Here is a 143,854-nt window from a genome sequence, read left to right as displayed (position 1 = left end):
CCCACCCAGACCAGATGAGCACGTGCATCTGGGACGAGGCCATGTGAGGAGGAGTGAGATTACTGAGTCTGTGGGGACTTCTTGAACGATTTCCCTACATGAGAGAGAGGGATACCAAGGGCAAGGGGGCTTGGTCTTAGGGGTCTCCAGCTTGGAGGCTATGGGAACCCCTCTCCTTTCTTAGGCTTGATAAAGCAGCTGTGGGCGGGGTGTCCTAGCACCACGAGTAGGACAGATCCCTACTCTGCCTCCTCATTTGTGCTGCTTGACCTTGAGTAGCTTCTTTACTCCTCCTTGCCTCGGTTTCTCCATCTGGAAAATGAGGTTGCTGTGGGGATGACGCACGAAGGTACCTGAGGGGGTGGATACACATGCCAGGTCTTCAGTAAATGGTAGTTGAAGCTGGTGAGGTCCTTAAACCTTTCAGGGCAAGAAATAAATGACCCACTCCTGCAGCTATCGCCCCCAGTTGTCGTGGGTCTTTGCCGGGCACAGGACTTCAGCGTGACAGAGACTCCCCCCTGCCTCCCTGCCCAGCTGGGCGGTCTGGCTGGTGGTTTCGGTTGGCGCCCCGCAGTTTGCTGAGCCTGGCAGTTTTGACAAGCAGCCCTGGGAAGGCAGAGGCCCCACGTGGAAGGCGCCTAATTAATCATCACAGTCATGGTTCCAGCGGCAGCAGCCCCGCCACGCTGGGCGTATGTGTCGTCCTGCAGCCACTCACTGCCCTAGTGCCCAGCAAGCCCGTGCACACTCACCCTACAACCCGCACCCCAGGCTGCCCGGCTGGTAAAACCAGACCTGGAAAGAGACAACCTTCCAGAATTCCTCTGACTTCCAGAGATGCAGATGCGGGCCACCCCCATGTGCCCCTCCCTTCTGCTTTCCTCCTGCTGCCCTGTGTTTCTGAGCTCTTCCCTGCTGAGAACCCAAATGCAAGCTGGAATCTCACAGACATGGCAGCGAGGCCTGAGGAAGAGCCCGGATCCGGAGCCAGGAGACCACAGCTGCAGGGTCCGTGCAGCCCTCTCTCTGTGCCCCCGGTAAGCCTCTTCATGCTTCTAAGCCTCAGTTTCCTTGTCTGTGAAATAGGAGAAAACCCATCCTGACTAGCACATAGGACTGAAGAGGATTGCTCAGGAGGTGTGAGTGGCTTTAGGCACTGTATCAAACATTGAATGCCTGGACGTTTCACTGCACTTCATGGGATGCCCCTCCCTGTGCGATGGATAGTGACGAGGTGCCATCTGGCTCCTCCCTGTGGACTTTTCTGAGCAGTACATTACCCCGGCAGTGCCCACATGATCTGGGAGGATGAGTCTGAGTCTGGGGTAGGGGTTCCTGTGGATGCTGCGATGGCGGCCTGGGAGGCAGGGCTGCCTATTTCCGTCGTGGAAACCCAATCTGTCTAAGCAGCATGTGAGGGGGGACAGGATGCTCCCAGCCTCAGAGCAGTTTCCATGATTCACAGAGTCTGACCCCCACCATCACTCCCACAATCTGACCTGAGCCCTTCAGACAGAGCCCCTTTTGAGGACTGAGAGAAGATCCACACGCACCCGGAGACCCTGCGCTAGCCATGGGCCCTTCCAGTCTGGTTGGGGGGACGTGGCCCAGCCTCTGACCCTCCCAGTCCAGGTGGAAAGGCTTCAGGCGCAGGAGACTCTCACATCAGTTCAGTGAAAAAGCACCTAGAGACACTTGCCAGGGGGTTGAGAGCAAAGGGCCCTTTAGAGGTGGAGCAACTGCTGGGGGGAGGGAATCGGGAAGGGCTTTGCCCTCACCCCATGGGCCCCTCTGGAGCGAACGCGCTCCCACACCCAATTCCTGAGCCTTGGGTGTAAGCAGAGGCATGCTGTCTGGATTGGAGTAGATTGGGAGCAAGGGGCACCTGACCCCCTGTGCAGTCAGCAAAAGACACTCCCTCCCTCTCTAACTCAGTTTATCTCTTTGGGGCGCTTCTTTCCCCCCTAATGGTCTTTCCAAACTCTCTGGGTCTCAGCTCTTTCTTTTGAGGAATGGAGCGGGAGTCTTTGGTTTCCTTTTGTCCTGAGAGCAGAAAGCTTGAAGGTAAAATGATGGTCAATATAATAAGACCTCTTTCAAGCCAAGGTCCCAGGAGACGGAATCAATCCATCCTTTGAACAGGATCGCTACCGTTCATACAGCCTTTACCATCTGCCAGGCTCAGACCTAATGGCTTTTCGTATATTTACTCATATCAATCCTATGAGGTAGGTACTGTGAATATCCCCATTTTACAGACGGGGAAATTGAGGCCCAGAAAGTTGAGACTTGCCCAAAGTCCCGCAATTAATAAGTAGTAGCTGGCATTCAAACCCAGATAGCCTGACTCCAGAATCTGGGCTCTTAGTCCCCAGCTGTTCCATCTCTCGCAGTCCTGGCTGTGTTCTAGCAGGGCCGCTGCTGTGTCCATCTCCCACACTGGACTCTGAGCCCATGAGGCAGGAGCCTGGCTTATTCCTCTTTGTCCCCTCAAGCTCCAGACATACTTGCTGGCACATACCAGATGCCTAGGGACTATTTGTTACATAAATAAATGAATGAATGAATGAATGGGAGGCATGGTGACAGACACCACTGAAAAGGTATTTGGAATCGAGGTCAAGGGGGATCTCGGATGCCTGGCAGTGAGAAGAGAGCAGAGGTCTCAAGCAAGAAAGGCCCTGTAGGGGGTGTCTTCATTCTGTTAGCACCGGGTTTGGACACATGCTCAATGGAGCCAGGAGACATCAGCAGCGTTAACCTGGGATCCGGCTACATTTTTGTGTCTTTAGAGCCTCTCCCACCCACTCCCCCACCACCACTGCGCGATGGTGGGAAGGTACATCCCAGCAATGTCTTCAGGGCCAAGCGAGGCTCAGTGCGCCACCCAGCCCCCGCCACATCCCCTACCATCAGCAGCGAGTGTTCTGAGACCCATTCTAATTTGTACTGTTATTATGATCACTAGTATTATTACTAATCCCCGAACTGTATTTTTCCCTGGGAGGAAAAGTCGCTTCACATGCTGAGGCTGGAACACTAAGTGTTCTGGAAGGAATTGGAAATAATCATGAGAACAAGCAGGGGGTAGTGTCTGCAGCTCAGCGTAGGTGGGGGAGGATGAGACCTCTATCCCCTTAGAAATCTTCCTTTTCACGGAGTCCTGGGCTGGTGTGAGGCTTCCAGAAGGGGACGTCTTCAGCCTGGGGAAGCAGTGGGGGAGGCGGATGGGGAGGGTGGAGGTGGGAGGAGGTGGGCCCTCCACTCAGCCACTTCTCTGCAGTTGTAGGAGAGAGGGGATAAATATCCAAGTTGGTGTGTGGCGGCGGGGAGATGGGCGGACCTGCAGTGTAAGAAATAATGAGTTAAAAAAGAATCATTCAGTGAGTAAAGAGAAATATCAGAAATCAAATTGCAGGGAAGATTTCAAGTAATCATAAAGGGTTTTTCAAATATATTCACTGCTGAGAGCTACAGATGTCAGGAGAGAAAATTGGTTCACTTACCAATAATAAGTTGCAGAGGCCGGGGGAGCAGGATGCAGACATGGAAGTTGCTTAACCAGGCTTCCCCACCTCCTTGTCTCCCGGGATGTTGCAGGTGGGGGAGGAATGGCTTGTCCATTCACTGAGAAGAGGGAGAGTGGGTGTGGCTGTACCCCGGGGAAGTGGGCAGACAGCCACAGCAGGCTGAGCGGGAGGGGCAGCTTGGAGGGGAGAGAGGACACTGTGGCCCCAGCAGCCCTGCCCCAGTGTGACTTCCTCTCCCCTCCCTGAGCCATGCACAGGTTACATGAGGTGAGGACAGATGCGGTGCTCGGCACTGAGTAGGAAGCTTGTTAATATTGTCCCCGAGAATTTATTGATGGTTCATGATGAGCAGAGCACCCTGCCAGGTGTGTGACAGACTGGAGACTCTCAGACACGTGGTACCTTCCCTGGGCTTACAGACTAGTTAGGGGGACAAAAGCAACATCTGAGGGAAAAGGAGAAAGATCTTCAGCAGCACGCTGGAAGATATGGCTAATCGTGATGGGAGATGAGGGTACTCAGTGACCATCAGGGCAGTCCCATCAAGGGACATCTTCAGGGGCGCTCCAAGAGTGGCCCCGTCCACCTGCATTCTGCTGCAATGCTGCCTCCTCCTTGGGGAGACCTCCCGGTACAGCAGGATGTAGTAACAGTCCCACAGACTCCGTCCCCACCTGCCAGGAGAAAGTTCAGGGCGATTCTGTCATGGAGAACAAGCCTGGGCAGTGAGTTGAAGCTGACTTTAATGTCTGTGAGTGCGGAGGTGATGTTATTGGTCATTTTCACTAATGTCAGGGACCGATTTCATCCCACCTTATCTAGTGCGATTCTCACACCAGTTTCCTGAGCCCCAGTTCCCACAGGGTGATGTGAGGAGGACCGGATGACACCTGTACACATGGTGGGTTGTGTTACAGGAGAGGAACCTGTGCTCGGGGAACCCGTGTCTTTTATAATGGACAGTCAGCTTGCCTGGCCTTTGTTCCAGAAGAGGTGATAGTTTTCTTACACTGGATAGTAAGTATGTCTCCCTCTGCTGCAGCAGGAAGCACTATCTCTAGCTCCCAAGGCTGTTTGCTATGCAAACATCCATGAAAGGATAATCCAGAACAAGAAGCAGTCCGTTTCTCATTTGCAAGATGTGCAGAAATGCAAGACCCATGGATGCCTCTCTCCTGACATTAATGAACTATGTAATGCACTTATTTCTTACGCTGACTGCTATGTTTGTCTTTTCCTGCTAGAATGGATGTTCCATGTGGGCCGGGATCGTTGTCACTTATGTTCACTGATGTATCAACAATAACTAGAACAGTGCCTGGCACACAATAGATGCTCAAAGAGTGTTTGTCGAATGAATAAATAATTGCATGAGGAAGGAAAAGGTCCCTGCTTGGCGTCTCCCATCCAGGAAATTTCCTTGCCAAATTGCCAGTGTTCTGTGGGGAGAAGGATCTGGGTTATGAAAAAGTAACCTCTTTCTGTGGGCCTTAAATTGGCACAGGTCACACGTGTCCCCTATGTGTTCCCCACGTGCTTCTGTTGCTGGGAACTACTGGTGCCTGTGAGACAGGGAAGGTGCTCAGGGAAGAGCCAGCTGGGTTTGACTTTATTCCTGCAGCTGGCGATGTCGGTACATCACCAGGCCCCAGGCATCTCTCCTGGGCCTCCCCTCCTTGCCCTGCCTTTCTCAGGCTGGTAATTAAAAGTATCAAAGCAAAGTAGGGCTGTCTCATTACATGTCCTGTTTATGTGACTCTAATGTGCTTAGAGATGATTTGAAGGGCTTGGAAATCAGCAGTGGAGCTTCCTCCGCATCCAGCCTGGAGCTGGCAGCCCTGAGATAAGGGTATCAAGACCGGGCTGTGAATTAGTTCTAAAGTAAACCAATAACGCATTAATGTGGGCGAGGAATTAAAAATAATAGAGAGGCTGCACATTTCTCTGATTAATTAGCCGTTCTAGTTAATTTCGCTGCTTGTAGAGACAAATCATGGGTTCTCATCGTGGAGCGATTTCCAATTGGTCAGTGTGGTGCTCGACTGGGGTGCCATGCCTGAGTCCGCCCTGGCCCAGCAGGGCCTGCGAGCAGCAGGACTCCAGCCGAGGAGGCTACTGCGGCCACTTGGGAACTTGTCTTTACTTCCAGGCTCTCTGCTCAACCCAGGAGGGCTCCACAGAATGGAGGGAAGAGGTGGACAGGGAGCAGCAGGCCCAGAATCCTAAGGACAGGAGCCTGGGAGGGGAAGGGGAGCTTTTGTCACTATGCCATCCAACGGGGGCTTATGGCACAGGCCCTGAACTCCTGCTGTTTCATTCATTCTTTCATTCATTCAACAAGTAGTTATTCAGCCTCCCCCACATACCAGGCTCTTCACTAGCTACAGAGATGCTGAAATGGAAGAATGACAACTTAGGACCTCTGTGAGGAACCATTGTCAGCCTAGGGCTGGAATAGAGCAGTCTTCCTGGCAGGGGCCCTCTGTCCCTGTCACAGGTATTTCGGAGATTAGGGTCCAGAAGAGGGAGGAGGTGGGTGATCACCCAGTTACCACACATGCAGGTTTCTGTCCACGTGATCCCACCACTGCCTGGGTTTGGGCACATGTCTTGACATGAGTACAGCCATGTTTGGCCGCTCCATTGACCTACAGCCACCAGCACAAACAGAAATACCAAGCTGCTTTCTGTGTGGTGGGAACTGGCCCTTCCCCCACAGAGAGAGTTGCAAGTTGTAACATTTCAAGGCTCTTGGAGCGTCGTAGCATGGGATGGACTGGCCATCTGTGCCAGGCTGGGACGATAACCAAAGAGAACAATGCACGTACACAACTACTGGGCTGGGACGTTAGCCAGGGGGCTCAGTGCACGTACGCCACTGATAACCATTTTGTGCATGGAAACACTAAATGCTTGCTCTGCAAACTCTGTAATTGCTTACTCTGAAAATTATTGATGGTATAAAAACTGCTGGAAACTGAGACCTGGTGAGAGTTCCACCTGTGGAAGGGACACCTTGCCCAGGACGTGTGATCCTTGCCCAGCCGCGTCGATTGACAGGGCTCTCCCGGCAGTGGGGCGGGCGTGGATGTTAACGAAAGCATAATTCTCATGCTAATCAGCTGGTGCAGATTCGTGCAACGCACAACCCAGGCTTAGCACAATGGGTCCACGAAAAGAGTGGACACTTGGGAGAACAAGCTTCATACAGATATTCCTGCTGTGTTTGCTATGCTGTGCTGCACCTCCATGTCTGCTGCAGACCTACACACCAACTAATGTCTCCGTAGGACAACCTTTGACCCTGCACTGTTAGACCAACTGCTCTACACCAGTGGGACCTATAACCTGGACTATGAATGGCCGAGAAATTTGGTCTCAGAAACATCAAACAACTTCTCAATATAAGATAATTTCTCTATTACCCTGCCTTCTGCTACCCTCTGTAATGGGGGCTGATCTGGACTTCTACCAGCTAGTTTGTTAGGCCTAAGTCTTACCTTATCTAATGTTATCTTTGATGCTGTACATGATTTGCAAGATCAAGTTAATAACATTTCATATTCTAAGGGGTTATTTGATTGGTTACCTTGGGGTTTGGGTCCTTTATTGTGAGATAGTTTTATAATTATTGTAGTCATTGGATTTTGAATTCTTGGATGTGCCTTATGTACTTGTGTACGAAGTTCATTGTCTGTGCGTATGGTGTCTTATGGTTAATGGAGACGGCCACGGCCGAATATGTCTTGACATGAGTACAGCCATGTTTGGCCGCTCCATTGACCTACAGCCACCAGCACAAACAGAAATACCAAGCTGCTTTCTGTGTGGTGGGAACTGGCCCTTCCCCCACAGAAAGAGTTGCAAGTTGTAACATTTCAAGGCTCTTGGAGCGTCGTAGCACGGGATGGACTGGCCATCTGTGCCGGGCTGGGACGATAACCAAAGAGAACAATGCACGTACACAACTACTGGGCTGGGACGTTAGCCAGGGGGCTCAGTGCACGTACGCCACTGATAACCATTTTGTGCATGGAAACACTAAATGCTTGCTCTGCAAACTCTGTAATTGCTTACTCTGAAAATTATTGATGGTATAAAAACTGCTGGAAACTGAGACCTGGTGAGAGTTCCACCTGTGGAGGGGACGCCTTGCCCAGGACGAGTGATCCCTGCCCAGCCGCGTCGATTGACAGGGCTCTCCCGGTAGTGGGGCGTGGATGTTGTGAGTAACTGATTTGATGTGAAGTAATTGATTTGATATGAAGTAATTGATTTGATGTGTTCTCTTTTCGGTCAACCTGGTGTTTCTCTTTCTGGTTGATTTGTGTCATTTCTCTTCAGCCGATGTGGGTGTTTTCCCTTTCCAGTCGGGCTGATGTTTTTTCCCTCTTAATATTTGACCTATTTGATCTGTTTGCAGACTGTCGCCTTTACTATCCTCTATATAATAAAATATACCTTCAGTCCATTTGTTTGGAGTGGAAAGTGTCTTTTATGTCTCCGATCGAATCCCCGAACCTCTCATAACAGCACAGCGGGGTTTGTTGTTGTTGTTGTTGTTTGTTTGTTTCTTTTGTTTTAAGAGAACAAAAAACTCTGTCTCTTTGTGGCAAAAACTTTCGGAGACTCAGGAGCTTGGCACACCGGGCCGGGGCTCAGGACACCAGACTCTTGGTCTGCTTGGTCACAGACCTACTGGTGGCCCAGGACAAGCCCCTGCCCCCGTCCCAGACAGCCGTTGTCCTCCTTGCTTTGCCTCTAGATACAGTTCCTTCCCTGAGAAAGCTCTCGCCCCAGGGCTGTGCCAAGGAGTGAGACTCAGACTGTCCCGGAAGGTGTGTGAGGGGCCCAGGCTCCTCGTGGCTCATATGGAGAAGGCAAGGCAAGGTGGGTTCCCAGGGAACTGAGGAGATGACCATGGGGACATCTGCCCCGGGGACTCCAACTCAGAACCAGCAGTGGCCAGGCGGGAGTGTGGAATGAAGTGGGCTCAGGGGAGATTGTGTTGAACAGACGGACCCGTGCCCCAGCTGAAAGGGCGGCAGTTCTTCAGCCTCTTCCAATTTTACCAGGCTGAACTACAGGCCCAGGGGTGTCAGATCTTCCATCTTTTCAGAAGAAGCCATAATTAAAATTTTTATGTGAAAAAAAACTCTTGGTTTTAAAATGCTGAACTTGAATTTAAAATATTAAATGTTACTGTGTAGGCAAACAAAATATGCCTGGGGATCAGATTCAGTCCATGGATGTCTCAATCAGGATTAGCATTAGCCTGTAGTAACAGAAAACAAACAAACGAAATAGCATTTGCTTAAATAAGATAGATGTTTATTTCTCTCTCACTTCTAAGAAATCTAGAAGTTGTCAATCCTAGACTGCTAAAGTGTGACATGGTATCCATCCTGTTCCCCCAGCATTCATGGCCTCCATTCCCAACATTACCTCATGGTCCAGGATGGCTGCTGGAGCCCCATCCATTATGTCTACATTCCAGCCATCAGGGAGAAGGAAAGGCAGAGAAGAGCATGCTCCCTTCCTTTTAATGATATTTTCCAAGAGTTGAACACTTTATTTCTTTTCACATCCCATTGGCCAAAATTTGGTCATATAGTCTACATCTAGTTGCAATGAAGGCTGGGAAAGGTTGTGTATATTCTAAACTTAGGATAACCATGTGCACAATTAAAAAGTAGAGGTACTAATAGAATGGGACGAGGAGACAATGGATTTTAAGTGACAGCTAGCAGTCTTGGCCCCAGTTTGCCTGCAGTTTGAGACTTGGTTGACCTAGCCTGCTCTTGGAGGTGGGGATAGAGAGCAGGGCCTGGGATCTGAGCACAGGAAGACTGCCCAGTGAAAGGGAGGCTGCTTGGGAGAAGGGTCTGCTCTCAGGTGGGGGAGTTGGGTAGGGCAGGCTCTGCTGAGTGATTTGGCTTCCCTGGAAGTGAGGCTCAAGAGACCCTGTGGGGTTATTTATTCCTTGACATCTTGCAGGAGCAGGAGTTCTCCTTTCCCCACAAGCATCTCTCAGTCACCGACAGTCAATATGTAGGCTATGCCATAAGCACCCTCAGCCACACATTTTTAGGGCTGGGATGATGCCTCAATTCAGTCCCTCCACCAGCTTGTGGCTGCAGAGAAAGATGGGGTGCCACTGACTTGTTCCCACCATGGAACAGGATGGGTGAAGGTCCTTCAACTGAAGTGAGAGTGATTCAGATAAGAAACCAGGATTCTTAACTGAGTATGGAGAGATGGAGACGCAGCCACTAGAGAAAGGGTGCCATTTCCTTTCTTGTGTTGATGAGGCTCTGAGAGCAACCTGTCTGGAATGAGATCTCACGTGTATCCAGCAACATGCATTGTGTACCAGCTGTGTGCTGGTTACCAGGCTCAGCACGGGAGTGGGGGGATACCAAGAGGAATGAGACATGGAGCATGTCCTCAGGGGTCTCACCAACACAACTGGAACCTGGGATGGAAGCACATGCCCCTCAAAGCTGCCCTTGCTGGGTATCAGTTGTCACCAAAAAGAGTCTTCATCATTGCTTACATCATCATCACCACCATCATCCTCACCATTACCACCATCATCATCACCATCACCGCCATCATCCTCACCATCACCACCATCATCACCATGACCACTATCACCAACAGAAACATCATCATCACCATCACTACCATCATCATCACCATCACCATCACCACCATCATCATCACCATCACCATCACCACCATCATCATCACCATCACCATCACCATCATCATCACCATCGCTACCATTACCACCACAATCATCATCACCACCACCACCATCAACATCATCACCATCATCATCACCATTGCCACCATCATCATCACCATCACTACCATCATCACCATCACCACCATCACCATCATCATGACCATCACCACGATCATCACCACCACTGTGGAAACTGACCATCATTACTGCTAAAGCCACTCTTTACATCATGAGCACTGTTGTCATTATTACCATCAAAAATTGCACACATACTTTTGAAAGGGGTTAAACAGAGAGAGTGACCCAGCTTCTATCTATGGGATGGATTGTCATCTAATATAATCACACAATCATTATATTATAAAATGTAACATTTGTGGAGCATTTGCCACATGCCAGGAACCATTCTAACCATTTCACTTACATTAGCTCTTTCAATCTTTGAGCAACCCATGATGTAGGTGCTGTTATTATACCCATTTTACAGATGAGGAAACTGACCTCACAAGAGAAGAAGACACAGAGAGAACAGCATGGGAATGAATGAGTACAGGGAAAATACAGAATTACATACTGAGACCATGTCCAGGCCTCTGGTGAGTGCACTAGTCTGTTTTATGGTGGAGCAGGTGGGAGGTAAATGAGGGGAGTCCCCTTCCACCCAGAACAGGCCAAGGGAGCCGATGACACATCTCAATTAACTGGTCCAGAATGACGTGGGAAGCTTGGCTGTTCTGACCATGCTCAGGGCCCAGACTCTGCTCAGAGAATCTAAGAGCAGCCTCTCCTCTATGAGGAGGGATCCAGGTCTCCAGGTGCCCCAGCCCAACATTCCCCTCAATCCCTACAGAGGAGGAGCTGGCCCTTAGTCTGGGTCTTAGTGGATACAGAGGAGCACCTGATACTTCTAGCTGTCAGCCCCAACTGAAGCCAGATGACAGCCCACATCCACTGCCGGACGTGTGCGTGAGAAGCCTTTGAGATGACACATCTGACTCGCTCACGGCAGACAGACCTGGGTGAGAACCATCCGGCTGAGCCCAGTTAGCCCCCAGATTCAGGAGAAAAGTAAATGACTTGTTTCAAGCCACTGTTTCAGGGTGGCATGTAGGCAGCCACAGACAACTGGAATGGTGTTAAATGCCACAACTTTATACCCAATGCACACACTCGCAGGGGTCCCTGACTGACACCTGGTGTCTTGACGGTGCTGTGGGAGAGGATGGAGCAGCATGGAGAAGGCTGGAGCATGAACCTGGGGAGGGAATCCAAGGAGAACCACACAGGAGCTCACTTTGGCTGACAATCCGCAGGCGTGGTACCAGGTGTTCTACACTATTCTCACAACTGTGCTCTAAGATAAATGTCACCCCATTTTACAGGTGAGAAAACTGAGGCTTGGACATAGGCTTTGGTGTCTTGTCCACGATGGCAGAGCCGAGCAGCGCAGGAGCTGGACGGTGCATAGTCTGCCTGTGCCCTCTCCCTACACCTCACCTTTCCTCCACCCCGGGGATGCTTCCCTCTCTCTCACAGCCAATCAATAAACGAGTAATTACCGCGGGCCCCCAAGGTGCTTATGAACACTGTGGTGCCTGGAAGTACTTCTGGATGCCTTGTATCCGTCTCCACTGCTGAAATTTCCTCACTTTGTTGGAGACCAGGGATGCCAGCTCATTTTCCTTCCTGTACTAAATCTCCAGAGACCTAGGAATTCTTGCTGAGCTCTGTGCTGCTCCCTGTTTGCTCCAGCTCCCCATTGCCTCAACTCCTCTGATAAAGAACAGGCCCTCCTCTGGCCTCCCCTTGGCTGGGCTGGGGTCTGTCCCTCCTGGACCCACTGATCTAGAGCATGAATGCTTCAACAGGGGCAATATTGCCCCCACGGGGGCACAGATTGATCCTTTGGGGGAGGGGGGAATCATCTCAGCTATCACAGCAGTGGGTGGCCCCACAGATACAGAGTAAATCTGTGGTATTATTACCGTGTATCTGTGGATTTGCCCCAGGGCAATAATGAGGAAAAAGTTTGCAAAATACTGATCTAGATCCCACACCCCACAAGGTGTGGAGGCCTTTGTTGGGTAAGGGTGGCAGGGGCTTGTGGGTAAGGGTCCTATGGCTCCAATTCCCTGGTCCTGCGATGGTATCTGGGGAGGGACAGGGTGACCACACAGATGCTGGCTCAGAGGCAGGGGCTCAAGAGTTTCCTTTTCCAGGACTCGGCCCCCAGCACTTGCTTCTCGTGCCAGGGCGCACGAAAGAGTGTTTTCTTTGGAAAATCAATGAGGATCAATTATTTATTCTGCTGGAAATAAATAGATCTGGTCACCAAGGTCAGAGATTAACCGAAGCTCTGGGCTGCAGCTCGGAGTTTGGACGTCTGTGTTTTAGACTCTTCCCCTCTCGCACATCTCCACCCCACGTCCAGCACCGCAGCCAGCGCGGGTCAGGAGGGGACAGGTCCTCCTAGACCAGAGAGATGCCACCGCCTCAACTCCAGTCCGCGTCTTTCGTCCCAACAGGCAGAGATGCAGCAGGGCGCCTCTCCCGGTCTCTGCGTGCGGGTTTAGCGTTGGTATGTAGGGCCGACTATGTGCTGTGAGCCAGCCTACCGTGTGGTGTGTGTGCGTTGCTGAGTCAGTGTATGGGATGTGTGCCATGTCTGATTGCACACACGTGTCTCTGTGTGCATTTCCTCACGTGTGTCGTGTGGCTGTGTGTGTCTATCTGTGTGAGCCCCTTCTCTGGGCTGTCACACCCGCCTGGCACTGGTGAAACCCCAAGCAGGGCCATTTGCCTGCCGGGCACCGGCTGCCCTATTACCTTAGGAGAGAGGGTTGGTTTTCATGGGAGCAAATTAACTTGTTTTTAAAGGTGTTTAAAACACCTCAACTCTTTTAGTTCCTCTAAACATTTAGGGCCATGAGAAGCACAGGGCCTGGGGGCCTCGAGATGGCTACTCTGAGGGTTCCCAGCTTGCCTCCCAGCACGAGGGGGATGGAGATGGGGATGGTGGTGGACATAGGGGCAGATATGAATTGAGGGTGATGTAACAATAAACCTGGGCAGATAAGATGGAAGGGGATACATGGGACCAGGGAGAGAGACTGAGGGTGGAGAGGAGGGCAAGGGTAGGGCTGGAACCCCAGCTCTGCCACTGAGCCATCAGGGCAAGTCGCATGGGTCCTAAGTGGGTGAGCCGTATCTCTGTTATAGGCTGCCTGGAAGGGTACAGGAGCAGACACACACCAAGCGCTCAGGACAGTGGCTGGCCCATGGAGGCCCTCGGGGAGACGGTGCTGGAGACATAAGTGGATGAGCTCTTAATCTCAAAAGCAGGCTCTGCCTTGGTGCTGAGACCCAGTGCCGCCCTTCTCGAGCCCCAGGCATGAGAGGTGCCCTGACCCATTCCTGTGCTGAGGCCCCACTGGGGCAATGCGCCTGGCACCCCAGCCCCACCATGGCAGCCGCAATCCAAGCACAGCTGGCCATATGAGGTGTTTTGCATGCGTTACACTTGAAGTCCTCACAACAGTTCCAGGAGGTGTCTCTCTGCGCCCTGCTTTCCTCCTCTGTAAAACAGGTCAAGCTAGGGAACCTGCTTATGTGATGTGTGAACAGCTTTTAGGACATCACCTGGCCCGTAGTAGGCACTAAATCAATGTCACCTATTATTATCATTCCCATTTTACAGATGGCAAAATCGAGGCATGCAGAGAGCAAGCAGGGGTGGTAGGTGGCAGTCCTAGGATTTGACCCCAGACCTCTGGCTCCAGACCATGCTTTCTTCCTCCCGCCAGCTCCTGCCCTCCTCTGACAGGAATCAGCCCAGAGGCCAGAATCCTACTTCTTTGCTCCTGCCGATGGGCTGAGACTTACCCCTGCAAGGCTGGCAGTCAGACCTGATACTGACTGTCCACTGGCCAGCTCACTTAGATTCCTGAGTCAACTGTGTACCCTGGACCCCCAGATGGTTCCCATCCTGCCTATCAACCTCGTCCCTCCTGAAGGAATCCTGCCATATTCCTATCATGGGGACATAAAGCCAGACCAGCTGAGAACATTACTTCTTCTTAGGTTCTGCTCAAAGCTGCTGTAGCCTGGGAAGGCAAGGGTGACAACCTAGGGTCAATGGCAACAAATTCCAGGCATCTGAGAGCCCCTCCCATTAGGCAGTGGTTACACAGGACTTGACTGCTATGTATCATTTGTCAGCGTGGGCTTTTCCCGTCCTGTCTGTGTAATGGTTTAATTCCTTTTAGCTTCCATTTGTTAATTCTTTGGCTCCAATTGTCCTGGTTCTTCGAACTTGCTGAGAAGCAATTTTGCTCTTGTGGGGAAGATGACCAAATGCCTTCCTCTGAGTTATCTTTTGGCTTTGTCCTGTTGTTTAATTACCCAGAATCATCTTCTTAGATCCTTTCCCAGAACTGCCAACGGCACGCACCCTTTGTTTTATGTTTCAGACCTTTTGCCTTTTCTTCACGATTTGATGGTCTGCTGTTCTATTCACACTGAGGGGCTGGGGGTGCAGGCCATGTCTCTGCTCCCAGCCACAGTGTCCCAGCTCTCGTGCCCTCCCTGTGCACACCTGTGCACGGCACACAGACATGGGCGCATGTGCACATCCACCCACCGTGTCTATTTGGCCAGTCTCTGCTGTAGGTGCTGGGATGAATTGGTCAAAAAGACAGACAAGGACACTGCTCCCGTGGATATCATACACACACACACACACACACACACACACACGCACACATGGGTGTGCACACATAATCATGCACACCTTTACATGCACACACACAACCACACATACTCATACAGCCACTTATACACACACACTAGCTGTCTCTGTCCACCTTTTCCTGGGAATAAAGCTTCTGGATACCTTATCCACCCTCTGACCTTGTTAGTGTGGATGCCACCACCCCTGGGCAAAGTGTCCCCTGCCAGGCAGATGTTGGAAGTTTTCAACTAGTGGGTCTCTGTGGCACCACTCACGTGCTCCACTCCCCCCTAACCTTGCAGAAGTGACTGGGGGCATAGTCCACCCACCACTCCCCTCCTAGGTGTGCATCTGGGCTTTCTCTCACATGTGCACAGGAGATGTGAGCTCAGATGCTTGTCTCAGCTTTGTTTGCAACAGTAGCAACTGGAGAAAACCAAAATGTCCATGCATGTGGCAGAGAAAATGATTGAATCAGAGCTGCTCAGGGCAGCATGGATGACCTCGAACACGTAATGTCTTATAAAGAAAAGCAAGTTGTTGAAGGATGCGATTACTAAATCATTAGCATAAAGATGAAAAACATACCAGCCGATCCTATATACTATTTATGGATACATGTATCATGGTGAGAAGCCACAGCCCCAAACAGAAATGAGCATGACAAACTCCAGATTCCAGAGTGTGGTGGCCTGGGCACAGGGCAGGGATCAGGACTGGGCAGGGATTATAAGGGCTTCTATTGAAACTATAAATATTTAATTTCATAAACTGGTTGGTGAGTACATGATGTTCATTGTATTATTAGTTATATGTCTTATGTCTAAAATATATATATATATATTTTTGGTGAGGAAGATTGGCCCTGAGCTAACGTCTGTTGCCAATCTTCCTCTCTTTTTGCTTGAGGAAGATTGTCACTAAGCTAACATCTGTGCCCATCTTCCTCATTTTGTATGTGGGATGCTGCCACAGCATGGCTGACGAGTGGTGTGTAGGTCCGTGCCCAGGATCTGAAGCAGAGCATGTGAACTTAACCACTACGCCACGGGGCTGGCCCCTAAAATATTTTATTTTAAAAGATATAATATCAAAAGAGAACCTAAGATGTGTGTTTATACAGAATTCCACTTGGGTCAGAGTTAAAATCATTTTGGAGCTTTTATTTTTTTATTTGATTTGTCTTCAAGTTGCAGGTAAGATTTTTTCAAATAAGAAGCTTCTATTTAGAGAAAATGACTGGAGTTTCTTGGGAGAGATGGTGGTGATTGTCTGCGAGGCGGCTGGATCTTTCATTGCCCTCCCGTTTGCTCTTTGGTTGGCTTTATGTAGCTAACCGGGGCTGACAGCTACAGCAGCCCGTGTTTTCCTGCCCTGTTGAAGTGTGCAGGATGCGTGACGCACGGGGAGGAGTGATGTGGGAGGAAGCATTCCCTGTGGTGTCTCAGCTGGTAAGGAAGGTGGGGTCGATCCTCTTCAAAACTGAACGCATAAAGTTTTTCCTTGTCTGAGAGCCTTGCTCCATCAGGTAGAGTGCAAAGCCAGCAAGCTGACCCGTGCCCCAACTGCCACCACTATTCGAAGCCCCCCCTTTCCTATGCCCCTCCCCCGTCAAAGCTCACCAGTTCAGTGGCCCACTCCACCAGTGTCCTGCTCTCTACCAGGTAACCTGCTGAACGATCCCAGCTCAGGAGCCTTGTGATGACATCTTCTGAAAGACCCGCTGCAGTCTTAGAGGAAGTGTAGCAGCCAGACACGTGGGCATCACCTCTCCTCCTCCGCCAGGGTGACCCAGAGGTTGAGGATTATATTTACCTCACCAGCTGGCTGTGCCCAGGCAGGTTAGGCATGAGCAGAGGGTGGTGGGGAGAGACACATTGAAAGGGGCCCCGGTCAGGACGGAATCCACTCTGCTCTTCCCGGTCGGTTGTTCATCAGCACATCTCGAACCACAGCCAACAGCAGCCATCTATCTTCGGCGGCTGCTCACATTCGCGTTATCAGTGAGAATCAAATCTGGCAAAATGGTAGGAAAAGTGCTTGCACGGGGCTTTTTAGCAAAACTCAATTAAAGTAGGGAATTGAACTTGAAAATGAGCCACTTTGCTTACTCCTCAACTCAGAACATTCCCTCCCTTCCCACACACGCTGGGTGCTTGCATAGGCTGGACCCAGTAGTCAGTGAGAGAAGCCCTGGCATCTCCACTATGTCCCACACACTCCTGTGATGGAGGGGCCTTGAGCGCCATCTTCCAAATGGGGACACCGAGGCACATACTGGTTAAGCACATTTCTTAAGGTGGCACAGCTGGTCAACGGCAGAGCTAAAATAAAAACCCTCATATTTCTGGCTCCCAAACACGACCTGTTTTACTCTGCTGCTTTGAGGAAGTCCCACCCTGATCCTCCAGGATCGCACCCCGTGGAAAGCTGAGCTTCCCCCTGCCGATCCCAGCAAGGCAGCTGCAGACTTACTCCACTCCACAGTCTGCCCCTGAAAAGCATGGGTGGTTCCCCCCATGGCGAGTGCCACCCAGAGCCACTAGTGCTCAGCCTGGACATCTCCCCAGTGGATACAGCCACCCCCTCCCTCGAAGCTGCCCCAGCAGCTGCCTTCCCCCTGGGAATGTGCGGAGTCCTGATGGATGGAGATCACCTGATCGGAAGCCTGAAGGGTGCCAGAGCACTCGTGGCCGCTGAGATTTCCCCAAGCCCTCTTCTGAGCGCCTTTCCTTCTCACAACAAATCTAGGCGATATCACTGTCCTCATTCCACTGTTGAGTATGTTGAAGCTCAGAGAGGTGAATGAAGTGTCCAGTGTCCGGGATCACACAGCTAATGTGGATCAGGGATTCAAAACCCATATCTGTCAGTCTTGGACCTCTGAACAGCACTGTCACTCTGCTCCTATTGTCAGGATTTTGGAGGCTGCTGCTGCCCAGGAGTTGGCTCATATTCTATGCAACTTCTCGAATCCTTTCCAAAGTGGCCTCCCAGGGGTAAAGTTCTCTACCTTCCACATATACCAGCACCTCCCAGAGCCCCACAGTGGTTTCTTAAAGTCCCATCTTGTTATCTCCACTTGGAACTAAACAAAAGAAAGCATCAACCTGGCTATGGGGAGTTTTCTATAGGACATTATTAGAATTTGGTCTCCCTGGAAAAAGCCTTCTGATCATTTTTAGAGTTAGATAGTGAAAACCCTTTGATTTGAAATGTGCAGTGAGTCAGAGTTCATTGTGTTGGTCATTGAGACCTGGCCTGAGGAACACTTCCGTTGCTCAAGTACTCCCAAGGTGGCCTTTCCGAGCGTGGGGCTGTGGTGGCTTAAGTGCTGACTGGATTCCCTGCCTTTCTGGGTCTTAGGAGGAAATAAGGCAGTGAGAATTGTTTGGGGGAAATCTCTTAGGCAGCAAGTAATCAAATATCTGATGGAAGTCGTTTCCGTTGTCGCAGTTTATTCAGGTCGCATCACCAGAGGTCCACAGGAGGTAATTCCAGGTTTGGGGCAGGCTTTTCCTGTCTGTCCACTCAGCCAGGTGACCATGCTGTCCCTTAACGTTGCAAGATGGCTGCCCAGCTCCCAAGGGGCTGCGGGGGAGAGGGAGGGACATTCCCCTTGGGGAGGGAACTATTTCCCGGTGCCCCACCCACCGTCAGCTTCCTCATCATCTCATTGGCCAGAGCAGGTTACAGGCCCGGTCCTAGACCAATCACTGCGGATGGGAGTGGGATTGTCACCATCGAATTAGACCAGAAAGGTTTTGTCCCCTGGGGCTTGGCACAGTCTATCCGAAATAGGCGTTCTGTTAGAGGGAGAAGAGGCAACAGCCACAAGCAGCAGGGTGTCCCTCAAGAAGTCAACATCCGCTGCTGAAGAAGCCGGCAAAGAGCTGGTCTTGAAATGACAGAGGGAGCTGGGGGCAGAGCTGGGGACAGGGGTTGGGGGTGAAGAGGGTCTGGTCACAGCAGGGTCTGATGTCCTTGATGCATTATAGCCACCCTGTGTAGATGGTGCTCTGAGGTCCAACCCTACTCCTGCATCTCCCCAAGTTGGGAGAGGTGGGGACCCTTGCAGAGAAGCCAGACTCCAGGGGAGGTATGTCGCCTTGGTGGTATGCTGTAGTGTTTAAGAGCATGGGCTGGGGAGCCATGTAGACTGGGTTTGCATGGGCTGTGTCATCCTGGGCAGGTTACTCCACTTCTCTGTGCCTCAGTTTCCTCATCTGGATACGGGGACAATAGCATCTATCTCTTGCAGACCCAGGAGGACAGCACCTTGGTTTGGAATTGCTGCTCCTCATTGCAGAGCCCGTGGTCATTGGTGTCACTGTTTGCAGAACACCTTGTAAACAGTTTTCCCAGAGTAAGTCACCTCTTCTCAGAATGCTCCAAGACAAGTTCACACAACCCTCCCCTTGTGTGCAGCCTTCCTGGATTGCTTCCCGAGGTGGACCTGATACCTCCCTGACGATCTAGACGTGGCTCCCTTCAGCTCTCTTCCCTTTCTTCCTCATCTCTTAGTGCTGCCCCCTCACTTGCTGATCCCTGAGAGAAGGTCACGTTTGCACAATCATTTACAGTTTTAGTAAATGTGTCCATGTACGTTATTATGTTGAATCCCCACAACAACTTTGCGAGGTGGGAACAAGTTCACACAAGAAACCAAAGCCTGAAGAAATTAAGTACCTGACTCAAGGTCTGGACTTGGAATCAGGTGGAAATCAAATTCAAGTCCTCCAAGTCCAGCAATAGCTATAAAAATAATGTCACACTTATGTACTATTCATTATATGCCAGGCACTGTTCTATTATCTCATTAAATCCTCACAGCAAACCTAGGAGGTAGCTTGCTATCATTAGACCCATTTTACAGTTCAGGCAACTGAGGCACAGAGAGGTTAAGTAGGCTTCCCAGGGTTGCACAGCTTGTTGGTTCCGGAGCCAGGATTCAAGCCCAGGTCAACACTCCAAGGCTGGTGTTCCCACTGTTCTGAGTCATGGGGGACTCACGCTTCTCTATTACCAACCCCTTCATCCCTAATGCAGGAAAGAAGGTGCCCCTCCCCCAGGCTGCTGTTGTTAGTTATTCATGGGTCAGCTCACATTCCAGACCTCTCAGGGCCTATCTCTCTCTCTCGACCCCTAGTCCACTCCCATTCCAATCTTGGATGCATTCAATGATGTATTCTCCTACAAAAGACACTGCAGGAATACAATCAATCCGACCCAGATGTCAATATGCCATCCCACTGAGAAACCCATTCCTGAAGTCCCAGCCTTGCCCTATCTCAGACTGGGGGCCTCAGAAGGCCGCCATTATCCTTGTCAGAAATGCTTAGGAATTCCCCATCACCTTTGGCTTGGCCCTGGAGGAGCTCCAGAGCCCTACTCTTGACCTCAGCCAGAGGAGCCTCCAGAGAGCTTCAGTCCCATCCCAGTGGCTTGATCAGTGGTCTCTGCTTACCCAGACCTGGGAGTGGGCCATGTTGAGCCAGGCGCAGTCTGCCTGGCAGAGCAGGGAGACCCCCTGCCCCTCCACCTGGGGGATGAGGGGGTGGCAAAGACACTGAAGAGGGTCTGGTCACGGCGGGGTCTGATATCTTTGACATGTTATTGCCACTCAGTTCAGATCATGCTCCAAGGCCCAACCCTACTTCTGAGTCTCCCCAAGATAGGAGAGGTGTGGACCCTTGCAGAGAAGCTCCAGGGAGGGGAGGCGGTGGCGAGAGCAGCTAACACCTCCCTGTCTTTGCCCAGACCTGCGGCAGTCACCCCTCCCAGAGAGCACACAGCTCCCGAGATGTACACAGCACGGAAATCCGAGCCAGCCTCCGCTCTTCAAGGTCAGCCTGACAGGTGAGCTGAGCCTGGGAGGATGAAGGGTCTCTCCCAGCACCTCCATCCCCTCCAGCTTCTCCCTGAGCAGCCTGGTTTTGGCCAGCACCTTCCCTCGTTGGCCTTCCAGCTTGTTGAGAAGAATGAGCTGCTTGAAGGACTCTTTACAACTCCATAAATAGTCACGATGTTGAGCACACAAGACGGGAGTCGCACCCTCCGAGTGGGAGGAGGGGGCTGGGCACTGGCTGGGGTTCTCATCACAGGGCCCATTGTCCTGGCACCCTTTCCTCCAAGGAGCTGCTTTTAGCTCGGCCTTGGTGGTATCAGCATCCTCTCCCACCCCTGGGGGATGTTTTTCCTGGAGGGGCGGAAGCAGGCAAACCACAGAGCCGGTGCTGCCCAATGAGAGCCAGAGGTCCAGGCAGGCGGGCTAGCAGGTGCTTTAGAGAGCTTTTCTGCAGACGCAGAGATGGATGCCCAGGAATCGATCCCTTCTGAAGACAAATCACGGCGAGATGTACAAAGAAAACCCCTTTGGTCTGAACAGGCAGATAATGTTCCTGACAGGGCCTCGGCTCCATGTCAATTTGTTGTGATTGGTGGGAGAGAGAGAGGGAGGGGGAGAGAGAGAGATACAGAGAGAGGTGAACAGGGACAGAGAATCAGAGATGCAGAGATGTATGCAAATAGAGAGACAGGGAGACAGTGATACTGAGACAGAGAGAGAGGGAGGAAAATGAACAGAGAGAAAATGGAGCAGCCACGAGGAGATTTAGAACGGAGCGCAGAGATGTTTTCTTCCTTCTGTTTTGGTGAGGGCGTTGGAGGCAGGGAGACTCTCGAAAATTAACCAGACATTCAGGTCATGTTAGGCTTTTGTTCATTGCTAAAAATTAATCAAAACAAGTGTTTGATCATCTCTCAATGATCAGTGAATTGCTCCCACATGTAGCTGCTCCATGGATCCACGGAGTCTCCCTTCTATTACCGCGGTGTGTGTGTGTGTGTGTGTCAGAGAGAGATTCGTGTTGCATTCGATGGCCAGCCAGATTAAGTTTGGATTTATCTTTTCCTTTAGAATTATCAATGCTTGCCTATATCCGTTCAGGTAATTAAGAGGTAACCATGGGGGAATTCAGAGCATGCTCTGCGTATCCTTGATGTGCCACAAGATCAGGCTTTTTCTAATTATACTCCTAGAGGCAGAGAATCTCAGAACTTGGTTCATCAGAGTTGGGCAGAAACTCTAGATGTCCCCCGGCTCAGCCCCTTCCATGCATAGATGGAAGCCAGAGGCACGGAGGGCCCCAGGGGCCTATCAAGGGCACACGTGTAGATGCAGCACTCCCCCAGCTGCTTCTGCCTCTACCTGCCAAGGGAACAGATGGAAGCGCCCGTGTCCCCAGGGGCAGAGGGTCCCCATGGCCACGCTTTTGCCAATTCAGAATCCTCTTCTCTGATTCTGCCTCTCACTGACCAGTGTTAGGGCTTTTTATCCCTAGTCTAGACCAGACTTTGCAGGGATGTCTGGGGAGTGGACCCCAGAGGTAGAAGAAGAAAAGCATCCATCTTGAATGTTTATATAAACTTACTCCTCCTTGGTGCTTCTGGAAATGCACCATCAGACACAGGAACAGGGTGGGACATACACAATGAGGCCAGCTTGTGAGGCGGGTCCTCCGGAGACCCAGGAAGGTAGAGCAACCATTTCTAAACTCATTCCAGGATGCAAATGGCCCCTAGAGCAGCGGTTCTCAACTGGGGGCAATTTTGGTAAGGTTTGGAGACATTTTTGGTTGTCACACTGGGAGGTGCTACTGGCATCTAGTGGGAAGGGATAAGTGACAATGCTAAACATCCTATGATTCAGGATCAGCCCCCACAACAAAGAATCATCCTACCCCAAAATGTCTACAGTGCTGAAGTTAAGAAACACTGCCCTAGAGAGAGTACCCATCTTGTTCACCTTCCATCTCTGCAACTCACACTCATGTGTGGAAATCCTCACTGTTTTGCCTGTGTAGATAGTCTTGCTCCCACTGGGTCAGAGAGGGTGGAATCACTGGGGGTGGGGTGGGAGAGTTCTGGATGAGCTGGGTCCTGCAGCCGACCACGGAGGCGGATCCTCTAGTATCCCCTCCCTCCCTCTCTGCTCATCTGACAGGGTGACCTTTCCGAAGAGAGGAGACTCATTTTTCAAGGGCCCCCCAGGAGCTGACTTGCCTGCTGGAACCTCACACCAGTTCTCCAAGGTCATTTGTAGGAGACATGTTCACTAAGTTGGGCGGATCTCACTGAGAACTTTCCCTTTCTACCTGATCTGAGGAAGGAGGAGACGGAGGACAATCTGGACCTCTTTCCTTTCCATCCTTACCTTTCACAGTCTTACCCTCTTCCTTCTCCCTTATCCGTTTTCTTTTCTAACTCCTGCTCTAGGTCCATGCCAAGCATCCTCTGATTTTCTTGATGTCTCTCTCCTGCCCACAGCTGAATATGGTACAGAACAAAGCAGAACGTCTCATCCATTCTTCTTGGAACATAGACTCCTCATAGACAGTTACCTCCAGCCTCACTCCCTACACTTTGGTGTATTGTGTCAAGGTGTTGAGATCTGGCTGAAATCAGCTAATGGCCCCCGGTCCCCAGAGCATCCCCACCCCCCAGAGCATAGCCCCAGGGCGGCCTCACGGTGCTGACCGTGCCCCTGACCACTCCACCTCTTGAAAAAGAAATGGACTTACGAAGCTGCTTAAGGGCTCTGCTGGAACAGAGGCTATAAACATGAAATATGTGGATCAATGTTTATACTATTTGCTGGCATGTGTGACTCAGGCAGCAAGAGCACGAATATTTGTCTCATGGAGTGGCAAGGGGCTGGCTAGAGGGGAACATTTTTCCTCCATCTTTGTGAATTACAAAGCCCTCTTCCCCCAAAGGTGAGCTTGGGGAGAGGAGCTGGAGAACTGGGATTCACACATCTGTAGACACAGACACTCATTCTTGCTCCTTTTTTATTCTGGGCTAGTCAGGGTTATATGATTCCAGAAAGGTAGCATGAGGAAGTAGGAAAAGCAAGAGGAGGGAAGTGGGGAGGGGCACTTCCCAGGAGTCTTTCCATACAATCCAGCTAATGATGAGGATCTTCCAAGCCAGTAGTGGACATTCAGGTGAGAATATTCGGGAACAGGAACAGAAGAAACCTCCTGTCTTCCCTTCCCCTCTCTTCCACTCCTCCTCCCCCCTCCTTGTGAGGTACGGCAGCCTTCCCCCTCACCTGTCTTCTGCCAACTTTCATGTTTGGAACCTCGGTTGTGTGTGTCTAAAAGCAAAAGTCCCCTGGAAGATGATAGGCTTTTTCCTAAGACATGCCTGTGTGTGCAAACCTCACCATTTCCAAAACGGCTTTGAGGGGGATAACGAAATTAAGTTAAATCCAGCACAATGTAGGTAAATTATAACATGTAAATGCCATAGCTTACAAAGTGTCTTCATGTTCAATCACCAAAATACCCTGTGAGGTATCCTTGTTAGCCCTGAATTGCAAATGAGGAAAGTGAGGCTCAGATAAAATAAGCCACTTGCCTGAAGGTCCACCACTGGTGAGTGGCAGAGGTGGGCCTGAACGCCACTTCTGACTGCAAAGCAGAAGCTCTTTCTGCTACACAGAGTTGGTTAAGAGCAAGGAACTAGGTGTATCCAAGTATCTAGGACTAGAGAGCTACATGAGTGAGGCGGGAATACCTCACACAGAGGGAGGGGTTCTGAGAGTCCAGGCCAAGGGCTAGAGAAGAGGGGCGGGGAGCAGGATGGTGTAAGAGGGTGGAGGGGCAGGGGTGGGGTGGGAAGATGGGCATGAGGAGTGCAGGGGCTTCAGGGGCAGAGGTGTGCAGACACAAGGGGCTGCAGGGCAAGACCACAGTGGAGGGACGAGTGGGCGGAGAGATGCCTTCGTCTTCTCCCTCCGGGGGTCGGGGGTCTCTCTCCCCTGTCCCTGCCTCCATTTCCTGGCATTCGTCCCTCCCAGAGCTGGTCCTATACACACACCTTAGGAGGCTTTCTGGGGAACTGGGAAGCTCGTAAGAAGCATGAACACACCTGGTCAAAGGCTCTGGCCCCAGAGTCCACTCTTCTCCTGTCACTTTCTTCTGCTCCTCTGCTGCTCTGGACCTCCAGCCACACTGTGGTGTGACCACAGGGGACCTCATCTGCAAGGACCACAGGTTATCTGGGTCATCTGGTCAACCCTCAGCACACAGTAGAGGAAACAGACCCAGAGAAGGGATGAGGCTTGCCTGAGGACACACGCTGGCTAAGAGTTTGGGCAGGCGGCATACTGGTCTCCTGACCTGGGCCAGACTCTTCCTGCAACTGCAAATGCAGGGGCTGGGAGGGCACTGACACACCAAGGCACAGCCTGCAGGGCCGTGGTCTGCAATGCTGCCTGCCTCTTCCAGAGTCCGTCCCAGCCTCTGTCTCCAGGGGCTCCCTTCCTCCCTGGTTTACTGTTTAGTGTCTTGAAAGCACACCTCAGTTCAGTGCTTTTGCTGCAGTAAATATCTAATTGTTTCCAACTCTATTACTTGCCTGACGAAATAGTGCCTTGAAATGGTGCTTATTTACCTTTCTGCTGAGAGAGAAGGTCTCAGAAGAGGCCTGCGAACGCCTGTCACATCTTAAGTGCTGTTGACTGTCTGTGGTTCAGAGAAGAGAGGTGGCCCCCAGACAAGCACCCAGGACTGAGACTGTGGGGCTGTTGGTTCTTTGATTAACCCTGTTCAGCCAGCCTCTCCCTTCAGAAAAGCTGCTGCGGTTGTGTGTGTGTGTGTGTGTGTGTGTGTGTGTGAGAAACAGAGAGAGAGGAGCTTAAAAACTTACAGATTGAAGCGCATCTCTGAGTATTAATATAAAAATATATATGTCACAAGCCACCTTGCCGGTGGATATGTATGTTCACATACATACATATGTTCAGGCATGAAAGTGGGTCCATGTGTTTAATTTTCACGACCAGCTAATAGTCTCAAAAATGGTCCCCACAAAGGAGACCACAGGGGGAAGGCAGCAGTCATAACAGTCACATCGACTTCACTGTTTACAAATTGCTCTCATATTATTGTCTCTGTTGATCCTCACAGCCTAGATGTTTTCATGCCCATTTTGCGGATGAGTCTACTGGGGCCCGGAGAGCTCCAAGCATGGACTGCTTGGTCCCAGCTCCCAGCTATGGGAGAGTCCCCCTCCTCTCCCTGGGTGAACCAGGGTGTCACTTGATCAGCAGTTCTGAAACATTTAGGTCACAGGACCCCTTTAAATATTATTGAGGACTCCAAAGAGCTTCTATTCAGGTGAGTTACATCTATTTTTATTTACTGAGAAATTTTAAAAATATTTACTATTTTAAAAATCACAATGACAAACCCATTACAAATTAACATAGATAATATTTTTATGAAAAATAACTATTTTACAAAATAAATTTGTAAGAAGAGTGGCTTTCTTTTACATTTTTGGAAATCTCTGTGATGTCTGCCTTATTTGAAGACAGCTGGCTTCTCATATCTGTTTCTGCATTCAATCTGTTGTAACGTCACATGTTATGCAGCCTCTGAAAAACACCACTGCACATGAGAATAAGAGTAAAAAAGGCAAATAACATCTTAGTATTATTATAAAAATAATGTTGACCCCATGGTTCCCCAGAGGTCCCAGAACATGCTTTGACAACCCCCACATGAGATGACCACTAAGCTCCCTCCCTACCCAGGCAGGCTATGATTCTCTACATTTTCGTGAACGTATCTGAAAAATTAAGATTGACTAAGACAACAGTGACCAGTTACTGCCTCAGATTTCTCTCTAGGGACACATGCTCACGGACCTAATATTAGTAAACTAAGGTTTGGCTAATTCTAAGCTGAGCCCTCAATAGTTTCCAGCTTCTTCAAACGCATCCACCATTGGCCTTAGACTGAGAGGTTGTTGATTGATTGATATCATACGTTATGTCATTGAGGATGTGCTTCAATGTAAGAAACAGAAAACCAAGCTCAAAAAGATTCACCATAAGTGAGTTTATTATCTCACATAACAAGAAGTCTCAAGGTTGAGAAGTTGCAGAGCTGGTTGTTTCAGAGACTCAACAATAATCATCAACGACCCAGGTTCTTTCCATCTTTTTTTCTCTGTGGGTTGATTATATCAGCCTAGTCTCTCATGTTCACGAGATGGCTGCAGCAGTTCCCACCATCACGTACAGATGCAACAATATCATTATCGGAAAAACCATTGTTTCCTTCAGGTCTCTTTGTATTAGTGGGAAACATTTCCCCCAGCCAACTATCCTTCAAATGTTATTGGCCAAAATGGGGTCACAAGCTGTATTAGTTTCCTAGGGCTGCTGTAAAACAAACTGGGTGGTTTAGAAATTTACTGCCTCACAGTTCTGGAGGCTAGAAGTCCAAAATCAAGGTTTCAGCAGAGCCACACTCCTTCCGAAACCTGTAGGGGAAGGATCCTCCCTTGTTCTTCCAGCTTCTCGTAGCCCCAGCCCTTCCTTGGCTTGTGGCAGCATCACTGCAGTCTCCACATGGCGTCCTTCCTATGTCTTCACGTTGTCTTCCCTCTGTGCGCCCTACGTCTGTGTCCAAATTGTCCCCTCTGTATAAGGACACTCATCACGTTGGACTAGGGCCCACTCTAATGACCTCAGCTTAACTTGGTCATCTGCAGAGACCCTATTTCCAGAGAAGGTCATATTCACAGATACTGGGGGTTAGGACTTCAACATATTTTTGGGGGACACAATTCAACCCATACCACCTGCCTTTTCTTAATCACTGGCAAGGGGAATGAAGTCATTGCAGTGGCTTCCAGTGGTCCTCAACCAAGAGGTAACGGCTTCGCTGGAGAGCCTTGGGACATGTGCTGAAGAGTTTTTAGAAGTGCTAACATCTGGGCCCCTGAGCACACAGTCCCCGGGGGGCAGAAATGCTACACGTTCTGTAAGGCGAATGCCAACAGTGCCCCATTGAGAAACCCTGGGACTAATCAAGGGCATGGGACACCTGTGCTGTACACATGGGCTCTGGGTGGAGGGTAAACATGGGACCAAACCAGAGCTGTGCGAGAGACACGAAGAGGGAACAGATTCGGGAAGGCCATTAACAACGCCTGTGACTGTTGCACTGACTTCTCTGTCTGTCATTCCAAGGGCCGCTGACCCAGAGCCAGCGCATCTGGTGAAGCAAGTTATCTTCCTCTCTGGGGGATGAGTGAGGGGGATGGGAGAGGGGGAGCGGCAGGAGTGAGTATCTTATTTGTTTGAAATCCTGTTCTCCCCTCCCCACCACACCCACACCCGCCCTGCACCCTCAGTTTTAGTAACAGAGCTGATTTTGTGGGAAAAAAGTAGGAAATAAAAAAATCACACATAGCTTCAAAACCCTGCCACAATTACTTTCTTATTTTATTTTTCTGATGTTTTGCTATGTGTGTTTTGTTTACCAAATCAGGATCCTGTGTGTATTCAAAACTAGGCATACTACTTTCCGAGAGCAATGCCTCTTATTCCAATTATAAAGTTGGAGGGATGCAGAAAAATATAAATAAAAATTAGCCAGATCTAATTCCCCAATAACAACCGCTGTTATCACTCTGTTAATTCTGTCTAGTTTTATTTTCCTCCCGAAGCATACATATACAGATTTTTTTAACCTTGGTTAACCAGTAACATTTACAAGTTCTACAAAAAGACAATATAAAGAGTGGCTTGGCGGCATATAAGATCTGCCACTAGACTTTCTCAATTTAAAAAGTGTAACGATTGAGAACATTAGTGCTCGGGTTGCTAGAAGCACCGGGGCCTCTTCAGCCAGCCACAGTGGACTGGATGAAAACATGGCGGTCTCCTTTGCATCCTATGACCCGGTGGGTTGTGGGGAAGGCCCCAGGCCCAGGTGGAATCAGATGGTTCCTTCTCCAGGGTCTGCTCTGACTCTTGGTATAGGCCCTTCCAATCCCCTCCTGTGAGGCCTCCAGGACAGAGGGGACGGATCCGGGAGGGTCCTCAACAATGTCTGCACAGAGCCCACTCTCATCCCTGTCTCCTTGAGGCTCCCACCTGGCTTAGCCCTAGTAGGCAGTAGACCACCCCCCGCCCCCCAACCCATGGTGGGTGAGTAACTGACCTGGGAGGGTCCTTCCTGCACTAGAGCATTTCCTCCTCCATAGAATGGGGAGGGCAGACTGCCGCTTTCCTTTCTCTGCAGCCTCATCAACCTAGCGCTCCTCCTCTCTGCCCCCAACTGCAGACAGGCAGAGTGGCCCTCAGCACCACCCCTGCTGATGGCCTGGCTCCGGCTTCTGCTCTGAAGCCCCCGACCAGGCTTTAGGGCCTCCAGATGGGCTGTGGGACTTCAGTGTATCTAACCGCCCACGGTCCCATCCCTCAGGGAGAGAGGCAGTGCTTAGCCCCAAGGAGGACACCTGGGGCCCTGGGGCCCCTGGATCACATCATGGAAACAAGCCCCAACTTTGTTGCACCCACTGGACATTGCCTTCCTTGTCTTCCAACCTCCTCCCACCACCCTGTACCTCTTGTTGTCCATGCTCCCTCCATGCCACCGTGCTCGCTCCTGCTCCCTCTGTCTCTCCGCAGACCTCCGCTCACCCTCCATGCCCGGCTCCCGCCTCGCCCACCTCAGCCTGCACCCGCTTCCTTCCCGTGTGAAGGGAAAGGTTAAGTGGAGACACACTCGCCCTGTCTGTTGCAATAGAGACGTGGCAACTTTCTCCTCTAATCAATCTGTCAGGCATGATTAGGCTGCCGCGAGACTCAGGCCGCCCACAGCGCAGCCAGGCCAACAGGCTGACAGCTCCCAGCACTGCTGGGACAGGTGCACGCACACACACACACACACACAGACACTCAAACACATATGTGTGCACATACATGCACTCGCACACATGCACATGTGTGCACATAGGCACTCATGTACACACGTGCACACACATGCACGCACACAAACATTCACGCACGCGCAATCTGAGGATCTGGGTCTGGGGCCTTGCTTTGTGACTGGGGCAACCTATTTAAACAGAGAAGCCCATCACTTGGGTGACAACCTGCCCTCCAATCATTTCTTCACTTATTCCACAAGCAAGCGCAGAGTGGCTCCTACATGACAGATGCTGTTCCAGGAGCTGGGACGTGCCTGGCCTCAGGGAGCCTGCAGGTTAGCAGGGAACATAGTCACCCATGGGCAAACTTCCTAAACAAGGGCAGGTTGTAGCTGACTGCCTGGAAGAAGGAAAAGGGAGAACACAGGGGAGGGGCAGGCAGAGGGGCGGGCAGGTGGCAGGAGGGACTCTAGATCTTCTTGCTGTGGGAGCTGCTCATCACTGGGAGCAGACGGCCTGGGGTCAAGCCACCTCTGCCATGATAGCCATGTGACCTTGGGCTAGTCAGTTGATTTCTCTGTTCCTCAGTTTCCTCATCTGTACAGTGGGGTTATAACACTAGTGGCTCCTCATAAGGTGGTTGTGACCGGAACCGGGTTATGTATGTGAACCTCCAGAACAGGCCCTGGTGTAGGGTGAGGTGTAGGGTTTCCCACCTGGACTGATCCGATTAAGGAATTGTCCACACCAGGTGGTGGCCAGGTGGAGGGCTCAGGAAAAGCATAACGTGGCACAGACGAAGAGAATAGGGCCCTGACTGGGGGACACAGAGAAGCAGGGCAAAGAGGAGATCCGGCAGGTCGGCCCCTGCAACGCGGAGGGCCTGCAGCCAAAAACATGTCTTACCCACTTCTGATTTGGGCCAGGCCAGGCCTCCAGGCAGAACTGAACTTCATCCTCCAGGAATATATCCTGTACTGAAAGCTTTACGAAAACATTATGCGAAACAGCACAGATTGGCCCACATAGCTTCTTGTGGAGGTCTGGAAACTCTGAGGTCCTGGGCACATTTTGCTTAGCCTCTGCCCCGAAGTTCCCTCCTCTCTCCTCCTTCCGGCCCCCACTACTCTTCCTTCTCCCCCAGCCCTCCCCCCAGCACAGAGATCCCTAAATGTGGCAGAACCACTGCCAGTAGACTCTGTGTGGACACCTATAAATAAGTCAAGTGGAAAGTTACACAAACAGAATTAGGACATCCTCAGTTAACACCTGGGCTCTCTGCTCCCTGTCAGCCCAGGTCAGGATCCCAACCTCCCCACTCCCCAGTTCCCAGAGCTGCTCGAGGTCCCTGGATCTGAAATGCGAATCCTCAACCAAGGGTTTCTGCTGCAGCTGCACATGCTCAGGACCACTGTTGGGACTGGTGGGAAGGGGAGACACAGCCCTGCCCTGAGGGAACCCCAGTCTGAGGGGAGACACAGCCCTGCCCTCAGGAAGCCCCAGTCTGAGGGGGAGACACAGCCCTGCCCTCAGGAGCCCCAGTCTGAGGGGAGACACAGCCCTGCCCTCAGGAAGCCCCAGTCTGAGGGGAGACACAGCCCTGCCCTCAGGAGCCCCAGTCTGAGGGGGATATTTTAAACAAGTAAACAAATAAACAAACACAAGACTAGGGCATTGGAGAAGAGAATGAGGATTCCTGGATGAGAAGAACTTTCCAGGCTGTGATCTCCAAAGTTGCTTCTGGAATGGGAAGAGGCAGGAACAGAGACCTCAGCCCCCTTGATGGAATCCTGATCATCAGGGCTGAGAGCAGCTGCCCAGAACTCAGCACCTCCTTCATCCTTGCTGTTCGCACTGAGCTTTGTTCTCTCCAAGGTCTTTTCATGCCCTTTTACGTCATTGGAGCTTTACACCCCTCGCTTTACAATAGCGTGACAATCCTTATGAGGAGGGCAGCAGGGGATATTATCCTCATCGTGAAAGGAGAGGAAACTGAGTCTCTAGGGGTAACACAGCTTCCCTGATATCCTGGGCTGCTTGGTCCAGAGCTGGGCCTGGGGATCCTGGATTTTGGCCAAAGGTCTTCCCTTATGCCAGTTTGCCCTCCAGTGCCTCTGTTTCCTCCTTTTCGAAGTGGACATAATTGCCATACCTACTTGTAGAGGCCCTGTAAGAATTGAATGCACAGTGAAAGCCAAGCAATTGAAAAGGGCCCTGGCACATTGTAGGCTCTCAATGTACTACCACTACCATTACTACCTATTATGATGTTTATTCGGGACTCCCTCCAAAGCAGACCCTGAGACTTGGATGAAAGTAGTTTATTTGGGAGGGGAGCCCAGGAATCACCAGCAGGGGTGTAAGGAAATGGGGTAGAGGGAGCCACTATTGGGTATGCTAATGAGCAGCTACCACGGGAGAAGTGGGTTTCCATCCCATTGGGGACTTCTTGGCCACTGTGTAGAACCCCCCTCACGGTTGTCCCACCTGAGAACAGGGAACCCAGGACATCTACCCTCTAGCTCCCATGCATCACTCACCACCACTGGGCCCATTAACTCCCTGGCAGTTGGGGCACAGCCCTGTGCCAGGGCCTGGAGAAAGCCCACAGCCCTGTGCCCAGGCCTGGAGAAAGCCCACAGCCCTTTGGGCATGAGCTAGAACAGTGGGTGGGGAGAGCTCTGTATCTGCAACACACACTCCCGGCCCCTTAGGGAAATGTGACTCATTTTGTTGGATCCTACTGTACTCTGGACAGAATCCTGTAAAAACTCTGGCTGAAGCTCTCAAAGGCAGGGACTCTGTCTGTTCTGGCCAGTGCCTAGCACATTGCTCTGCACACAGTAGGTGCTCAAGAAACATCTTTTGGACTAGGAAGGCCCCTGTAACCACATCTCATGGCAGATCTTTACTTCACATCTGTGCCTCTCAACACACACACACGCCTCTAGGGCAGGCCTGGGACTGCGCAGCCCCTGTCCCTAGCGCAGTGTCTGGCACATGGCAAGCACTTGAGATGCATGTGTTGATTGAATGCAGGAGATTTCTGGAATCTCGGGCTTAATAGAGCCCCATGTTGGGTGATGAACAAAAACCAGAAGCCAGACGCCTCCATGCGCACAGAGGCTGGAGCCGGGGCTGGGTGAGTAGTGGAGAGCCATCCCAAGAAAGCTGACAGATCAAGATTACAAGTGTCAGATGCACCTGGAGAAAAGGCAGAGGTAATGTCTCATTGCCTCACCAAACTGGCTGGCCTGTGGGATTACCCAAGGAGCCGGCCCCTCGCTTGAGAGCTGCTATGGAACCCATGTTATACAAAGCAAAGATGAAAAGGAATTTTAACAAAAGGAAGGCCTGCAGAGGAGGCTTCGCAAGTGACAAATGAGGAGGCCCCACCAGGGATCATGCAGCCTTGGCAGGATAAGGAGTCTGCAAACACTGGACACAGCAGAGGGACTGCAGCCACAGGAAGGGGGATGGGAGCTGTAGGGCAGAGGGGCTTCTGTGGGCTCCTTCAGTCTAGTGAGTGATTGAAGAGGGGAAGAGGATGAAAGGAGGGGAAGGGTGGCACCACAGGAGCAAGGAAGCCATCTTGGATTTCTTTTCTGGAGTTCTATTTCCTCCAGACTAGGCCAACGTAACAATAGTGACTGAGTCCCAACAGGATATGATTTTAAAGCTGCATCCGTCAGTCATTGCCACAATAAAGCTGTGTAAGAAATCACCCTCAAATTCCATTGCCTTAGACAACATTCATTTATTTTCACATTTTTTTTTTTGCTTCTCAAATTCTTTCACACTCCTCCCAGCAAAATGTATGGTCTATGTTCTCTCCCCTTGAATCTGAGCTGAGCTCAGTGACTAGACTGTAACCAATTCTGAAACGGTCTATCTCTAGATGTTTGTTATGCAAATAATAAATATTGTTTTAATTTTAGATATTCTGTTACTGATAACTGAAAGCACTCTAAAGGATGCAAAGGTGGTTCAAGTCACTTCCAACACCAGGAAGAGATTTTTAGCCAGGGGGTCCCTGCCCTGGGGTCCAGAGACGTGCCTCCATGGGCCAAGCTGTGGATACAGTAGAAATACTTCTTCTCTGTTACTACCAGTCAGTCCTTAAGTAGCTTTCCCCCATTCCATCTCCATCTCCAACCAATCAGAATGATCTCATATCCTCTCTCATACCTTGGCTTCCATGTCTATCCCTACCATTAGGACCTGTATTTCCACCAGAGTCCCCTTTCCCAAATCCAGCAGGATTGTCCAATTCAGAGGTTCAGGTGGGGTTATGGTTCTGCCCTCCATCCCTCAGGGAACCAACCAGCCAGTTGGCCCTGCTGTTCTGATCCCCCTCCACAGGGGGGCTTAGAGTCATAAGCCTCAGCTCTTAAAGTAAGAATCCTCCATCTCAGCCAGATGAATTTACATGCAAAATACACTGGGATTTGGAGAGTTACTCGTCTAGTGTCTCTGCTGGAACAGGCGTCTGGAGCAAGAGGCAGGAGAAGTGAAAAGCTCTGGACCATTGGGCACTGCAGGGGATGCAGCCAGGGCATACTCAGTGCTGGAGAAGAGGTGAGCAAAACAAGTGTCATCTGTGTATCTGTGGCATTAAGGGATCTTCTGTCCTTCTCTCTGTAGTTCTATGTTGCTCTATGTAGGCATAGAATGCTATCTCTCTCTCTCTGCTTCTAGGTGCCTGTCTTACTCTGTCTTTACCTCTTACTCAGAATGTGTGTATCTATCTGTCTGTCTTCCCGTCTTTTTCTCAGTCTTTGTCACTGTGTGTCGCTGTCTCTGTACCTTGTCCCTCTTAGTCTCTTTTTCTCTCGCACACATCGAATGCTCAGCAAATATGAGGCAAATATTTGCTGACTTTCTGGGAGTACAAGTTTATCTCTACCAGGTCTTCAGAACGTCCTCCTTCAGTTTTTAAACTCTTAAACCTTTTAGGTCCAGGGTGATAAACCACTGCAATTGGTGTTTGAAGGCAGATGAAATTTTCTCCTCACAGCTGAGAAGTATTTTTGCTCCACTGGCTGTGGCAAAACGCAGACCCCCTTGTCTTTCGGAGTAACGCTTTTTCATTTGTGGCAGAAGCTGAAATTGTGCAATCTCATTTTCCTCAACTTCAACAAACTGGATAAATTTGCTTGTGGGCTGCATGAGGACTTTTGGAAAACTGTGCATTGCATGGTCACTGAAAGGAATGACCCCATCTCCATTCCTCTGGCCCTTCCCAGTCTGGGGCCAGCCTCGGGCCACTGCCCACACTTCCTGGGAGAAGGCAGATGAAGAAGAAGCTCACCCTTCATATGTCTGCCTCATCGCCTGATTGCCAGCCATTCCCCACATGCATTTGCCGCCACTTCCCCATCTGGGAGCCAAGCTGTCATATCCTTAAACATTCAGATGACTAATATTGGAACGGAATTCTCAGTGAACTCAGAGGGGGCAGGAGACTTTTGGGCTTGGCCCCCTTCCCCACTCCCTGCTAGGGGGATGACATTTTCTCAAGGCAGAGTAGCTTGCAACATCTGCATCCTGGCTTTCGTCAGCTCCATTTCTGCTTGCTGAATTGAGCTAGAAATATTCCAGTTAAACCTGTGGGGTTCCTGGCTCTGTATCTGGGTACAGTTCCTGACCCCTGGATGTGGGTAGGGAAGTGAGGAATGCATGCTTCCCCCTGGCTGGCACAGCAAATCCAGAATCGAAGGTCTTTGGGACTCAGCTTGGGGTGCTAAGGAGTTAGGAACATCCAAGGCTGAGAAAGACCCCTGGACAAAGGAGAAAGCTGGCAACTCCCCTCACACTTTCCTTTCCTCACCCTGTTTCTCATGTAGGAGGATTGGAAAAGGAATAGTGGGGAAGTTGGGCTTATAAAATCCATGGAAGCTCTGTTCTCTTAGTTGAGCTTAAGCAGAGGCAGTGTTTGACCTCCAAGTAGCACAGAGTCCTCCAGGGGTCAGGAGATCTACTCTGGTTCCATCAGCCAAAATGGTTCTGTCTTGATATTCGTTACTCCTGGACACGAGGTGGGGGCAAGGGACACGGCCAAAGGAGGTGGGTCTTCGTAGCCATAACAGGTTCTCAGAGGTCCATAATGGCATCTCCTGAATGTCAGAGCCAGGAGGAACATGGGCTCTTTCATTCAACTCTTTCATGTTACCCTGGGGAAACTGAGGCCTGAAGAAAAAAAACAAAAACAGATCCAGGGGCCAGCCCCATGGCACAGTGGTTAAGTTCAGCATGCTTCACTTTGGGGGCCTGGGTTCATGGGTTCAGATCCTGGGTGTGGACCTATACCACTCATAGCCATGCTGTGGCAGCAACCCACATACAAAATAAAGGAAGATCGGCATAGATATTAGCTCAGGGCTAATCTTCCCCAAGCAAAAAAAGAGGAGGATTGGCATATATGTTGCCTCAGGGCGAATCTTCCTCAAGCAAAAAAAGAGGAAGATTGGCAACAGATGTTAGCTCAGGGCAAATCTTATGCAGGAACAACAACAACAAAAAAAACAGATCCAGAAAGACTAAGTAATTTCCACAAGTAAGTTTGTGGGAGAGCCAGTCTTCCATGCTTGCTGCCTCTGACTCCAAACCCCACTCTTTAAATCCAGGATTCTCAGCCCTGGCTGCACGTTAGAACTCAACAATACCAATGCCAGGGCTGAAGTCCAGACTAACGGAATCAGAATCTCTGAAGATGGAGTCTGGGTATCGGTATTATTAAAAACAAGTTGATTTATTGAAATGTAATATTCTTCTAGACAAGTGTGCACATCCTAACTTAATGAATGTTCATAAACTGAATATACTTATGTAACTTGCACTCAAATCAAGAAACAGAGCATTGCCAGCCCCCCAGAATCCCCTCATGCCCCTCCTGGTCACTCCTTGAAATCAACCAATATCTGGACTTCTGACATCCTGGATTAGTTTTACCTGTTTGTGAACTTCATACAAATGGAATAAAAATGCATGTACTTTCTGTGTGTCTGGCTTCATTTATGAATATTCTGTCTATGAGAACCATCCATATTGCTGCTTGCAATTGTCTTGTTCATTCCCATTGTGCTCTGGAATCTCGTTGCATGAATATGCTGCCCTTTATTTATCAGTTCTCTGATTGGTGAGCATACGAATTGTTTCTGGTTTGGCTTACTATGAAGAATGCTGCTATGAACGTTCTTGTACCTGTTTTTGATACATATGCGCATGCGTTTCTGTGGGTGCACACCCAGGAAAGCGCTGGGGCAGGGGGTGTGTGTATATTCGGTTTAGAGACTGCCAGGTAGTTTTCTGGTGTGATTGTGCGATTTTCCCTCCCACCAGCAGTGTAGGAGAGTTCTGGTTGCTCCACACCCCAGCCAGGACTTGGTAATGTCCATCCTTTTCACTTTGGGGTGCACAGTGGACTCACATTGTGCTTGATTCTTCACTTCCCTGATGGCTAGTGAAGCTGAGCACATGGGCATCTTTATTGGCCACTTAGGGAGCCTCTTTTGCAAAGTGCTTGGTAAGTTTTTCTCCAGGCATCCATATTTTTTAAAGCTCCCTGGGTGATGCTAGCACATAACCAGGGTTGAGAACTTCTGTGGCTTAGCCATTATGGTAGGAAGCCTTGGGCTTAAGGAGACACAGTTGGCGAAGCCAGGGTGCAGTGTGTGTGTTTTGTGTGTAGGTGCAGCAAGGGCACCTACAGGAGGCATAACCCTGGAGTCCAGGGTGACCCTGGGGAACAGCTGAACTGGATCCTTCTCAAAGGCACACTTGTCAAGAGATGGTAAAAAACTCCCACCCAGGAGAGAAGAAAGCACCACATCACAGCCACAGGAAGATGCTGCAACAGTGGCCAGAGCAGCAGGTGGACGGAGCCCCGCAGAGCTGACCCCATGGCTGCCTGCTGTGCCCGACGGCTCCCTCTCATTTAACACCCTCTGAATTAAAGGGCTCACTGCGGGCCTGGCCCCGTCGGAGCTGTCTTTATTAGGAACAAAATAAGGGAATGTCACCGAGCCACATAAACCAGAAAAAGTGACATCAGATATCGACTGTAAGAGAGGGGGATTAATGATGGTTTGTTGACAGGAAGGCAGGAGCCGGCCCCAGCCACCCCTCTAGAGGGGACCTGGAAGCAAACATTTCATTTTGACGGCTGCCAGCACAGCCCAGATAATCAGATTTCTCTGGGAGAATGAGGCAGAGGCATCAATAAAAAGGGGTAGATTTATCCTCCTGGTCTCCTGAGCTTAGGGTGGGCTGGGCTGGTCCTCCAATCACAGCAAGACCCAGACATTGTCACTGTCACCTTCACCGTCCCCAGCGCCCCCTTGTGTTATTCAGCACAGTGGGTAGAATTGCACCTCCCCAGATCCCTGGCCTCCTTGGCTCACCGGGGGACTTGAGGGCCCCACCCAAGGCGGCAGCTTCTCAAGGCCATCTGTCCATGCCCTGGGCATCCTGAGGTCCCCCACACTAAGACGCACTTGAGCCTGATTATCCTGTGTGCTATGACCACCACAGTCCACTGAGTGAGCACCCATCAAGGGACAACTCCAGTAGTTGCTGGTTCAGAGCTGAATCCCAGGACCCAGTGTTGGAGGCACCTAAGGGTCTCTGGACACAGACTTCTCTCCCTGGACTTCCTGAACAACCTGTATTTTCTCCCTAGTTTCACTCTGCAGCCAACCTGCAGAAAAACTGAAGATTTCTTTAATTTGACCATTTTAAAAGCAGTTGTTGTACCTGGTTTTCTAGCCAGAAATGTTATGGCTCATCTGTCCTTCCCTTTCACTTTATATTATCATCATCATCATCATCATCATCATCATCATCATCATCATCATCCCATTTATTGAGAACTTACTATGTGACCGGCACTGTCCTAAATGTGCTTTACATTTGAGCTTATTTTATTCTCACAACAATCCCAGGAAACAGGTGTTCTCTCCACTGCCCTTATGCAGGTAAGAAAAATCAAGAGATTACGAAATTTGTCTAGTGTCACACAGCCACACGATATGTTTTATTTATTGTAAAGAAATAAAGACTCAGAAAAGTAGAATAGTATTATCATCATAGTTGATTGATTGCACATGTTGTGTCAGAGGCTTTACACATTTTGTTCTTGAGTCTTATAAAACCACTTCAGTGTGGTGTATTCGTTTGCTAGGGCTGCCGCAACAAAGTACCAGAAACCGGGCGGCTTAAACTACAAAAACGTATTGTCTCACGGTTCTGGAGGCTGGAGGTCCGAAATCAGGTTGTTGGCAGAGGCATGCTCCCTCTGAAGGTGCTAGAGAAGGATCTGGTCTAGGCCTCTCTCCTACTCTCCTAGCTTTTGGTAGTTCCTTAGCTGGTGGCAGCAAAACCATAGTCCTCACACGTGTATAGCTCTATGTATAGCTTTCTGTGTCAAATGTCCCCTTGTTATAAGGACTCCAGTCCTATTGGATTAGGCCCCACCCTAATGACCTCATCTGAACTTGATTACACCACCAAAGACCTTATTTCTAAATAAAGTCACATTCACGGGCACTGGGGGTTAGGTCTCAACGTCTTTCTGGGGCACCTAATTCAACCATAACAGGTGGGCAGTCCCCTCTTTTACCAATGAGGAAAGCGAGACTGAGAATGTGGCGACTTGGCCCAGGCAGCAGAGCTAGTCGGTGCCGGCGCCTGGACTCAAGCCCAAGGCTGCACGTGGGACTCGCCTGGGGAGCTTTCAAACATACTGCGCCTGCTCCACCTGAAGAGCTGTGTTGGTCCCCAGGTGAGTCCATGTGTGGGGGAGGTTGAGGGCCTCAGGTCCGAGCCCGGGCAGTCTACTGCACCAGTCTTGCCTGTGTCCTGCGTTGGAGAGGGTCAGAGCTGACCAGACTGCACCTGCTGGCTCCACCATTGGTGCCCTCCTCCGGACTCCCTGCTGTGCACAATGCTTCCATTAGCCAGCTCCTTCCGGACATCTTGAGCTCATTTCTACCACCCTTAATAGCCCCTTGCTTTCCAGGTGGGTGATCGGCTCTGTGGTTTAAACAGAAGCTCTGGACTTTTTCTGCTCTGCTGGGGGCTGCTGAAGATCTCTTCTTTACTCATCTCAGCGATCTCTTAAGACTTATCTGGATGCCAGCACGGAAGCACAGTATTCAGTGTAGAAAGACAGTCGTGTTAGTAGAGACGCACAGAAGGCAGCATCACCCCAGTCAGGCGATGTCCGTGGTTGGCTGTATGGAGGGCTCTGTCACACAGGAATGCAGGGGTTGTTCCCCGTCCTGAGGACCATCAGCGAGGAGTTAGTGAGTTTGGGGCCTGGCCCAAATCACAGTACAAATTAGAGCTGTAAAGAACTCTACTGTGCAGAGCCCTCCAACAGCCGGCCCTTCGTGCGGAAGATCTGTAAGGGCAAGTCCTACTCTTCAGGTTACGCTTTAGAGATGCCATGCTCCTTATTCCCGTCATAGGTTGTACTTGTGAAGTCAGGACAAGACCTGGGATTCCTTCTGCGGTGCTGTTTCTAGTCATCCTTTATGCAAAACACCAGGTTGAAAAAAATGTATGTACATGTATATAATGTATATACATGTGCCACCTTGTTCCGTAAGAGAATCTGGAAGGCCTTACAAAAACACATAGAGCACGAGAGGGTAAAATAAATTAGGAACCATGGATCAAGGGAAAATGGGGTGAAGGAGGCAAAACCAGGGAGGACGTTTGAGGCTGAAAGGTGCCCTCTCAGGCCTGGCTTCCCAGGAGGCGGAGACTGAGAAGATCATTAGCATCAAGAAGTTTATTAAGGGTGCTCTTAGGGTCTACACTTGTGGAAGGAAGGAGAAGTAGCAGGACTGGGCAGAAGGTGAAGCTGGGCCGTGACTCAGTCTCTATAACGTGCTCTGGAAATGGAATTGGGGCAAGAAAGCCAGGCCACTCCACCCCCATGGATCCGCCCTTGGATGGGGGTAGCCGGGGAAAGGGATGTGACCTTGGGCAAGGCAGCTCTCTTCAGCCAAGGGCGGGGTTGCCAGATCAAGCAAATAAATATACAAGATGCCCAGCTAAGTCGAATTTCAGATTACCAACGAATTCTTTTTTAGTATAAGTATGTCCTAAATATTGCATGGGACATACTTATACTAAAAAGAGGATTTGTTGTTTATCTGAAATTCCAGTTTAACAGAGTCTCCTGCATTTTACCTGGCAGCCTTAGCCAAGGGCAAGACCAGGAGAAGATTCATTTGTGAGCTGCCACAGGCAGCCCTGAGCAGCTGGGGGGATGGGGGCCTGGGCCCTGGAGGAGGGGTCTGCTCAGCGCAGCACAGCATCTACTACAGGTACTATGCTTTTGCAATGATGGAGTCCAAGGTCAAGTCTCAATTTCCTGGCAGCCAAAGGACAATAAATTTTTAACTTTAACAGTGGCCTAAGATTTTTTAAATCTCAGGAGATTTTGCTTAGGAGAAATGCAGATTGTTTGGGTCATGAAACTTGAAGAAATTTCTCCTTGTGCTTTCTCGTAGTGGGCATAGGGTGATGTAGTGGGCAGTTATTTTTATTCCAAGGGGAGGTGATATGGTTAATGTTACATCTTGTGAAGGACAAAGTTTATTCATTCGTGCATTCGTTCAGCATGCATTTATTAAGTTCCTGCTGAGAACCAAGCATGGAACTAGATGCCAGGTGTTTGGTGGTGAACAAGGCATTATTGCTCCTGGACTCACAGGGGTGACAGTTGACCCAGCTGGGATCTAAAGCCTCAATCAGGATGGCAAATAGGTTTCAAGTGAAACACCAATCCATTGGCAGAGGTTGTCTGGACCTCTGGATTGGGAAGGCTTCAGTATTGGTGAGAATTCTGCTTAAACTGCTGTAACAAAGTGACCCCAAAATGCAGGGGCCTAAATAAGATTGAAGTGTATTTTATTCTTACTTAAAAATCTTACAGTAGGTCATCTTGCACAGGTGGGACTGCCTTGTGTCCCTTTCCCCTGAGGTTGCCAAGGACTCAAACTTCTTCTATTCTGATGTTCCAAGATGGTGGCTCACCAATACCTTATCTGCATCCCAGCTGGTGGAGGGGCAGGGGAGAGCATGCCCCTTGTAAGGCCATAACAAGAAAGTCACACATGTCACTTTTCTTCACCTTTCATAGGGCAGACCTTAGTTACACGGCCACACCTTCCTGCAAAAGAGGTTGGAAAGTGATGTAAGTCATTGTCTGAGTGGCCACGCATCCAGCAAAACTGTGGGAGATCCACTTTAATAATGGATTACTAAAAGAAGGAGAAGAGAATGGCTATGGAGGGCCACCAGCAGTCTCACCCACAGATTCTGAGAGGAATGAAGGGCGGTGACTACTTAGTGATGTCTGTCATGGGAATGGGACATGGAAATGAACGTGGCACCTGTAACCCACAGGGCTGAGACTGTCCGGCCTCAGATTCCTAACAAATCTTCTGACATTCTACCAAGGTATTTCCTAAGGCAGGAAGATAAGATATGGTCACTTATAAAGCCTAGCAAGGTCAGACTCTGATGACCGGGGTGAGGGAGCAGGGACTGGGAAGAGTGTGCTTCCTTTCTTGGATCTCTGTCCGTCCATTCATTAAGTTCATCCCGGCTGATCATCAGACCCCAGGGAGAGGCTGGCGTAGGGGACAGGGGCCACACGAGAGAAGGGTAACTGGTATTTTTAAGCTTTACGTATACTTATTGCCTTACATATTTTTACATACCTATTTAATGCTCACAGCAACTCAAATTTTTGTTTTTGTTTTCACTTTCCTGTCTAGGCAAGAAAACCAGAAGCAAAAATTAAAGTCAAGATGTGGACAATATCAACCACCTTAACCTAATTGATATTTGTGGAATACAGCACCCCACAGCTGTAGGATACACAGTCTTTTCAAGTGCTCTTGGTGTGTCCTACCAGATAGTCCACGTGCTGGGCCACGAAACAAGTCTCAATCAATTGAAAAGGATGGCAAATATATAGAATATGCTTTCTGACCACTATAAACCAAATTAGAAATCAATGGCAATAAAATATCCATAAAACTATAAATATTTGGCAATTAGACATTTTTTCTAGAGAGCCATAAATTAGAGAAGAAATCATAAGAGGAATTTGAAAATACTTCTAAATGAATAATAATGAAACATACACACATCCAACTCTGTGGGAGATAGCTAAAGCTGTGCTTAGAGGAGAATTTATAACGTTAAATGTTTATATTAGAAAAGAAGGAATGCCTAAAATCAATTATTTAAGGTTCCACCTTAAGAAGTTAAAAAACAAAGAGCAAAGCAAACTCAGAGTAAATAGAAGGAAGGAAAGAATAAAGATAAGTACAGAAATCAATGAAGTTGAAAACAGACAAAGAATAGAGAAAATCACCCATCAAAAGCTACAACAAAAACTCTAGTTAGATCCATTAAAACAAAAAAGAGAAAAGTCACAAATTACTAACATCAGGAATGAAGAGAGGACATCGCTATAGATCTGAAGGACACTAAAAAGATAATAAGGAAATATGAATAACTTTATTCCAATAAACTTGACAACTTAGGTTAAATGGAAAAATTCCTTGAAAGAATCAAATTACCACAACTGATTCAAGAAGAAACAGAAAAGTATTGATAGTGCTATATCTATTGAGGAAATTGAATTCATAATTAAAACATTTCCACATAGAAAACTCCAGGCTAAAGTGGTTTCACTGGTGAATTCTATCAAATATTTAAGAATGAAATAATACAAATTCTACTCAAATTCTGCAATGGACTGAATTGTGTCCTCCCCAAATTCATATGCTGAAGCCCTGAGCCCCCCATATGATGGTATTTGGAGATGGCTCCTTTGGGAGATAATTAGGTTTAGATGAGGTCGTGAGGGTGAGGCCATCATGACGGGATTAGCGTCCTTACAAGAAGAGACACCAGAAAGCTTGCTCTCTCTCTCTGCCATGTGAGGACACAGGGGGAAGGCAGCCATCTGCAAGCCAGGAAGAGAGCTCTCATCAGAACCTGACCCTGCTGACACCTTGATCTTAGACTTCCAGGCTGCAGAAGAGTGAGGAATCAATTTCTGTTATTTGAGCTACCCAGTCTAATGTCTTTTGTTATGGCAGCCTGAGCTGACTAATACAAACTCTCCATAAAATAAAGGAGGTGAAAAAACTTTCTAACTTATTTCATGAGGTCAGCGTTACCCTAATACCAAAACCAGGCAAAGGCAGTATAAGAAAATAGAAGCCATAGACCAACCTCATGAACATAGATTCCTTATCATAAGAAAGAGCAAAATTCCTTAACAAGATATGAGCAAACTGAGTACAGCAATGCGTACGTATTTATGCGACATCAGGACTAAGTAAGGTTTGTTCCAGTAATGCCAGATTGGTTTAACATTCAGGAATCAATCAATGTAATTCACTATAATAATAGGATAAAAGAGAAAAAATGATCCCATCATCAGAGGCAGACAAAGCGTTTGACAAAATGCAGCACCCAATTATATTAAAAACCCTTAGCAAATTAAAAATAGAGGGGAACTTCCTCAATTTGATTAAAAGCATCTACAAAAATCTTATAGCAAACATCATACTTAATGGTTAAAGATTTAATACTTTCCCTCTTGTCAAAAAATGTGAAGAGTCTGAATTTTACTCTACTTGCAAGCTAACAAGTGTTAGCCTAGCATGGTTTTATGGATGCTGTGATAGTTGGCTTGGGCCGCCATAACAAAATCCCACTGGCTGTGTAGCTTAAACAACAGAAATTATTTTCTCATAGTTTTGGAGGCTGTAAAGTTCAAGATTAAGGTGCCAGCAGGGTTTGTTTTCTGGTGAGAGCTCTCTTTCTGGCTTATAGACAGCGCTTTGTCCTCATATGGCCTTTCCTTTGAGCATGGCAGAGAGACAGAGAGAGCAAGTGAGCGAGAGAGAGAGAGAGAGACAGAGTTCTCTGGTGTCTCTTCTTATAAGGACACTAATCCTATTGGATCAGGGCCCCATCCTTATGATCTTATTTAACCTTAATTATCTCCTTATAGGCTCCATCTCTAAATACAGTCACATTGGGGGTTAGTGCTTCAACATATGAATTTTGGGGTACATGATTCAGTCCATAACAGTTCCTGACAGGAGACACAAGACTCCTGGGTCAGAGACAAAGGACTTAATTACTCACAGCACAACAGGTAACGTGAGCTTCATGTTCTCATCATTGCTCCCCAAGTCCTATTGGACTTAAGTGGATGCTCCACATGAAGTGGTTTTATGGCACAGATGAGGAACCCCAAGCTTAGGAACCACAAACTTTCATAAGGGGTTGCAAGCAAACCTGCCCAGCCTTTGCCCTGGAGGGACTATCCTGGACAGCAAACAAATTATTCCTCTTCTCCAGAGACACTATCTCTGTCTTCCTAGGCTGTTTGCTGTACAATATTCTTGAAAAGATAATCCGGAACAAGAGATAGTCCAGAGGCTAGTGCCTCAACCTGTAAGCATTTCCCTTATTGAAGAGAAATCTCTTGCACACATGCAAGAGATCCATGGAGAGTTATTTGCCAACACTCCGAAGATGGAGAACAAGGAAAGGATGTCCACTCTGGCCACCCTAATTCAACGATAGGCTGGACATGATGGCCAGTGCAATGGTGCAAGAAAGGCATAGATATTGGAAAAGAAGAAGTAAAATTGTATTTGTAGATGACCTGGTTGTTTACACAGAAAATGCTCAGGAATTAGGGCCTGTGCTACAAACCAACTACTAGAACTCATAAGTGGATTTAGGAAGATCACAGGATAAAAGGCCAAATACTAAAAGCAATTGGATTTCTACCAGTAACAAACAATTCTTAAAATTCTGCTTACAATAGCAACAAATCATAAAATGCTTAGGAATAAATTTAAGAAAATAAAGGCAAGACCGAACAATACAAAACATGTTGAGAGAAAGTAAAGAAGATATAAATAACTAGAGTGGTATCCTATATTCATGAATTGGAAGACTCAAAACTGATGTGATGTCAAGGGTCCCCAAGTTGGATTCTCCCCTTAGATTCACTGCAATCCCAATCATAATCCCAACAGATTTTTACAAAAGAAATTGATATGCTAATTTTAAATTTTACATGGAAATGCAAAGGATTTAGAATATCCAAAGCACTCCTTTAAAAAAGAACAAAGTCTGAGAGCTTACACTGCTTGTCTCCAAGACTTATTTAAAAAGCTACATTAATCCAAATAGTATGGACTGCCATAAGGGGTCAGCAAATAGATCCATGGGCAGAATAAGAGTCTGGAAATAGACTCATAGATCTACAAACATTGGATTTTCACCAAAGGCACTAAATCAATATAATGGAGAAAAGGAAGGTGTTTTGGCAAATGGTGTTGGAAGAACTGGATATTAACATGGGAAAATGAATATCAGCCCTTGCCCTACACATACACAAAAATTAATTCAGTATGGATCATAAACTATAAAACTTTTGGAATAAACTGTGGGAGAATATCTTTGTGACTTGAGGATAGCAAGGCTTCCCCACACAGGATTAAGGAAGACAATAACCATAAAAAAAAAAAACACTGTTAAATCAGACTTCATAAAAATTCAAAACTTCTGCTCACCAAAAGGCACTATTGAGAGAAAAAATCGGCAAACCACAGATTGAGGAAAATATTTGCAAAACATATATCTGACAAAGGACTGGTGTCCAGAATATATTCATCACTCCTGCAACTCCATAATAAAAAGACAAAGAATCCAGTAAAAATGGGCAAAAGATTTGAACAGACACTGCACAAAGGAAGATAAATGGATGGCCAATAATCATATGAAAAAAGATACTCAACATCATTAGTCATCAGGAAAATGTAAATTAAAACTACGATGATATATGACCATATACCCATTCGAAGGCTGAAATTTAAAAGACTGACAAACACCAACCTTGGTAAGGATGTGAAACTGGGACTGAGATTCTTGTATGTTGCTAACGGGAGTGCAAAATGGTGTAATCACTTTGGAAAGTTCTGGCAGTTTTATATAAACTAAACCTGCATCTAACCTACTACCCAGTAATTTCATTCCTGGATATTTACCCAAATGAAATGAGATCATATGTCCATAAGAAGTGTTGTATAGAATATTCGTATCAGCTTTATTCATAATTGCCAAAAAACTGAAAACAGCCTAGGTGGCCATCAACAGGAGAACGAGTAGTCAAACCGAAATATATTCATTCAATGAACGACCACTTGGCCATCAAAAGGAATGATTTATTGATTTACACAGCATCATAAAGCTCGGAAACATGCGAAGTGAAGCCTTGTGCAAGAGAGTATGTCCTTGTGCTTCTGGTTGTATAAAATCCTAGAACTGGCAAACTATTCTATGGTGAAAAAGTCAGAACAGTGCTTACCTTGAGGGTGGTGGTGCAGAGATGACTGGAAGAGATGTGAGGGGAGTTTCTGGGGTGATGGTAATGTTCTATGGGTTTGGGGTATGAAGAAATGTGCATTTGTCAAAACTCATCAAATGGTATATTTAAGACTGATGCATTCACTCTATGTAAATCTCACCTAGAAAAACTGTAAACAGATATTAAACTCTAGTTAATGATATGTATACTGAAGTATTTAAAGGTGAATTGCACAGATATCTGTAATATGCTTTGAAACGCATCAAAAAATAAGATTTATTAATGGATGGCTAGATGGGAGGATAGATGATAGATAGATGATAAAGCACCCATTCTAAAAATGTCTATCAAAGTATAGGTGATACATATATGGGTGTTCATTGAAAAATTCCTTTGTCTTTTCAGTATGGTTGATATTTTTCACATAAAAACTTTGGGAAAAATATACGGAAAATATTGTTGGAAAAAATATTTATATACATCCCAAAATTTGTGGGAAACAAAAATTTTTCTTATAATGATATCTACCAGCAGGCTTAGCTTTTTTCTTTTTTTTTTTTTTTGGTGAGGAAGATCAGCCCTGAGCTAAAATCTGATGCCAATCCTCCTCTTTTTTTGGTGAGGAAGATTGGCCCTGGGCTAACATCCATGCCCATCTTCCTCTACTTTATATGGGACGCCGCCACAGCATGGCTTGACAAGCGGTGCGTCGGTGCACGCTCGGGATCCGAACCCACGAATCCCGGGCCGCCGAAGCGGAGTGCGCTCACTTAACCACTTGTGCCACCAGGCCAGGCCCCAGGCTTAGCTTTTAAGTAACAGATTTGCAGCAAAATGCTGCTGCAAAGAACAGAGATGGCATGCATTAATTAACAACCTTTCATATAAACTTATAAGCTCAAGGCTCATCTTTTCAGTTTTGAGTACGATATTCTGCCTTAGTTCAAGTCATTAGTGAGAATGAGAATGTGATTATGTCTCCACATGTCTGTTTGCATTTCACAGCTGCTAGTCAGGCTCAGTCAACACTTTCACGTGCTAATAATTGTAATCAACCCATTTGTTCATTTAAGACAAATAAATGATTACTCTTTGGGAAAGAAATACCTCGAGTCCTAATTTGCTAATTATTAGTTTTTCTGAACATTAGCCAGTTATTCTGTTTTTCTCCCCAAACATATAGAACCTCAGGGCTAGTTTTTTTCATTCCTGGAAGATTGGTCCAAGAACTTTCTTCTATTCACCACCTGATTTATAAATGCCCAATTAAAAGAAATATGCTGTGGGTATTTTTACACACACGCGCACACACACACACACATTATAATGGGAAGAGGGGAGGCATTTTATTTCAGTACAAATACTATAGTTTAAATTACATTGCAAAGCCTTCAAAAGCACATTATAATAAAAATCACAATATGCATGCTACAGCCATTCCAGGTGGCAAAAGGGATGCTCAGCCACATTTGGGGATCTGACGCATCTGTTCAGCTGTGTCCGGGCCCTGTCCTCAGGAGCTCTGTCCTCCATGGAAAAGGCCCAGGTTAGAAGATGCATAGCCTTCACCAACTTTGGAACCGGAATGGGATCACTTAATCAAAGATGTCTATGCATCTCACCTGAATGTGGAATGGAGACTAATAGAAACTCATTGAAACTCCTCTTGGCAGACTTCCTGGAAGAGGTGAGCCCTGAGATTAGCTGAGAATGACAGGAAAACATGAGAACCAACAGAGGGAGGGAGAGATTCCTCCAGGAGGCTGTGGGTGAGCAAGAGTGGAGGGAAAGGAGGCACATATGCTGACTATCATGCACATGGGGGAGATGGCTCACCTCCCCACACATGAGCTCATTGAAAGCTCCCGATCCCATGCCTTTCCTCTTCACAGCCAGGTCTTCACTTTGAGGTCCTCTGAGATGAGCAGCGGGCAACCTTGGTAAAGCTGTCAGGTCAATGCCACAGGTCCCAGCCCCTTGATCAGAGCACCTGCTTCCCTGGAAGGTAGGCAGCTCCCTCTCCTTTCCCACACACCTCTCTCGTGGGTGCTCTGCAAGCCAGCATGGCTTGGTTTCAGCGTTTGTAGACTGTGGCCATGAGGAGATTATCTATTCACCAATTTCTCTAATATGTTCCCTTTGTCCTTGATGCTGGGACAAATGCTAAACAGGGAACTTTTAATCCAGAGAGATGTTTAAAGAACAAGAAGGAAGATGGGAACCAGGAGCCAGGGGCCCATAACAGGCACAAGGCCGCTCCCTAGGGTGACCGGCTCGTCCTGGTTGGCCTAGGACTTGGCCAGTTTTAGCATGCAAGTCCCACATCCCACCTCAGTCCCAGGGAAACTGGGATAGCTGGTCACCCTACAGCTCTCCTGGGCCATCCAGGGGGCTAGCACGTTACTGATCCCCTATCCCTGGAACAAGGCAGACATGCCCCCAGCCTGGGGGATCCCAGAGGAAGCGGGGGTGTTAGAGCTGAAGTTCTTATACCAGGGGCATCAGGAGGCGGAAGTCTCTAGGCAGAGCTGCTCCCTCCCCTTCCCTGTCCTCCCCCCAGACTGTTCTGGAGACTGAGGAAGGGCTGGTGGTGGACACTGTCCCCTCTCTGCCAGCTCTGCAGTGGAGGAATCTGAGAAGGTACAGTTCAACCCAAGCCTGGGTCACTCATTCTGGGCAGTTGTTCAGAGAAACGGGGCTTCCATTCCAGCCATCCTCAAAGATCAGGTCTTTACTGCTTGGCAGCCAGCCTCAGGGCTCCCCAGGGCCCCTGGCAGGAGTGTAACAATCCTGTCAGCTCCTCGTCGGGCCCGCCTCTCTGGCTTCTCCTCTGACCACAGCAGCGGCCTGGGTCAGCGCTGCAAGGCGCAAACCCCCGGGCGGCCGGCATGCAGGAGAGGGCTGTGTACGCTCACTGAGACACATGGCTCCAGGGGCAGCTTCATTTTGCAGACTGGCTGGACAGGGCCCCCCCTGCCCCTTTCCATCGTGGGTGACCTTGAGCCAGCATCCTAGGCTTTCTCTATGCCAGCAACACCATCTGGAAAATGGATTTGTAGCCTAATAATAGAGGGATCAACGAATGAACCCACTGAAGGGAACTTTGGGCTGCAGGAGCTGGGATATTAAGCTGTCTAAGAGGCCCAGAGCGACTGTGTTGGCTGATTGTTCTGGGCGGGTTTACACATTGCAACATTTGGTTACAGGTGTTCACTCAACTGACATCCCAGAGCATGCAGCAAGTCTGCGGCGAGCATGAGAATGGCACGGAGGTGGAATTTGTCTCTGGCAATCAACACGGGGATTCCCAGGAAGGAGAATGGATCTGAAACCATGAGGTGGAGATTGAAATTCTGTTAAGCAACTAGTACAGTGCCTGGCCTAATGCTGGGCCTCTACAGAAGAGTGCCATCACTGTTATTCTAGAGAGTCTGAGAGGCAGAGATTGATGTGAGGGTCACAAAAGGAGGCAGGGAGGAAAGAGGGACTGGCAGGAATGGCCCCTGGGGCAGAGACCAAGAGTCATAGGCAAACATTCCGTAGTCCTGCCAACTGGCATGTTAGAGGGAGTGACAGTTAAAGCTTTCCACGGTCCTTCTCTGGGATGCAGGCTGCTAGGAAAAGAAGTCCCAGTTTACAGATGAAGATGTCAGCAAAGTTTGGAGCTGAGATTTATTTATAATCAGCAGGACCCCTAGCTCCAAAGACCACGTGCTTTCTCTCTCTCTTTCTATTGCATCACCCTTCAGTATCGGGGTGAGTCAGGTGTTAACCTGGGAACTCCTGGAGGGTAGGTGTTGTGTTGATCCCATCAGACAGAAGCTCTTCGAGAGTATGAACTGTACCTGCTCCATCAGACTGGGGAGTTCCTGAGGCCAGCACTGGGTCTACCCCTCAGAGGGGGAATTCTCGGCTCCTGGTGGCTTGTTACAGGGTGCGGTGGAAGGCAGGGCTGGTCTGGTCCTGCCGTGAAGCTGCCCCTGAGCTAGGCTCCGGCTATCTGAAGCCTCTTTGTGCAGGGATGATGGACATCATCCTCAGGTCCTGGCCAAGGGGTGAGACTCGCCCCTATCCCAAGAGGAGGGGCAGGTGTGACAGGCAGGGGACACAGTGTCAGGTCACAGCCCTGTCACAGCCTGCTGCTTCCACTTCCCTCAGGCTCTCTCCTGAGTCTTACATCCCACGCTGGCTGCTCTGGGAACAGGCCTTGCCATGCAGGAGGAGCGGTCCCCACAGAGCTCCATGAAGACTACAAATAAGTGTGCTGTGCTCCCCGCTAATGCCTGAGTTATTGCTTTCCCTTCTCCTCAAATGAAAAGAACATTTTATTGGCTTGGGTTTAGAAACAAAGCACAGAAAGTGGCTTGTTTTTATTTTCTGACAGCATGAAGCTAGGGCTGGAGAGAGAAGTGCTGGGGAGGAATGAGGAGGTATGGAGGAGAGAAGTGGAAGGTAGGGCAGGGGAGGGTCGGAGGGGTCAGACAGAAAAAGGAAGAAATGACGGGGCTGAGGAGCAGAGAGAGGCTGAGGAGGAGGGCAGAGGAAGAAGGTGCTGGAGTAGGAGGAGACAGGAGGAAGGGATTGATCCTGCACCTAAGACATTGAGTCCGTCTCCCAAGTTCTGCCTCCCCATGGGAAGATACTAAGAGCAAAAGGCAGCAGTCAGTTTCAGTAGGAAGAGCTTCAACTTCCTGGAGACACTGTCCTGCTCAGATGCCAGGGTTGCAGAGAGTGGCCTGGAGGCCAAGGGAGGGGGCAGGGTTTTCTCATGTTATTCAGGCCCCAGGCCACCACCCCGATTCCTGCACATTTATGTAAACCTGAAGCTGGGATTTGAGGTCTTCCAGGGATAAGACTTGATACTTCTTCCATTTTGTGAAGCAGGAAGGAGAGAAGTTTACAATTTTGGGTGCTTTGAACTGGCTTTTCTCCCTCAGCGCACAAATGGTGCAACTTAATGTTGGGGGTGGAGATGGTGTGACACAGAGGGGACGAGACTCCGCCCTGCACTGATGGCTGCCCCCAAACTCAACGAGCTCTCTCAATGCTCCCTGTCTTTACTCATACTGCTTCTTTTGCTGGTTGCCGGCTCATGCCTGGATGGCCTGTCAAATGCTGGTCACCTGCGATGTTTTGACTCAAACTTTGCTCCCTTTATGGAGTTTTTCATGCCACCCTCAGTCTATGTTCCCACATCACACTGTTTTTATCATTGTTTGTGTCACACTGTATTTTGATTATCAGTTAATGTCATCAGTTAACACAGGAGGTCATTGGGAGCAAGAACTGGGTCTTGTTTACCTTTGCATATTTAGCACAGGGTCTGAAACATGGTAAGCATCCACTAGTGATCCAGGAAGGAGGGAAAGAAGGAACTGCAGAGAGGCTGTACAGGGCAGTGGATGATACAAAAACCTTGGGTTGAGACAGCCGTGGATGCACACTCTTCTCTGTTTCTTACAAACTATGTGGCCTTGAGAGGTTATTTTTCAAGGGTGCCATGAGGACTAGAAGTAACATATATAAATTACTTAGCATGTGACCTGGCACATAGTAGGTACTCGATAAATAGTAGTGATTAGATGCCAGTCCTCCTGAGTACCAGGGTCAATCCTTACAGACATCCCTATGCCTCCCCTTACCCTCCATCAGTTCCTTCCACAGAATCTCTGGACTGTTTTTTCCAGGAGCAGACATGGATTTTTTCATGGGAGGAAACAGTCTTCCTGCATCTCTGCCAGTGATGTCAGCCTGTCTGCCACAGGACTGTTGATAGGAGGTGCAAATGTGTTTCCTAATTTGAGATGATGGTGTTTGGAATGCCTGGCACTGGGCTATATTTAGCTCTGAATTCCCCAAATAGCAACAGAGAGGAAGAGCCTCCCATCCAAACATCTCCCATCCAGCTGGAAAGTACAACAATCATAATGATTATTTTTATTATTGCTATTATTATTTGTTGACTAAATGAATTAATGGGAGTTGGGTATCCTTGAGCATCTAGAATGATGGGGTTTTAAAATACCAGGGCTCAGCTTGAATGACATACAGTCAAATGTAACCTGTTCTAGAACAAAGGAAACCGAGGCTGAAAGAGGAGATGTGACTTGTACATCCAATATCAGAGCCCAGACTAGAACCCAGATCTTTGGACTCTCTATTTGATGCTCTTTGTTCTCAAGTTCCAAGAGACTTCATGCAAGGGCACTGAGCTGGCTTTAACAAAAAAGCCAGTCATTCTCTGGTCCATCCCTATGTCTGCCTCTGCCTTTCAAGGTCTTCTGTCAGTGCTATGGAGGCCGTGTGGAGTACTAGGCTGGAAATCAGAAGGCCTGCATTTTAGTCTCAACTCTGCCCAAGACTAACTGTGTGACCTTGGGTAAGTTATTTCACTTCTCCAGGCTTAAGTTTCCTCATTCACTGCCTATTGTTTATTCATCCATCCATCCATCCATCCATCCAACAAGTGTTTATAGAAAATCTACATGCTCAACTCTGGATGTCGGGGATCCGAGGGAAGCATTAGCATCATTCCTGTCTTCCAGAGTTACATACAGCCCACCGGTAGGTAGGGAAGAACTACCTGACATGCCCACAGAGGAGAGTTCTGAAGAGCTGGCCACATTAAGGAAGGGCAGCAGAGGTGTAGAGAATCCAAAGTAGAAACATCCTACAGACACTTTCTGTCTGGTATTGAAGGTAACGAGAGATGGCCAGTGGGCTCCTGCTTGCCCAGCTCATGCTCATGTGAACATGAACACACACACACACACACACACTCCTGCCTATTCCCAGCTCTGCTCAATGAACTCCCCAAAAACGATCCTGAAAAGAGCTGGGGAAAGGAAGGACCAGGGTCACAGCCAACCTAGAGCAGGTGTGCTGCAGGTCACAGAAAGTTGAGGATACAGGTTGCTGGGAGGGGTGTGTTCATTGTTACTAAGTTCTTACTTCCCAGGAGTGCAGGGACTGTACCTCAACACTCCTCAGAAGCCCCCAGAGCATTAGGCACAGGACAGGGCACATCGCTATGTGTCAATGATTAATCGAATACCACTGGGTGACCTTGGGTAAATCCTTTTCCTTCTTGGGCCTCAGTTTCCACATTAGTAAAATGGAGAAGGAGTTTTAGAAGAGATACCACTTGAGGTCATTTCCAACCATAAGAATCTGTTGTTTCACGAACAAGTGATCCTTAAAGACCTTCCCTCTGACTCGTAATCTCATTTTTCTTCTTATGTTCTACCCTCAGGTTCCAGGATTTGATGTCCCAACCATATGATCCTTCCTCCCTGTGCCTTCATCTTCCCTCCATCATTGTCTCTATCCAAATCCTCTAACCCCCTAAAGCTGCTAACTCTAGTCCCTTTCTAATCTCCTGGAATCTGTCAGTCAGACTAGAGCTCCTCATCTATGGTTGGGGGTGTTGCTGTGGCCCTCCCCTCTCTGCTATGTGCACATACACACCTAGACCTATCTGTGAAATGCAATGAGCAGAGGGTCCCAAGAGGGATTCCAGCTCTTGTCCGAGTTAATAGGAGAGGGGATGAGAAGAGAGGGACTGAATTTCAATCACAATGTGATTATTGGCCTTTTTGAAGTTTTGCTGAGTTTTTTTTTCACCTGGTTGGCTCGATATCACTAACCAAACGCTTGTATCACAAATCGGCTTTGGCTGGAATTCAAATTTAATTACATTCTAGCTAAGTAAAAGCAAGAAAGAGAGAGAGAGAGAGGAGGAAAAATATAGCTTATGTTTATAGACCAGACAACTCTACCCTAAATCTTCAAATCTTCCCAAGTGCAATAGTGAGTGTGAGCCAGACATGGCTGGGTCAACCCTGAGAAGGATGCGAAGTAATAACAAGCTTCTTGTAATTTGAAGCTAGTGAACACTGCATGCCAAGGATGGGAGAAAATTGGGAAGTAGGCAGAGTTTGGCTCAAGTGCTCCAGCTGCCTCGTTCTGCACCTGGGAGTGCCTCTTTGTTCTCCATTTCATTGTTCACACTGAAGTGTAAATGACTGATGATAATTTGCCCTCTCCCTGCCTAGAATTGCATTTTACTAAGAATAAAACAAGAACAGACAGAAACGCACACACACACCATCACCTAAAAATCAAGTGAAATAGCTTAACCAGCAAATAAACAAGGGTGTGTTGGACGTCCATGAGACTGGACATTAGGTACCTACAGACCCATACCCTATGGAATACTAGTACAGGGAGGCATGAGGAAGGTGGGGGATGGAGTCAAGGGTGACTCAAGTTCTTTGCTATAGGAAATAAGAGAAGAAAGCCACCTTAGTGAGAAAGGGTGATGATGCCTGTGGAGGATAGGATGAGTTTGAGGTGCTTATGGGCATCCAGTGGGGTGTTCATAAGGCTTTGGATATTCTTGTTTGGTTCAGAGGAGAGGGCTGCGCTGGGCCATGCATTTGGGTGCGGTTAACTCAGGAGTGAAGCCCAGGAGCATGGGTGGGTTTACCTAGGGAGAATGCATAGAGTGAGAAGAGAAGAGGGTCAAGGGCAGGATACCGGGGAACACCAAAATTTTTAAGGAATGTTCCAGAGACTGAGAAGGTGTGATCCAAGAGGTAGGAGAAAAACCACTGTTTCACAAATATCAAGGAAGAATGATTTCTAAAGTACTCAGGGCCGGCCCTGTGGCTTGGTGGTTAAGTGCGCGCGCTGCGATGCTGGTGGCCCGGGTTCGGATCCCGGGTGCGCATCAAGGCACCGCTTCTCCGTTCATCCTGAGGCCGAGTCCCACATACAGCAACTAGAAGGATGTGCAGCTACGACATACAACTATCCACTGGGGCTTTGGGGGGAAAAAATAAAATAAATAAAATCTTTAAAGTACTCAAAAATGTGAAGTGGTAAGGAGAAACTAAGCAAGAAAAGGATTGTGGGGGAGGGGTCCAGTGGACGTGCAATTATGAGGTTATTGGTGTCCTAAACAAAGGTGGTTTCAGTGATTAGGCTGGAACCTACAGTGCAGTGGGTTGAGGGACAAATGAGACAAGAGGCCATGCAAATAGGGAATGTAGGTTACTCTTTTAGAAAACATGGCTTTTAAAGGAAAATGAGAGAAGATATGATTAGCTAGAAGGAGCCTTTATAAAATGGCAGAAACTTGCACCTGCTTCTGCCCTGAGAGGGAAGAGTCACTGGCAGGGAGGCGCTGATGAGGAGAGAGTGCATTGTTGATGGGACAAGTTCTGCACAGCAATAGAAGGAGACAGGCCGTACATCATGGATAGAAGGGTTTTCCTTGGGCAGAAGAAGGAATATTTCCTCCTTTATAAGAGAAGGAAAGAAGGAACAGATAATTGTGAAAGCAGATGGGTTTTTAATGGAGTTGAGGGAATCCATTCCTGATAGCCTGATTCTTCATTGTTAACAGGGAAACCCTATCATCCACTGAGAGGAAACTGGAGAAGTTTAAATGTCTTCAGAAAAGTTGAGGAAGGTTAGCACAGCCACCACAGAGAGTGAGAAAAAGGGATTACCCAAGTCCGAGTCCCAAGAGGGGATAAGGGGCTAGATTGAGGTGGGACCAAACTCTGGTCCCAGTTCACTATGCACCTTTTCTCCCCAGGGCTCAGCAGCAGGGGTGTAGGAGAAGATGTTTGGGTGGACCAAAGATGAAGGATTTCAGAATGCATGTGGAAGATTGACAAGGAGATGAGGATACTGGAGATTCTGGAAAGAGGTGGTGGATATGATGCTTTTGGAGAGCTAGATACAGTGTGTGTGTGTGTGTGTGTGTGTGTGTGTGTGTGTGTGTAGGGCAATGTTGTGAAGACTGGTGAAGGAAATATGTTTGTATTAAGTGAGCAGTTTGTAGTTTACCCCTATGTAGATTGTCCACAGGGCATCCTTAATCCTAGGTTAGCTACCTCCTGACTTTTCCCTCCACCTTTTCCATCTTTCTCTCTCTTGCCTCATTCAGCAGAGCTCAACATGATCACAAAGGTACACCTGCAACACCTTCCTTCCCTGCAAAATTGCTTTGAATTCAATCTACACTCAAGATAGAAATTATTTCGTATTACCTGCTATTTGGAATTCTATGAGCTTCTTCTTCCCTTCCATTGACACAGGTAATCAAAGCCAAGTTATATTTGATCTTCTTAAATAGTAGGTATAATCATGCCTGTGGAGCACTCCCTTCCAAGCTCTAGGTCTCACATCCCCCACCTGTACCATAAGTGAGAAAAAATAAGCAATCTCAAAGCTCCTGTCCAGCTCTGATGACGTTCTGAGCCTCTAACCTCCAGCAAGCCCAGTCTAGCTTAGCCCAGTCCAGCCCACTAGCCAGGCCAGCCCAGGTTCCAGAACCAAGGCCAGTGCTAAGCAGCACCAGCAGCGGCTTGAAAAGGGCATACAGTAGCCTGCCAGGACACGGATGCAAAGCTTATTTTAACCTTTCTGGTCCCAAAGTCTCAGGAGAACTGTGTAATTAACCTGGGTCGGGGCTGCAGATCCCTGCTGCCCATAGCTGGCCGGATAGGCAGAGTGGCGTGAAATTTTTGACAAAGTACAGGGATGAGTCATCATGAGATTTATGGACTGTAGGTTTTTGCCCACTCATTTATTCTTCCGCTACCGTCCTTACTCCGCTCCCCAAGCAGTTCCACCGATACCTAGTGGTGCATTTTCCGTGACATGCGGCTGCCAGTGGTTGCAGGAGGGGAGCCCAGGGTGGACTGGGGGCTGGACTGAGAGTGGGAGACTTCTGTGGCTCCAGCCCAGCTCCGCCAGGTGTGACACTGTGCAAGTCACTTCTTTCTCAGGGATTTAATTTCATCATGAGACGGCTGAGCCAGATGACCTCTAAGATTCTGAGCAGTGATCTTAGCCTGGCTCTCCCCAGAAGCAGACACTGGGTCTAGGATTCAAGTGCAAGTAGTTTATTTGGGAGGTGAGCCTAGGAGGCGCCAGTATCAGAATGAGGAAGTGAGACAGGGAAAGAAGCCAACACAAGGTCTGTAAAGGAGCAGTTTACCACTGTGGACAGCAGAGGTTCAATCCCACTGGGAACTTTTGGGAGATGATGTAGGACACGTGTTCCAGAGCTGTCCCTCAGGAGGAGTAACAAGGTAATTAATCACCAAATTCCCATTTGTCATTGATCGGGGGCTTCTCTCCAGGTATTAACTCCCTAGCATTTACAGCCTTCTCTGGGGTGGGTGGGGGCAAGCATGTTCTCACTGCTAGAGAAAGCCTTCAGGCAGGGAGATGCAGGTGCTGGCAATAAGAGATTCTCAGCAGGCACAGAACCAGTGAGCGTGAAGGGAATATGGGCAGGGCACTGACAAGGTCTGCCATGCATATTTAATGTCTTTAAAATTTTATGACTTCCTTTGGCCAAACCAAGAGTGAGAAGAACCATCCATTTTGGAAGGACTAGTAGGAAAAGACTTTTTCTTTTTGCTTTGAATATCTGACCCTCCCTTCCTCTAAAGCTAAAAACTTACATGTTCTGAGAATCTTTCCTGGATTAAGAAGGCTGATAGCCTGTGTTCCAGTCTCATGCCCACTAGTTACTATGGGCATATTGTTCACCCTCTGTGAGCTTCAACTTCCACACCTGCAAAAAAGGAACACTAATACTTACCTCATGGTAATTCAATGCAGTGGGCAAGTCGGTTAAAAAAAAAGGGGCCAGGTTGGGCTGGGGCCGGGGGAACTGATGGGAACATGTCTAATCCCTCTAGTAGATTGTCCAATAGTCCATGTTACAGCATGGGAAGGGGCCTAGGGAACTGGAGCTGGACCTGAACGAGCTTCTATATCTGAAGAGGCCACCAGTGTGATGGTGGGACACAACAGAGGGAGTTTGTGGTAATGGGGGTGCACTGAGCTCTGTAGGGGGGCATACACTTGGCTCTAGATGAGACTTCTGCTTTGGAGCATCAGGCATCAAACCAGATAAACTGATGAGGGCAATAGGGCTTAGACTCAGGGAGAAAGAACCAACAAAGTTGGGAAGGATGTTCCAGGACAGTCCTAGCAAGAAAGCCAAACATGAATAATGATCTGGAGAAAAAATTGGGGAACCCTGATGCTATGTATGTAGGGATAACATCAGAAACTTTGCTTAGAACTAAACTAAAGCAGCCACATAAATATTTGTTCCAAACCTTACTTTATGGAAGCAAGAATGTAGCATAAAAATTTTGGCCACCATTGGTGACTTAGGAATCAGGTTCATACAGGGGAGTAAGAACAATCACTTTGTTTGATAAAAAACATTGTCAGAGTAGAGATAAAGGATTCTCATGCCTTATGCCTTCTAATCACATGATGGACTTGTATGGACCTTGAGAAACTGGTGGCTTGCATGGAAGGACCTAGGAGAGGGTCTCCATCAGAGTGACCTCTTGGATGAAAGGGAAGGATTTGGGTATCCAGAAATGGATATGTCTGTCGAGTATACAATATTGAGAATGGATTCCAAAGCATCAGGCCCATGAGGAAAAGAAAAGAGCAGTAATGGGACACAAGTGGTGGGTTGGCAAAGTATAGAAAGCAAGACAAACAACAGGGGTGGAAGATGGAAAGACTCAGTATTTGTCAAGGAGTGAAGGAGTCTTGTGTGTAGACCTCTGGGCAAGAGGGGAGCTGTGACCAATGCTGAGCCAGTTTGGCTGCAGTTACTACTAGGGACTTTGATTTTCACCCAAGGCCTGCTTTGCCAATCCTACCACCTCAGCACCAAGCTAGCCCAAGTGTCACTGTGCTGGAGTCAAATGTCACCCCGCCCTCACCGTAATGTGTTGTGATGAACAATACAATTCCATCTCTTCCAGACCTCCCTCACTAGCAGCAACTGCAAACTACCCTCAGCACAGACCGTATCTGGCAGCTGGAGACAAGGAATGGAATTATGGAGAAAAGACACTCTTTGTTGGATGGGAAGCCACCAAAGTGGAGACGTGGTTAACTAGGGAGAGAGGGAGAAACTTGGGAAAAGAAGAAGACAAAGACAAGAAGATTAAAAGAAAGATTGTGGTACAAAAGACTAGGTGGAGGAAGCTCTTTCAGCAAGTCAGATGTCCCTGGAGATTCCATGATAAAAGAACCATTATCACCCTACTTGATGGAATGCTATGTACCATACAGATGGAGAGCTGTCCATGACCAAGGAAACTGTGATGAAAAAGCCATGCGGCAGGCCCATGAGAGTGACACCCTGCTCAAGGGTGGCAGCTATCTGCCCCACTGTATGGGCACACAGCATGAGCCTGCACTTCTGTGCTTCCACTGCACTTAGCTACACACCCTTATTGGGGCTATGATCACTCTATATTATAGTTAGCTCTCTTCCTATCTGTTAACTGCCTAGTCTCATAGATTGTTTATGTTTGAGAAAACTAAGGTCTCCCTGGAACATAATCAGTGCTTAAAAAGCTTGGGGAATAAATAAGTCACTTGTGCACAGGGATGCTGGTGTGTGTGTGTGTGTGTGCATGTGTTGCACAGATGTGAGCATGGGGATGTGAGGGCAGAAAAGTCATGGTGAAGAGATCAAAAAATAAAAAAATCTGAGAGGAGTTCCAATGCAATATTTCTCAAACTCCTCTAACTAGTGTTGAAGAGTCTGCCAGGATGCATGTTAAAAATACATATTCTTGGGGCCAGCCCGGTGGCAGAGTGGTTAAGTTTGGGGCGCTCCACTTCAGTGGCCCAGGTTCACCGGTTTGGATCCCAGGCGCGGACCTACACCACTTGTCAGCCATGCTGTGGCGGCGACCCACATATAAACTAGAGGAAGACTGGCACGGATGTTAGCTCAGGGCTAATCTTCCTCAAGAAAAAAAAGAAGATTGGCAACAGATGTTAGCTCAGGGTGAATCTTCCTCAGCAGTAAAACAAAACATATTCTCCTAGTCCTATCCCAGGCCTACTGAATCAGAACTCCACAGTTGGGCCTGAGAATATGCATTTTATCTCCCTCCACAAGTGCTACTCATGGCCAGCCGGGTCTGAGAACCGCTGTTCTAAGGGCATCTATTTCATGTACAAGCCATTGATTCACAGGAGACCAGGACATTGAGGGTCCTTTGACAGGATCTGGAACAAATCCTTGCTTTACAAACGAAAAAAGTCGAGGCCCAGTGAGGAGATGGGCCTCACGCAATCGCAGGCTGTGACTTGGTACTCCTGCTGGGGAGCTGTCACCCAGGCTTTCTCCATTGCTCTCTCAGTCTTCGTGGTCCAGGTGATGTTATTCCCCAGAGACTACCGAACGCTCTCCACCGCGCGCAGGGCGCTGTCCAGCACCGCGTGCTCCTGAGCACGCCAGCCTGCGGCCAGGCGAACTCCCGCTCGGCCGCGCGGTGAGTTAAACGCCGGTGGGCCGCCCGCAGCGCGGACTGCCGCAGTGCCCGCCTGCAGTGCCCCCCGCCGCGCCCCTTGCACCCGGCAGCGCGCGATCCCGCCGCAGCGGCAGCGCGGGGCTCTCTCCCGCGGCGCGTTATCCAACTTCAGGCTGGTTATAAACGGCTACAGCGCGGAGATGGTGACCCGGTCTCTGGCAAGTTAGTCCCCTGCTCGCTGATCGATTCTGGTGTTAAGGGACCGCACAGGCAGAGGAAGTAGATTAAAATATAATGTGCTGCATTGAAATTTAACACAATGCTATACATAATATTCAGCCGGATTTGCATATTCACGTTTCCCTCCTCAATTTCTCCTGGAGAGTCCCATCGGGGCCTTTCTTGTTAAGCTTCTATCACTGCCGGACAAAGAAATTTAATGACTTGAGGGGCTAGAAGGGCCTTCAAAATGTTATCTAACCCAACTCCCTGTTTCTGGCCCAGGAATATTGAAAGCCTGAACTCTGCCCTTAAATTTAAGAGGGAAGAAGAAAGGCTGACATAGACTTGTTGAGTGGTTTCCATTTCACCTTTGACCTACTCCATTGTGTCTTCTTCCGTCTAGCCTTTCATCCTCAAACCTCTTCTTTGAGCTAGGAAGAGAAATGGCTGGTCTTTCTTTGCTGTCCCCCAACCCCCCAACTGATCTGGCCTCAGCGACAAGCCCCACCCTTCTGTTTTCATTAGCATCCCTCTCACTTGATTGGAGGTAGCTTATAGGGGATAATATTAGATAAGTGGGGAGTCTCCAGAGGCTTCAAATGGTGGTAGGACAGGTACAGGAGAAAAGAACTCAGTGTGTTGAAAAGAATGACAGCCAAAGAATCCCATTTAATTTGATGGCGCGATGAATATTTAAAGTTTTATAAAGAAATACAGGAAAGCAATCAGGCTTATTCAGGCGTGTGCTCTGGGGAACAGAGTACTGCTCCCCATGTGTTGGCAAGATAGGGATGGGAGATAGGGATGAGGGTGGGGGTGGGGACACACACATAAATAGTCCATATTCTTCCCATTCTTTGTATTGAGGTGAAAAAGAGCTTACTAGTGCAGTTCAAGATGAAGCAGGGGGGAAAAAACCCTCCCAGATAATTATCATAACGTGCTGACACCCTAACAGTTCCTTTTTAAAATTGAATTTCTAGTATCGTCGCTTTGGAGATTATAATATTGAGACACGGATCCCTTGGCAAATGATTCAGGAACCATACATGCTGTGATAAAGGCACCTGCCACAGAAACAGGAGGGGACATAAATCTCCCACCGTGTGTGCAGAATGCCTAATAGTGCCACCCCTCTGGCAGAGCAGGGTCATGAGAAACCTCCAAACTGCCACTCTGAGGGCAGTTAATTCCTTATATACATGTACCAGATATTTTCATTTCGTATGAGCCATTATGTCAATTCTTGGTATCAGAGAACTAGGGTGACAAACCACCCCTGCCTTCAAAAAGCTTCCAGTCCTCTTAGAGAGACAGATATGCATGCACGTGATACTGTAATGTTAGTCCAGCACAGAGTAAAGACAAGAGGACAAGCCAAGGGCTAATGGGGCAGGGAGTGGGGAACCTATCAATGCTGATTGTGGGGAGAGGGGAAGACCTCATATTAGTCACCGTGGCATTGCCCTGCTATTATCTCTTGAGCATTCATCTTATACAACTCAGTTGCTACTGTGAACACCTGTGACTTTAGGCCTGAGGGTTTTTCCTAGCCAAGGCAGCCGGTTGTGTGGAGAGTTAATGTCCCTGGAAGCCCTCAGCCAACGGTAGCTGGCAAGTAGGTGGATACACACTCCACTCCCTCACCCCCAGAAGGGACAATTCAGAGTGTGCTTCTCACCGTATCCCAGAGATACCAGTGGAATGGGCGCCAACTGAAAACACTTGCTTCATAACACATACTTTATTGCATTCTTTCCCTTTCTTTTTTCGCTTCCCACTTCCCTACTGACATTTTCTAGGTCACGTCCCAAATAAAACACTTGCACTCAAACCCCTATCGGAAGGTCTGTTTCTAGAGGAACCCGAAGTAGTTCAGTGTCAATAGCTTCTGTTTATGAAAAGTCAACCGTGCCAACCACTGTGCTGGCTTTTATACCATCTCCTTACAATAATCCCAAAAGGTAGGAATTATTGTTTCCATTTGACAGATGAAGAAACTGAGGTCCAGAGGTGAAAGTGACTTTTTCAAGGTCACAGAAAAAGCTAGAGACCTTGAGCAAATTCAGTTCCTAAGACTCGTCAGTGATTGTTCTTTTCTTTTCCCTAGAGCCACACCCAAGGTGAAGGGAACAAGTGTGATAAATATGACAGCCTTTCTCTCTTGAAAAAAAACCCACATATGCACATACATGTGAAATTGGCTATATGATTTCAGGTGAGTCATAGCCCCCCTTAGAATCACCTAGAATGTTGCTCCAGATTAAGAAATTCTTTTAAGAAGGAATAAGACTTGCAAAAACAGGGGGAAATATAATTCCTGGGGTTTGGGGGAGGTGGGAAAACTAGGACAGGCACGTAGTTCAGGAGGGCGTAGCAGGGAGAGTGGAAAACAGACATACCACAGTTTGATCAGTCGGTGGAACCTCTGGGGGTATGGAGGAGGACTTGGGGGGAAGGCCAGTGCTCTTGTTGACTGAGAGCTGGGAAAGAATGTTTGGGGGAATAGCTCAATATCTCAATAGAATCCAGACCCTGGCGGAGGGTTCCTCTCTAGCCTCAACTATGGATTCTTATGCTGGACCTTCACCTCCCTGACCTCTCAGTTATTGACCTCAGTACTCCCCGTCTCAAGCCCTTCATCTGCTCCTCACTTCGGCCATTCACATGCCCAGTCACTTCCTGGGCTTTCCGTCAGGTAAAACTGTCTCATCTGGGAAACAGGGATCACCCTAGGTATTTCAGACAGAGGAAGATTTAATACAGGAATGAGTATCAAAAGTGTTGGGTTGGATTTTAAGAAGCAAAAAACAGAAGGTGCTATTACCCAGAGACTGGAAACTTCAAGAAGCCATCACTGCACATAAAGCTGAAAGAGTGAAAAGGGCAAAGAATCAGAATCCAGATCCCAAGATCCTGCACTCCCTGACAGGTGGAACTACTGACGAAACTGGGCAGAAACCCAGAGCTCACGCCCCTGATAATTCTGCTACCAGAAGCAGGAAATAGCTTCCGCCTTTGAATCTCACGTGAGAGCTTCCCATCGGTAGACCCTATGCAGAATCCAGCTGGCAAAGGAGTCTTGGAAATGAGCTTTTCAGGTGTCCAAACCCCCGTGGTACAGGGGAGAGTATGACGGAGCAGGTACGGGTCTCTTGCCAACAGGCAACATTCAGCACAATCCTCAAAACCTGGGGCCCCCTATTCTTATTTTGCTCTAGCCACAAATTCTTACCCTTCTATCTCTATAAGTCTACTGGACCCCAGTTCCCCTTCAGAGCAAGCGCACTCTGCTTCTCATCCAATAACCCCTGCCTATCCTCACTTGCCTGCCACCCAGGACCCCACGATCCATCCTTCACAGGGACTCAAAGTTCCCTGCACATTCGATACATCCCCACTCCCTCCTGAGTACCCCAAATCCTACAGCACATACGTGCTGGTTCTTTCTGTTGTTCCCAGGTTGACAAACTGCAGGACAAAATCCCATGACGTCCCTGAGTTTTCACCACAGGATAATGAGAACAATGGGCCTTACTTCTGCCTGAAATCCCCATAGTCATCCTCTAGTGGGCTGCCCATCTCATCCCCAAGGGGCTGCTCCAATTCCCTCTGCCCTCAAATCCCACTTCCTCTCTCCATACCAGTCCACTTACAAGATCCAGTCACTTCCCTCCGCTTAAAATATCCGTCGTCCCCTTTTCCTTTGTTTGTTTCCTCCAGTCTCTGCAGAAGAAGAGCCCCTTCCTCTTTCTAGGTTCATGCCTGAACACTTCCTGCCCCTCCCTTCCTGCTAGAATATCTCTTCCTGCTCTCCCTCTGCACTGGCTGCTCCGCTCTGGCTTACGCCCAAGTGTTTCCCACCCCCAAGAAAATCTTTCCTTCACTCTGATTTCTCCTGAGCTTCCATCCCACCTTCCACCCTCCTTTCACAGCTAAACTTCTCAAAAAAGTATTATACGCTCACCGCCTCTACTTCCTCACCTCCTACTCAGTCCCAACCACTAGCAATCTGGTTTCCGCATCCATAACATCGCAGAAATTGCTCTCTTAAAGGCCACTGATGACCTCCAAATCGCCAAACCTGATAGCTCTGCCTTACTGGTCACCATCCTCCTAGCCCTACTCCTCTGCCAGGTCGCGTGCACTACTGAACCAAATTCCAGCCCGTGGTCCCAGCTGGTGTGTCATGGCACACAGGTGTGCTGGAGATTGGTCATAGGCAGTCCTAGGATGCGCCATTCAGCCAGACGGGTAATTAAAATAAGGAAATATTTCCGAACCACTGTCAGAGCCCCCCATGTGTCCCCTTCCACCCTGCCCCAGCCCCTGATTTCAGACCCCAAGTTGGACCTCCTCATTATATAACAATGAGACAGAACGATGTTTGGTGTGGTAGGGGACTTCTGCTCTTATTGGTTGGTACCTGGGTGTACCAGTTATTAGGTATTTTCAATACCACCTCTGCTCCCTGCTGTACTGAGATATCGATTACTTCATTACTGGGAACAGCCACGTAGAGTCGAGAGTGTGTGGGGCAAATCGCCCCCAGTGAAGAGCTGCCTCCTATTTACCCTCCATGTGCCATACAAATATCATTTTCTGTGTAAGCCGTGACATGGGGACATTGGGAAGCAAAGCTCCAAGCCCCCTCCCCTTCCTTGAGTCCCATGATAGGATCCTGTTCTTCTACCCTCTGTGAGCTGCTTCTCTGTCTCCTTGCCTGCTTCTCTAACCAACAGGATGACCTTGCACAAGCTACTTAATCTTGTTCAGCCTCAGTCTCCTTATCCATAAAATGGGGCTAACTGACTTCTGCTTTGCAGGGAGGATCATGGGAGATATATATAAAATGGCTAGTGTAGGACCACACGTAGAGTAAGGCCCAATAAGTGCAGGTTCCTAACCCCCACCTCCCTCTCATGCTATACTTTGTCCCTTGGGAATTTCCTCCACTCCTATGACCTTTCACCTCCATTCTACCCCTGATTAGTTCTTCTAGACCCATTTATTGAATTATGTCCTGGACCAGAGGTCCTGGGTGTCCCTAAGCTCTCAAACTCCAGACATCCAATGTGGAACTCACCATTCCCCACCTCCCCTTCCACTTTCCTCCATCTTTCCAGTGTCTCTAAGGACACCAGCCATTCTTCCAGTTGAGTAGGCTTCATAACAAGAAGTGGGCTTGGACCACAATCCTCCTCCTCCTCCAACTCCACATCTAGTCACCTCTGAGGTCTGGTACATTCTGCTTCTCTCACATGCACCCCCTTCTATTGCCAATGCTATAGCCTTTGGTCTGACCCATTTTCCCCTTACCTGGACTATTTCAATAACTTTATAAATGCTTCTCTTTTATTCAGGTCCTCCCAGCAGTTCAACCAGCAAACCCCTACATAGATATGTTCAAAACACTTCAATGTTGCCCAGTTATCTGCATAAAGCAACATAGACCCATTACCTTCATGTTCAAGGTAGCACCAGCCTATTCTGCTCTCTTATTGCCTGCTATGCACTTGAACAATAACAACAGTATAACAACAACCAACATTTCTTGAAAATTGACTGTGTGACATTCTATCTAATATTCTAAAGTCATTTATGTCGTTTAATCCTCTCATCCAGTCTGTGACATTGTCACTATTATTAATCCCACTTTGCTGGTGAAGAAATGGAAGCACAGACAGGCTCAACAACTCACCCAAAGTCACTTCCCATACAGGCAGGGGACTTGAATTTAAACCGAGTCTGTATCCAGAGCCCACATTTCTAAACACCATGCCACCTTCTGCCCTTGCTTTGGTCACAGCAGAAAACTCCCCGTGACCCACACTCACTTTACTGTCCTGCCTACTTGCCTGCGCCTGGACTGTTACCCCTACCTGGACTGCCTGCTTCTCTCATCTCTTTCCTACCAAACGCTATCCATCCTTCGAGTGTCACTCAAATGTCAACGCCTCCTTGAAATCTTGTCTGATTTTCTTGCTTGAAATGATCTCTCAATTCTGGAAATACAGAATTTTCCCAAACTTTTTATTTTTTGCCTTATTATCTTATATTATAGTCATTTGAATATATGGCTGGTCAGCTCTACCAGATTGTAGGATGGGGCCACAGCTGGTCTTTCCCTAATCCTTCTCTGTACTTTTCACGTGGAACCTAGAAACACAGTTTTGTTACATGAAGTTGAATTATTGTCCTGCTCGGGACCAGGAATGGGTTGGTTCGGCTCTGCTCTCCAAGTCCCTTTGAAAGAAAAGCCAAGGGCTTGATTAAGGATTGGAAAGAATTTTATAGTCAGTCAATTGCTGTGGTGATAAATCTCTTGGGTGAAGGATGCTAAGGCAGGGACATAAATGATGATAGCTGTGCTTCCACAGTTGACTGGATTATAAAGCAAACCACACACTTATGACTATATGTTCCAAACAGTACATGAAAGAAGGCAGAGAGAGGTGAAGGAAGGGAATAAGAGCTGGTGTGAAGGGACGGCATCCGCACTGTCCATTTCGGAGACTGGGATGTTGGTTTTCCTGACATCGACTCCCTTTAAACCAATTTCCTTCGCAACTAGTCTCCTCTAGCACAGGATCTGGAGTTAGAGTTCCAGGGCTAGAATCATGGCTCTGCTACCTGCCAACTCTCCGACCTAGCAAGTTACTCGGCCTCTCTAAGCCTTGGTTTCCATGCCTGTAAAATGAAGATAATAACAGTACTGCCTCATAGGGGTTTTGTGAGAATTAATTAAATAAAATGACCGTTGTCCAAGGCAGAGAAGAGTGGCTGGCACACAGTGCGCCATCAATGTCACCTAGCACTCTTACTGTTATGTGCCTGATGGAAGAGAGGAGATTGGGAGGGGCAGGTGGTCTGGTGAAGCACTGGGAGGGCAGTGGCAAGTGCCCAGGTGGCGCTAAGAGCTGTGATCTTTCCCAGATCCTCCTGGGCACCTGCCATAGCCCACAGTGTTTCCTGCTTCAATACCACCCTTAAAATTTGGGAATTCCCTGGCAGGAGGCAGAAAGCCAGGGAAGCCAATGGCATCTGTTGTCTCAAGTCCCTCTGCGGATGGCTGTTTTCTTTATTGCTCTTCATGGAATCCAAGAGGCCATTTGGCCCCAACTTTCCCATTTTAGAGATGGAGAAGTTGAGACCCAGAGAGAGGAAGAGGCGTCCCGGGTCACACTAGAGAACCAGAGTCCAGATCCTCTATCTTCCCCTCTGGTGCTCTTTCTACCACACTCCCCCACCACTCCAGGGTCTCCTAACTCTGAGCATTTGCCAGGGTGGTTCTCTCAGGCTACAAAACCCCTACCAAGCTGGCCCTGGTTGCTTTAACCTTCTCTTCACCAGATGTCTACTGCACTTCAGGTTGCACCAAGTAATTTGCCACTTACTGGCATCTAGGCTGGTATTAGAGAGGTCGCTTTGCACACAGGAAGGAACCTGGGATGTGGAGTCAGAAGACTTGGTTTGAAATCCAGTGCCATCCGTCAAGAGCTCCCAACTCTTGGAGCCCTCATGTTACCTGTGTTGGACTTGGTGTCTTTGTCTGTAAAATGGGAATAGTGATCTATTCCGTGTGATCGTTGTGATGAATGAGTGAGGTAGCATTTGGGAATGCTCTTTATAGATGCAAGGCGCTGTGCCAGGGTTGGTTTGTGTCTTTTCTCTCCAGGAAGAGACTCTGCCTCCTCCTTCCCTCTCTCCTCCCCTCCAGTATTTAGCAGAGTGCTAAGTGGTGCATAGAAGGTGCTCAGAAAGACGTCTCTGTTGACTGAATATGATTTCCCAGGATCGTCTGACCTTTGATACATCAGGACCCTGGCCCCAGACCTGGTATTGGGGCAAGAGGCTGAGGCTGTGCAGGGAGCCCGTGGGGCCTGGGGGAGGGGGAGAAGTAAACAGAGGGCCTCATGACAGAAAGTAAACTGGATTTAGAAAACAAACTGGAGCTAATGGCTGTAGGTGGCGTTAGTCATTCTGTTAAGGAATTTGGGGATACATATGTGTACTAATAGGAATTTATTTTGACTGTTTCTTACTCCAGCATTTGGAAAGGGAGGATAGGTCGAGGGCACTGCAGAATTAAAAGACACCGGACCTGTATCTCCAGAAAGTGAACTCCGGGGCTGGGCCTCAGCCCCTGAGGATGCATTTGTCCAAGTTCTACAAGGTCTGTGGGATAAACTGGGGTCAGCTGGCTGCTGGTTCTGGGGGAAGCCAAGTAAATGGGGCACTAAGAATGCAGGAGTGGCTCCCAGGGTCCAGCCCGTGCAATAGACTCAGTGGAGGGAGATCCCAAGGCCTTATGAGACTGTGCCCCAGGATCTCTCTTATTCCCCGGACACACAAATTCACTCTTCAGGCCATGATGTGCCAAGGGAGACTCCGAGAAGCATCTAGTAATTAAATCTTCCCAGGATTACAGAATGCACCTCTTTTATGGACCAGGATCAACAGTTCACCCCCTGTGATTCCATAGCCTCAGGCACCTCGCTCTGCCCTGTCATCTCACCTGAACCCCTCACTGCTTTTTACATCAGTTCCCTCTCTTTTTCGTACTCAGTGGATACCGAGTAGAGAGGCTTCCTATAGTCCTTTGCAGGGGGGTCCTTCAATCAGTTTTGAAGGCCCAGGCCAATTCAGCCTCCTCTTCCTCAGGTTGAATGCCTCTCCACCTCCAGCCCCTCCTGAGAACTCTTCTTATCAGGCACCATGATCCCACTGAGCAAGTGGCTATTAGGAGCCGGCCATGTGCCCAGAAATGTGCTGGGGGGACTGGTGCCTATAGTCCAGCCAGAAAGCCAAAGGAACAGACAACAGAGTGAGGCTGGTCACGAGTGCCCAGGAGAGCAGGGAAGATGAGTCCTGAGTGCGGGCGGGGGGAGCTGGAACTTTCTTCACACTGGGGTATTGGAGTTACATTCAAGGATGCAGGGCGGCCCTGATGGGCAGCAGGAAGCACAGGCACAGTCATTGTCTGCCACATAGAGACGGGAAAGGGTGTGTGCAAGCATCTTCAAGCACCGGCGGGGAGCTCTCTGGGAAATCATTTCTCTGCCCTGCACTTCAGTGCCTTGACTCTAAAGCCGAAACAAAGAACTGTGTCCAAGAGTGTGAGAAATGTTCACACCCTTTGGCCCAACAATTCTACTCCAGGGAATCTAGCCCAGGCAGAGACAAGAATGTGGGCAAAGACTTAGGTACAAAGATGTTCATCACAGGGTTATTTAGAAATGTGAAAATGGGAGATGTAGAAGCATCCAAACGCCCATCATTGGAATAACTTGTGTAGAAGCTTTCTCTCCTCCCTCGTGCTTCCCCCTCCCTTCCTCCCTCCCTCCCCCCCCCCCATACAGAATGATAGGATCACCCCTCTGGGAAGCCCTGGCTTACCTCTGTGATCAGCAACCAGTACAAGCAGCCAGGTAGCTAGCAGAGCTGTGCCCCTGCTCAGCCCTTCTGGGCTTGCTCAAGGAACCAAGAAATCCACCATCATTCACCTTTCTGTTACTGAAGTGTGGATGGTCTTCTGGGGATTTTCCACCGTGAAGGTGACTGCAGACTGGTTTATCTTGGCCTCCCAAGATGCATCGGGGTCCCCACCCTGCTCCATCTGCCAAGGTTGCTCAGGGGTTCCTAGAGCTGGACAGGCTCTTGGAAAGCACACAGTCCAGCCTCTTTGAGGGGAAGGGACTTGCCACATTGCTTGTTAGTGCAAAGCCATGGTAAGCATCCAGGCCACTTGACTCCTAGCCCAGTGCTCAGTGCTCAGGTGAGGCAAATATAATTGGAAAATAAGCCAGTTATCCTCAGAATTACCAAAGTGCAAGAAATGATCCAGGTCGTGGCTCTTCCACTCCCTTCTCTGGGCTGGGAAAGCTTCTTGATGGGGCATTGGGTTTACTCTGGAGCAGGGATTGGGCCATCCCTCCAGCCCCCCTGGGTACCTGGCCCCTTCTCCACGCCATCCTAATGCTCTGTTGGTTTCTGAGAGCAGCTCCATCTCTGCTCTGGTGCCAGCCTGGTCCTACCCCTGCCACTAGATTCTAGTCCTCCCGAGGGTGACTGTGGGGTAAGGAGATAACTTAGCTTGCAGGCCCCGAACCTTGGGGGATTCAGAGGCCTGAGCCTGGGCTATAGTTCCTCCTCTACTCCTAACCCCCCTTCCTGGGAGCCCCCACCCACTGTGTGCAAAACCACAGGTAGGCAAGGAAGAAACACTCTCCATGTGGATCTTTCCTTCTTCCCTTCCCCTTCCTCCTCCCTTCACATTCTCCTGTTCTACCTCCCACCTCCCTCTACTCCCCCCCCCTCCTTCCTCCTTTCTCTCCTCATTTCTCCTCCCTTCCTCTCTCCTTACCCCTGTTTCTGCCTCTTTTCCTGTGCCAGCCCACTCTGATATACCTTGAGTTTCATCCTGGCCATGCCCTTCATCCCCTAGGCTTTCTGGAAGGGAAAGGCCTGTCTTTCAGGGTCTGCAGTATGCTGATCTGGCAGTGTCCCTGGGTGTACACGTGAAGGAGGCCCAGCATGTGGGGCCCAGGCGCCTTGGCTTCTGCAGATATGCATCCACCTCTACTCATAGACAGAGAGAAGGCAGGGTGTTACCTTACGGATTTATCCAGCTGAGCCAATCCTGGGCTACAGAGACACATCCACATGCCACATGTGCCTCCCTGTGGGTATCCGGAACAGGTGCATGGGAGGTGCTAGCCACTAGGAGAGAAGAGATGGATTGAGACATTCTCCCTGACCCTGGATTTACCAGCAGGAATCTCAAAATTTCAGTTCCTTCAGTGGAACACCTATCTCTTGGGAAGACCAGTGAGGCAGAGCCCAGCCCAACCGTTCCAGGAACTGGGCTGCTGATCCCAGTGGGCAGAGAGGATAACCCCCGGCCAGACCCAGACCTTCTGATGCTAAGCCCACAGTCTGCTTGGAGGAGGGACTCAACTTCCTGCCTCATGCTGTGCACAAGTCGCTTTACTCTTCTGGGCCTCAGTTTCCTTGTATGTCAAATGAGGGTTGCTGGGAGGATCGAACAAGGGAAGAGTTGTAAAGGTGCTGTGCAAACAGTTGGCGCCACTGCACACTTCACGGGTTCCTGTGATACTCACGAAAAGTCTGCGTGTGTGTGTGTGTGTGTGTGTGTGTGTGCGAGCATGTACCGGGCGCTCATTTTTCATAGGTCCCTCGCTAGGGTGCGGGAATCAGAGCTGGGCCCAGGGCTGGGTGGGCGCGATCCTCCCAACCCCCACTCCCTCCCAGGGCCGGCGCGGCGGGGTTTTCCTCCGGCAGGCGGCGGGCTTAGGGCTGCACGGCGCGCTCCGCACGTGAGGCGGCAGCACCGGCGCTGGCTGCAGCGGCGCAGCCCGGGGCGCCCGGCTCGCCTTGCGCAGGGGCTGCCCGCGCCGTTGGGTCGCCGAGCCCGCGCTCCCGGCTCCCGGGTCTCGCGGCCCGCCCGCCGCCCGCCCCGGCCGCAGACCCAGCCCACTCCCGCCCATCCGTGCGGGCCCCGCGGGCCAGCCCGCTGCCCTCGCCGTCTCCGCGCCACCCCAGCGGGGACCGCGACCGCTCCGGTTTCGGTGGCGGTGTGGGTCGGCGCGGCACGGGGTGCGCTGGGCGGCGGGCCCGGCGGCGGGCGCAGAGGCTGGCTCCCGGCTCCTGCAGCTCCGCCGGCCGCCACTGGGGGCTGCCGCGCCGGAGGGCTCGGCGGGGACGGTGCGCACGGCCCCGGCCTCCTGGGCGCCTCTGGCCGCTGAGCTTTCTCCACCGCTGGCCCCGCGCTGCCTCCGCAGCCCGCCCGGCTCCCTCCCGGATCTGCGCGTGTGATCGCTGTGCGTGTGTGTGACCGGGGGCGCGCGTGTGTGTGCGCGCGCGGGGGGCAGTGTGCATGCGGGGAGTGCGGGGGAGTGTGTTTGTGTGCGTGCGTGTGGGTGTGAGTGCCTGGCTCGCGCTGAGACACACACACACTCACACACACGCAACCGGGCTGGCTCGTCTGAACTTGAAGACACCCCACATTCCAAGATGCCCGAGGTGCCTGGGAATGCCCGGGGTTCTTCGATCTGGAAAATCCGACCGGCATCTTCCTAGGGAGGGATTATCTTTTTTTGCTTTTTTAAATCTGGAAGAGAAGAGAACAAGTTGTGCTTTTTCCTCCCTTCTTGCTAAATGCCGTGGATATAACTGAATGAGCCGCTCAGGGCTCTCCCCGCCTGGACGTCCGTGGCTACTATCTGCCTGCGTTCGCCGGAGCCGGAGCCGGAGGGCTTAGCTCGAGCCTGTCTCGGGCGGGGAAGGATGCGTGGCCGAGCCGGGGAGCCCGGGCGCCCCGCGGAGCCGGCCTCGGTGCCTCCCAGCCGGGGGTAGATGCAACCTCGCCCAGGTGAGTGGTCGCCGCCGCCGCGTCTCCGCGATCCGGGGTGTCTGCGGGAGCTCGGCGCAGGGCTGAACGCACCCCAGGGAACCGGGAACTTTGCATCCTTTCCTTTTTCACTTGATGACTCCCCTCACCCGGGCGCTCCTGCCTACATCCTCTTCTCTTTTCGCCCATCCTTATCGCGGGAGGTTTTCTTTAATTTCTTTCTTTCTTTTTTTTCGGATAGCGGGGGTGAAACTCGGGGGAGGAGCGGGGAGAGCGGGTCCGAGAGAGGCCGGAGAGCAGGAGGGTGAGGCGGGAGCCGCAGGTAGATGGAAACGTTGAAACAGCAGGAGAACTTTGCCGCCAGACCACTCTGTTGCATGTCGCCACATGTGAGGCCTGGGCAGAGCTATTGCTGGGGGCTGGGTAGGACACCAGGCTTCCTGCGCTCTGTGGGCTGGGTGGGGTGGGGTAGAGTCGGGTGCGGAGGGATGGACTGAGCGCTGATGCAGGGAAGAAAGGCTTCATTGCAGTTTGGGGAGGCAGGTAGGGCAGGCTCAGGGACTCCATCCTGGCCTCAGGCAGAAGGCAGGGACATGGGGGATTTTGTGTGTGTGCAGCCTGGGCATCAGAATGGCATGATGAAGCAATATGGAAACGGGCATTAGCGGTGCCTGGTTGGTAGGTCTGTCTCCCACCCAGCCCTGCCCTGGTTCTGAGGTTGGCCTGGCAGGGAGGAAGGAGAGCGGTGGACAGTTCCAAGGCGTGCAGTGCCTCGCTCTGCACAGACCCTAGGCGACCAGGACAGGCAGGGGTCTTAGCCCATCTTCCCGTCACCCCAGTACAAAGGACATAGGCAGTGAGTTCGGGGGAGACAGAGCCCCTGGAAACCAGAGCCTGAGAGAGAAAGAGGAGGGAGCTGAGCAGAGACCGCAGAGGGACTGAGCCAGGCCACACCAAGTGCACGCTGGACATCCACAGACAGACAGACTGACACCTGCGGGGAGAGGGAGCTTATCAGAGCCCGCTCTCTGAGCTGGAGTCACAGGCATGGCTATAGCTGCTCACCCTCTGCCCCGCCTCAGTGGAGTGTGTGTGTGTGTGTGTGTGTGTGTGTGTGTGTGTGTGTGTGAGAGGAGGGGGCCACTGTGGCTGCAATGGGTTGATTGGCCTTGTGGGGCTGGGGGAGGGGGCGGCTTTAGGAAATTGGCCCCCCTCGGCTGGGGAAGAGCAAAGCTGGGGAGGAAACTGCCAGTCTCTGAGCTGTGAAGTTCCCAGGGACCAGGGTGGGAGGTTCTAGGTGGGCTGTTGTATGTGGGTGAGGCCAAGTTTGGAACTCATGGTGGGGAGGCCGAGGCTGGGGATTGTAGGGAGACTGAGAGCAAAGGACCCGGGTCTTGGGGTTGTACCCTGGGCTGGGTGCTGCCCTCCGTGAGGAGCTTTATAGAGCCACGCTCAGCGGAGCCCAGCCGGCTGTGGAACTTGCTTGTGGGGTACCTTGGAGGCTGAAGGGGGACAGGGGGTGCAGGGAGGGGTCAGAAGCTTGTGAGGGCTTGCACTGGGAGCCGTCAGCCTCCGTGGACCACCCCAGCTGCCCGGGCCTTTCTGCTCACACTGGCGTGTCGTCCTTCCCTCTGGCTGTGGCCGGGAGTGCGGAGTTCCATCTCTCTCCTAGGGCCCCTCACAAGCTCTGCTTAGGCCCCCGGCCCAGCCCTCAATTTAGAGTTTCTGGTCTAATTCCTGCCCAAGAATGTAATTACTTGTCTTCCTGCCGTCCCCCGGGGGAATACAAAGAGCAGACTTGGCATTTCGGTTTCAGCCCCTGGCGGTGCTTCTCCGGAGTCAGGAGTCAGCTCCCAGCTCCGTCTCCTGTCGGGCTGGACCGGGTGCCTGGCGGCCGCTGGGGCTCAGGCTCCCTGCTCCTCTGAGGTGCCAGTTCCTTCCCCAGGCCCAGAAATCTGAGAAGCTGCGGTGTGTGGCCTGAGAGAGGGTGAGCAGAGAGCTTCCAGGAGGCAAGACTGAGGAGGAGAGGGAGGATGGATGGGGGAAATGCAGACGAGGAAGGTGGGGCCACTGGGAGAACCAGGCAGCCGCCCAAGCCCTGGTTTGGCTACAGTGGGAATCTTGTCTGGGCTGCAGCTCTGAAGTAAAACAAAGGATCCAGGAGTTCTGGCCTCCAAGGTCCAGCGGTCAAGTTTCTCTGGCCTGTGGGGTGGAGCAGGGTCTGTCCTCCTTTAGAAAGTCTCCTGTCCTAAGGTGGAGATGAGCACCGTTATTGGCATCTGGGGCATCCCATTCTGATGGGCGAGCCTGCTGGACTGAAAGCAGAGACGCAGAGCAAAAAACAACCAGAGGTAGCCAAGTGGAGGTGGACCCTGGACAGAACTACAACAATTTGGGAGTTTTGTGGTTTTTCTTTGGGCACGGTTGGAGTTTTAGAGTCCAACTTATTTGAAGGGATAGAGTTGTCATAGAGTGGAATGGAGCCTAATTGGAGGGCCTGGGTTCGAATTCTGCCTGTGCCACCTCTGTGTTGGTTAACCACTGGAGCCTGTGTGGTCTCTTCTGGAGAAAGGAAGTAATAGCCACAGGCCTCGCAGATGTGTTGTGACCCCCTGTTTGTCCTGGCATTCCCCAAACCCCTGTTCAGATCTGCAGGAGTGTTCAGTTGGAGGGGGAAGGGGCCCTCAGAGGTATGGAGGATGGTGCCCCAGCCTCCCAGCCCACCGAGCTGCCAAGAGGGTTTGCTATCACACATAAGCCGACCATTAAAAGACTCCAGGAAGCCCTCCAGAAAACTTCGAGAATTGATGCTGGAGAAGCACATTTCACCTCTGGGGCTGTGACACCTGCTTCCCTCCCTCCCTCTCCTTTGCTTTGTATGTTTATGGCCACACACATTTGCTCAGGAAGCGCGGGCTCTGTGTTTTACAGGTGTCATCTGTCACCCTTTCCTCTCTGAGCTGGAGTATGAAAGATCCCCCAGATCCCAGCCACTGCCTTCTTCTCACTGACTCTGCCTCTCGCTGCCCCAAGAGGGGCCTCACAGGGCTGGTTCAGGCCCAGGCCAGGTGAATGGACATGGCTCCTGCTGGGGTCTATGTAGGCCTGTGATTGGACTTGGGTCCCTTCTGCGGAGTTGGGGGGCGCACCAGTCGGGGAGAGGTGCTCAGACCCAGATTGTATTTAGTAGGGTCTAACAAACCAACTGGAACGGGGTGGACAGGGAGGTCTAACCATAATGGGCAGGCCTAGGAAGAGGTATTTTCAGGGAGCAGGAAGTCAGGTCTGGAGATAGGGAACAGGGAGAGGAGCCATGTCCAGCCTGCTCGGGGTGAGGGCTATCAGGAGGGCTTCTTGGAGGAGGTGAGGACTTCAGGAACAGCAAAAGCCCATAGCAGTCCATAGAATGCAGATTTTGTTTTCTCTTAAATTCTCAGGGATCACTGGGAATTTGGGGAGTTCCAGGCATGGGATACTGAACAAGTAGAATGGATGTTCTGAGAAATTTCTTAAGCTATCAGGACCAGCTCCTTCAAACAAGTAATTTTTTTATTGCTTCTTACGTGCCAGGCACAGTGCTAAGAGCTTCACATGATTATCTCACTGAATTCCCACAATCCTGTGAAATTGCCACTGTTATTACCTCCACTTTACAGATGAGTAAACTGAGGTTCAGAGAAGTTGGGTCTCTGCCAGGTAGCTAGTAAGTGACAGAGTTGTCATTCAACTCTCACGTCTGCCTGAATTCAAAGCCCACACTCTGACCTCTTCTGTACTGCCTCTCCCCCGAGGTGAGGAACTGTAGGCACCATGGGCTGGCACCTCCTGGAGCCCTGCTGGCCTCCTGGCCTGGGTGGGGAGGCAACTTCAGAGCCTCCGTCACAGAACCCTGTGGATCCCAGCCTTCTCTGTGGGCATCCCTGTCTGCCCTGCCCACTCACGCCTGCCTGTTGAAAAGCTTCCGTCAAACAGTCAGCACAGTCCTTGTGGACAGGATGGAAGATGGGACAGTGGAGCGAGCACTGGACTACGAGTCAGGGACAATTCTGCGGCATGTGACTCGGGTGGTGGGCAAATCCCTTTACTCCCGGAGCCCTGGTTCCCTACTGATGAATCAGGATGCTAATGCTTCCTGCCTGAGGTTGACGTCAGGGCAGAGCGGCGTGTGTGCGTCGCTTCAGACATTGAACAAGCCCTTAGGCACTCAAGGTTATATTTGTCATCACTTCCCGATTTAGACCAAGTAACTAAAATGTCAAATGTCCTAATGCCCAGGTATGAGGGCGTTACAGCCAGGCTTTCATGTGTCAGTTTCCTGTGGGGCTGGGGTTAACTAACAGAGCAACAGGCCAGCCAGGTGGGCACTGTGCCTTCTGGGAAAAGAGATGATACAGAACCTGCAGAAGAGGGGCGTGTGATCCAGATAATCGGGTGGGATCAGTGGTGGGCAGCTAGGAAGGGACATGTTGACACGTACATCATTTGCTTTCATATTCAGGTGGCCGTTGTTGAAGCTTTGGCACCAGAGTGGGCAGAGGGCATTTGCCTTCTGCTAGAGTTTCTTGACCTTTTTTTCATTATTGCCCTCTCCAAGGAGCCTTAGACACTTTTTTCCTAGTTGCACCCCCCCATGAAATTTTAATATCATAGATATATTGTATATCTGTTCATGTACTATATGTATATATGTGCTTTATATACAAAAAGAGTAAGATTTTTTTCACCCCCCCAAGAACAAATTGTTGCCCCCTTGGGGGCGCTGTTTCCCCCATTGAGAATGCATGCCTTAGGGCTAACAGACTAGGATTCGAAAAAGAGGTGGATTCATGAGGCAGGGAGAATCCAGGTGAGGAGGACAGATCGGCTCTGACATGTTGCTGCCCTGAGTGTGGTCCACGGACCAGCAGCATCAGCATCGCCCGGGAGCAGGCTAGTGATGCAAAACCCCATCCCACCCCAGACCTCTGGAATAGGCATCTCCATTTTATCAAGGTGGGAGGTGGGGGCGCGGTTGGATGCACTGCCCTAAAACACGAGGCTCGTCTGTGAACAGAGGGCCAGAGGAAAAGAGGTGAGAAACCGAAGACCAGAGACAACTAGGGGCGGATCCCCGGCTTGTTAAACTATTGAGTCCAAGTGCACGAAGCATGTTTAAGCAATGACACTGTCTACACCCGTCATGGTCTATCGGTCTGTTTTTTTCCGGGTGATTTCCTTGCACTGTAGCTGCAGGTTGTGTAGAAGGTGTGAGGTCCTGCAGAGGAGACACAAGCCTGTGTGTGGCCTTGATTCCAAGCAACAGAAGGCCAGAGTGTCTTTGATTTGGACAGATCTGGGCCTGCTATCTTGAATGTCCCCAAGGGCCAAGGTTAATGGAGACCAGACCAACCTGAGGGACAGACTGGAATGGTAGAGACAAGACTTAAGGGCTAAACTGTGTCAAACTGGATTAAGTCACAAAACTAGGCTCCTGTTATTTATCAACCTGCTTGGGATCATCTGCAGTAGAGCCTGGGTCTCCTTGCGGTGGTCCTGTATTAACAGGGCAGCCCTGAAACGTGCGAGACTGCAAAATCCCGAAGTTGGGCCCTTTAGAGTTCAGTGCATTTATTATTGGCTTGTCCTACATTAACTCAGCCACTGGCAGGAGCTAAGCCGCCATCAGTCTGCCCAGACCCCACTTCGGTCTAGGCCCACGCAGAGCGGTCTTCTCCCTCACCTTAACTTAAAGTTCACAGGGATGCAAAATCTATTTGGTCCTCCCTTCTCCCCTTCCCTAAGACACTTCCTATTCCTTTTCCCCACAGCTGGCGCTCTCCTTCCCAGCCACCCCTCCTTGCCTCTTCCTCTGTTAAGGCAGCTTTAGTCACATAAGCTGGAGGGAGGGTTTTTACTGTGGGTACCAACGAATATTGGGAGCCTGTGGAGGCTCCTGCCTCAGAGTAGTTGTAAACTGGGTCTTGCTGTTACATGATTCTCTCTGGTCCCCACAAAGTGTGACATGTGGTCACTCAGCTTGCAGGACTTAGAGAAGCTTGGGGAATGATCTAGACTCAGGCTCTGCCTTGCGTCTCTGCGCCTGATGAGAGAGAGGTGGGGGTCCCTAGGATGATGGCAATGAGGGTGAAGGCATGCTTGACTTTCTGAGCTCCTGGAAACCCCAGGAAATGCCCAACAAGGGCCATAGATGAGGCCCTGTCATTCTAGAAAGGTCTTGAAGATTCCTGGGTGGGCAAAGTTGATCCTTTGATTCAATGTCATCCCTCTAATGAAGTGAAGCCGCTCTAATACCCAGGTCACTCCTCCTGGGGCAGAAGGGAGGGAGCATGGATGGTGACCTGGGGTCATGGAGGTAAAAGGTTAGAGGTCATTGTACAGCGCAAGGCCCTGTGGGCTGGTCACGGAGGACTTGCTGGGATGAGTCCTTTCAGCTCTGCTGGGAGCTTGCTGAGTGACTTGGGCCGGCCTGTCTCCCTTGCTGTAGAACAGGGCCTCTGTGCCCCCTCAAGTCCCTTCCAGTTCAGGTATCTGCTCCTTTGATTTGTAAGTCCATGACCCAGCCTCAGAGTAAGATACATGTGCTGAGCCCTCCAGGCCCTGGCAGGGACTTGTCTGGGGTCCTCCAGCTTCCTTCTCACCCTGTTCTCCTTCTGGACGGCGCTGACCTGATGCTTCCCTCTACTCCATGCCCTCTGTCTGTGGTTAATCTCCCCCGAACCCCAGGACTGGGTTCAGTTTTGAATGACCAGGATCCCAGGGCTGCAATGTGAATGGGGGTATCTCTTTCCTCCCCCACTCCAAACCACACATGTGCACATACACACACATGCTCCTACACACATATACACTCACATACGTGCACACCCGCACCCACAACTACACACACACACAGACACATGTTCATATGCTCACACTCTCACATACACCCACCCACATACATATACACACTCCCACATACACATACATGTACAAACATAGGCATGCACACATACACACTCCTATACTTGCACACATCCACATTTACACATATGCACACACATACACACCTGCACACAATGCACGTACATACGCATACTTGCACATACACTCACCCTTTCAGACATGCACACACACATTCACACACTCAGATGCATGCTCTCTCACACAGACACACACTCCCGTATACTCACACACATTCACACAGGTACACACACACACACACTAGCACATACTCCTTTTGTCCATTGCCTCAGCTTCTCCCTCACAGACGTGGGTGCCTGCCATCCAACCCTTGCTTTACCAAGAGCATTTCTATGCATGCTCCCTTGTAGTCCCTGTCGCCCTTTGAGCTTGGCACGATCCTGTCCTCGTTCCCGTCTGGATGAGGAGCCAGGATCAGATGCAGCAAGGCCTTGTGGGTGACAGATCCAGGGTGAGAACCCAGACTCCTGACCTCCAGACATCCCCATCACAGCAGAGCTGTCACAGCCCTTTCACATCCACTACTATGCCTCCTGCAGGAACAGCCCTTGGGGAGAGGAAGGGTGTGTTTTGTCCCTTGTGAAAGATGGGAAACTGGGTCCCAGGAGAGTCACACGCTGCATGATGGAGTCGGCTCTGGAGCCGTCTGTCCTCCTCTGCTGGGACACGTGTGGGCTCCCATGGCTGTTGGGTGATCATTTCTTCCTGGCTCTCAGTCTGCTCTCTGGAGCTTTGAGTCACATCAACCCTCCAGCAACTGAGAAAAGCCACAAGCTGGAACACCCCGATTCTGCCTCACTTCCTCCAAGGTGCAGGAGAGGGTTGGTCTGTCTCTGTCCTCGAGGGTCTAGGAAGCCTCTTGCGGTCGTGTCTCATAATGCTTGTTAGGGATCAGGGTGTGTTCCTCGTGAATGTGCCCCAACTCGCACCGTTTTCGTGGGCTCAGCCCCCCCCACTTCTCGAGGCTGTAAGTTCTATGTTTTGCTGCTGCCATGGGGGCGAGGCTTCCTTTTACTCCTTCTGCGGTGCCTCTCCACCCTCTTCAAGCTTTAAGGTCAGGAGAGTCTGATAGTCTAGGATTTGGTGATCAAGTCCATGCCCCTTCATCCATCCCTCTCATGACCTGAAGTCCTGACCAATTCAGTTTAATTCAACAAGCAATTATTGGATGCCTACTGTGTGCTACCCAGCAGGCCAGGTGCTGCCGAGATGAACCATCTCTCCAGTCCCCATGTGTGCGCTCAGCCCTCTGTCGCATCCATCATTTGATTTATTCTTCTGAACTTCTTCCAGACCTGCCTTTGGACTCTGGGACTTGGTGGAGGTGGGGGCTGGTGCGGGTTCCCAGTTCTCACTTGTTTCTAGTGCCTTCCCTCACCTATAGTCCCATGCACACGTGCGTGTGTGTGTCTGTTTGCTCAGGGCTCAGCTGAAGGTCACACCTGATTAACTGCTGATGTACAGCTGACCGTGGTGGTGACGATGGTGGTGGTGGTGATGAAGGCCACATAAGAAGTGAACTCTCAAGCTGCTTTCCCAGATCCCTGGCCACCCCTCCGCTAAGCTGCCATCTTACCACCTCACCCAAATACAAACTGACGGAATGAAGAGATTTGGGGGTCGTGGTCCGCATGTAGGGGCAGCTGGCCCTAAAGGAACTGTTTAATCTTCTCCTGGCCTGGTTACTTGCGTCACAGGGTCTGAGCTGAGAAGAAGGGGAACTGAGGGGAGAACCTAGAATAGACACAAATCCCGGACCCTCCATCCAGCCACAGCTTCTAAGCACATGACAAAAGAGGGCCATTGCACTGCGGGGAGGACGTTTCCCTGACCTTCGACGGGCGAGCATCTGAGCACAGGGTGCTGGCAGGGGCAGAGCACAGAGAGGTGGCGGGTGGGCAGGGCAGGCTCCTTATGCTCGAGAAGCCTTCGTCTGATGGGGAAGTCCCGCTCCTTGTCCTTGGGAAGTTTGTGTCTAAGAGAAGAAAGGAGTGGATAAACGAGGCGCATTATCCCCATCGCTTAGGCACTAGAATATGTGGACGCAGCATCCTCCTTACATAGGGAGCATGTGTGCACCTGAACCCCCCATTCCCAGGGCTTACGCTGATTCTGTTTTCTCAGTTGTGTGAACTTGAGCAGGTTGCTCTCTCTGTGTCTCTATTTCCTCCTCTGCCCAGTGGGGATAGTAATAGTACCCACCGCATGGGGTTGTTAGGAGAATTAAATGCGTTACTGTCTGTAAAGTGCTTGGAGCAGGGCCCGGCACACGGAGCACGCTGTATAAATGTGAGCTGCTGTGACTCACAGCAGATGCAGTCGTGGCATTTTCCTCAGTGGGGAGGAGCCACTGTGGACCCGCTTAGCTCCTACTCACTTCAGAGAGCCACCCTGTAAATCGTACAGCAACCTGGCGAATTTCATAGTGCTCTCTACCTGATCTCATTGACCCTCCCGACAATCCCACTAGGCAGGCAGGACAGACGTTGTGATTATATCCATTTTACATGAGGGGAAACTGAGGCACAGAGGTTACTAAGTGGTTCCCGGTCCAGTTGGGTTTTTCATTCTATCTTACGACTACACTGTGTTCAGCTGAGGGCTTAGGGGAATTTTTGGGGGGAGGGTTTGGGTGAAGATGGCTGGTGGGCTCAGGACAGGACCTCCCACTTGGGCCTTATTCGTGTTGGGCTCAGATCACTCGGGAAATAGGCCACAGAGTGGGGGAAGTTCACTTCACTTTCCACGTCTGTGTACCTAGGCTGGTCTACATGGCATGGACAGGGAAAGCGGGCTGTGTCCTGTGAGGTACAACACAGTACCTCAGGGGATGGGAGTTAGTGGCAGGGCCACAGGACATGCTTATTTGGATCCTTTGAAACCGTCATGAATGTCCTGGGATGGGGGTGGGGGTGGGATGGGGGTCCTAAGGGGTCTGTGGAACATGGACTGGGAACCTTCTCTCAAGGAGAAGGCATCTGATTCAGCCCGTCTATATGCGGAGAGAAGGCCAGAGAGAGACATCTCCCTGGACCCTGGTTCCTGCCCCCGACCCTCGACACCCATTCCCCAGGGCTGATCCTGGTGGTGGAAGAGGGACCTCCTGGGTCTTTTGGTTTGAAGGAGCTGGGGAAGCATCTGGGGCAGGAAAATGGGCCTTGAGCCAGGACACAGAGAGGAAGTGAAGACCTCCAAACCAGAGGGAATGCTTGTGGGGTGAGGTTCCAGGAACTCTGGGGGAGTTAGGGTGCAGGAATGGATTATGGGGTCAGTGTTTAGGGTGGGACATGGAGGGATGAGGGGGGGTGGGTGTCAGGGGGGACAGGAGTCAGGGAGGTGGTGAAGACCTGAATGGGGCAAAGCCATAGGAAGAGAGCCAGGATGGGAGCCGACTGTGGCCCAGGCCTCCTGGCCACTCCTGGCACAAAACCAGGCTGCCTGGAACCCAAGCCCCAGCCCAAGCCCCGTCCCTTGGGGGAGAATTCCAGGCCCCAAGCTCATTTCCAGGGTGATGTCATCAGCTCAGTCCATAAATCTCGGGCCATGTAAATCTGGCACATAATTGGGAGGCTCTGCAGGTACCATAGCTCCAGCATAAACCTGGGCGGGGAGAGAGAGCCATGGATCATGAGTTATGGGGAGGCCCGCGGGGCGCTGTGGTGGGCTGGCTTGGGGAGTGAGTTATCTGGGGCCAGGCCCCTGCCATGCTGCTCTGCGGCGCCGGGCTGATCTTTACTGTATATTGGTTTTTAAATTACAGTACAGCATTGATTCCCCGCTCTCAAAGTGCAGCCCACACTCTCCGTCCCGAACTCGCTTGGCCCTTGTCTGCCTCTCCTCCTCCTCCATCTGTCTTGTCTCTCTCTCAAGTCAGTTTTTAAGGCAGAGGATTATCTTAGATTGTAGCGTGTCACCCCGTAGCATCACGTCTGTAGTACCTTATACTCATTAGAGTAGACACTGCATTCATCCCTCCACGTGTACAGCACTTGATCGTTTTCAAAGCTCGACTCGCAGCCCTGTTTATCCGCTTTGGACCCCATGACAGCGAGGAAGTAGGGCAAGCAGAGTTGTCTCCATTTAAAGATGAGGAAACAGGCTCAGAGAGGCTAATGGGGTGAGCAGGTCACACTTGGACTGAATTATATTATACTGTACCATCCGAATAATGGCTACTGGGTATCAACTGCTCACGGTGGGCCCAGCGCTGTTTTAATGTAAGCTTTATATACTCATTTTATTCCCACATTAATTCTGTCGGGGAGGCACTGTTAGTAGATCATTTTATAGGTGAGGAAGCAGAGGCCCAGAGAAGTTAAGTGGCTTGCGCAAGGTCGCACAGCTGGTAAGAGGGCAGAGCTTGGATTCACACCTAAGTGGCCATGGCTCCTGAGCCCAGACTCTTATGCACGATTCAAGCTGTCACATGTTGTGATCCCTGAGTTGGAATCGGGATGAGAGGGTGGGGACGGGGTGGGATGGCCTCATGGTGTTCTCAGAGGCACTCTTGTCCTCGCACACCTTCAGTTTCTGTGATAGTTTCACTGCCCAAAGGAAAGACCTAGGGGAGCTTGCAGCAGCTAGAAATGCCCCCAGAGTGGGGACTACTTTCCTGGGAGCTGACATCTGCAGTTTTGGCCCCCAGGGGAGGGCAGAAGGGCAAGCGCAGAGTAGGGGTGATGGGAGCCCTGGCTGGGTGGCTCGCTGGCTGTCTGCCCTCCTTTCCTGTGTCCATGGAAGGAGGCTGCTCTCCTGACCTCCATGGGGTCTCGCACAACTGCTTTTGTGCCGTTACCCCTGCCCTTTGGCTTTAGGCTCCAATCACGGGCAAAGCTGCTTAGGGATCCAGCCCATCTCCCAGCCGGGCCTGGCTCCCAGGGGCACAGCAGGCCAGGGGCATCGGAGGAGGAGCTGGCGGTGCCTGGAGGCCTTGCATGTTCTGCTGGGTCCAGCCCCCTCCCTCACTGGGGAACCCCTGCTGAGCATTGCCCTCTGCGAACCTGAGACCCCTGTCTGAGCAAAAGTTTGGAGGGGAAACTGGGTTCAACCTGGACCACGGCAACAGGTCCTTCCTCTCCAGGCTCCTACCTCATCCTAAGGAGATAGCGTCGCGGCTTGAGTCTGGGTGACATTACGCATCTTGCTGTGGCTCAGAAGCTCATCTCACTGTCTCCCAGCTCTCACTCGTGGGGAGGAGGAGGCAGACGTGCTGGGAGAAGCCCGGATCCCCCGTGCCATCTGCATCTGCATGTCCCTTACTGGGGGCAGGGAGTGGGGTGAGCAGTGGGGCCTGAGCCTGAGGATGGTGCTCGAGGCCTGACTTCTGGAAATGAGCCGCACGACCCCAAGAAGCCATGCCCTGGAGAGTGAAGCCTGCCCATCTCCTTTTCCAGGGGTCCGCCGTGAAGTGACGTTTGGGTTCCTGTGGCTGCCTGGCCGGGCTCCCAGGCCATCTGTCCTTGCTAGGGGCCTCTAACAAGGAAAGTGTAAAGTGTAAGGGAAAGGGACCCTTACTCTCTCTCCTGTGGGCTCAGAATCACCAACTCAAGCCCTGTGCTCGACACAAACTGGGAGCATCACTCAGAGGGGCGAGGTGCGTGTTGTCTTTCTTATTAATAGCTACTATTTCTTGAGCACTTGCTATGGGAGAGGAAGCACAGTGATTGAGGCCCAGGAGCAGACAGCCTGTGTTCAAATTTCAGTGATTCCACTCATGAGCTGTGCCACTTTGGGCAGGTCACCTCTCTGAGCCTCAGTTTCCTCCTCTGTGAAATGGGGCCAACACGAGGACCTAACCCTGGGTTGTCGTGAGTATGAAGTGAGGGAGTGTCTGTATGGTGCTGCAGTGTCTGGCACGGGCGTGTGTGTGTTAGGAGTTTGCTGGTCCTGCGACTCACATGCATTCCTGCATTTCATTCCCCTATTTCCTTTGTGAAGTAGGTATTACCTCCTTTGTGCAGACCTGGGAACTGAAGCTTAGAGTAGCAATGGGATTTGCTCCTGGTCTAAGGTGACTGTGTGGGTTTGCCTGGAACCCAGGGGACTCCTGGGAGGCAGGACTTTCAGTTTTAAAACTTGGCAAGTCCCAGGCCAACAGGGATGAGTCAGTCACCCTACACAGGTCACCCAGAAACTGTGTGGCCGAGCTGGGATTTGAACCCAGTTGTGTGTGATTCCCACTGCATGCCCTTCACCACCACGGCAGGCTCCCTCGGGGACAGTGCTTCTCTTTGCTGCCCACATTTGCTGAGCCCCTGCAGGCTTTAGACACGCTGTCCTAGTTCATCCTCACAAAACCTTGTGAATAAGACATTCTTATCCGAATGTTACCAAAGAGGAAACTGAGGCACAGAGAGGTAAAGCAACTCACTCAGGGTCACCCAGCCAGCCAGTGGAAGTGGCTGAGCTGGGATTTGATCCTGGGCTATTTGGTGCTAGCACCCCACACTCCAGGCCGCTCTGCTACAGCTCCCCTTGTATCTTTTCCCGGTTCCCTCCACATGTACATGGTCTCATTCCTTCACTTCAGGGCCTGTGGAGTACGCAGAGTGGCTGCCTTTATCCCTGTTTAGAGGTCAGACAACGGAAGCTCCGAGAGGCCAGATTACGTAGCTAACATCACGTGGCTTGTAAGTGACAAGAGCAGGATGAGGTTTCATGAGGGGTTCTCAGCGGGAGCTTCTCGCTGTGGTTTCCTTGTTCAATAACTGGGAGGAGGCCCCCAGTCCTGCCCAGTCCTGTGCAAATTCCTAGAGGGCGTGAGGTCCCACTCATCACTGGGTCCCATGTGCAGAGGGCTGGTTCCGTGCTTGGGCCCCGAGTTGTCCTTCTCTGATCCTCCTCCAACAGGTAGAGGAGGCACCTGGTTGCAGAGTGGACACACCTGCCAGCCGCATGCTCCCCTCCTCCCGCTGGCTGTGGACTGAATGCAGAACGGGCTGCGTTCTCCTGGAAAGGCAGCAAAGGCTCTGTTAACACCAGGCTTGCTTCTAAGGCAACCAAATAAAAGAGTTGGGAAGGAGAGTGACAAGAGTTTATAAATTCTGAATGATGTTCAGGAAAGCGACCTGGGCCCCATGGCCTATAAAACCCAGGTAGCCTGCTGGGTCGGGGGTGATGTACGGAGGCCTTCGTCTGCCTCGGGGTCACCTGCCCATCAAGCCTCCCACTTGTCAGGCACTTTTCTAACCAAACTCTTTTCATAGTTTCTGGCATTTCATGGTTGTCCTCAAGCCACTCATAGGGATGAATTACATCCCATTTACAGATGGGGAAACTGAGGCACGGAGTGGGTTGGTGAATAGCCCCAACTCACATAGTGACCCAGGCCCCTTGATCCTGACCTAGGAAGCTCTCACTCACATTTGTACTGATCAAGCATTTAGCCTGCCAGGAACTGTTCCTGGAACAGCAATTTACACTTTACAGTTGTTAACTCACTTAATCCTCGCAACAACCCTAGGATGTGGGACTGTTGTTGTGACTGTCATTTCTATTTCATAGGGAGGAAACTGAGGCAGAGACAGTGTAAGTCACTTGCCCAGGACCACCCAGCTGGTAAGTGGCAGGGCACAGATTTGGACCCACACTCTTAACCATCATGCTGTTAGCAAAGCGTAAAAGCAGAACGGCCTGTGACGAGCATCTGCCGTCCCTGCGGGACTGGCTGGTGGCCTCTTACCCGGAGACACGGGCTCCTGTGTTCTGGGTGCTCTGTGCTCTGGGCGGCTTTGGCGCCGCCAGAAAGGGGCATTCCTAAAGGAGCAGTGAGGGCCGGCAGGGGCTAGGAGTAGTGTTGTGGGGAGACCCCTGGGCTGGGAGTCTGGAAGCCTGGATGCCTGGCCCAGCTCTGCCACCAACCGGCCATGGCACCTGACTGACCCCTCTGACCCTCTTGCCCCTTTGCCTGTGCCTTCCTTTGATTTAGACAGGGGTGGGGCGTCACGTGGTTTTGGGGGCCCACCTGGTGGTGGCAATGGCAGCAGCAGGAGGACCACAGACGCTCCAGTGCCAGACCTGGCCCTCCCCTCACTGCGGAAACCCAGAGCAGCAGCCGGTGCCCAAACTGCCAGCTGAATACCTGGGCTATTTAGAGCATCTGGCACCACCTGGAATCTCAGGGTTCTGCTATGTCAGGTGGACTCTGAGCGGTGGCACCTCCCTCTCCATTGCCTTGCCTATTGGGGTTTGCTGGGGGTGGGGGGAGGGACGGGGCTTGGCTGCTGCAGATCCCGTAGCTCTAACACTGCTTTCCCATCAGAGGTGGGTGCTCGGCCACGAGGCAGGGGTGATGGGCTCTGCTGGGGGCAGAGGAGGTACAACACCCCCCTGTTCTGGCCACAGTCTGTGAAATCCCCAGATCTGTGCAGGAGAGAGTCAGCAGAGGGACCTCTCCTAGTTTCCTCCCTGCTTTGAACTTCCTCAGGATGCTGCCGGCCTGGCATGCCTCCAGATAATGTGTTCACTGAGCACTAGTATTGGTCAGCCGCTGGGTTACAGAGGCCAGTTAGACTTGGCCCCTGCCCTCAGGGTGCTCCTGGTCTGGCAGGGGAGGCCGAGAGGTAAACAGGCAGTTACAACATGCTGTGATGGATCTATGACTGGAGGTGAGGAATGGAGAGAGCTTCCAGGAGGAGGTGATTCTCTGCAGCTCCACAGCAGGGGCCTCTTCCTAATGGTTGCAGCAGCCTCCTGAGGGGCCCGCCTCCCCAGGCTCCTCAGACAGACACTGTGCACGCCTTGCTGAAGGCTCTCCATTGCTCTCAGGATAAAACCCTAACTTGTTAGGTGGCCTGCAAGGCACTGGCCTGTCAGCTTCCTGGCCTGGTCTGTGCCCTCCCCACCCACCACTGGACGTCCATGGTTCCTCGAGTGCATCATGCTCTCTCCCACCTCTGGGCCTCCCTGTTCACTGGGCCCTCTGCCTAGAACACCATTTCCCCGCACTCTGCTTGGCTGGGTCCTTCTCATCCTTCAGGTGTCAGCTTAAGTGTTGCTCCTGGGGGTGGCCTGGCCATCCAGACTGGAGTTGGCCCCCTGCTGCTCTCACTCAGGGCAGCTTCTGTTTTCTTCCACATGCCTCTCCTACTCTGTATTTGCTGGTTTCTTGCTTCTCTCTTGCAGCCTGTGAGCCATGTGAGGGCAGGAATAGTGCAGGGGTTACAAGCACAGACTGGGGCTCAGACTGCTGGCAGGCAAGGCCTGCTGCAGTGTTACCAACTGTGCGACCCTGGGGAAGTTGCTCCCCCTCTCTGTGTCCAGTTTCCCCCTGTGTGAAATGGGGAAAATAATAGAACCTACTGCCTAGAGGTGTTGTTCGGGTTTAATGAGTTAATATATGCAACGCACTTTGAACAGTGTCTGGCATACGGCAAGTGCTCAATAAATATTAGCTATCATTATTATTTTTATATCCAGTGCTTAGAATAGTGCCCGACTCAATAAATATTTGATGATTAGATGAGACACCTGGGCTGAATCTTCAGGGAGTAGGTTGGGGTTGGTTAGAGAGAAAATGGTGGCTCTCAGCCCTGGCTGCACATTGGAATCACCTGGGGGCCTTTAAAAACCAGTGATGCCTGGGCCCCTCTCCCAGGAGAGTCTGATTAATTGTTGTGGGGGTGGCCTGGCATTGGAGTTTTAAAGGTCTCCTGGGATTTTGATTCCAGGGCTGAGAACCACAGAGATGGGGAAAGATAGGCATTCACAGCACAAGAACATCATGCAGCTGGGAAGGCCTTGCTGGAGGAAGTCCTTGAAGAGGGGCATAGAGGGTGAGGCCGGGGGCAGGGAGTTGAATGGTGGCCCTGGAAGGCAGGGCCAAGCCAGGAAGGGCCCAGCATGCCAGGCTAAGGAGCTTAGGCTTGGTGGGAAAGTCGGTGGGGAGCCTGGAAGGCTTTTAAGCCGGAGATGACATGGTCCGATTTGCCTTTAAGGAAACTGGCCTGGATGGACGTGTGGAGGATGGATTAACACGAGTGAAATTGAAGGCTCGGAGATCAGAGTGCAGAAGCCCTTCTGCCACTGTGAGAGCAGTTCAGGGCCAGGGTCGTACAGGGAAGGCGACTTGCTGGTCTCCTGTTTAATTACTTAATCCTCCTTGGCATGTCTGAACAGTGAAATCTGGTCAGTGCAGGACTCCTGCTTGCCACCTGCCCCCAGCTGCAGCCTCTGTCACTCTAGGTGGATGTAAACCGCATCTTGTCCTGACCACGGAAGGGCTTTTCTGTCTGGCTTCTGAGCCAAAATCTAAATTGTAGCGAAAATTCTCTATTCCATAGCCCCTTGGCCCCTGAGCTGGTTGTTTCAACCTGGAAACCCCTCCCAGCCCTGCCTCCTCATCTATGACACCCTCCCAGCCTTCGATCTAAGTGTACCAACTCTTCCCTGGGTTCCAGGCTGGTCCACCTTGAAGTGACAGACCCCCATCCTCAGGGCCTTCTCTCCCAGCAGCAGGTTGAGGATTTTCTCAATCTTCCCCTGCACCTGGCTCGCAGGTGGGGGTCACACTTCCTGACTCCCAGCTCCCTGGCCACCAAGCTGTTTCCATCTAATTGTTCAATTGTCCTGCTACACGTGGATGTAGGTCCCGGAGCTGCCTTTGGATGGCAGGACTCTTAATAAAGTGACCCATGTCCTTCCCACCGTCCCACACTGTCTACCACCCCTTAGAAGCAGTGTAGATGGGTGCTCCAACCTGGCTCTGCTGCTCACTGGCTGTGTGGTCTTGGGCCAGTCATTTGACCTCCCTGTGCCTTAGTTTCCTTGTCTGTAAAATGGGAGTGAAAACTCAGAGACATTTAGTTAGTCCAGTGCCACCAGTGATGGTCACAGCCATCCAATTCAGAGGGTACAATGGGCTTTATTTAGCATAGGGAAGGACTCAGGACGGACATAAAGCATGCACAGCCTCTTCATCTTCATCTCATGGGGAGGCCCGGCCGCTGCCCACATAAACAACTTTCTTTGCCCCTCACCCACATGGGGTACGTCAGCTGCTGTGGCTAAGAGCTGAGATGCACGTGAGTCTCCTTGGGACAGAGAAGCTGCAGCCTTGATTTCCTGCTATCCGTATACCATTTTAGAGACCTAGGGCCTGCCTGCTAGCTCACAGTTCCTGGGCCCATGGATCAGGGGTTTCACAGGACACAGGGCAGACACCGCAGACCACATGCGCTCTAACTGTACTGCGAGAGGACAGCCTGGGTCATTTTCCCAGGGAGGCCCAGGCTGCCATCAAGCCTTGACTCAGTTAGTTATCTGCACACGACAGTTCTTATATGAGGGGACAGTCAGTAGACTGCTGTCAACTAACAAAGGCAAAAACTAGAGTTATAAGAGACAGAGGAGAGAGAAAAGCTGCAGACCATCTGGGAACAGTGAATTTTGTTTTTACGTTTTTGGGGGTAAACTGATCAGCTGGCAGCTGGCACAGCGGTTAGTCTGAGCATTTCTGTTCTTGAGCAGGCTGCCTCGGGGCATCAAATAACACAATGGCAGTTGCTAGGAATTTTCCAGAAGAATCTCAGGAGTTCACCTGGGGGGCAAAGTCTCTCTGGGATGCCTGGCAGTGCCACCTCCCCAGCATCTCCACCTTAGCTAGGCCAGGTCTACACCTTCACCCCATGGAAATTCCTTAGTGTGGGGCTGCTGTGGGGTTAAATGGGTCAATGCATGCTAAGTCCTCAAAACGGTGAAGAGGAAGTGATCAGATGGAAATAAGTTCATAGGAAATGTTCAGTAAGTTCTAATTACTGTTATTCTTTCCCTCTCTGGCTTCCATCTCTGTTGGCCTCTCTAGCTGGTGTTCCTGGGGTCCCATACTCCTCTGTAGCTGAGATTCAGAAGACGGGAGGAGGAAGATGGGGACCTGGAGAGGAAGCCAAGAACCAAGACAGCTTTGGAATAGTTGGTTTTAAGTAATAAAGTTCTCAGATTGCTTCCCTTGGACCCTTTAGGGCCTGGGGTTAAGGGGGATTTCTTTTATCTCCTTCTTTTAGCCAAGGCAGCATCAATCAGAAGCTCCTCCCCTGTCCCCCACAATTTCCTCCCTTGGCTGGGTGCAGGCTGTGTCCACCATTTTGTTTCTTCTCTCAGCTGTGGAGGATAGATAGAAGCCTAGAGAAAGAGTGTCCTGTCCTCCTCTTGTTGGAACCTGGGGAAAAGGACCCTGGTAGCAGGAGGCTGTTCCCTTCTTGGGCGGCTCCCCTCTCTACTCCTCCTGCTCCAGGAAGCCAGGTGGGCTAAGAGATGGAGTCAGAGGCTGACATCGGAGCCTGGCTGTTCTAGGGACTTGCTGTATGACCGTGATCGAGAGGGTCTCCTCTCTGACCCTCTTCTGTTTCCTCATCTTTAAAATTGGGAGATGAAAGAGCTACAGACATAATATCCTAAGGACCCTAAGGAAAAGGGCCTGCCTCTTTCTACTTTAAACATACTCTTCGTGTTTTTCTTTAAGGCCAGTCGCAAAGGTCATCATCCCAAGGTTTGGCTGGAATCTAAATGTTATGGGGTCCTACAGTGATTTATCTTGGGGTCCAGATCTTCTTCCAGATGGTCCTGGCTGTTATGCATCCTGCCTCAGGGCAGGAAGAGCAGTGCTCCCTTCCACTATGGGTTGAGACCTTTTCTTAGAGATCTGGGCAGACTAGAAACTCCAGATCAGTCTTACGGCTTTTATTTGAACAGACAGGTGCCATGATTTTGTGTTTCTGAGTCCGTGTCTGAAATGGTCGCAGCTTTGATGGCAGGGCTGTCTGCCTCCATCATTGCCCACAGCACCCAGCTCAGCCACACGTGTGGAGGGGATGCTTTATGAAGACTCGTGCTTCTGTGATGGGGAGGACTGCAGTGGTTGTGGGGATGGTGGTGGAGGAGGCTGGGGTGATCGTGGGGATGGAGGTTATGATTGCAGTGATGGTGGAGATGGTTATTGTGGTCATGGTGTAGGGAAAAGCTGGGAGACAGGTAGGGCATCAGAGGCAGTGAAGGGGTATTTTTGCTAGAAGCAATGGAAAGGCATTGAAGGATTATAATTTAAGGGAAGGGGACCCAGATTCATGTTTTGAAAAACTCACTTGAATTGCATGGTGGAAAACTGCTTGGAGGATGGCAAGAGTGGGTGGATGTAGACCAGTCAGGAGGCCATGGGAATAGTCCAGGGGAGGGAGAATGGTGGCCTGGGTTGGGGTGCTGGTCAGATGACTGTTGCTGTTGACACTTGGTCATGATCATGATGGAAAGTGTGTATTACAATTTTTAGTTCCCGTGTCCTCCACTGGACACCAAACACTCCTGGAGCTGGCCCACAGATGGCTAATGGGTAGGGGGCTGGACTTCAGACTCAGATGAACCCGAGTTTGAATCCCAGGGCCTTCCTTTACAAACTGCGTGATTGGGGAAAGTTACTTAACTTCCCTGGGTCTCGATATATTCACCTCCAAAATGGGGATGAAAACCTCGCAGGGTCGTTACATGGATTAAATGAGATCATATCGGGAGATAATGCTCTGAAGCACTTAGCCCTGTCGTGGACCACGGTTGGTAAGTGTGGTGGTGGCTATTTGAGAAAATGCATCATCTGTGTCTCCATCCAGCACCTTGCTGGCACACAGGGCGGGTGTCTGTGGGGTGACAGGGTCAGGAAATGAGCAGAGACCGGGAAGCTTTGGGGACAGGGCTGGAGATATCGTGGGGAGATCGATGCTCCTTCCACATCCATCCTATCGCTTCTACCCTGATTTCTGTTCTTGTTTCTTGGCAGTCCAGGGGACGAGACTGTTTGTGACGTGGTCCCCGGGGCTCGTGGCAGGCCCTCGGTGCTGAGGGGGAGGGCAGAACGTCTGGGGACTCAGCTGCTGCCACATCTCCCTTTGCCTTGGCCTAATCCCAGCTTAGTCACAAAGAAATGTGTTTTAAGAATAGCAACAGGTGCTGGTCATCCAGCTGGAACCCCCTTAACCCACTGCTCCCTGATGGTCTTTGCGTCACGACAAATGACTGCGGATTGACCCGGAGCCCTGGCAGCTGCTGCTCCCTGTGCCTTTCCTCCCTTTGATGAGAATGTGAGGACTCAGAAAGCCTGAGGACCCTGGAGGGCCTCCCAGAGGAGGAGGCAGAGGGAGCTCCCTGGCCCAGCAGCTGCCCCTGCTGCTGCCCTTGTGCGTCTCGGCTGGAGAGAGAGGGAGACAGAAGTCACAGACATCGAGTGATTGACTGGATGCAGAGAGGCAGATGTTTCGAGAGCAGGACAGAGAGGCACCATCCACACCTGGGTCATCTATGGGCACCATGTAGGTGTGCAGGGAGGGGTCTCTGCACATGGGCCCCTCGAGCCATCTGTCAGCTTAGAGTCAACCCTCAGGAAGGAACGGGTGGGCTAGAAGCCAGCTGGTGGGCTGTCGCACTTGGTCAAAACCTGGACTTAGGCCGTAGGGAGACACCCAGGACACGCAGTCCTACACACACAGACGTACATGTACTGACCCTCCCGCCCGCCATGGCCAGCCCTTCCAAAAGGCTCATCTGCAGCTCCTTGAGGGGCCAGCCATGGGCAAGCCCCAAATTGGGCCTCTTGGGGATAATAAAAAAATCTCCTCTTGGAGAGAGAGTGTGTGTGTGTGCGCGTGCACGCACATGCCTTTGCATGTACAATAGCGGCGTCATAGTCAATTTCTAGGAAAGTCTTCACCTCCAAGTGGTGACAGAAATAGACCGGGTTTCTTTTCAGAGCTTTCTCTAGCTGGTGAACACGTGTGTGTGTGTCGGCAGGACCAGGAGGCTATCCCGCTGCGTCTCCAGTGGCTGAGGTCCTTCAAGCTTCAGGGGCGGCAGAGGGAGGGTCCAGCAAGCTCCGCCCCTGGCTGGAACCACAGGCTCCTGGCGGGAAGGCCTGCTCTCCAGGTGGACCCCATTTCCTCTTGGGGATGTGAAATTGGAAATCTTGTCTCTTCTCACGCCGTTCTTTCCTCCTCCCTTTGTCCCTTCCTTCCCGACGTTCACCTGGCCAGTTCCTAGTTGTTCCTGCTCCTCTAACCCTAGGAGGCCTCCCAGCACCCCTCAGGTCTGCATATTAGGTAGATGTCCCTCCTTGCACCCCTCGGATGTCCTGTACTTCCCCAATCCCAGCACTACACTGTGTAATCATGGTTCCTCCTTCTCCCTGCCCAAACCCAACCTCCACCTCCAGGAAGCTCTCTGTGATTGCTCCAGCCCAGCCTTGCCCACAATTCCCACCTCATTCATCATCTGTACCCCTCATCTTTGCTCATCATATGTTCATTTTTAAATGATCTTTCTCTGTGTCACTGTCCTCATGCCCTAGCTGGACTGTCATCTTCCAGAGGGCGGATTCTGTGCTCTCAGTTCTCAACTCCATCAGTTCGTTCATTCACTCATTCATTCTTCAGGGACTTCTTGACCTGCTTGTCTGCTATAAGCCAGACCCTGAGCTAGGTTCTGGGGCTGTGCAGGTGAACACGACTACCTTTCCTGCTTGGGGGCTCCTTGACTCCAGCTCAGCAGGTGGAGGTGGAGATGCCTGGGGTTTCCTGAAGCCTGAGGTTGGAGAGCAGGGTGGGGAGGCCTAACTGGGGAGAAGGGTTCACCAGGAACCCGGGGAAAGTGAGCAGCCCAAGTGGGCCTCCTAGAGCCCCTCTGGAGCTTGTCCTCACTGGAATTCCCTCTGCATCCTGACTCTCCCACCGGGGCTGAGTGTGGGGAAAGCTGGGGCTCCTGTTTGTCTAGTATCTGAAACCGCTGAGCCTCCCTACCCTCATCGCAGCCCTTCCATCTAAGCAGCTTCCTCTCGAACCCTGAGCTAAGATGCCTTCCCATGGGAGTCCAAGGAGAGAATAACCAGTGACCCCAGTTCTCCCTAGAATGCCCTGAGCTGGCGGGGTCACAGCAGTCAGCCCCCAGCAGGGAGAGGACACCGTCCATGTGGCCTGCCTGCTGCCCAGTGTGCCGGCCCCACCGGGACTGTATTAGGAGACATGGATTCTTGTCCCGGGGGTCAGTCCCAAGCCGGCCATTGGCCTCCTGCCGCGGGGCCTTCAGTTTCCCCGTCTACAAAACGAGGGTCACACAGAAGCTCCCTGGAGTCCCCTCAAGTGCTGAGCTCTGTGACTCTGTAAGGAAGGCCTGCGTCCAGGCCAGCTCTCCTGCAGCCCATACACATACCGGCCTTTACTTTCTGTTCCCCCGAAGGCAGGGGAGCAGCCCCCATGGCCGACTGCAGGGCACCAAGGGGGCTTGGGGCTGCTGTCCCAGCTGTCCTTTCCCTGGAGCCTGAGCTCTGGCACCACCTCATGGCCTGGTGGTCGTGTGTCCCTGAGGTCCCGCGGAACGTGCCTCCCTGCTGAACATGCTCTGCTTCTGACACCAGGTGGAGGATAGCTTCGCACTGAGGCGACAGTCTGCTCAAAACATCCCTTCGCACAGACGGACACTCCACCCAGTTGCTGAATCAAATTACAAGAGAGGGAGGGAGGAGGCGCAAGTCCGAGTATGATGGATTTGGGGCGGTCTAGATCACCTACATTGGTGGCTTTCAAGCTTTTTTGACTGGAACTCACAGTAGGAAATATATTTTACATCACAACCTAGTACGTACGTTTGAGCCATACAAATACGCAACATGTGTATGATGGAAACAAAATATGAAACAATAGGCTTAGTAAGTACAACGCCCTCTCCTCTTCTAGTCTAGTCTAGTGTAGTCTAGTCTGTTCTATCGGGTCCTGCCTTGTCCTGTCCTGGTCTGTTCTGTTCTATGAAGAATACTGATCATGACCTACTGTACTGATTCCATCACCCGCCAATGGGTCGTGAACTGAACTCCAGAACACTGATCTGGAGTGATTGGGCAGATCTGTGGTGATGGGTAGAGGAGCTTCTGTCTGTTCCAGTGCGTGTTAGGAAGAGGAGCCTCCCTCATGGAGCATCTTCAGGCTGGCTGACCCAGACAGGGAACATTGCACTTAGCAGCATGCCAGTAATGGCAGACCCTTTGCCTGCCGGAGTCAGGCACACCCTGCCCTCCTCCTGCCATTCTTGCCCCTTGTACTTCCCTGGTGCTGCCCAGGTATTTCCGAATATGTGAGGGTCCCCAGCCTCACAAGTGTTCCCCTGCCCCGGGATGGTGTCAGATGCCTCGCAGCATCCTGGCCTGGTCATGAGAAGACCCCTAGAGCCTGGAGTACGAGATCTCTGAAAGGATGAGTGGTGGCGGTGGCTGGTGCTGCTAGCTGGAGCCTTGATCCAGACTCAATCAGAGAGGGCCTCCCAGACTGGATTTTATTCAGTCCACAAACACATATTTAGCACTTTCTGTGTTTCCCGCACTGCAATACATTAAGGCCACACAAATGAATAGTTCTTTTCTCAGCAAATGTTTCCTGTGTTACTCTGAGTGCTGGGCCCAGGGCTAACCAAGACAATGCAGAGATGGAGGAGAGGCAGTCTCTCCAGGAGAGAGCTGGCGGTCTGGGGGGAGGCGTGTGTGGACAGATGGTTAAAACTGCCCTTGACGTGGGGAGGGCCAAGTCAGGACGGGGCCTGGGAAACGGAAGAGGGAGGGAGGCCGGCCCTTGTGCGTCAGGCGCTCCCCTGTGAATGGGATTTGGAAGAATGGAAGAGAGGGAGAAATGAAGATTTGTAAACAAGACTTGGGGAGCCGTCCAGGATGGGGGGTAGGGGTCTGCAGGGTGGGAGGGGCGGAGTCAATGCTGCTCAGTTTTGGGAGAGTCCTGGGCAGGAGTAGAGTGGGTATAAGGGTAGGACAAGCCCAGGGGAAGGGCAGGCTCGAGTCACGTGGTCCTTCTCAGACCTCTGATCCCACAGGGCTCTCAGCAGCAGGACGACTTCTCTGGGTCAAAAGGTGGAGTAATACAGGAGAGGCCAAGTAGCCCCCTCAGGCCTTCTTCCCTCGCCCCTCCCTCCATCCTGACCCTGGGACCAGGCTGGGACAGGCTCTCCATGCTCAGGCCTGGGACGGTCCCAGCCAGACCCAGGATTCCCAGGGTGTGGGGGTGTCGCATCTGCCCCCCCATCTGCTCTAGGCAGGATTTATAGTGGTGGAAATCATAAACTAAATTCGAGTAACATCTTAAACAGTGGCATCGGGCAACGGACTGAGTGAGGCTCCGGAATGGCTTTACTTAGGAACCCTGATTGACAGCATCATCGGGAAGCCTCACAGCCCTGCCCTTTGCTGGAGCAGCGTTTTGGAGGCTGACCCCTCCCTGCCCTGCGCATCCCCCATTCTGCACTTGACAAATGCTGGGACACAGAGCAGCCCTCCCTCGCCCCACCCACCATAATCCGCAGCTTCATCTCTCAGAGTCCTGTACGCTTTTCTGCTTGGATCTGTGCCCCAACATACTCTTCTTTCCATGCTCCCCGTTAATCCTGTTGTCTTCAAAAATCACTCCTGCTGGTTGCCTTCCCAGCTGGCTTCCCGCCATCCTTCACCCTGATGCTGGCACACCTGTGGGGATGTGTGCTGCTCGCACCTCTGTTTCCAGCACAGTGCAGGGTCACGGCTGAGCCCGGCCTCTGGACCCTGAGCTGCCTCTGACCGCTGTGGACCGTGGGCAGCTTACATAACTTCTCCAAGCCTCTCTTTCCTCATCTGCAGAAAAGAGATGCTAACGACATTACCCACCTCATCCTGGGTTTTGTGGACATGAAATGACAGAATGCAAGTAAAGGGCTTGGAAGAGCAGAGTAGGAGATAATAGCAATAATAATAATAATAAGTTAATGATTCTAACATCAGTATAGCCCTTGCCTTCCCCCATGAGACCCCAGACTCCACAAAGTCAGGAACCCTCTTCCCCATCAGAGGGAAGGCCTCTCCTCCCAGTCCGCGCCCCCGCCTTCCTGTGACCCACTTCCTCCCACACTCAGGTCACTGACAGTCTACACCCCGTGTGAGCCGAGTGGCTACACCAGCTTCCCATCCCCGTGCAGATCCATCCTCGCAGACCTGGCCGTGGTGAGACTGGAGAATGGAGGGGCGGATCCTTAGCAGAGCGCAGTGGCCCAGTCCTTCAACAGTCCAGCAGGAGGAAGTCCTGGCTGCTCCTCCACTGGCCAGCAGAGAGTCTGTGCACTGTCCACTTGGGTGCGCCGGGGGTGTGGGCTGGGAAAGTCCTCCCGTTCCTGCCTGGATCCAGGGAGGAGCTGGGCTGAAGGAGGCGTGGTGTTGGAGGATCCTCTGGGCCTTCAGAATGGCTTCCCTGGGGACCTCGGCTTACCAGGCCCAGGAGTACCAGAAACCAGCCATCAGCCAGCCAGAACGCACCTCCCCTCCTTTCCTCCGCCTCTTTGCACGTGACACACCATCAGGGATCGCCACCGCTCACCACTGGAATCTTGTGACTTCCTTCAGGCAAATGGGCAAGTGAACCCTTACCCAAAATATAGGAACCAGGTAACAGGAAAGCCACTGGAGATTCAGTTAGAAAAGGCTTCTATGCAATGAAATAACATCATCATCATCAACACCAATAATAATCGTCACTCATACAGCACTTACTGTGTGCCAGGCACTGTTCTGAACACTTCATAAATATTAACTCACTTAAACCTCACAAGGATCTCATGAAGTAGGTGCTGGTCTCATTCCCATTTTGCAGATGAAGCACAGAAAGGCCAAGTAACTTGCCCGAGGTCACGCAGCAGAGCTGGGATCTGTCCACTTAATCGTGGGTGTGCAGGAGCATCTCTGACGTGATGGTTTGGGTCCCAGCCGTGGCACCTCTGCTGCCCCAGTTTCTTTCCCTGGGCACATGGCCCTCTCATCTTTATTTGTAGATGTTCTACTGGACCCTCAAGGCCAAGGCCTGACCCTGACCCCAGGGCCTCCAGGGAGCCTCCCTGACCCTTGTCTGTGGATCTTGTCTCCTTGTGGCTCTCTGAAAGCCAAGTGGCAGCCCTGGCCCCACCACCGTCTCCACCATCCTTGCCCCTTCTCTGAACCCCCGCACCTCTGCTTCCTGCCCTTTCTGTGTCATTTCTGTGAGAAAGCCAGGACATCATTTCTGCTGGCCAGATGTCGGTGCTCTGAGGGCAGGCTTGTGTCCTCTGCCTCCTTGGAACCCTCAGAAGGTCGGACACATGCTGGACCCATGGGGGCCTCACCCCTGAGTGAAGAGGGTCTGATGAATGACGCAGGATGCTCTGTCATGAGCTCACAGCCACCCCATCCTGCATCCTGCAGGGGTGCTAGGCTGGGGTCCCGCACAGAAGAGGTCGTAGCCTGATGGCAGACGGGCTGTGAGGCATTCTGATGGAGGAGGGGACCCCCGGGAGGCACCTGGCAGTTGAGTGTTGATTATGACTCTGGTTATTATTACGTCTCTTGTCTTAAGGAGCTCTCAGTCTGGGGTGACGTGGATGAGGCAGAATCGAGGAATGACTTGAGCTGGATTTGTGTCTTAGGAGCTCCAAGCATTGGTGGCTGTGGCCTCAGGAATTCTGGGGTGGGCCAAACTTGGGGTCACTCAGACAGGGGACATGAGCCCAAGAAATCACCCATTCAAAAGGGGACCCAGGGCATGAGTAGGGGTGTGTGTATATGTGTGTGTGTGTGTGTGTGTGTGCACGTGTGAGAGAGAGAGAGAGAGAGCACGACTGGGCTCTAGTTCCCTCTCCACCACTAACCAGCTGTGTGACCTTGTGCCCACCACCTGCACTCTCGTCGGGAGTAACTTAGCATCCTGAGGACCAGCAGCCTGGTCTCCTCTGAATGACTGTAATGGTGGGGTGTCCTGCAGTCAGGATGTGGGCGAGAGTGTCCAGGGAGAATGGTCACAGTCTAGTTGTCTCTCCACCTCCCCACCCCTGCCCTCTCAGAAGAGTCCCGGGCCGCCATCCCCTCATCCTCATGCTCTGCACCTTCAGCACAGCTGCAGGTCACATTATCCTTTTGGGCAGAGGGCTCTTGCCTTAGGATGGGAGGGGCCTGCCAGGGTGCCCAGACAAGGCCCGAGTTCGGACAGGCTGGGTCCCTGCAAGCTACAGGAGCTAGACAGGAAAGCAGCCAGGGCCAACACAGGGGAGCGAGCCTGGGAGGCCCTCTGATGCCCGAGGCTCCTCCCAGGCTCTCCAGACCCCAAGGTAGAACCACTCGGCCAATTCTAGACCCACCAGCTGGTGGGGCCCTTTCCAGGTGGCTCAGGTGGGCGGGTGGGCGGAGCTTGAGGAGAACAGGTCTGCTGATGGTGAGAGTCACAGTGCCCAGAACTCGCTCGGTGCAGAGCCTGGAAGAGATACGTTCTCAGTGTGTTATGATTGTTAAGGTTATCCTGATTTGTACTATGTCTCTTGTTCTTAGGGAGCTCCTAGGCTGGGGTGATAGAGACGCAGACAAAAAAGAGACAAGTAGCACAGTAAAGCAATCAACACTAGATGAGAAACTACACCGACAAGAGGCATGCCAGGGATGTGTGGAGGTGGGGTGGGCGCTCGGTAGTGGGGATTCTGAGGCAGGGTAGAGAGGGCTGGACCAGGGTCACCACTGACTCGTATCTATTCAGTGCAGGAAGGCTTCCTGCAGGACGGGAGGTTTCTGAAGCACTTTGGAGGAGGGGAGAGAAACAGGCTAGGGAAAGTGGGTGAGTGCAAGGACGTGGAGTTGAGAATAAAGGACTTCTCTCATAATGCCAGGAGCTATACAGACTGCCCCCGCTGTGCCCTGGAGCAGTGGCCTATGAGGAGGCCACTGCATCTTGCTCTTACCTCCCGGACGGGGCCCCGACAGCCCATCAGTGGCTGCCACCCATCCCTCTGTGATCAATATTCTGAGAAAGGTTTCCTGCATCCTGCCGGCTCAGTTTCACGTGTGGAGGGGAGAGAAGGAGCAGGGTCTGCTCTCCTTACCAGTGGGTGAGCTCATCCCCTCATCTCCGGCCCAGCCTCCCCCTCCTGCCTCCCTCCTCCGATGTGAAGGAGCAGGCCGGAGAGGGGGCCCCCAGCAGAGGGCTGTTAATTGTGCTGGCCTTTCTAAAGCTGGCAAAGACAATGCCTTACATTCCCAGGGAAAAGAGAATGGGGGAAATTATTTAATCGACTGTAAAGAGAAGGACGGACTTATGTTAGATGTCAGGAGGAAATTCCCACCAGCGTCAAGGAAAAGGCCTTTTTATATGTTATAATTAACTATACATTATTGAAAATGGCTTTGTTAGACACAGAATGTCGACCTCATTTCCTACTTTTGCTGTGGAAACCACTGTGCTCGTAGGTTGATTTACCATGGGGTGACTTTTAACCAAGAAACTGGCTGGAGGCAGAGATAAAAGATGGATGGAAGAAATGTAGGTGCAACTCAGGACAAGAGTGATTTTTCAGAGAGGAGGAGGGAAGGGGGAGTGAAGGAAGGAGTGAGAGAGAGAGATTAAAAAACAAAAGTATAAAAAACAAACAGTATTTGAGACTTTGGGCCAATCATCTGACCTCCTTGGGCCTCCGTTTGCTCATCTGTGAAAGGGGCCCTATTTTAGCTTAAATAGTCAGTAGTTCTACGAAACGGTGATTATGATTTGACAACCAGATTACAAAGCCGTGGTCTGGATTGCTGAGCAGTTGTTGGTTCCACTTTAGCTGGAATTATTGGTTGCTCTTGAGAAACAGGCAAGGAGAGGAGTAAAAATAACTACCGATTTCCTTGGGACCTTTCTGTTCCTGTCAGTTTGTCCATCCAAACTGCCTCCTATTATTTTGTCTCTCTACCTACCCATCTATGTATCTGTCCATCTATTCACACCCTCTGCTGCCCCATTCATCCACCCACTCATCCATCTATCCCATTCATCCATCTGTCAGTCCACCCATCCCCCCATCCATCTTGAATTCTAGCTTACTCCTGGGTGGAACCAAGATAGGGAAGACAGCATTTTGGAAGGCCCAAGGAGAGAAGACCTTCAGGAGGGTCTGAGGTTAGTCCATTGGACAGAGGCCTCAAGAACTGAGGTGACCTCGTCAACCAAATTCTGGGTCCACTTACATGCTCCCACCCAGACCTCTGGGCAGCCTGCTCTTTGACAAACTCTGCCTTTTGCTTTCGTATATCCCACAGACCATTCTTCTCCCTCTTAGGAGGGGACAGGGATAAGGGGCAGGAGCTTGTCCCCGGTGTGGAAGCCCTGATTTCCAGGTGGTGGGAATGGAGGGACTAGTCAGTGAGGGACCTAGGTAAGTGGCGGGGGGAGAGAGAGTTGAGGGTAATTTCTTCTCTGAGGACCTTGAAAGATCAGCTGAGGGAGGAGAGGCCTCCCTGAAGCCACAGGAGAAACAAAGGCCTCTTGGGTCTCTGAACCACAGTATCCAGGGCAAATGGTCTTCCGTGGCCCGGAGTGTGATCCGTTGAGAAGAACCCAGAGGCAAGAAGCATGAACCCGGGGTCCTAGCCTGCCTCTGCCCCTCACTGCTCGACAGAAAGCATCACATCAGTTTTCCCATCTATGGAGTTCAAATAAAATGAATGTTAGGGCTACTCACGGAGATCACGTATGTTTAAGTGTGTCGTCTGCACAATTTGGTTACACACGGGGCTGATCCATTAAGAACTGTAGGTCTCTCCCGACCACTTTCAGTTGCTCACTCATTTATTCACTTTCGTGAGCATTTACTGTGTGCTGGGCTCAGAGCTTCCAGCAAGAACCAGAATGACCTTGTCCTCCCAGGCCTTCCCGTCCAGGACACAATTGGGAAAGTACTCTCCTGGTTCCAGGCGGAGTGTCCGGAAGTCCTGAACTTGGTGTTTCCTCAGCTCTCTTAGATGTCCCGTGTGTGTGATGCCTCCTTGACTCCTTTGATGTGACTCAGTCTCCATTGCTGCTTTAAGCCCCTCAACTATGTAGTCACATATTGTTTTTCTCCCTTTGTGTAGGTTTTGCTGATTATTAAAAAACAAATAGGTTGTGTTGAACTCCTAATTGCTTTTTTAAATAATTTAATTTACATTGGTTGGTATTTACCTTAGCCAGGTCTCTTTACAGAGTCAGGTGGCAGAGATGGGCTAAGCCGCCCTGAGGCTTCTTTCTCCTGGGGATGTGGGTGAATTAGGAACTAAAAGTGGCGGAGGCAAGCAACACATTCCCCACCCCCTACCAGGCAGAGGAGAGTGAATGAGAAGGGAGATGCATGGTTGCTGGAAGGAAAGACCGAGATCTGAGGTGACACACCTGCTCTGAGAACCAGGAAAGTACCCTCCAGTGCAATCAAGACAGTGTAGCTCTAACTTATTGAATAGCTGAGCATATTAATGGAATGATTCAATATGGGGGTTTTACTGATTAAGACAAATGAGAATAGGATAAGAGCACCCCAGCACTAAATTATTCTAGTCGAGAAGACCCCATAGTACATGAGAGGAGCTGGACTTATTTATTTATTTTTTAAGGATACTTATGGACAAAGATTGGAAAGATTATGCAAATTAAAAAAATACTTGCTGGGCTGGGTGATTAGAGTCTGAGTGTTTTTCTTCCTTTCCTTTTCTAAAAATCTTTTAATGATATTGCTTTTATAATGAAAAAAATTCTTTTAAAGTGAGAGAGAAAAGAAAAATAGGTTTGAGACTGTAGTGGCCCATGTTTTATATTTGAATTATCTAGTGTTTTTATCATCTAGCTCTACATATATCTCCTTTTTCACGGTGTGGTACTTCTCTGGAGTTTGACTTTTTCAAGTCCCAGTGTGTCTGCTCAGCTATCTTTATATGAAATTCCAATTTCCACAGGTGATAGGGAGCAGATGTAAGACAATGTTTTAATATAGAGAGCTTTGCTATTCAAAGTGTGGTCCCTGGACCAGCAGCATTGTCTTCACCTGGGAACTAGTTAGAAATGAAAATTCTTGAGTCTTACCCCAGAACTACTAAATTTGAATCGGCATATTAGCAAGATCCCCAGGTGTGTGTGTACATTAAGATTTGAGAACTGCTAGAAGAGTGGTTCTCAAGCTTGAGCATGCGTCAGGATTACCTGGAGGGCTTAGTAACCCCAGGATTGCTGGGCCCATTTCAGAGCTTCTGATGCAGTAAGTCTGGGGCAGGATGCAAGAGAACTTGCACTTCTAAACAGCTCCCAGGTGATGCTGGGCTGCAGGCTGGAGACCACACTTCGAGAACCACTGCTCTGGAGGATGGGACAAAAAGACATGACCCCCAGTGAGGGAACAGTATGGGAACTGGTGTGCCCCTCAGCTGTGTAAATGGATTGTTGTATCCGTGTGACTTGGGTGGGTCTCATCTTTTCTTTGGGCTTCAGTTTCCTTATTAGTAAAATGGGAGAATTGGTTGATAGACTCCTTCCTTCCACTTCTTATTTTTCTTACTATTTGATTCTGTCATGTTTGCCTGTCAGAGCCAATCGGAATAATTACTTTCATAAAACATTCTACTGTTCTTAATGAGGATGCTCTGTTCATTCTTCAATCACCCTACATTGCTAGGTTTGCTGCTTGTGTACAGTCTTAGCATCATGGCCTCTAGAGTTCTGTCCTGGAATCAGTCCCCAATAGCCACTTTTATCCACACGTTTAATGGTGGTTTGCATTTTTCTATTCATTCAACACATATTTCTCAATCACTCTCTATGTTCTTGCCGGGGGGTTAGGTGCTATGATGGAATCCAAAGAAGGGAGTTAAGCTCAAGAGACATATACACAGTGTATCTTTGAAATACAAATAATGGAAAACCCAACTCACACGAGGGAAAACAATCGAGGGCATTTATTTTTTCATGTACTTGAAAAGTCAGACAGTAACAGGGACTTCAGGAACAGCTTGAGCACTGAGTGCTTTGTCCCTGAGAGTCACACCAAATGGACTGATTTGGATCACAAGTTCCTTGGGAACTAGTCTTTGTGGCTCTGGTCATGGACCATCACTAACTTGCCTGGTGTCATGCAGATGTTCCACCTGGGAGTTGGAGATTGAATCGGCTTCCCCAGACCCACAGGAGGTCCTAAATGGAAATTGGAAGTTTTTATGATGGATCCTTGGAAGGCAAAAGCTAATGTCCACCACAGACTACCTCTTTGGCTGCAACATACTCCTGTGTTACATGTACACTCAAAAACACGCCACCTACATACAATACATTCACCCCATGCCCAGAGAGAGGCATTGTGAGGTTTCAGCCATCTGCTGCTTATAGCTCCCAAGCCAGCATCTCTCGATGCTGTGAGTCATTGTCATCCTATCCAGAAATAACTCCTGATGTTTCAGGCCCTGATTTGTTAAATGGTAAGCTATCTACACACCCAATATGTACTAGTGGAGGGAGAATATGAGAATTGCAAAAATAAACAAATAAGCAAACAAAACCACACCACTCCCATTTGGAAACCAGTAAAATTGGAAAGCCACATTGCGGTGATAGCATCTTCTTCTGGCAGTGTGCGCCTTCCTGGGTCAGCCAGTCCAGGGCGAGACAATTTCCCTTGTCCATTGTATTCTTTGGACCCCTCTGAGATGGGCGTGGCTGAGGTCCTTTCTTCTGTACGACCTTAGCAGTTGCCTCCTACAGGATGAGGCTGGGAACTTGGGCATTGCCTTAGGGTTTGAGCCATCACAGGCCGTGGTGAGCCAGACTTGGCAATGTACCTCTCTCTGAAGACCTTAGATTTCCAGTCTGTTTGCTTCCCAGTCAATACCATGTGCCAATAACCACAACCAGGAGATATTGCTGAGTCAGTCTTAAGTCTGAGAATTGTCTCCTAATAACAGACTTCCTTGCTCTGCTCATTCCCTAGCCCTTGATTTCTTCCCTTCTGCCTCCATACTGTACCTCCCGGGGGCCTCTGCCTTGGGATGGGGAGGCAGCCCCGACCTGCTCTTTGCTCACTGGCTGCGTCTCAGCTGCATCCTCACAACAGAGGGACTGTCCCCATTGCCAGGAAGGAAGTTTATTTCAAGAGATGTCTGTGTGCGGTGCGGGGATTCAGACACCCTGCTGACCCCAATCTTATGTTCCACTATGGTCCCCACCACCTGCCTTTGCTCACACAACAGCATCACTTTTCCATCACTGACAGGCTTCGGATTACCATAATCTCAGGAAATTTGAATTACAAGCCACAGGTGGCAGCAAGAGTGTCTCTTAGCAAAGCCGTATTTTCTTTTTTCTCTGCTCTCAATGGGCTGTCTTGGACTAAATGTTGTCTTTGTATTGTAGGACCTTACTCTTTATTGAAGGTCACAAGAAGCAATGAATGTATTCCAACATCCTAAATTTTTCTTACCTGCCATAGCCTTATTGGGCACACGGTCTGCGACCCGAGGAAAATGAGGCAGCAGTTGAACCACCATCCTTGCTGTTGCATAACAGGTGGCGCCAGTTTGCCAGATGGAGGAGCGACAGCCCTGCTGCTTGCCCAGTTGACATCGTTGTGCCAATTAGAAAAAGCCTCCCGTTTCTGCAGTCACTTTACTGCCATTTGCTAGAAGTTGTCTTATAAAGATACAAATCTATAACAGCTATGATTGTTAGTGATGCCCCAGGGTTGTGCAGGGCGCCGTCCAAGGTGGCCTGGATAGCAACATCTTTGTTGTTTGCCAGCATACCTCTTTGGCTTGGTGTATACACCTGGCCTGACCTTGTAGAGTCAATTATTTCATCATCCCACTCTGGTACCCAAGTCTCAATCTGCTAGGTGCAATTGATTACAAGTAGACAAAAACTCAATTTGATCTGACTTCTAAAAATGGATGTTATTGGCTTGTATAACAAGAAAGTGGTGTGGACTCTAGGCCTGGATTCACCAGAGTTTGGCTCCATTTCCCTAGTCTCTGTGAGCTGGCTTTATCCTCAAGCCGGCCTTCCTCATGGTAGCAAAATGGCTGTAGCAGGTGTAGGCTGCGTGTCCACAGATCAGGCCATCTAGAATGACAGAGAACACACCCTCCCGACAGTCCTGGAGGAGTTCTGAGTCGCACTCAAATTGGACCTGCTTGGGCCATGTGCTCCTCTCGTAACCAATCATTGAGACCTCTGGAATTAAATGTACCAGTTGGAGCCAGCGGGGAATCAACTTCCACAAACTGAAATCAGAGGATTTGGGGAAGATATTCATACATGCTCCTGATGTAAATATAATGCTAGTTATGCTGATGGCTATCATTTTTTGTCCTGCTATGTGCATTGGAGCAAAATAACTTGTAAGATAGGTACTATTTTTACCCCTAATTTTACTCCCATGTAAAAATAGATGAGAAACTGAAGTTCTCACCTGAGTCACGTAACTGGAAAGTATTAGAACAAGATTTGACCCAAAGTCTCCCAGACTTCGATGAAAGCAATGCTGTCTGGCTTTATCCAATTGAAGCCACATATTGGTCAGGGTCCCATCCGGGAACAGATGGCACGCTCGAATGGGATATTTAAAAAGGAACTATTCACAAAGGTGCGGGCATAGCATTAGGAAGCCACAAGGATAATGCAATAGCAAGGGGCTAGTCTCAGTGGGGGGCTGTTACCACCCTAAACACGAAGGGGTAAAGGGAGGGGTCGTCCCTGAAACCCAGAGAGGATGTGAGCCTTATCAAGAAGGCTGCCCACAGGAGCTGTCACCTCTGCTTGAAGGTCACAGCTGACTCACGGTCGGGGGGTGTGGGGCGGGGATAAATAGACTGAACGCACTCTCCCTTCTCCCTCCCTCTCCTGCTGGTCTTCCCTATTGGCCTGCCTCATGCAGAAGGCAGAGAGCATGGTGGCCACTGTGGGACACGTGGATTAGCCTCCTGGGCAGTGATCAGGGTGGAGAAGGCTGGACAGTGGATCTGGAGGGGAAACAAAGGATGCGCAGCACAGGGGCACTAAGACTTGATAAGCTAAATAATGTGATAGAGGAGGCGCGACGGAGCTGGAGAGTCACCGTGGTTTGGGGCCATTTACTGACATTAATCAGGATTTGCTTTATTGTCATTTTTACAACAGAAACGCACTCCTAAATCAATAAAATATGATAGCTGTAGTTTATTGAATACCTACTCTACCAAGTAATTTATATATGTTATTTCAAGTCCTCTCAGTAACTCTAGGCAGAAAATACTGTTAGAAACCTCATTTGACAAATGGGGAAACCGAGGCTCAGCGAGGTGAAGTAGGTCTTGTAGAAGTTAAGAGCCAGGGCTGTGGAGGTCGACTGCTTGAGCTCGGCCTCCACAGAGGCCTGACCCTCCCACTCACTCTTTGACTCTATGCCTACCACTTCGTCTCTCTGTACCTCAGTTTCCTCATCTGAAAAATGAGATAACAGTAGTACCTGCCACACAGGGTAGTGAATGTATGTGAAAAAAACTTGGAACAGTGCCTGGAACAGAGTAAACGCTCCATAAATGTCAGCTCTTACTACTCACTGAGTGCCTTGAGTCACATGGCTTGGAAGCTGCAGCGCCGGGGTTTGAATCCGGACCCCAAAGCCACTGAATGCCACCTTATCATCTGGTCCGTACCCCGAGAGTTGGCCATGTCATCAGGGGCTCCCTGGGGCTCCCCACCAGCGCTGGCCAGGAGGTGGTTTACGGACTTGGGCGGGCTACTCGCCTCTGTCCCTAAAGAATCGGGGTCTAGCAGTGGGGGCTGTGGTTCCGTCAGTATCAGCAGGTCACTGTGGTTAATCCCTCCACCTTCTTCCCAAGGAAGGGTGAGTTCGGATGCTCAGGGTTTGGCCCAACCTTTTGGAACGTGCCATGCCTCTAAGACCAAGTAGAGACATCACAGCCTTGTCCTCAGCTGCATTCCAGGCCGTCTCTCCTGTGCTGCCTTCCCGCAAAACCACCCATCAGCCACCCACTGTGGGCTGTCCTGCTCACTCTCTTTACCTCCCCGCTCTCAGCCCTCTTTCCCAGACGAGCTGTGATCCTCACAAGCAGCTGTTGGGGACTCTCTGGAGGCCCCACCCCATCTGGGCACAGGGCAGAACCCACAGAAGCCACTCATCTACAACCTACTGGTTGATGGTCTGCACTGAAACATTTTCATTCAACAAATAGTTATTGAATGCTTTCCTGGGCAGGCACGAGTCTAGGACCTGAAGATACAACTCTGAAAGGAAATTAAAAAAAGAAAAAGACACAGTAAAAAATAGTCCTGGTGCTTACATTTTAAAATCCTCTCTGCTTGTAGGCCACGGGGTGACTGCAGCCTTTTGGAATTGTGCCCTAGTTTCCACGTCAGCTCAAGAAACCCAGGTCAGGCCTCACTGCCCCCTGGCCTCTGCTCTTCCCTGCCCATCCTCTCCTTCTCCTGGTTGACCTCTCGCCTGCTCTCTCCTCCCTCCCTCTTCCTCACTATTGCCTTTCCCTCCCTCCTCTCCCCACCACCTTCCTGGCCACCCCCCTCCCCCAACCAGGGCCACTCCCTGGTGTCTCTTTCTCTCCTTCCCCTTCCTGTCCCCGCCTCCACCGCTACTGCAGACAGTAACCCACTTAGCATGCTCTGGGGTTGCCCCAGTGCGGGATGTGGGAGACAGAGACAGGGGAATACAAATCATCCCATCCATTTGTTTTCAGTGAGGGTGGCTGTGTTCTCCCCCTTATTTGCCAAGCACACGTTGCTGTTGCAGCCCAGTGAGCCCGCGGCTGCTGGCTCTGCATGAGGAGTGAGTGAGCGGTCTGGCAGGGGCCACGGCACTCCGTGCACTGCCCAGGGACCCCACCTTCATCAATGCTCCCAATCTCCCAGGGCATCTACCATGGCACAGAATCCAGAATTAGAGGACGACGCCTCTTGTCATCTGGTCAGTTTCCAAAAGGAGAAAAAAACAATACCTGTTTATTAAGCACTCACTACATGCTAAGCACTCTGCATGAATTAGCTCATTTGACCTCACAACAATTCCACAAGGTGGGTACTGTTAGTACCCCGATTTACAGTGCAAGAACTCTCAGACATGAGGAGACTTACCCTGGGTCATCTGCTTGTTGGGGTCATTGGGCAGGACAGGGCACTGGAGTGCTGTGGCCCCTGCAAGACCACTTACTCATTCTGAATGCAGAGCTTGTAAATCTGCTCGTAGATGGGAGAGCAGGATTTGAATTTAGGACACTTCTAACCACTATCCCACACTGCCTCTCTTGGCAGCACTTGTTTAGTTGACATAGCCTAACTTGTGACAGATGCAAAGGCCCTGTGGCCCATTTGCTCTATCCTGTCATTGTAAAGATTGAGGTTTGGGGTCCAGAGAGGAAAGAGAACTTGCTTGAGGTCAGCCGTGGGGCCAGCACTGAGCTGGGACTCTCTCTCTCTGGCCAGTACCACTTTTTCCGCACCACGAAAATGCAGGTTATCTTCAATTCTGCTGGAAATGGGGAGATGAGCCATCCCTTTAAACTGACAGGCTTGTTTTTCCAAGAGGAGGAAAGAGGGCAGGTGTTTGCTGCTCACCCTCCAGTTTTCTTCCATATCTGTCACAGGAGGGCATTGGAGCAAAGACTTCACAGCTCTCTCTGGCTCAGATGTTCTGAATCTGGGGTTTGGGAGGGGGAGTTCTGGGCTCGTAGACCTTTCTGGGCAGGGCATGTGGCCCTGTGGGGAAGCGTAGCATTATACGTGGCTGTTGACTCAAACCCAGGCAAAACGCTCGGCCACAGGAATGCCGGGCCTGGGGTTTTATTGTTGCTTCAAGTTGACGCTGCAAGTTTGAACTAAATAAAGCAAGAACAGGTCTAAACAAGTCAGCCTCGGATGGGACTTCAGGTCTGGCACTAGCAGGGGCAGATGAGACACTGCAGACTGCCGTGGGTGGGCGGGTCGTTGTGCTGGCGGAGCAGGAGGGTCTGAGCTCAGATGAGGGAGCGGGCGGGCTGGTGTGCTGTCACACGCTCAAGCTCTCTTTCTCTCCTCTCTCCTCCTTTCTCTTTTCTTTCTCCCAGCTGGCCAGATTGGATAGGCACCTCCAGGCTTGGGTAGGTCTGGCTAATTGCGCCCTCATATGAGAGTCCCTGGATGGCCCAGCGTCTCAGGGTGGGGATGGTGGTGGGGGGGGGTGGTTTCTGTGCCAGTCCCTGGAAGGAAGCTGGGGGCCAGCAGGGTGCTTCCACATGATGTGACTAGGACAGGGTGAGTGTTTCTATGTGGCTTATGAGCTGAGCATTTAGAAGTGGCTGCAGGCATTGCTACACCAAGGACGAGGACAGCAGACACTCAATGGGAGCCCGGCATTTCCTGCGGGCAAGAAATGGAGAGAGAACAAGAGGCAAAAACAGCAGGCCTCTAGGATGCCTGGCTCTTTGCTGATACAAAAGATGCCCAAGCAAGGGGACCCACCAATGCCCGCAGCTGCTTCCCGCTTGGGACTTGACCCATAATTATAATCCCTTCCCTTTGATTTTTCTCTGCGAAAACAGCAACATTCTGGCTAGGCCCTGAGCCGAAAAAAAGCACCGTGTAGAGCTTAAGAGATTTATAAACACGGTGAAAAATTACAGGCTTGTTTTCCCACAGCTTATTTCCCAAGGTGAGTGGAGGGAGGAGGAGGGAGAGGACAGCGGAGCTAGGATGGTGGGAGTCAGAAGCGCGAGTGGGGAGGATACAGATGTGCAAGACACCTGGGTTTGCATGGACTGCAGCTGAATGGAAGCCAAGAATATGACTCAGCTGCCAAAACCTATCTAGTCGTCTTTGCGGGCAATGAGAGAGGTATACACACATAGGTGTGTATGTATAATATGCAGCTGCCGGGCTTCGTCCAGAAAGGATTGAGGAGGCTGGTGTAAGCAGAGAAATGAGAATGAGAGGGACAATTGTCCCTCTGGACACTGTGCTGACGGGCAGGGACCGAATAAGCTAGGGAGATGTCCATGCATTGGAGAGGGAACAGAGGTATGGTCTTTTCAATGAGCCTGATCGTATCCGAAGATCTGCCATTCAAGATTCACTCAGAGTATCTCAGCTTTGGTTGCTGACAGGGGCTCTAGAAGTCATCAGACCCAGTCACTTACTTTGGGAAGGGTTTGCTGCCCATTTTGCAGATGAGGCATCTAAGTGGCAGGATGGAGAACAGGGAATTAACACCCTGACCCCCGGCACCCGTTCACTTTCCAGCCCTGCCCTGTAGGGGGCTTTGGCGTTAGATCCCCTTGGGGAAAATGTGGATACGTGGCTTTGGGGAGTAACAGCTGCCGCTGCATCTTTAGAGACCCAGGGGACTCCTCATAGGCAGAGCGGGCAGCTGGGGGTGCCAGCCCTCTGGGGGTGGGCTCAAGGTAGACGCCTGAGGGACCCACGTTCTGGCTGGATCTGAGATGGCAAGGGTATCAGAGCCAGCTTCACCTGTTGAAAGAGGCACGGCGTGGTCAGAGTTGGGGACAGGGCTGGACAGAGGAGAGGATGAGGAAAAGGTCTATTAGTATCTTACTTCCCTCTGCCCAGCCCTGCTCAGAGGCCAAGTTGTGCAGGGTCCCTGCTGGTGGCCTGGGTGGTAGTCGCTCTCCTGGGAGGACAATGGGGAGACTGCTGCCCCAGGGGGCCCCAGTGCCCGGTGGCTCAGCACTCTGCAGACATTGCCAGAGCCCTCTGCAAGTCTCTCCATGGCTGCTGTTTCTCTGCAGTGCCTCCCGCCCACCCATCTGCCTGCCGCCCCCAGTTCATCCCTCCTCCTAGCCAGAACTGCCTGGGCTGCATTCTTAATGACCCCCTGCTGCCAGGGCGCCTCTCAGGGCTCAGCTTTCCTAATTGGAAAACTCACAGCCTGCATCTCAAGGAAAGGCAATCATCCAGGGGCCCAGGAAGCTCATGGCAAAGTGGAGGCTTCCTCCTGGCGAGATCTTCTCTTTCCTCGTGTTAGAATTGAAGTGAGTGCACCTGCAACAAGCATCCAGGCCAAAGCAGCAGCCCGGCTGGAAATGAAGCGTGTGTGTGTGTGTGTGTGTGTGTGTTTGCACGCATGCACACGTGTGCATGTGTGTGTTTGAATGTCCCGGTCTCTGGACTTGTGTCCATATGAGTGCAAGCCTGTGTGGGCGGAGTCCCTGCAGGTGGCTGGGAGGGTGGAGGGGCATCCTGGTGGTGTGTACCTGCATGTGGCACGGCCTTGAACGTGTGCGTGCATCCCCAGCTGCATGTCCGTGTCTCTGTATGTATCTGTGTGCCGCTTTGGGTTCCGTGTATAGGCCAGGGTGAGCCTCTGGGTGCCTGTCTGACACTCTGTCTGCAGCTGCAGTGTCTGATGGGTGCACGTGTTTGAATAACACAATGAGAGTCTCTCTGTGGGCTGGAAGCCAACTGTTGGGCATGTTTCTGTGGGGAGGGGGTGTGTAGGACGGGCGAGGGGGGCTGTGGCTGCCATGGCCAAAGCCCATGTTTCAGCAGAACTATATTTCCCAGCATCCTCTGCAAGTGAGAACATCCCCACTCGTGGCAGCTGAGACCTGTCACCTACACCTGTGGTCAGCGTGTCTGGGGCCTTGGCAGTGAGCTCTGTGTCTTCCTGGGCTCTGCCCTACACCCTGAGCCTTCTCTCTGTCATCTTCGATCTCTGGGTGGGCAGAGGAGGCTCCAGGGGGTTCCCCCACACCATCAGCATCCCAGTGGTTGCCTCTATCATTGCCCCCACTCCCACCACATTCCATCCCGGATCTCAGGAATGCTCCTCAGGGGCCCTATCTCTTCTTGACACCTCAGTGGAACTGCGACGTATGGTGGACAAAGACCCCGGAGAGCTCCCAGCCGCCCCCCAGGGGACACATTCTGCCAGGCTCAGCTGTGTGCTCCTCCGGGGCACGGCCTGGCCCAGGGAGGTCTTCTTAGGGAACGTTAGGTGAATGAATGAATGGACAGGTGTACTAGACACACCCACATGGATGCTCCGGGACATGCCACCTGGCACAGGTTGTGGGGGGAGAATATTTGGGGTGCCAGTCTGTGCAGCAGCATTACTTGGGAGAGTTCAGGCTGAGCGGAACCATCTCAGGCTGAAGGCAGCCTGGAGGCTGCTGGGGGCTGGCCAGGGAAGGGGCCAGGATCTGATGGGGGGGACGCTGGGGCAGAGTTAGGGCTCACCCTGTGTCTGTGCCGGCTCTGGGCACCCACAATTCGGCTGCTGCAGAATGAGGGGAGGAAGCGGGCTTCCAGGACATGGCACAGGCCCAGGCCTCACAAGCACCTGTCCGCCTTTCCTGGGGAGAAAGCTCCTTCCCTCCTGATCCCAGTGGCCTCCTGCAGCCTCAGACAGGCCCCTTCTGGCCCCGAGAGGGAGCTGGAGAAGGACTTTAATTTGCAGACTGCCCTCTTCCAACACGGAGAGGTTTGCCTCCTGGGCTCTGCAGAACCCTGCTGTGTTCCTCGTGCCTCTGCGGGTGGAGGGGTGTATGTGTCCCCGGGACAGCACGCTCTCTCCACCACCGGGGTGAGCTGCCCTCCAAGCAGGAGGGAGAGCAGCATAATACTCTGCAGAAGGCACAGCCTTGCTCTGTGTTTCCCTTTCATAATGAAAATAACATTATGTTTTCTGCTCCCAACAGTACCACGGCAGAGGCAGCTGGCAGCCCCTCGGGGCAACATCCTTCTTCCCCACGCTGCCAGTCACAGCAGATCCGCAGAGAAAACCACACAATCCCAAACCTCTCTGGCTGTCTCCTCCTCCTTTTCAAGGCACCTGAAGGAGGAAGATGCTCCAGGCCTCTGTGCTGATGGGGAGGGGTTAGGCAGACCCTGAGGGTCTGGTGCTGGGATCCCAAAGGGAAGAGGCCCCGAAGCTTTACAAAAGCTGGAGATGCAGAAGGAGCTTAGGTCCAACCTGCTCAGTTTACAGATGGAACAGCTGAAACCCAGAGGAGGGACAGTCTCACCCAAGGTCACCCAGCAAACTCAAAATCGTCCACATTTACATAGCACTTATTAAGTGCCAGGGACTGTTCTGAATGTTTCATTTGTAGTGACACTATCAGGTGTGGGGTAGTATGTTCCCTGCACACCCAGCGACGAAACTGAGGCACAGAGTATTTTACTTTCCCAAGGCTTTCCCAAGCTCACACAGCTGGGCGGTGGTAGAGCTGGGATTGAGACCCGAGTCAAACTCAGCATCTGTTCTCTCAGTTGCTGTACTTCACGGTCTGTGCCCACACCAGGACCGCGACCCCACATCCAGGCCTAGCGCTCTTTTTGCATTGAGGGAGTTTTGCCAGATTTCAAGCATTATGGCATCTGTCCTCTCTTGGTGCCTCAGAGCATCCTGGAGAGGTGATGGAGAAAGGAGAGGAAGAGTGAGGATTACCCTCTCCCAGACAGGGAAACTGAGTCAGGAATTGCTGCATCAGTGACCTGCCCAGGGTCCCAGAGTGAGCAGAGCCGGATGATCTTTAAACTAAGACTCCAGCCTCACACACCCATCTAAAGGCTCTCTGCCCCACATAGAGGTCTAGATCTCCACTTATTCTTTGCCCAAGACACAATGACACTCCAACCAATTATCCTGGGCTCCCCAGCGCCATGGGGTCCATGAATCCTGTGCTAATAAAGGTGAGTGTGTATGGGATTCTGCCTCCCCTGTTGAACCCCAAATAGAAGCCCCTGAGGGCAGGGATTCTGTTTTGTTCTCTGCTGTATCTGCAGCTGCTAGAACTGCACCTGGCACATGGCGGGTGCTGGAGAGGTACTTACAGAACAAATGAATGGAGACTGGAAGCCTCCCCAGGCTGCTGAGAGTGGCTGTTTTCTCCATCACTGAGAACGCCCTGTCTTTATTCCCCTGTTCTCCAAACAGTTAGTATTGTCTTACGCTGAACTCTTGTCAGTGGCTGTCAGGGAAGAAACATCAAGATGATTAAAGTTGGAGAAATGTTGACATGATGGGGGTCAGTGACCCTGAAAAGGGAAGCCAAGCTCAGAGCTCTGTTTAGGAAGGCTTGCGATCTCTGTGGCTAACGGCTCTTCATCAGCCTTTACCCTCTGAGGTCTGCCCCTGGGGGCAGGTGCAGGGAGAGGGGAGATGTCTCACTGGACAGGAGGGGTGGTGGGTTTGGGGCTGGGAAGGGGTAGATGGTGGGGTGAGTTCGGGCTGTCAGCTGCCCTGTGTCCTTAGAGGTGGAGGAGCCTGGAAACAGCCCCAGACTTCCAACCACAGGGGTGTGCACAGGGCAGGAACACGGTGAGGTGCATGCCTCAGGTGCAAAGTTTAAGGAGGTAATCGAGATACTTTTTTAATGCAATATTTCTTAAAAAAATGGAAAAATTGATGATGAACTAAAACGACAGGGTCTGATGCTATGCCTGCATGACACACCTCGCTGGCCCCAGTCCTGGGCCTGACACAGAACGAGGGGACGGGGTGGGGGTGGGGTTGTCACGAGGAGATGCCCTGGCTTAGAGACAGGTATGGTTGGGGATAGGACAGGATGTGTCCTGGGAGGTGCCCATAGAGAGCTGTAATTTGGGGAGGAGGGTGATTGGGGTTTGTGGAGACTGGGGTATTATGATGAGAGGTTGTGAGCAGTGAGGAGAATATAGCAGCCAATTTGCCTGTTGCTGAAAAGGAGGGAAAGAGGGCTGTGGATGTGAGAGTTTCTCTCCTTAAGCCAGCCAATCTCTCCATCTAATTGGACCCATTGTGTTTATGCTAATTCACACTGGTGTGCAGGAATCCTGAGCTGGGGTGGGGGCGGCTTTCTCCTCCGGAATGAGCTGTTGGGGAGGAAGGCCGTGGGTGGCTGGGGGCCATGCTGAAGGGGAAGGGGACAGCCAGGCAGGAGGCCTGGGGGTAGGGGAGCCTATTGGACCTGGACCCTCCGTCACCCACCCAGCTCCCACTCCCTTTCCTCCCCTCCCCCCTTCCTTGGCAGCCCCTCACTTCCTGCTCCTCCCAGAGCACTGACTGGCTCAAATAACGGCTTCTCCTGTTACCCTTTCTCCTAATAGCAAAGAAAGAGCTGGAAGAGGCAGCATCTCCCCTTAGTACCCCAAGGCACAAAGTAGAGAGAGTGGTGGTGGGGGTCCTGGGGGTTTCCTCCTTCCGTAATCCTCAAGCCTGAGCAAGGTGAAGCTGGAGCCACAGCAAAGATTATGGAGCACAAGAGAGGGGGCTCCATGGGCCCACATGCCCCCATCGCTCTCGGGGGGTCCTAGGGCTTCATATTTGCAGCTGGAGGGTTGGAGGAGTTGGGAGGGTTGTGTGCCCCAGCCCCTCCCCCATGGCCTCTGATGTCCATGTCTTTAACACAGGGGGAGTCCCCCTTTGCTCCTCACTCTATGCCAAGACTTTGGGGGCTGAGTGGCAGCATCATGCCAGGTCTCTGCCCCTCAGTGGAACTTGTGGATGAAGTGTGGAGGTGGGCCGCCCCTACAGACAGGAACCAACCCCATCAGGTGTGGCTCAGGACCAGGGGAGAGGTGAAGAGAATGGGAGTCAGAGGGAGGCTGGAGTGGTCAGGGACGCTTCCTGGAGGAGGGGGCACTTGGGTTGGGCCTTGCTTTCAGCTCTGATAGCAGCCCCCTCAGTTACCATGGCACTTGCTCCTTGGGAATTGGGAATTTCCTTGTTTGGGTTTCCGTTCTGGGGGCTCCTTCAAGCCACATTTGGTTGTGACATGGTGGGGGCATGCCCAGAACCCGTGGCCATGCCCTGGTTGTGGCCCTAGGAGTGAAGGGATGTGTGTCCAGGGGATGTTTCTGCTGGAAGGCCATTCATTCCACAAATATTCCTGAGGACTGTGTGCCCAGCACTGTTCTCGGTGTTCGGGTTGTTGCCCTTGTGGACCGCACACATCCAGGGTGATGAGCCTCTGCTATGTGCTTCCGATTATGCCAGAAGGTGCTCTAACCATAGGAGTCTCTTGAAGTAGTGAGTTCCCAGTCCTTGGAAGCAACTAGGCAGAGAATGGATAACCACCTTGTCAGATCCCTGGTCCAAATTCCAGCTCTGCTATGCACCAGCTTCATAATCTTTGGCAGTTACTTAAACTCTCGATGCCTCAGTGTCCTCATCTGGGAAACAGGAATAATAGTACCTACCTCCTAGTGTTCTGAGATTTAAGAAAGCTCGCACCTGTAAAGCCATGAAAACAGTGCCTGGTACATGGGAAGTACTCAGTAAACGGGGCCTTTACACTGATAGTAGTCATTACTTGTAGGATTATCCTCTAGGCGGTTCTCTTTGCCTGGGGACGATGAAATTCAGGCCTCCGAGGCTCCATCCAAGCTGATCCCCTGGCTTCTTAGCTGCGCTCCCTCTGGCAAGGCTTCTCTTGGGGACCTGAACTCCAAGGAGCAGGGCTTCTGGCTCCTCAGCGGGAGCTGCGGCCTGGACTGAGCCCTGCAAGCCTCGCTCTGGGGACAGGTCTTGAGTGTCTGCGGCTATGACCTACCCCCCAGTGGTCCCCATGAAAGAACAGGCTCCTCTGCATCTTCCCGGGTCTTCCCTTTGTCTCCACTGCAGACCCAGGCCCTGCAGTCTCATCACTCTGGTTCTTTCATTTGCAGAACTCAGTGGAGCTGATGAAAAGTCCATCCACTCATTAGTCCTCATTCTGTCCAGTTCCAAACACACAGAAGGTCACATCCTGACCTTGGGGAATAGTTAACATATATGGAATACGAGTCCTGGGGATCTCTAGGGGAAGGCAGTGACTTGGACTCTCCTCTCAGACTAGAAGCTCCACAAAAGTGGAGGTTATTTCTCCCCCTCAGGCTGGGGGTCCCTGAGGGCGGAGCTGTGTCTCCCCTCAGACTGGGGCTCCCTGAGGACAGGGCTGTGTCTCCCCTCAGACTGGGGCTCCTGAGGACGGGGCTGTGTCTCCCCTCAGTCTGGGGCTCCCTGAGGACAGGGTTGTGTCTCCCCTCAGTCTGGGGTTCCCTGAGGCAGGGCTGTGTCCCCCCTCAGACTGGGGCTCCCTGAGGACAGGGCTGTGTCCCCCCTCAGACTGGGGCTCTCCTAGGACTGACTCCCTCCTAGACTCTTGCTCAGCCTCCTCCCCTGCCCCCAGTGAGCCTTTTTATGTCTCCTGCCTGCTCTGCCTCTGCCTGAAGAGCTGCCTCCCGTGACTCGTCACACGCAGCTGGCACTTGACGTCCCACTCCTTCATTTCCGTCTCCTCACCTGACTCCTCCATCCTGGGCCTGCCCAGTATCTTCCTAACATCCCACCTGCTTCTACATCACTGAGCCAGCTGCAAAACCAGGTCACCCTCCCTCTCCTTGTGTTTCTTGTTCCCTTTCCCTAATCGAATTACTTTTCCCCTGCATTGTGCACGTCAGACGAAGCTTCGACAGACGTGGCTTCTGGACACTCAGTGGAAACACCGAGGACGGTGATGAGATGGGCACGAGAGTCTTGATGCACAATCAGCAAAGTGCCGGCCTTCGCCCCTTCCTGCCCCCCTTCCTCCTGCCGGCACCGCTGCTGGTGCGGGCTGCAGGGGGAACTCTTCAGGACAGTCTCGTGTGGGTCTGCAGGAGAGCAAGGGGAGGGCGCCTCACGGTCCTACCACCTGCTAAGAGGGTGACCAGGTCGGGGAGGACAGGTCCGGGTGGTTAATGGAGTCACGTCAAAACCCATGGCTCACGGGCTGCAGCGGGGATGTCGCCTGACTCTGGGCAGTTCTTGTCTGTCCCCAGGGACACCAGGGCAGTGGCAGGGATGGTCCAGGCCCTGCTCCTCCCTCCTCTTGGGATCTCTGGGTCCAGGTCACAGCCTGCCTTTCAGGCTGCCCTAAGCTCTCCATGAGCATTAAGGACACAGCTGCCTGCCCACTTACTCTGGGGGAACAATCAGAGCACCACAATCACGGTAATGACACTAATCATGCTGCCTCGCTGTAAATGCTCAGAGGGCCTCCCAAAGGGCATTCCCTTTCATCATCTCATTTGACGGGCCGGCAGGGTGGCCAGACGCAGAGACATTCAGAGGTTTTTTTGTGGCCACAGCAAGGCAGTGGCACCGAAGCCTCTCTTCCCTCGGGCCATCTTGCTTTCTGGGGTGACTCTGAGAGCCGAGCCTGATGCGCAGCTGCCCGAGGGAGGCAAACCAGATCGGGGAATAGAAGCCTGGGCTTTGGAGTCAGACAGGCCTCGGTCCAAATCCCGGCTCTGCCCTTATCTATTATGGGACTTGGGCGAGTCGCTTCATCGCCTGAGCCTCAGGCAGCTCGTCCCTGAAATGGGACAGTGGTACCTCTCGCCCAGGGATTTCAAAAGAGGACGCACACAGGGTGCTTGGCACTTGGTAGGCACTCTGTAAGCGGCATCTGTCTTGGTCTTGTCTGAGAGCTCCATTGCCCCTTCCTCCTCCTCCTCCTCAGACCCACCCAGCAAGGTGGCCCATAGACTGTGCCCAGGGTCCCAAGGAGAGTGACCACGGAGAGGAAGGGTGGAATGAGTCCAGACTACAGTAATAGCAGTTGCCAATGCATATTATGCTCTTACTCTGTGCCAGGCACCGCCCTAAACTTTTTACACAAATTTTCTCAGTAAATTTGCATGTAATTTTTATGAAGTATCTATTATTATGAAGCCCACTTTCCAGGAGGGGAAACTGAGGCACGGGGAATTTACACAGTTGGCTTCAGAGCCTGCCCATCTTGCAGTGACTTACCCAGGGTCTACAGGGAGCAGGTGACAGAGCTAACACTGGGCCTCAGGGCTCCCAACCCCCTCGGATGTTTAAAAAGTAGTTCAGAGCACGGGCTCTGCTGTTCAGATGCTTCATCCACCCCTTACCAGCTGTGTTACAATGGGGAAGCTACTTGGTCCCTCTGTGCCTCAGTTTTCTCATCTGGAAAATGGGATGATAGTTGTAAGAATACTTATAACATGAGAATTAAATGAGCTAGTCCACGTAAGGACCTTAAGACAGTGATGACGAATTCTAAGTGCCCAGTGAATTTGGCTATTAATCACATTAGCATAGTAGCATTAATTAGCACAGTTATGCTGTGGGATCCCACACCTGCCTTGCCTCTCTCTCTTTCTACTCTTCCTCAGTCCAGGCCAGGCTCAGGTCCACACCGTGGCTTCCAATCCCCCTTTCCTCCACAACATGCTTCTTAGGATTCAGCAACCCCATTTTTCTGCGGGTGCAGTGCTCGTTTGCCTTGATCAGGATACCAGCTCCCCACACACAGGGGCTGCGTCTGCCCTTTATGTTTTGTCCAAAGAAAGGATGTTCTGTTCTCTGCTCCTGAGGCATTCGGTGCAGGCTGGCTGGCCTGAGCACCTTGCTTTGGTGGGGTGGAGCTGTGTTTTTCCATCAATTGTCAGTAACTGACAGAAAAGATTAGTTGAGGATCCCTTAAGGAAAAGGAGATCTGATCTCTCTCTCTCTCTCTCTCTCTCTCTGTGTGTGTGCGTGCGTGTGCGTGTGTGTGTGTGTGTGTGTGTGTTTTGAGCAAAAGAGCATTAAAGTAGGAAACATCCCACTTATCCACTTTTTAGAGCAGGGAACAGATAAAAAACATTCAGTTAGTACAAGAAGTAATAAAAAATATATTTTGGCTCTGTATTTTGTCCACTTAAGGGAAAGAGAAAGAAAAGACAAGAAGATGGAGAAAAGGAGAGAGAAAGAGAAGGAGGAGTGAGAGAGATTGAGGGAGAGAAAGAAAGACAGAGAGAGAAGAAAACAAAATAGAGACCCAGTGGGCGAACCAGGTACATGGCCACTCAGACATCCCAAGAAGCCCTGAGAGACATCCTCACCCTGTGCCACTGAAGACCTTTAAACATTTTGTTGCATTTTTACAACCATAGGCAGCCTATCACCTCTTGGTGCCTAAGCCGCAGTCCAGGTGAATTAAGCCAAGGACTTGATTAAGCCTCAAGGCTAGAGGCCTTCATTATTGTCTTACTGGTATTATTCTTGTGTTGTGCTCAGTACCCCCCTGATGGGGGCTCAAGGTACAAAATTGACAGAGATCCCCCCTGAATGAGCTCCCAGCCCAGCTGGAGAGGCAGACGTGTAAATAACGATTATAATAAAAGTCGGGCTGCTATAATTACTATAATAAAAGTTCAGATAAAGTGCATGGAGGAGAGATTAATTAATCCTGACTGGGAAATCCGGAATGGCTTTGCAGGGAATAACTGATGAGGCCCCTTGGAGGAGGTGCAGGGTTTCTGTGCTCAGGGCGGGGGCAGTGAGAGTGGGATGGATTTTGCATCAGACAACTTGGATTTACTCTCTGACCGTGCCACTTCCCAGCTGTGTGCCTTTGGGCAGGTGACTTAACCTCTCTGCGCCTGTTTCTTTATTTATGAAATGAGAATAATGGTACATATCTCATGGAGTCATTGCATTAAGCGATAAAGCCTGAGATGCTATCTTGTAAAATATAAACTGTGAACAAATGTAAAAAAATAGCACTAGGGCAGCCTGGATGTCATAAAGGTGACTGTGACCAGCGGGTACATTACATGCCTCTAATGTAAGGATACAGGCATGAGCTGTTGAGATGGCTGCACAGAGCTAGAGGCTCAGCAGCATCTGCCCAGAGCAGGTCCAGCTTTCCTGGCCCTCAGGTTTACAAGAGGGCAGGTAATCACCTGTGAGACCATCTGAGCACAGGGAGGATCCTCTCTGGCCCTTTGAAAAGCCAAAACTGGCCCTTTGGTGGCAGCTGGGATCTTTATGTACCTGTGGCCGCTGGGATGTTTCAAGAGGTGTGTGTCAGCTTCCGCCCTGCAGGAGCTGGGCACAACCTACGAATCAGTCATATTGGGATGGATGCGCCTTGCCCTGGTGGTGGCCCCATCTGTCGCTCCCAGCCATTGGGAGTGAATACAAGGCAGTCTTAGTCCATTCCTGAGTGAGCATTGTGGGCTGCCACGAGCTGGAGATCCATGCTAGCCATCTCTGGGATCTGATGACCCCAAGTAGGACTAGACTGGTGCCTGCGTAAAACTGTCCCCACAGGGGAAAGAATTCAGGCAGAGGGGAGGGCACTTACCAACAGCCTGGCACATAGTGGGCCTGCAGTATTACTTGGTGTCTCGATGGAGGGACCATGTGCAGCTGTCTCCTGGGGTGGGTTCACTAGGGGAGCCTCAGGGATTGACACCAGAACGAGGACTGGATCATCACACGTGTCATGAGCACAGATGTGTGCCAGGAGCTTGTGTGTGCTGTGGGGAGACACAGGCACCTGCCCACAAGGTGCTCCCAGACTCCGCCATGGCGAGTTTGCTTTAGGCGCTAGGGACTGTGGGGTGCTTGAGCAGAAAGTGGCCCTGATGGGTGTGTCTTAGGGCGTCCTGCTGAGACGTGGAGGACAGAGTGGGGGAGGGTGGCCAGGACAGGCTGGGAAGGCAGGACTGGAATTGGTGGCGGTCCAGACGGGAGGAGAGGAGGGCAGAGCGGAGGCAATGGCAGTGGGGCTGGAAGGAGGGCAGGGGTTAAAGACCTGTTGTATAAGTAGAACCAGCAGGACTCGGAGCCCTGGGAAGCAGCCTCTTAAACAAAAAACCTGGCTCACAGATAAGACAGCTCCTTGGAGAGGAGGGGGAAGGAGGGAGGAGTCAAAAACAGTCCTAACGGCGACCTAAATCTCCTGCGCCGCTGGAGCGAGGGTGTGTTGGGACAGAGACTCAGAACACTGTTGGGCAGAAGTGACTGCAGCGGTCTCTCTGTGTACCCCGTGATCCGGTGACTCCCTCCTAGATGTACCTGCAGCAGAAATGTGCACGTGTGCCCCCGATACACGTGTTCTTGGGTGTTCACGGCAGCACCCAGTATTCACAATAGCCCCACTGGGCACACCACCCAGACGCTCACGAGCCGTGGAGAGATGACTCACGGAGCACCACACAGGAAAGGGTGCAGAGTCTAAAATTACGTTGCACTCTACATGACAATCTCGTGCACACAGTCTCCTGAACATATGAAAAAAGCCAGACATACAAGAATACAGACTGCAGGATGCCATTTCTATAAATTACAAAAGCAGACAACGCGTCTATGGGACCGAAGTCTGAATGGAGTTACTGTGCGGCCGAGGGGCTGGGAGCGGGCGTGAGGGCCTTCTGGGGGGCTGGTTTTGTTCTGTTTCTTGATCTGAGTGCGAGTTCCACGTGTGAGTTTATTTTGTGCAAATTCGTTGAGCTTGTACTATGTGAACTTTTCTGTATGTATCTGATGTTTCAACAAATAATTTTTTAAAAATGTTCCCCTTCCCCACCGCCCCAAAAAAGGATTGTGGTTTGGAGCAACTGGGCAAAGAGTGATGACAGCAACCAGGGCCAGGAGCCTGAAAATGAAGCAGGGGTGAGGCAGAACAGAATGGGGTTTGGAGCAGGTTGGGCTCAGGGTGCCCACAGGGCTGTGGGGGAAGGTGAACTGGGTGCTCGGAAGGGTGCGCTGGGCGCTCCGGCCCGGCCAGGCTGGGAGCGGAGAGAGGGCTGTCAGTCTGGCAGGATGTGGAAGTAGGGGCAGGTCACTCTGGGGAGTGTAGACGGTGGGGAGAGCAGCCAGCAGAGGCGGGATCCTGGGGAACAGCAGGGTTCAGGGGCAAGCACGGGGGGTGATCCTCAAAGGCAGCTGGGATGGGGTGGTCAGAGGAGAGGATAAATCCCAGGGGGTGCACGGAGGGCGTGGTCAAGAGGGTCACGTGTTGCAGACAGTACATGCATCGCCATAGGAACGTCACCATCACCACAGGACCGTCACCATCACCACTGCCATCCTTGTTCCCTCCACCCCCACTCCCTGCCTCCGAGTCTTTTCTCTCATTACGAGCTACTGTTCAGTTACCCTCTCCTGTCCCAAACCTCGCCACCCCACCCACCCTAACCTGGGCCCTTCATATCCTGAGTGCTCCTGAGCCAGGGTCCCCCTGTCCTATGCCTTTGCGATTGATCGTTCCAACCCAAATGTAGAACTTTCCTTCCATCCCTGTTAGACCTCACCTTCTGTCTGTCTGAGCCATGGAGGAAGGTGGAGAAGAGGGAGGCTTCCCCTGGGCAGGCTTGTACGTTGATGTTTGGGTGGCCCAGAGCCGGCGTCTGGTTGGAGCAGGAGCTGACATCCCAAAGAGAGGGCCTGCCTCTGCTTCAGTTCCTTCTGGATCCACTGTGTCCCTGTGCCAACAGCAGGCTAACACATTCACACACAAGGGCCACATGGAACTTCTAACCAGGGCAAAAGGGCAAGCTTTGCAAGCAAATGAAACTCTACGCTTCTATTTGGGTCTCTGCGGTATGAAATAAGAAAGTTAAAAAAAAAAACCAACCACAAGAATCCTTCAAATTGGGGTAATAATCATAGCTAGCATTTGTTGAACCTTACCGTGTGCCCAGCACGGGGCTGAGCAGGCACCTATGTGATCTGAGTGAACTGTCACATCTACCCTGTGGGGTGCATGCAATGATTACTCCCACTTTACAGCTGGGGAAACTGAGGCCAAGAGAGGTTTACTGCCTTGCCCAAAGTTTCTCAGCTGGTAAGTGACAGAGCTGGGATTTGAACCCAGACAGCTGAAACTTTCCACCACCTTTCATGAAATAAATATTACTATGATGTGAACACAGGGAGCGGTGGCAGAAAACTGTGTATAATCTAAATCCAAAGGCAATCCTCAGGCCCTTTATTTTGGGTTTAAAATACACTACTTGATGGCTTGGCAGCAGATTTATGTCCTTTCTAGATTCCATGTGGTTTAAGCAAATATAAAGATGAGTTACATCTCCCTTAAGGCCACGCTGACCGACTGCAGGAAACAATGTGGATAGCATGGTAGGCAGCTGAGTCTACAAATTTAGGTGGGTAATAAATATCACACTTTCTTTATTTTATTTACACCACCATAAAACTGGCCCTGAGCCTCCACCTCACACCTCCTACTGATGTGGTGGGAATTTCGGTGTCTGTCATGATTGGGACTTTCCATTCTCACTCAGACCAGGGTTATGCAAAGGTCCTGGGGTCCTCTGAAGTGCTGGCTGACCTCCCACCCCTTCCCAGTGTCGTCAGAGCTGCTCTGCTCTTCCCGCTCCTCTTCAGAACACCTCAAATAATTTCCTCACCAAGTTTAGGCTTTTTTTCTGAAGGAGACAAATAGGGCAGTGACCTCAAGCATCTTTTATTTTCCATCCTGAGAACATCCCTGAGGCCTGGAAAAGAGAGGAGGGTGATAGAGAGGATGAATACAAATCAGCCTGTGCATGTCTGTGGGAGGTCCCTGCCTGCTGGAGGGATAGGAGCTGTCCATGCAGTGCCTTTCCCAGACGGACAAGTGAACTGAGCCCAGAATGTGTCTCAGGGCCACGAGAATGGGGGTAGGGGTGTGACTGTTGGGGTGACAAATCTAGCAAGTGTCCTGGAGAATCCAGGGGGGCTTGGGGTGAGGATCAGACAGCCCAGAAGATGCTGCCCCCCCGGAAGGGAGAAGGAAGGACTATTGGCCTGAGCTCAGGGCCCTCGGCCTCTGGAGGGAGCCATGCCTCCTGGCTTTGACGGGGCTCCGCCTCGGCTCCCCCAGTAGAGCAGCAGCAGGGCAGACAGAGGGGTTCCAGAGAAAGTATGGCAGACAGAAGCGTGGGCTCCCAGGAGCTGGGCTCTAGACGGCTTCAGGGCCAGCTGGTCCAGCTTCCTCCTCAAGTTAGAGAACAGGCCTGTCTTTAGGGGCTGGGAAAGCTGTGCCTTCCCACTGGGTTACTTTGCGGGGCCCGTATGGCCACAAGGGCGTCCAGAGGGCCTGTGCATCCAGGCATCCTGCCTTCAGCTGGCCTCCCCAGCATGGCTCTGTAGCCCCACCTCAGGGCCGCTGGGGCGGGGTGGGGGGGATGGCAATAGGAAATTTGAGGTTTCCTTTAAGATACCTTTTAAGAAAAACAAACTAGGATATGCTATAAGAACTATTTGAGCCCTGGCACCAGAGAAAACTGGATTTGAATCCAAACTCTGGCTCTAACCAGCTGTGTGACCTTGGGCAGGTTTCTTAACCTCTCTGAGACTCCATTTTCTCTTCTTTCAATGGGAATGACAACAGTCACTTTATAGCATTGTATGAGTTCGGGTGTTTGAAGCATCTGCAGGTAGTAAGCACATATTGTAGCTATCCTAGTTAACGATTATTATTATATCTGGTGGCAGGAGGTTCCTCGATCTCCTTTATATGACCCAAACTACAAACTGAATTTGGCCCCAAATCTAGAATATAACCATGTAGTTTCAAATGCCGTAAGGTGTTTTAATTATTTTAACAACAGCATCCTTAAGCGATCATTAATGGGAGGAATAATTCATGTCATGATTTTCAGACTCTTCTCAAGTACAATATGGTACCTTTCTCCTTAATCACTTACATGTTCACTATATCTTTAGCCACGTGTATATCAGTTCTTTCTAAATGATCTGGAGTCTAGCGTCCTTCTCTTATTTCAGATTGCCATATCATCTATAGTGGCTGCAGACCTTTTCCTTCCGTGACTGGAGGCTTGGGGAACTGGAAAGAGTCTGGGCTTTGTGGTTAGACAGACCTGAGTTCAGATTCTGTCTCCACCACTTGCCAGCTGTGTGGCTTTAGATAAATCTCTTAACCTCTCTGAGCCTCTTTATCTCCCTGGGTATAACAGTATGTTACCTCATAGATGACGGGGCCAATGGAACAAAATACAATCCGTAAACCTCTGGTTTAGAATAAACATCAGTGAATGTGAGTCTCTTTCTTGTCCCTTTCATTCTTCTTTTGTCTTCATGCCTGTGGCTGTCCTGGAACATTGCATTGTTGGAGAAGAGACGGGAGAGGAGCCTTAACCTGACTGCAGCTCCAGGCCCTTCCTTCAGGCAGCTTCTGGGTAACTGCTCTCCAGGGCAGAGGAGGTCAATTTCCATGTTACTTTTAAGGGTGAGTGAAATACCCATCTTCCAAAGGAATTTCTAGAAGCGCTGCAGACCCTGCGTTCAGGGTTCTCCCCTGAGCCACCATCCGTGTTACAGCCCTGTCCCCGTGAGCGTCCGCTGACAAATCCAAGTTTACGCCCTCAGTGGAAACTTTTAACACAAAACATTGAATGAAGGTTTGGTTTCTTCACTTAACGGAGATGTAATGGGCTTCATCAAAACCCTGCTCTCGCCACCGTCCCGCAGCCCCTCCTCGCCAGGAACACATCACTCCATCCTGGCGCTGAGAGAAAAGGGATCTGACAGAGCTGCCGACCACTCGGGCTGGAGTGTTGCCTTTGGTTACTGCTTTGGGGATATGTGGGCTCTCAAAGATGAGCCCTGTGGGAGAGGAACCCCAAATCTCTAACCGCAGGAGATAAGGCGGTGAGGTTGATGGATAGGGAAGATATTTGGGGGTGTCCTTCTCAGCTCTTTCCAGGTCATCCAGCTCAGGCACTGACTGATCCTGCTAAGGATGGACCTGGGGCTGGACAGAGCTGCGTTTGAACCTGGCTGTACCCTCTCCCGGATACATGATGCTGTGAATGCTGCCTCCCATCCCCAGGTCTCCGTCTGCCAGGCCCCTAGTGGAGAATAAACATCAACGGATGTCAGCCTCTTTCTTGCCCCTATCTATCAAATTTTATAGATTTTATCTACAAAGTGTGGGCTACGAGTGGTTCCTGAAGCTCGGGGTTGAGGAGGCGGTGGGTGTGCGGGGAGAGGAGGGGCAGGAGGAGTTTGAGTGGGGAGGAACCTGCTGGCATGTCCGACTGCTCGGCACATGTCTTCAGAGTGCTGGGTGTTCTGGGGCCACTGGGAAGACACGGGAAGAGCTGGCCTTGCCCTCCCAGTGGACAGGAGGGTCAGACAGGGAGAAAAATAAATGCTGTGATGGGGGAAGCCTGGGGGCTCAGGAGCAGGAGAGAGAACCTCAGCCAGTGTGAAGAACTGATGTGCTGCAGACAGGCGGGCATGAGATCCACGCGGATGCCTTCCTGGAAGGACAGGCTGGAGAAGCTGTCATTTTCTGTCTTTGCTGAGGTTCGTTTTGTGGCCCCTTTGAGGAATACTATAAAAAGGATTTAATTAGGCTTCCATGGCTTGGAACGACCTTTTCTGCTCACTGGGAAAAGGCCATATGGTGGTATTGAGACTATCTCTGGACCCTGCTGCCAGGATTCAAACCCGAGTTCTGCCAGTGTGCACCTGTCTAATAGGTAACCTCTCTGAAGAAGCCTCACTTTCATCATCTGTGCAATGGGACAGCCGCACCCTCATTGCTGAGGTTGTTCCACAAACAGTGCTCAGAACAGCGCCCAGCACACAGGGGATGGAGACATCGCTGTTATCAAAGCAGGAACAACTTAAGGACTGGGACCTTTGACCCCTCCCTTTTCCCAGCACGGCTTCCGTGCCTACATGCCCAGTGTCTACGGTTGGTTAAAGATGGAGACATTTAGCAGGTCCTTGGAGAGGGTGAATTTCAACACAGAGATGGAGAGGGGAGAAATCCAAGGGAGACTGTGTCAGTTGTGGTCTTGGGGGCAAAGTTCAAGGGCCAGAGAAAGGCAAGGCTGTGCAGGAGACAACAGTGAAGGCCCCTGGGTGGGGGTCGGGCAGTGTAGGGAGGCTAGAGGAGCAGGTGGGCTTCCTGGAGGAGGTGAGATGGGCCAACCGACATAAAGGAAAAGTGAGGAAGGCATGACAAGAGGAAGGAGGCACAGAAAGAACAAGGGGCAAAGGATAGGCGTGGAGGCTGTGTAAATCTCAGTTCTCTCTGCTCATAAAGTTCTGCAGACTCGTATTTCTGTCAGTTTTATATTAACATTTACATAACAAGTAGATTGAGAGATTGCGTTATTTACATATAGATGGAGGCTGGCTGGAACTGGGGATCCTCCAGCCTGTACACGACGTTTTATTGATTAATAAATTAGACACTTCCAGATCAGGCACAAATCAAATCCATCCATTTCAGACACCCATCAGGTGCAAATGAATGTAAATCGGCGGCTTCATTTGCATACGGAAAGCAAACCATTTAGTGCTCATTTGTCACATGCACCCTTGAGAGGCTGTAATTTGCCTTGCTGAGCCAGCCTACAGCAGGGCCGCCCCTGTGCTCCGGGTGATTTCCGAGACTGGAAAGGGGAGCACAGCTCCAGGCAGGATGGGCATGGGGGGGCCTATAGAACGCTCCCATCTTCAGCCCCCCTCCCCAATCACCAGCATGGCCCCAGAGCAGGCAGTGGAGCCTAGCCCGGGACATGGCTTTGTCACAGAATCAGTCCAGGTGGCCAGAACTGGAGGAAATCTTGGAGTCTATCTCCACCAGTCCTGTGTTTTATGATGATGAACTGAAGTCCAGAGAGGGGAAGTGACTTGCCTAAGGTCACACAGCAAGGTAGGCACAGTGCCAGGACTAGAACCCAGTTCTCCTTACCCCACAGGCAGTACTTTATCTGTGATGCCACTATGGTTCCTCCTACAGGAAGAAAGGAGCAGGGTCGGGAGCTTCTGGAACCGTGGGCCCCTGACTCTGTTCCCTGGAGCCAGGCTTAGGAGTGGGGGGTTCGGGATGAGGGTGGGCTGCTGCTGTCAGGATGCACTTGTCCACAGCCTCTGCCACGGCCTGTCTCTGGCAAAAGAATGTCTTGTTATGCCAACTTCAGAGGGCTATTGGCGATAAAGCACCTGAAGATGCTTCAGCATCTTAAAGCGCTAAAAAAGGAGGGGGGTCAGTTTAATGACTCAGCATGATTATCCGACCCCACTTGGAGCTGCAGGGCTGAGGCCCCGGCTTAGGGCCTGGGCCCAGCGCTTGTAAAACCGGCTTGTGGTGAGATCAGTGGGTGATGCCATCAAGGGGCTGTCTGCAGGGGCAAACTGGAGGTCAGAGTCCTCAATGGGCATTCAGAGGGAAGATGAGGAGGGGTTCAAATTCCCCAGGTACTGAGCATTTATTGAGCGTCTACTGTGTGCCAGGCACTTTCACAGCATTATCGCCTTTGTTCACCCTGAGCTTTAAAAGGCCCCTGAACCTCTGAAGCGATAAGGGCCACAGTGACAAAGTGGGAAAAGGCATGTAAAATCTATGTCCTCGTGCACTTGGGCGATCTTGGTTTTCCTGAGGGCAGCTTTGTCAGCCCAGTCTGGTGCCTGCTCTCCCCTTGCACACACCCCCTTCCAGACCACTAGGTGCATATATGGTGGGACACCCTCACCTGTCACTCAGCCGAGCTGTAGCCCATCACACAAAGCAGAGAGGTAGACCCGAGAAAGGCAGGACTCGGGGACAGCATTTTAGGCTCTCGTCCCCGACTCTCTCCTTGTCCTTTAAACGCTGTGGGTTCCCATGTAGATGCTGCTGCCTGTCTGAGCCAGTGGTTTTCAGCGTGCAGTGCTCACAGGGCCCCACCCCCAGGAGCTCTGAAGTGGTGAAGGCCAGGGCCCAGGAATTCTGATGCAGGAGGAGAACAGTGACCGTTACATAGTCTCCCTGCAGGCCTGCTTGCTTCGGTTCCACCCCAACAGCAGTGAGCGGGTCACCTGTAGCTTCAGCGGGAGAGGAGGGAGGTGGGAGGGCAATTGTCGTCTTAGGGATTATGCAGCCAGGGACCTCCCTGTCCCCCCCCCCACCACATACACACACACATCTCATCTCCAGTACTAGTGAGATTCCGGGCAAGCACTGTGTCTCAGGTGGTGGCCTGGGGCCCTCGGCCTTCTCTTCTGGCTGGACTCGCAGCCTTCTGGCTCCATCAGCTCCCTCCCTGCGCACCAGATTCCCTTGGTTGTTGCCCAATGCCCGCGTGACTCCGCCTTCTTGGGCGCCCGCCAGGCCCAGCCTGACTTGTACCTGGGAGGGACCTGACGTGTCCCTCCTCCCATACTGGGCAGCTGGCCCTCAGTAGCTGTTCAGTTTTCCCATGTTCCTCTCTGCACCGGTGGGCTTGCCCCAGCCCCCTACCGCCCGCTTCCCAGCACGATCTCCCAGCATGCCTTGCAGCGGGCAGCACCGCCCACGTCTGGCTCTGCTGTGAGGACTCCTCCCCTTGGGACGCTGCTTGATTTTCCCGCACCTCCATTGGCTGAGCAGCACCACAGGACCCCATAAAGACTCCCTCCCTTCCTTCCAGTCTTGGGGGTGTGGCCTTCATCCCTGAGTCACTGCCCAGCCAGCCCATTCCACAGATGAAAAACCAAGGCTGTGGGAAAATGGAACAGCCCCTTTGTCTCAAACACCGCAGCAGTTCAGTCTCACAGTGGGGCCATGTTTGGGAAGGGGTGGAGCTTTGCTGGCAGCCTTCCTGTGAGCTGTGTTCCAGGGTCCCCCACACCAGGAGGCCCCGCCCCTCTTCATCAGTGTCTTTATTCTGTTCCATCCTGGGGTGTAAGAGATTAAAAGGAGTAGGCGGGTCAAGGTGAAACTGCCCTCATGATTCAGCGCAGCTGGACCTCACTGTCCAGACACCTCCCCGCCCCCACTCTCCCTGCCACGACAGCCCCCCATCCTCGAAGTCCCTCCAGGGCAGAGCCCTAGAGCATCTTGTTGCTGTTTTGTGAATCTCGAGTGATAATTATATGTATAAAATTCGACTGCTTAAACTGTTCAGGATTAATCGGCACCAACACACAGAAATGCGCCTTGCCTGTAATTAGCGATTCCCTGGCAAATGCATTTTGCAAAATAGCACTTGATTTTAATAACAGGCTGTTAGTATTAAGACGTTGTGCCCATTTTATTTCAAATCGTCAAAGAAGCCCCCTCTTTCTGGCCTCCCCAGCCTCCACTCACTGGCTCACAGGTGCCTTGCTCTGAGATCCTGGTTGGGGGCCCTGGGAAGGGTGTCTTAGTGGTGTCCTCAGTCCTGGCCCTTCTAAACATCTCCCACCCCACCCCCTTCCTTCAGGGCACACCGGGGTCTCAGCTGCCTGCAGAGTGGAAGTGAGAATCCCAGCCCTTCTCATCAAGATTCTTCTCTCCTCCCCCACTCTTCTCCCCTGGACTCCACACACGCACTTGTGCTTTCCCTGCCGCTCCTCTTCTGTCTCCTTTCCCTCTGGCTCCAGCGGCCTCTCTGACTCAGGTTCTGTCTTTCTCCGGCAACCGCAGCTCCTCATCTTTGAAGGCCTCAGTGTGTGTCTGTACCTGCCTCCCTCCACTTCTCGCTGCCTCTGTAATTGCTTCTGCTTCCTGGTCTCTGTTTCCGTGCCTGTGGCAGGCTGGTTTTCTAACTATGCACCTGCTGTGGCCAGAACTGGAGAAGATGCCCCCCCTACACCCCACCGCCCCCAGCACCCCTGATGGCTGAGCGTTGCCCTCTGAATATGCTCAGAGTGGATAAGGGCACAGGGCTGGCAGCCTCCCCGCAACATGCACCCAGAAGCATCTGCCACAGAAACCTGGCCAGGCAGGTGGGGATAGGCAGAGGGGGCGGGCTCAGGTGTGGCAGCTGCCTGCCCCTCCCTCCCCCTGCTGCTGTCCCGCCCCAGCCTCCAGAGGCCTGGCTCCTGGCTGACACTGCTGTGTCAGCACAAAGCCAGCTGCTTGTTGTCCTGGGAGTGCTGGACAGCAGTGGCCATTAGCTGGATCTTCCTGGTGGGGGTGGGGGAGGGGAAAGGACAGAAATGCCAAGGAGCCTTTGGGTGGGTCAGACAGATGGCCGGGTGGTGGGGTGGGACCCAAGGCTGCAAGGAAGGGGTCCCCTCCTGCGGTGGGAGCATAATCCCAGGTTGCCTCTTCTTCTGCCACCCCCACCCCCGGAACTGACCCTCCTCCGATTTTCCCACAACCTCCCACCCAGCTGCCCAAGCTGGAGACCAGGGCATCACCCTTGACTCCTCGGCCCTGTCCCTCCTCTTTAGTCCATATCCAGAAGCTGCCCTTTGTTCTCCACCCCTGCATCACCGCTCTAAGTCAGAACTGCAGCAGCAGCGCCTCTCAGCTGGCCTTCCTGCCTCCTGCTAACCAGTCCTTCTCATGGCTGCCGGAGGGTTCTGTTTAAAGCCAAAGCCAGGTCTCACTGCCACACTAACTTAAAACCCTTAAGGAGTCTCAATCACCCCAGCATAAGGCCCAGACTCCTCCGCCTGGCCCGCCTGCCTTTGCAGCCTCCTCGCCCCACTCTGTCCCACACAGCCTTTATACGTCAGCTACGTCAGACTCTTCCCAGGACCTCCATTCCTTTGTGTATGCTGTTCCCTCTGCCTGAAATACCCTTCCCTGTCCTTTCTCCTCTGAAAAATTCCAGTGCCTAGAACAGTGCTTGGCACATGTCTGTGCTCAGTATTTGTTGAATGAGTGATGGCTCTTACTCATCCTCTGGCCCCAGTTCAAATCTCCTCATTTGGGAAGCCTTTCTTACCAATCCTAGATTTATCTGCTTCTCCTCTGTGTTATGAGGGCAACTTTTATGTATCACTTTTCCTACCCTGCAATGAAAACAGACCTGCTGTATTTGTCAGCTGTTGCTGAGTAACAGACCACACTTTAACCCCGTGGCTGAAGGCAGCAACGTTAAGCTGGGCTTCACTGGAGAGGCTGGGCTGGTAGCTCTGCTCCCACGTCTCTCATCCTATTCCTGGGACCAGTAGGCTAGCCTGGTTGTATTCTAGTCATAGCAACAGCAGAAGCACAAGAAGAAGGCAAGAGGAGCCCTGTAAGGCCTCTTGAAGCCTAGGCTGGGAACGGGTACAACATCGCTTCACCTTATGCTCTTAGCCAAAGCACGTGGTATGGCCAGATCCAGTCAAGGGATGGGGCAATGTACCTGCCCCTTTACAGGAGGTGCTTCAAAGTCTATAGCAAACAACGTGAATGCGGGGCTTGGGTGGGCAGATCGGGGCCTGTACCAGTGTTTGAATCCTGGTCCCCCTCCTTATCAGTATAGACAAGCCATTTCACCTCTCTGAACCTCAGTATCCTTGTTTTTCAGGGGCTGTTATGAGAATTAGAATAATTCATTGATTCACTCAGTGTGTGTTGATTGAACACCTGCTCTGTCAGACACCGTTCTAAGTGCTGAAAAGACGGCAGTGAACAAAAGTGACAGGACGTGTCGGATGCCGAGTTCAGGGTCTGGTCCAGAGAGTGAGCCCCCTCCCTGCCTGCAGAAGTGGTGGCAGCCCCCTGATTAGCGCCATTTGGTGTTCCCTGTGGTGTCAGATCTCCATTTCTCTGCTGCTCCCCTGGAACTGCCTGGACAGCCAGCCTGAAGGCGCTGGACTCTCGGCTGTCCCCATGCCCTCTAGTTCGTTCCTTCTGCCCAGAATACCCTCCCCCCTCACCTGACTGATTGCTGCTCGTCCCCTGGCCTTGGTTCAGACATCGCTTCTCCGGGAAACACTCACCGCTCTGTGCTATAAGATAGTAAACCTTCCAGGGCAGAAGCTGTGTCCTGTTCACCTTCAGGTCCTCAGAGCCTGGCATACAGTAGGCGCTCAGCATAAGTATTGGTTGAAGGGGAGAGTAAATGGGTGAATGAGTGTGTCCTGAATTGTCTCATCTGTACAGGCTCAGCGAGGGGTCCTGTGGGACCGTGAGTGGAAGGACAACAGAATGATGCTAGCTACCTTGAGGAGTGTATCAGGCCCAGCCCCTGCCCCTGGCTGACGTCCACGCTCAGTAGGTCATCCAGGGAGGGCAGCAGCATAGGAGGTGAGCCTGCAGCTCTAGAATCAGACTGCCCTACCTGGATCTGAATCTGGGTGAGCCTGGCAATTTACTTAATTTGCTGTGCCTCGGTTTCCCCCTCTGGGATGTGGGATTATACTAGCACTTGTTTCATAAGCGTGTTGGAAGAATTCAGTGAACAAGTATTTATTGGTCACCATGAGCTGGGCACTGGAGAGAGAGCAGGGAACAATATAAAATCAGTGTGAGATCACATAAGATGCTACATGAAAATGCTTAGCACAAGCTCACTTCCTAGCACACACTCAGTGTGTGCACAGTTGTTCCTGTTGTTACCTCGTCCCATCCTGCCATTTGACAGATGAAGTAACTGAGGCTCAGAGAGGGCGAGGCATTCACCTGAGGTCACACAGCAAATTACAGACGGGACTAGGACTAGAAACCAGGTTGCCTGATGCCCAAGCAGGGCTCTTTGTACATCACCCCCCACTTTTACTTGGACAGGGGTCAGCTGGGAGATGAGGAGTCAGAGAAACGGGAGCAGGAAGCAGGAGGAAGTCTGGCCTGATCCACGATTGCTCCCCCCTCAGCTCATGTGGACCCTGATTGAGTGATTCAATTTCTGTTGTCATTGCCCAATTGTCCGCACTAATGGAGCAGAGATAATCCCAAAGTGCAGCTAATCCCATAAACCGTTCTCCCCAGCTCTGCCACACGCGCACTGTGCTATCATGTGGGTGCTGCTGGTGGCTGGGTGTGGGAGGGGCGGCTGCTAATTGACCGCCTAATGAGGCTTTGCACAGACTGATACTGAAGTGAGCCTGCCTCCTGCGAGTGCACACACAGGTTGGGGGAGGCGTCCAGGTGCGGGGTTCTGGTTTGGATGAAGGTGCCCGAGAGGAGCAGAGACATGGGTCACCCACATGGAGTGTGGGCTCTGCAGGGGAAGGGGCTTCGGGACCTTCTCTGCCCTTGTCCAGGGTCTGTATCAGAGAGCAGGCCCGGCGCCCGGCCCAGAGTGACGCTCAAATGCAGCACCCTGATTGTTGTCTTAAGGATCTGAGGCTGGACGGGTGGGAAGGCGTGTGTCTTAAGAGTGGTTGTCTCCCCATCCTGAGCATTCTGTACCTTACACCATCTGGGTCCTCCGACATCACAAAGTAGGGCTACCGTGGTTCTCACTCCCTGATCACACACCTTCTACTTGATACCGAGGTCTTGGGGACACCAAGTGTCAGTTCAATTGAGTGGCTTTAGGCTGGGATTTCCGGCACTTGCTAATCGAGAGGGTGGCGGGACTGGGAAGTCTTACAGCCGGGGATGAGGAGAGTGGGGCCAGTCCTCTCCTCAGAACACCTGGGTGCAAGTCCTTCGTCACAGGCAGGGCTCTCCTTTCCAGCCAGAGCCAATTTCTAGAGCTGGAACGTAAGCACCATGCAGGCAGGGACATTTATCTGGTTTATTTGCCAGTTTATCCCAAGCACGCGGAAGAGGGCCTGCCACGGCAGCCGCACAATAACAGAGCTGAGGAAGGAGTGAAGAGCTCATCACAGGTGAGAGGGAGCCGTCCCGAGTCCCAGGGCCCTTTTCTCAAATGAGGAGCTCCAGAGAGGTGGAGGTGTCTTCCCAAGGTGACAGCAAGCAAGGCTCAGATTGGGGACCCACTCATCCCCAGCCACTTGGGGCTAACTGTTCCTCTCCTGGCCAGCCCATAATCTTCCAGGAACCTAGAGGCTTGAGTGGGAACAGCCCAGGACCAGCCTGGAGGGTGTGTGAGAGACGACTGTTGGGGAGAGCGGTCGGGAGGCCTGGACTGGCAGGTGTCAATAAGACACTAGGCAGATGCTGGGGGAGAAGCCTTTTGGTGGGTAATCTCCTAATTAGGAAAATAGGTGGCATCGACCAGTGATTCCTACAAGTTAAATCAGGCGGCCCCTTCTTGCCCTGCCACAGTGGCCAGTCTGCCGAGCTTCCCCGACGGCTACCTCCAGACGGCTGAAATCTGCATCCCTTCTCCGACCCAGCGTCCTCGTTCTGTTTCTTTGAGGATATTTTGGTCCCTGTGAAGTCTGCTTAGTGACCCTTCCAGGCCTGACTTGGTATAAATGACTGTGGTGTGGATACTAAGGAGGGATAAGGTTTATTCAGCATCTGTGGGGGTCTCCACAACCCTCAGAAGCACAGGATGGAGCAGGGTCAAGCGCCTTCTCCACACCTGGGATAACCAGACTCAGGCTGTGCTAAGTCCTTGTTCTCAGGCCACCCAGCCAGGAAGTGCCCATGCTGGGTGTCTCAGCTTGGGCCCCCCAGAAGCAGACCCTGAGACAAGGATTTGTGTGTAAGCAGTTTATTTGGGAAACACTAATGGGGTGAGGGTGGAGGGCGGCAAGACAGGGCAGCAAATGCAGCCAATAAGAGGTGGGTTTTCAAGTCCATCACCCCTGCTGGCAACTGCAGCTTAATCCCACTGGAGAACCCGGAGCCCAGTGTAGACACAGGCCTCAGAATTGCACCACCTGAGGGGTGGGGGCTGGAGTATGATACCCTACAACGGCACGCATTGGTGAGGACCGCTTGCGTTGGGACAGGGAGTGTTAATTCCCTGCCACTTTGGGCCTACCCTGGGGACCGGCAAAGCGTCTTTGGGATGAGAGAGGCCTCAGGTCCAAAGACGCAGGTGCTGGCAGCTGGGAGTAGGGCATTGTCATGGGCAGGGCGAGGTCACATGGCCGGGCAGCGTCCATCTGCTGCACAGGGCTTCGAACCTCAGTGAGTGTCACCCTCTAGCTCACGCTTTTTGCAGCAGATCTCCCTGAACCACACATCGGCTCATGTTTTCCTGGGGCTGCTGTTTGCAGGACCCAGCTCAGCACAGTTTCCAATGTGGAGGTCTTTTCCACATGCAGGTGAGGCGGGAGCCACTAGCCGCGATGTGTAGGAAATTCCCCGGCCGGCTTCCGCCAGCATCTCCTGGGTCCCCTTCCCCTCCTCGCTCAGAGCGTGTTCTGTAAAAGCAAGCCCGTTTTAGCATGTGTGTGAGTGTGGCCAAATGAGGAAGGTAAGGCTGGAGTAAAAATAAACTCACTTACGCAGGCCCAAAATAAATGGCTTTTGGATTATCTGCTGCGTTGGATTATGCTGTCCCCATGGAGAGTGACCGTGACTGCCGTGTTCACCTGCTGCAGGCCCAGCAGGTGGGGAGAAGCCCAGATGGCCGGCTGGAGAGGGGCTGCTGCTGAGGAGTTCTAGAAATGGCACCTCTAGCCAGAGACAGGGTGGGGCGGGGGCTGCAGGAGGAGGAAGAGACCCACTTTGGGAAATGGGAACTATCTGGCAGCATTTCCCCCAATCTGCTACTTCTCCAGGAAGCTCGTAGGTATTAGGAGGGTGTGAGGAGAGAGAAAGGAAAAGGTTGTGTGGTCAGGTTAGTGTGAAAATGCTAGAATTGACAAAGTTGAAAGTTTATTTACTGCAGACCTTCTCAGATCCTTTACCACGCAAATCATCACTGTGGTTTTTCAAAAAAGGAATATGATATATAATTTAGTACATATGTATGTATGTATATAAATGCGTGTATGTGTGTGTGTGTGTGTGTGTGTATATATTTTTTGCCAAAACTGTTTGGATCATGGAACCCTTTCAAGTAGAGTTCTTAGGACTTGCGTGAGTGTCCTGTGGAACATTCTTTGGGAATGCCTTTTGGCATTTTTCCAGAGCTTTTTCGTACTCAATTCTTATTGGATCCTATTAAAAACAGAAAACACAACTGCATCACTTCTCAGCTTCAGATTCTTCAAGGATCCCCAAGCCTGTCAGGCGATGCTCAGACTTTTTCAGCCTGGCCCTCTGACCCCTGGTGACCTGGCCACTGCCCACCTCTCTCACATCCTCTCACATCCTCCTGGTAGCTCCTCCGGTGGCCCTGAGCTTTCAGACCTCAGGACCTTTGCACACACTGCTCCCTCTGTTGGTGGGGGGTCTTTCTTCTACCCTCCTTCTGCTTGGTAAGCTCTTGTTCACGTGTCAAGACTCAGTCCAGACATCACTTTGGGGAAGTTTTCCTTGATCTTGTCGCCATTTTCACGAGACCTTCCTGCCCACACTTAAAATTGCAGCTCCTGCCCCAGAGCTCCCATTCCCCTCCCCTGCTTTATTTCTCTCCTTGGCGCCTAGCACCTCTGCACAGACTATAGCTTTACTTTGTTTTGTTTACTGTTTGTGGTCTGTCTCTGCCTCCAGAATATTGGCTCCACAAGGGCAGGGATCACTGTCCATGCTGTTCTCCGCCTAGCACATAGTAGGTGCTCAACAATATTTATTAAATGCAGGATATGGTAGGTGCTTCCTCAGCTGTTCTGCCTGAAGCCCTTACATGCACAATTATCATCGAACACTTGGTCTTGTGAACAAGTAACCCTGCAGACTGCCTCTCCCGCACACCAGCTTCTCCCGGGCGCTGCTCTGGGCCCCACCTCTGCATCAGGCGGTTAACAAGTCCCTGCCACTCAGGGCATCCTAAACAATGCCTGTGACAAGCGTCAGTCTTGATTTTTATAAACTGAGACGCCAGCTCTCTTCCTGGCTGAGCTGGGAGACAGGGGACTGCATCTTGTGGGCCCATGACCCCGTCCAGCCCCGGGGCCTCTCTCCTTATTTCTATCTCATGTCCCAAGCTGACTGCTGTCCCACCACGTGGGGATGCTGGCTGGAGCTGATTTCTTCCTACGCAGAAAGTGGTAGGGATTTTCTCTCCCCAAGGGCTCTGCATAAAGGGCAGGGTCCTGGTGTCCCCCCAGTGGGTCTTTTTTGTCCCAGGTGGCTCCGAAAGTGGGTCCAGGAAGCTGTGGGTCATGGTGGGGTCTCAGGAGGGCTCCAGGGTCTGCTGTGTTCTTTTCAGTGTGGCTGAGTCCCTATCCACCAAGGGGGAGAATCCAGCAGGACTGAACCGGGCCCAGAACCAGGAGGGTGGGTGAGCTGGGGGCACAGACAGACAGACAGTCTCTGCTCCCAGGTGTGTCCAAGATATTGAAGGAGATACTGCAACGTTTCACAGAATCTAAGACTCCTTTGATTAGAAGATGGGCTATTATTTTTCATATCCCTAAGAAAGGAACATTGCGGCTGATTACACTTTAACATGGCATTGATTGTAAGACGCGTTCCAATTTCAGAGATGTTGAAATAAACATCTTAGGACTGATGGAATGTGGCATTGTTATCCACAGGAAATGAGGGCAACCTGGGTACAGGAGGAGGGAGCCTGGAGGTCTTGGGTTTTCCAGGACAGCACAGGATTCGTTCTGTTCTCCGCTTAAGAAAAGTGCATGAGAGGTCAGTCCCCCTGAGGGGGGATTGGAGACCCTGGTTAGTGTGCACAGCACACTGGGTGGGTGAGGGAATGCCCTGCCTTCATGATCTGGGTCCTAAGGACCAAAAGTCTGGCTACAGCCAGAATCTTCTTCCCTTAGGAGAGCTGTTGACTTAGGAGTTCGAAAATGACTCTTAAACGCCCCTCATTCACCCACTTTGCCCAGCTTTGCGTGTAGCCCCCTCCTCATCCCTCTCTTCCCTTCTCCTCCCCTCAATCCTCCTCCTTTGTCTCTGTCTCCATATGTCCTTCCTTCTTGTCAGTGACGGTTATAATTATGTGAAACCTACACTCCTGGCTTGTCTCCTTTATGGAAAACGCAGCCTCTGGCTGGAGAGGATTATTGTATTAAAACTTTGAATCACGGTACATCCTTTCTACTCCCTTGTCCCCCTTCCCCTCTGCCGGGAACTGGCCGTGTCATCACCACCCCACCCTTGGTTCTCATGGTCACTCTCACAGTCACTCTCCCTCTCCAGTTTGTCCCATGAGCTTCCTGAAATACCCATCACATCTCCTCTCAAAAGCCTACAGTGCCTCGTGTGCCCTGGTGTCTCACAGAAGGTAGGATGGCGCAGGATGGACCACGTGCTTTGTAGTCCAATGACCCAGGTTTGAATCCCCTCGCCATTATTAGCTGTGTGTCTCGGGGCAAATTACTAACTCTCCTGCTGCCCCCACATCCTGTGGATAACAATGCCACATCCCATCAATTCTAAGATCTTTATTTCAACATCCCCGAAATTGGAACACCTCCTACAATCCATGACATGTCAAAGTTTAATTAGCACAGACGTTTCTTTCTTGGGGATACCAACACTAACAGCCCATCTCCTAATCTAAAGAGTCTTAGATCTGATGAAATGTTGTAGTATCTACGTCAAGGGTTATGAGGATTAAAATGAGCTAACACACGAAAATTTCTTAGCACAGTCTCTGGCATGCAGTAGGTGCCCCATA

Source organism: Ceratotherium simum, chromosome 13, assembly GCF_057802395.1.
Source record: "Ceratotherium simum simum isolate JZ-2026a chromosome 13, ASM5780239v1, whole genome shotgun sequence".
In the NCBI taxonomy this organism is placed as follows: Eukaryota; Metazoa; Chordata; class Mammalia; order Perissodactyla; family Rhinocerotidae; genus Ceratotherium; species Ceratotherium simum.
Note: the sequence above shows the minus strand (reverse complement) of the source record.